Source organism: Muscardinus avellanarius, assembly GCF_963383645.1.
Source record: "Muscardinus avellanarius genome assembly, chromosome: 5".
NCBI lineage: Eukaryota > Metazoa > Chordata > Mammalia > Rodentia > Gliridae > Muscardinus > Muscardinus avellanarius.
This window is the reverse complement of record NC_137790.1, coordinates 105418231-105562409: the sequence shown is the minus strand read 5'-3', so window position 1 is coordinate 105562409 and position 144179 is coordinate 105418231. Positions and strand designations below refer to the sequence as shown.

Sequence of the window (144179 nt, the reverse complement as noted above, 5' to 3'; positions counted from 1 at the left end):
ATTTAATTCCCATGAAAGCTGTACATGGTGATGTACACTTGTAATCCCAGTACTTGGGAGGCTAAGACAAGAGGATCACAAGGGCGAAGCCAGCCTCAGCCACTTAGTGAGGCCCTCTGCAATTTAGGGATACCCTGTTTCAAGATAAAAAAAAAAAAAGATAGGGCTGAGGGTGAAGCTCAGAGGTAGAAGGCCTCTGGGTTAAAACCCCAGTACCAGCTGAATGTGGTGGTGCACACTTGTAATCCCAGAATTCGGGAGGCTGAGATGGGAGGATCACAGTTTATGGACAGCCTCAGCAACTTAGTGAGGCCCTTTGCAACTCAGTGAGACCCTGTTTCAAAATAAAGAATAAAAAATAGGTCACCGGGAGAGGTGGTGCACGCCTGTAATCCCAGCACTTGGGAGGCTAAGACAGGAGAATCGCATGGGTTCAAAGCCAGCCGCAGCTACTTAGTGAGGCTCACAGCAATTTAGTGAGACCCTATTTCCAAAAAAATTATAAATTAGGGCTGGGGGCTGGGTGTGGTGGTGCATGCGTGTAATCCCAGCATTTGGGAGGCTGAGACAGGAGGATCGCGCAGGTTCAAAGCCAGCCTCAGTTACTTAGTGAGGCCCTTTGCAACTCAGTGAGACCCTGTTTCAAAAAATAAAGAATAAAAAAATAGGGCTGTGGGTGTCACTCGGAGATAGAATGCCTACAGGTTCATGTAAGACTTCTTTTATTTAATGCTGTCAAGGTTAATACTTGTTATAATGTTTCAGCATATCATTTCTTTTTATAGCTGAATTCTATTCTATTGTATGGATTTACCATAGTTTATCTATCTGTCTTTTGATGGGCATTGGTTTTTTCTTTACTTTTTGTTTTGTGTGTGTGGTACTGAGGATGGAATCCAGGGACATGCTACCTCTGAGCTACAACCCCCAGCCCTATTTTTTATTCTTTATTTTGAAACAGGGTCTCACTGAGTTGCAAAGGGCCGCACTAAGTAGCTGAGGCCATCAACGTACCGTCATCCTCCTGTCTCAGCTTCCCAAGTGCTGGGATTACAAGCATGCACTGCCATGCCCAGCTCTTACTTTTTATTTATTATAAATAATCCTTCCATAAGCATTTGTGTACAACTTTTTGTATAGACATTGTTTTCTATTTTTTATTTCATTTTATTTTGGTACTGAGGATTGAATTCAGGGGCATTCTACCTCCAAGCTACACCACCAGTCCTTTTCTTTGTGTGTGTGTGTGTGTGTGTGTGTGTGTGTGTGTGTGTGTGTGTAGTGCTGGGGATCGAACCCAGGGGCATTCTATCTCTGAGCTACACCCTAGCCCTATATCTTTCTTTTTCTTCTCCCTCCTCCTCCTCCTCCCCTCCTCCTCCTCCTCCTCTTCCTCCTCCTCTTCCTCCTCCTCTTCCTCCTCCTCCTCCTCCTCCTCTTCCTCCTCCTCCTCCTCCTTCTCCTCCTCTTCCTCCTCCTCCTCCTCCTCCTCTTTCTCTTCCTCCTCCTCCTCCTCCTCCTCCTCCTCCTCCTCCTTCTCTTCCTCCTCCTCCTCCTCCTCCTCCTCCTCCTTCTCTTCCTCCTCCTCCTTCTCTTCCTCCTCCTCCTCCTCCTCCTCCTCCTCCTCCTCCTCCTTCTCTTCCTCCTCCTCCTCCTCCTCCTCCTCTTCCTCCTCCTCCTCCTCCTCCTCCTCCTCTTCCTCCTCCTCCTCCTCCTCTTCTCCTCCTCCTCCTCTTCCTCCTCCTCCTCCTCCTCCTTCTCTTCCTCCTCCTCCTCCTCCTCTTCTCCTCCTCCTCCTCTTCCTCCTCCTCCTCTTCTCCTTCTCCTTCTCCTTCTCCTTCTTCTTCTTTTTTGTGGTACTGAGGATGGAACCCAGAGGCGTTCTACCTCCAAGCTACATACCCAGCCCTATTTTTTTTATTCTTTATTTTGAAACAGGGTCTCACTGAGTTGCAAAGGGCCTCACTAAGTAGTTGAGGCTGTCCTAGAACCGCAATTCTCCTGTCTCAACCTCCCAAATGCTGGGATTACAAGTGTGCACCACCACACCAGGCATCTTTTAATTGTTTTTTTGTTTTTTATTTTTGCGGTAATGGGTGTGGATCCCAGGGGCATTCTACCTCCAAGCTACACGCCCAGCCCTGGTTTTTATTCTTTATTTTGAAACAGGGTCTCACTAAGTTGCAAAGGACCTCACTAAATAGCTAAGGCTGTCCTCGCACCACAATAATCCTCCTGTCTCAGCCTCCCAAATACTGGGATTTGCATTTGGGAGGCTGTACCACCATACCCGGCATCTTTTAATTCTTTTTTTTTTTTCTTCCCATACTGGGAATGGGACCTAGGGGCATTGTACCTCCAAGAGACACCCCTAGCCCTATTTTTTATTCTTTATTTTGAAACAGGGTCTCACTGAGTTGCAAATGGGCCTCACTAAGTAGATGAGACTGTCCATGAATTGGGATCCTCCTGTCTCAGCCTCCCAAATGCTGGGATTACAAGTGTGCATCACCACGCCCAGCTCATCTTTTAAATTTTGAAGTCAAGGTCTCACTAAATTGCTGACAGGCTCTCAAAGTTGGTGACACTGACCTCAAATCTGTGATCTTCCTGCCTCAGTCTCCCAAATACTGGGATCATAGGCATGTGCCACCACATTCAGCCACGTAGATGTGTTTTTAATTTTCCTGAGTCTTAACAATGGTTTGAATGTGTCCCCCAAAGTTAAGGCACTGGAAATTTAATCCCCAAATTCATATGTGAATGAATGGGGGGCCTTAGGGAAGTAATTAAGATTAGATGAGGTCGTAAGGGTTGGGCCCCCATGAGGACCTTCGTGGCTTTTTAAGAAGAAAGACCCAACCTAGCATGTTTTGGCTGTCTCATACAGTGAGGATGCAGCAGGAAGGCCCTCACCAGACACTAAGCAGATACCAGCACTATGTTCTAGTGTTATGGTTTAAATGGTGGCCAGCCTCAGGAACTTAGTGAAACCCTCTGCAACATAGTAAGACACTATTTCAAAATAAAAAATAAAACCAGGCTTGGGGGCTCATACTTGTAATTCTAGTACTTGGGAGGCTGAGATAGGAGGAGGAAGGTCTAAGGATAACCTTAGCAAATAGTGAGACTATCATCAACCTAATGAGACTCTGTTTCAAAATAAAAGTTAAGCTAGGCACATGCTTGTAATCCCAGTTCTTGGTAGGCTGACAGGTAGAGCCCAGGCATGAAGACATCCTCAGCAAGTAGTAAGACTCCATTAACCTAGAGAAAACTTGTTTCAAAATAAAAGTAAAACAGGATTGGGAGTGTAGCTCAGAGGTATAATGCACCTGGGTTCAAACCCCAGTACCAATAATAAGTAAATAAATAAATATATAAGTACAATTAAAAATAAATCAAAAATAGATCTGGGGCCAGGTGTGGTGGCACACCCTTATAATCACAGTACTCAGGAGGCTGAGACAGCAGAATTGCAGTTAGCTGACAGCCTCAGCTACTTAGTGAGGACCTCTACAACTTAGTGAGACCTTGTTTCAAAATAAAAAATAAAAGTCGGGCGTGGTGGCACACGCTTGTAATCCCAGTACTTGGGAGACTGAGACAGGAGGATTGCGTAGATTCAAATCCAGCCCTGGCTACTACTGAGGCTTTCAGTCACTCAATGAGACCCTGTTTCCAAAGAATAAAAAATAGGGAGCCGGGTGTGGTGGCGCACGTTTGTAATCCCTGCGCTTGGGAGGTGGAGACAGGAGGATCACGCAGGTTTGAAGCCAGCCTCTTTGGCTTAAAAGATCCTGTTTCCAATTTTTAAAAAAAAGTATAAAAATAGGTCTGGGAGTGTAGCCTGGAGGTAGAAGGGTTTCCAGGAACCCCAGTACCACCAAAAATAAAAAATAAAAAAAATAGGGCTGAGGTGTAGCTCAGAGGTAGAATGCCCCTGGGTTCCATCCACAGTACCACCAAAAAATATAAAAAATAAAAAATAAAATAGGGCTGGGGGTGAGCTCAGAAGTAGAATGCCTTTGGTTTCAATCTCTAATACCACACACACACACACACACACACACACACACACACACACACACACAATTTTCCAAGTGGGAAACCCTTGTTTCAATACTCAGCTACACACACACACACACACAAGGCACCTCACAGAATGGAAAAAACACTTGCAAACAGCTAAGGCTGGCTGTGAACCTAGGATCCTCCTGTCTTAGTTTTTTTTTTTTTTTTTTTTGGTGGTACTGGGGTTCCTGAAGCCCTTCTACCTCCAGACTACACTCCCAGACCTATTTTTTACATTTTTATTTGGAAACAGGGTCTCCTAAGCCAGCACGCGCGGCTGGCTTCGAACCTGTGTGATCCTCCTGTCTATGCCTCCCAAGCGCGGGGATTACAAGCATGTGCCACCACGCCCGGCGTCCTGTCTTAGTTTCTAAAGTACTGAGATTCCAGGAGTGCGCTACCACACCTGGCAAGGTAACTTTTTTTTTTTTTTGACAACTTGCTTCATTTATTCAGTACTATATTAAACAGTGTACTGGAAGATAGATTAGCCAATAGCTCCAAGCCTCCTAACAATTTAAATGAAAATTACAAAATGTTTTGAGACCCTATTTTGGAATACAAAGGGTGTTTGACTTCCAATTTCCATTCTCTGTGGAACAAGAACAGGTCATTCCTTTATTGACATGACAAAATACATCACATTTTCTGTTCTGCTGATGCTATAAATTCAATTCTCCAGCCACATCAGTTATGAGCATAAAGTATATCATGTAACCTCAACTCTCTAACAGGAAGGCTTAGACAGAATGGATGCTGCTGGGACTATGCTGCTTCCTTGGATGTGACAACTGCGCACCCATCTCCTCCCCCTCAGATGATGTCCTCAGCATGTTAGAGCAGCGAGGAGCGGTTCAGTCTCATAACCAAGTTAGAGTGAAGACACTGGCCACATAATACACACGCTCCATTCTTTAAAAAAATTCTGAATCTTGGGCAACTGTTCTCTTGTAACTATTACTCACTCTTTCTTTCTTTCTTTCTTTCTTTCTTTCTTTCTTTCTTTCTTTCTTTCTTTCTTTCTTCTTTCTTTCTTTCTTGGTCCTGGGGTTCCTGGAAGCCCTTCTACCTCCGGGCTACACTCCCAGACCTATTTTTTTTTTTTTTTTTGGAAACAGGGTCTCTTAAGCCAGCCAGGCTGGCTCCGAACCAGCGCGATCCTCCTGTCTCCGCCTCCCAAGCGCGGGGATGACAAGCGCGCGCCACTTTACAGTTTCTAAAAGCAGTTATTGCCCAAAGCTGGAAGAACTTAAGTCTTCTCTGATGAGCATGTGAATGAATGAAGGGAGGTAAGCAAAAAATAAAATTTAAAAAGATGAGGTCTGATAGGGGAGCAGTCGGGTAAGAAAATTAAAAAAAAAAAGAAACAGTAATTTAAAGTTTATTCCAGCTATAATACAGGTTATTCTGACTTTAAGGCAGCATCACATGGCACACTTCTGAGTCCATTCCCGAGATATTCTGTTGTACTTATCTCTGTTTTATAGAACCGTGCAATCTCTGGCACTAAGGGGTCATCTAGGTTTGGATCACATAGCAGTGAACAAATGGATAAAAGAACTTTAGAAATCGTTAAAGCAGGAGACCACTGTGATCTTAGAATAGCGAGACAAATGCTGCCATTACTGTTAATATTTGGATGATAAATTCTTGTTGTAAATTCAACCTTAGGTGGTTTGAAGGGGTAGTCTGTAGGAAAATGAATTACCAAAAAGAATACACCACCTTGATATGGACTGTCATTAGGTCCCATAATTGTGGCTTGCCAATGAAGCATATCATCCCCAACTGGACCTGCAGAACATTGTGCTGGAGGGTCACGGGCCAAATCACTAAGTTCCTTATTAATCCGTTTCAGCGCCATAGTCTGTGCTTTTCATCTAGCTCCTCATTATCTGGTGTGTGATCAAAGGTCCGGACAAAACTCTTGATTATCTGGGCTGCGGGAAGGATGGTCTCTCCGACTCACACCGGCTCTCCAGACACAGGTGCAGAGGGGCCGGGGCCTCCCTCAAGCTGCGTCCTCGGCCTCCTCCCCGCGCGGCAGCTAGTGCCTCCCTGGCCCTACGGGGCTCACGTGCAGGACACCGGTAACTTTTTTTTTTTTTGTACTGGTGAATGAACCCAGGGGTAATCTACCTCTGAACTACATCTCAAGCCTTGTTTTGTGTTTTGAAACAGGGCCTGACTAAATTGCTGAGGCTGGCATCAAATCTACAATACTCTTGTCTCTGCCTCCCAAATGCTGGGATTACAAGCATGTGCTACCATGCCCAGCAGGATAATTTGTTTAATGATTTCTTTGAAGCACTAGCATTTTGTGTGTATGTGTGTGTGGGGGGGTCTAGGGATGGAACCCAGGGCATTCGACCATCGAGCTACACCTCCTGCCCTATTTTTATTCTTTATTTTGAGGCAGGGTCTCACTAAGTTTCAGAGGGCCTCACTAAGTAGCTGAGGCTGTTCACAAACTACAATCTTGCAGTCTCAGCCTCCCAAATGCTGGGATTATAAACATGCGTCACCACACCCAGCAGTTACTGGAGATCTTAATACAGATTTAGAAGTTGTCTGTATTTTGCTGTCTTTTTTTAGTATAAAATTATAACATATTAGCTGGGCATGGTGGTGCACGCTGAGTGAGACCCTGTTTCAAAATAAAGAATAAAAAAATAGGGCAGGAGGTGTAGCTTAGAGGTCAAATGCCCCTGGGTTCCTTCCCTAAACGTGCAAAAAAAAAAAAAAAAAAAAAAAGAAATTACCTTCTGACTAGTATGTGTTAACAAAGGATTCTTTCAGTTCTTCAGTTCTTGATAAAGCATTTTTTTCAGTTAGGACTGATAAAAGTCATTTCTAGATGAAAGATAACTGCCTCTGTTTCATACCACACTTATCTTCTGAGATAACTGTTATCAGAGATTTTAAAAAGCCTCTACCCTAGTAATACATAATTACCCCTTTCTCTGAATTTCTTTCACTCTTACTTATTCTTCTACAAAATTAGCAGTTTCTTTGGTATTGCTCTATAGCTTTGGCTTATAAATTATTTTAATTGTTGTTTGATTATTCACTGTTGTGTGGCCTTCCCAAGTAGACTTGGGCCAATTAGTAGTAGATTTTATAGAGACTTGTATCTAGTGGACATACAGCAGAGATTTCTTGATATTCTCTGTGCATTCAAACGATTCAGTCTTAAAATAAGAAACTATTAACCCTACATTCTATAGAGATATAGCAGTTTGGTTGGTGACCACACCACCTTAAACATGCCTGTGGTCTGATCTTGGCAGCTGAGCAAGGTCCTCGGGCCTGGTTAAAACTTGGGAGGGAGAAGGCAGCTTAGGTTGCTTCAGAGTAAGAGGCTCTTGGGGGAGAAGTATCTTCTTTGTTTTATTTGGAAAATTTCTAGTGATTCACTATTGCTTTTCTGGAAAAATAAAGAGACTGGTGGTTTAATAGTTACTAGAAATATTTTTATGTATTTCTTTGTGTATAGGTTTTGAGGGAGGTATTGGGGATTGAAACAAGGGGCATTCTAGCTCTGAGCTACACACCCCCAGCCCCTTCTCTTTTTTTAAATTTAAATTGTGTGTGTGTGTGTGTGTGTGTTTTAATTTTAAAACAAGGTCTCACTAAGTTGTTGAGAGTGGCCACAAACCTGTGATCCTCCTGTTTCCACCTTCCAAGTACTGTAATTACAGAAGCATACCACCACACCTAACCATACCCAGGTTATTTTATTTGTGTGTGTGTGTGTGTGTGTGTGTGTGTGTGTGTGTGTGTGTGTGTATGGAACCCAGGGGCATTCTAATATGTGTGTGTGTGTGTGTGTGTGTGTGTGTGTGTGTATGGCTGGGGGTATAGCTTGGAGGTAGAATGTTCCTGGGTTTCATCCTCAGTACAGAAAAACAAAAACAAAAAACAAAAAAAAAAAACAACAGAAAGAAAAGAAATGATGTATCCGGAGGTGACAGTGTACTGTCATACATCCGTGGGAATATAGTCAGTTTATTGATTGTGAAAAAAACAAAATATTCCTGGGCGTGGTGGTACATGCTTATAATCCCAGCATTTGGCAGGTGGAGACCAGAGGATTGCAGTTCTTGGCCAGTCTCAGCTACTTAGGCTCTCCACAACTTAGTGAGATCCTGTTCCAAAATAAAAAATATTGGGCAGGAGGTATAGCTCAGAGGTGAATGCCCCTGAGTTCCATCCCTGACTCCCCCCAAATTGTGGGTTAAAATGATCATCTAATAACAATGAATTCAGTACCCATTGTTAGCATGGTGTTAGATTATGGAAAGCAAACAAATAAAACACAAAAAACAAAACTAAGAATTTTATAAGCTACAAAAGTTTCTATCACCTAGCAGAAATTAGTCCCTATTTGAAATGCATGCTATTCTTTTTTTTGGGGGGGGGGGTTCCTGGAAACTCTTCTACCTCCGGGCTATACTCCCAGACCTATTTTTTATTTTTTATTTGGAAACAGGGTCTCTTAAGCCAGCGAGGCTGACTTTGAACCAGCACGATCCTCCTGTCTCTGCCTCCCAAGCACGGGGATTACAAGCGTGCGCCACCACCCCAGGCTAGCACTGGGATTTTTGAAACAGGGTCTCCCTGAGTTGCAAAGGGACTCACTAAGTAGCTAGGCTGTCTGCAAATCGCGATCCACCTTTCTCAGCCTCCTGAATTGTGGGATTACAAGAGTGAGCCTGGCTTCTGCTATCTTTAAATTATGCTAAAAACTGGGCATAGTGCCCCATGCTTATACGCTTATAATCCCAGTTCGTGGGAGGCTGAGACAGGAGGATCACAGGTTTGAGACCAGCCTCAGCTACTTAGTGATGCCCTCTGCAACTTAGTGAGACCCTGTTTCAAAATAAAGAATTAAAAATAGGGCTGAGAAAATATTGGGCAGGAGGTATAGCTCAGAGGTAGAATGCCCCTAGGTTCAATCCCACCAATGCAAAAAAAAAAAAAAATTAAAACAAACATAGACTCATTAAATCATTTTACTTCTCTTGACTTCATTGTAAAACAAGAGAGTTTCAAGATTTTTTGCCCCTCAGACTGTAATTGATGGTTCAGTATCAGGTAAAAATTTGTTTGAAGCTGGGCGTGGTGGCGCACACTTGTAATCCCCACACTTGGGAGGCAGAGACAGGAGGATTGCACAGGTTCGAAGCCAGCCGCGCTGGTTTAAGAGACCCTATTTCCAAATTAAAAAGTATAAAATAGATCTGGGAGTGTAGCCTGAAAGTAGAAGGGTTTCCAGGAACCCCCGTACCACCAAAAAAAAAAATTTTTTTTGTTTTAAATGCAGAATCTGAAGCTCAAGACCTTTTTTTTTTTTAATCAAAATTTGCATTTTGAAAAAATCCCTACCAGCTGGGCGTGGTGGCACACGGTTGTAATCCCCAAGCTTGGGAGGCGGAGACAGGAGGATCCTGCAGGTTTGAAGCCAGCCACGCTGGCGTAAGAGACCCTGTTTCCAAATCAAAAAAAGTATAAAATAGGCCTGGGAGTGTAGCCTGGAGGTAGAAGGGCTTCCAGGAACCTGTGTAGTAAAGTTTGAGAAAATTGTCCTAAATGACAGAGTAACTTCCAAGCTAGTAATCCTACCATCTAGTAATTCTCCCAGATATTAATTGTACCATTTCATCTGCTTAAAAGATTCCAAATTATGCCAAATGAGTTTTGGAAAGTTAAACTAAGAATTATGTTTGACTTAAATGAAAAGACTGCTCAGCCAGCTGAAGTAACTTTTCAACCCATCACTTTATTTTTTATTTTTATTATTATTATTTTTGTGGTACTAGGGATTGAACCCAGGGGTATTTTACTCTACACCTCCAGCCCTATTTAATTTTTATTTTGAAACAAGGGTCTCAATAGGTTGATGAAGGTCTCACTACTTGGTGAGACTATCCTCAAACCTGTGATCCTCCTGTCTCATCCTCCCAAGTACTGGGATTATAGGTGTGTGCCACCATGGCTGGCTTAAAGTCACTGCTTTAAATTTAAAGGGGCCAGGTGTGGTGGTGCACGCTTGTAATCCCAGCATTCAGGAGGCTGAGACAGGAGTATCGTGGTTCGTGGACAGCCTCAGCTACTTAGTGAGGCCATCCGCAACTTATTGAGACCCTGTTTCAAAATAAAGAAAAAAAATAGGGCTGGGGTGTAGCTTGGAGGTCAAATTCCCCTGGGTTCCATCCCCAGACTTGCAAAAAAATTAAAAAATAGAAAAATAATAAATAAATTTAAAGGGAAGGAGAGGAGCCAAGATGGCAGTGGCCAAATAGGACAGGTATTTCTCTGAGAAACCCCGGACATCAGATTTTGGTTTAATATCTGATTGGGACAACATATAGAGACATTTATAGCCATGACTTCCTACCTAAAATATAAGAGAGAAGAGACAGACCTAGATGCAGCCAATATTTGGGAGAGGTAGATAAATCCAATTCAACCTGCCTTAAACTGTTGGAGAAATCTTACCCAAAAAGACTGCTCCTTTACCACATGCTCAGGAATTCTGGACAACATACTATGTAAAAAAAATGTTCAGGGTGTGTCAGATGGGGCCCCACATAATCTAGTCAGCCGGCACCAAGCATCCCAGGAGCCAAGGGCACTCCTGGCCACCATGTTCCTCTGCATAGAGCTGGGGTTGGTGCGCTCGGAGCAGCAGAACCTGCTTTCCATGGTGAAGCTGTGGGCCTCCACTCTTGGCAGGGAGATAAAACACATTGCTACTAAGTACTTGGGCCCCCAACTCCTGAAAAAGACACTTACTGTTTTCTTTTATTAAAAATATTGAAGAGGGAGGAAGATGGCAGTGGCTGCAGCTGCAGTGGCGACTACAGCCAGAGCGGTGTAGGTTGGTAGCAGATGAATAGGTCATGCATCCCTCTGAGAAACCCTGAACAACAGATTTTAGTTTAATAGCTGATTGGGACAACACACAGAAACATTTCCAGTCATAAATTCCTATCTGAAATATAGGAGAGAGAGTGGAAAATGGCAGAATTAGAGGCAAGATGGCAGCACGATGCCCGCCACTGCAAGAAAAGTGATTCTTGGAGGGATATCCCAGAGGAGATCAGAAAACAGACTGCTCCTACCACCCATGCACAGGAATACTTAACAACAACATACCATAGGAGAGACCATGAAGGTGGCAGTGGCAGCCAGTATTCAGGAGAGGTAGTCAGATCCAACCAAATCCACCTTGAATTTTTAAAGAAATCTCTCCAAAAGTAGACTGCTCCTGCTGCACATGTTCAGAAATTCTGGACAACATGCTATGTAAGAAAAATGTCTGAGGCAAGTGGGAGGGAGCCCTGCCTGTATTGCTGGGCTGGCTCGCTGTGCCTGGTGTCCTGGGAGACCTCGGCTCATGGCCACAGTGCTCATCTGTGCTGCACTGGGGGCCAGAGTGTGCTTGGAGCAGCAGATCCCACTCTCTATGGTGAGACTGTGAGCCTCTGCTTTCAGTGGGGAGATAAAATCCATTGCTGCTAGGGAACTGGGCTCTCAGCTTCTTCAATGACACGTGCTGTTTTCTCCTACTTAAAGAAATATATATATATATATATATATATATATATATATATATATATATATATATATATATATGGAAAAATGGGAACCTCTGTAAATGTCCTGCCCACAGTGACAGGGACTGGAGCCTGCCGCACAGCAAGGCCAGGTCTGGAGCCAGCGAGGCCAGGCCTGGAGCCTGCTAGGCCGGGTCCAGAGCCTGTTGCACGGCAGGCCTGGAACTGGGGCCTGCTCCACAGCAGAGGACCAGCGGGTTTCTTCAGCTGTGTGGCCAGGAAGCACTAGAAGCTGCTGCTGCCTCACCTAATCTCTCAGCAGATTTCCAGACCCAGGTAACCTCTATTTAAAAAAATTGGTTGTGAGTAGATCACCTTGTCAGTTACTCACCTTTTGGCTTTCAGGTTTTCAGTAAGTGGGGTTAAGTGTGGAGAAATAGAAGCTCTAATACATTGTTGGTAGGATTACAAGTTGGTGCAACCACTTTAGAGAACAGTATAGAAGATCCTCAGAAGGAAAACGAACTTACCATATGAATGAAAACCAAAATACCAAACTAATGCATGAATAACCATGTTCATAGCTGCACAGTTCATCATTGCCAAACTGTAGAACCAGCCAAGATGTCCTTCAACAGAACAGATGAGTGGATTTCAAAACTATGGAATATGTACACAATGGAATTTTGCCCAGCCATAAGGGAGAACAAAATTATAGCATTTACAGTGAAATGTCACAAAAAAAAAAAAAAAGAAATCAGATGCTTTTCCTTTTCTTTTTCTTTTTTTTTCTTTCTTTCTTTTTTTTTTTTTTTTTTTTTTGGTGGGTTCCTGGAAACCCTTCTGCCTCCAGGCTACACTCCCAGACCTATTTTGTATTTTTATTTGGAAACAGGGTCTCTTAAGTCAGCAAGGCTGGCTTCAAACCAGTGTGATCCTCCTGTCTCTGCCTCCCAAGTGCAGGGATTACAAGCGTGCGCCACCACGCCTGGTGGAATCAGATGCTTTTCTTAATGTGCAAAATATTAGGGAGAAATGGGTAACAGGAGGAACTCTAGATTAAGAAAGGACCCTATAGAGGAGCAACTAAGGTGACATATCTGAGGGGATAAGAGGGAGGAAGAGGGAAACTCTTTAAAGCACATGATGTACTTAAACATATCAAAGTCAATCAGGAAGCCAAGCATGGGTAGGAGGGAGGGGGAGGGAAGGGGTTAGAGATTGGGTAGGGGCTGATTGCGTGATGTGTGCATGTATATCTCCACACGTTTTTTATCTTATTGAGATGCATAACTACAATGCACCAATAAAAATGTATTTAAAAATAAATAAATAAATTTAAAGGGAAGCTGGGCATGGTGGCACACGCTTGTAATCCTAGCATTTGGGAGGCTGAGACAGGAGGATTGAGATTCATGAACAGCCTCAGCTACTTAGTGAGGTCCTTTGCAACTCAGTGAGACCCTGTTTCAAAATAAGGAATAAAAAATAGGGTTGGGGGTATCACTCAGAGGTAGAATGCCCCTGGGTTCCATCCCCAGTACCACAAAAAATTAAATTAAATTATATATAAAGATAAATTCAGAAGGGAAGCAGAAAATAAATATTTTCTCTGCTTGTTTGATGTTGCCAGCTTTCAGTATTTGAGAGGACATAAATCATGGGATAATTTAATATTTGTTGAATACCTATTATTTTCAAAGTGTCAGAAAGAACTTAAAAGAGCTGAGGTTAGCCGGGCGTGGTGGCGCACGCTTGTAATCCCCGCGCTTGGGAGGCAGAGACAGGAGGATCGCGCAGGTTCGAAGCCAGCCGCGCATGCTGGCTTAGGAGACCCTGTTTCCAAATAAAAATGTAAAAATAGGTCTGGGAGTGTAGCCTGGAGGTAGAAGGGCTTCCAGGAACCCCAGTACCACCAAAAAAAAAAAAAAAAAGAGCTGAGGTTAGTAGTGTATGCCTGTGATGCCAGCACTTGAGACAGGACTATAGCAGGTTCCAGGCCAACCTCCACAATTTAGCCAGACCCTCAAAAACTTAGTATAACCCTGTTTCAAAATAAAAAATAAAAGTAATGGTGGGTATAGCTCAAAGCTAGAATGCCCCTGGGTTCAAGCCCCAGTACCAAAAGAAAAAAAGAAAAATAAATAAATAAATAAATAAATAAATAAATAAAAGGTTAGATTTCTGCTTTTTTAGGCACTTAATGAAGATAGTAGTTTGGCTTTAAAAGGCTCAGTGTCAGCTGGGCATGGTGGTGCACGCTTGTAATCCCAGTGCTTTGGAGGCTGAGACAGGAGGATTGCATAGGTTTGAAGCCAGCCATAGCTACTGAGTGAGGCTCTCAGCAACTTAGACCCTGTTTCCAAATAAAGTATAAAATAGGTCTGGGAGTATAGTCTGGAGGTAGAAAAGCCCCTGGGTTCCACCCCCAGTACCCCAACCCCACACACACACACACACACACACACACACACACACACACACACACACACGGCTCGGTGTCTGATATCCTGCGTTGGCTTAATTATAGGCTGCTTCATAGTTTGTTATTATTATCTAGGGTGGGAAGCCACATCAAATCAGTGAAATATCTTGTGCTTAAGTCACAGGGTGATAGTACAGTATCAGGTGAACTAACAGGCAGCTTATCTCTGGAGTGCTATTCTCATTGCCACTGTGTATATGATTAGGCAGCCAGAAACCAGGACAGACATCAGCTCTGATTTACCCCTGATTTTTTTTTTTTTTGTACTGGGGGTGGAACCCAGGGGCATTCTACCTCTGAGCTACACCTTCAGCCCTATTTTTAACTCTTTATCTTGAAATAGGGTGTTACTAAATTAGGAAGGACCTAAGTAGCCGAGGCTGGCCCCAAACTGGGAATCCTTCTGTCTCAGCCTCATAAGTACTGGGATTACAAGCATGCACCACCACACCCGGCTTCCCTCTGATTTATTTGTGGCCCCAGATAGTTTCACTTAAGATCAGCAGAAATTTGATATAAAAATACTTGAGTCCATTAGGAAACAGGTGGAGTTAATTGTGTGTGTGTGTGTGTGTGTGTGTGTGTGTGTGTGTGTGTTTATGAGGGTGAAATCTAGGGGCACACTTCTGGGTTATATGCCCAGTCCTATTTTATTTTTTATTTGGAAACAGGGTCTAGTTAAGTTGCTGAAAGCCTCACTAAGTTGCTGAAGCTGGCTTCGAACCTGTGATCCTACTCTCTCAGCCTCCAAAATACTGAGAGTACAGGTGGGTGCCACCAAACTCGGCGGCTCCTCCTAGTCCTCTTCTTCCTCCTCTTCCTCCTCCTTCTTCTTAGTACTAGAAATTGAATCTGCTTCCAGACTATACCACCAGCCTGATTCTATTTTTATTTTGAGATGGGGGTCTTAACTAACTTGTGAGGGTCTTGGTAAACTTCTGAGGCTTGCCTCGAATTTGTAATCTTCCTGTCTCAGCATCCCAAATACTAAGATTACAGGAATGTGCAACCATGCCTGGATACTGGATATCCCCAAATCTTCCTGTTTTTTTTTTTAATAGAGTCTCACTAAGTTGCCAAGGTTGGTCTCGATCTTGCAATCCTCCTATCTCAGCCTCCCAAGTACTGGGATTATAGGCATGAGCCACCATACTCACGAGTCCCTGGGTTCAATCAAATCAAATGTTTGATTATTGTTAGAGTACTTGGTGTGTAACCATCACTAAATAATACTAGCTGGGCATGGTGAGGCACTCTGTAATCCTAGTACTAGAAAGGCTGAGACAGAAGATCACAGGTTCGTGGCCAGCCTCAGCAAATTATCGAGGCCTTCTGAAATTCAAGGAGACCCTGTTTTAAAATAAAGAACAGAAATAGGGATAGAGGTGAAGCTCAGAGGTAAAATACCCCTAGTCTAGTTCTTCTGATTCTCAAAGATGAGGTGGCCTTCATGTGCTGTTGCAGTTATTCTTTAATGTTTACTGGCATGTAACAGGCAGAAATTTGCTTTTTCCCCTCTTTATTGGCATGTTTCCTGTTAAAATATCAAGACTGTAACTTTCTTAAAGGACAGGGTACAGTGCTTGGCACTAATTAACCCTATAAAAGTTAATTATGTTGAGCTTTCTCAGAACTCTTTGACTCTTCCCTGACCTTCATTAAATGTTTTATAACTTATTTCTTTTCTTTTCTCTGTGTATATGGTACTAGAATTGAATCCAGGGATAGTCTACCTCCAAGTTACACCTCCAACTCTTCGTATGTATGTATGTATGTATGTATGTATGTATGTATGTATTTTTGCAGTACTGGGGATTGAACCCAGGGGCATTCTACCTCTGAGCAACACTCCCAGCCCTATTTTTTTTTTAATTTTGAAACAGTCTCACTAAGTTGTGAAGGGCCTCACTATGTAGCCGAGGCTGGCCACGAACCTGTGATCCTCTTATCTCTGCCTCCCAGGTACTTAGGATTACAAGCATGAGCTACCAAGCCTGGCTCCTTTTATTTTTTTTTTAATTATTTATTTATTGTGGTACTGGGGATGAAAATCAGGGGCATTCTACCCCCAAGCTATACCCCCAGCCCTATTTTTTATTCTTTATTTTGAAACAGGGTCTCGCTGAGTTGCAAAGGGTCTAAGTAGCTGAAGCTGTCCGCGAACCACAGTCCTCCTGTCTCAGCCTCCCAAATGCTGGTATTACAAGTGTGCGCCACTACACTTGCCTTCCTTTTATTTTTGAAACAGAGTCTTGCTAGGTTGCTTAGAGTCTCTGTAGTTGGGGGGCTGAAACAGGAGGATTGCAAGTTTGAGGACAACCTCCGAAAGCAATGAGATTCATCAACCTAGCGAGACCCTTTTCAAATAAGAAATAAAATTGGGCTGAGAATGTAGCTCAAAGGTATAATGCCTCTGGGTTCAATCCCCAGTATGGCAAAAATAAATAAATAATAAATAAATAAATAGGTCAGAAAATTTAGTTAGCTCATACCTCTAACACGAGTGACTCGTGTGTAATGCCAGAGACTATGGAAGCTGAGGCAGGAGGATTAAAAGTTTAAAGTAGCCAGGTATGGTGGCCCACGTTTTTATTCCTGGGACTTGGGAAGTTTGAAACTGGAGAATTGCACATTTGGGGACAACCTCAGCAACTTGTGAGGCCCTCCAAAACATAGTAAGACCCTGTTTCAAAATAAAGAATAAAATAGGCTGGGTGTATAGCACAGAGGTAGAATGTTCCTGGATTCCATCCCTAGTACCACAAAAAAAAAAAAAAAAAAGAAAGAAAAAGCCAACCTGAGTAATTTAGCCAGACCATGTCTCACAATAAAATATAAGAAGGGAAGGGGATGTAGCTCATCACCCACTTAGCCCTTACCCAGTTCCCACCCCATTCCCTCCTCCTCCCTCCTTCTCATGTTTGGCCTAGTGATTGACATTGATATGTTTTTTAAGGTACATTATGGGCTTTCAACAATTTAGCAAGGCCCTGTCTCAAAATAAAAAAATAAAATTTGGAGCCAGGCGTGGTGGCACATGCTTGTAATCTCAGCATTTGGGAGGCCAAGTCTGGAGGATAGCTATTTAGTGAGGCCCTTTGCAACTCAGTGAGATACTGTTTCAAAATAAAGAATAAAAAAAAAGGGCTGGGGGTGCAGCTCAGAGGTAGAATGACCCTGGGTTCCATCCTCAGTACTGAAGAAAAAAAAAAGATATATGAATACAATGTACCAATAAATTTTTAAATAAAAAATAATAAATTAATGAGAGCCTCAGGAAGTTGCTGAAGCTGGCTTTGAACCTGCAATCCTCCTGTCTCAGCCTTTTGAGTAGTGGGATTACAATGGTGTGCCACCATGCCTGGTTTTTTTTTTTTGTTTGTTTGTTTTGTTTTTTGCGTTACTAGGGATGGAACCCAGGGGCATTCCACCTCAAAGCTACACCCCCAGCCTGGTGTTTTTTCTTTATTTTGAAACAGGGTCTCATTGAGTTACAAGGGGCCTCACTAAGTAGCTGAGGCTGGCTGTAAACCCAGATCCTTTAGTCTCAGCTTCTCAAATGCTGGGATTAAAAGCGTATGCAACCAGGCCTGCCCCCCTCCCATAGTACTAGGGATTGAACCTAGGGGTATTCTATCTCTAAGCTATATTCCCAAACTTATTTATATTTTATTTGGAAACAGGGTCTTACTAAGTTGCTGAGAGTGTCACTAAGTATCTGAGGCTGCCTTTGAACCTGTGCAATCCTCCTGTCTCAGCCTCCCATATACTGGGTTTATATGCCCCCCTCCGGTTTTATTTTTATTTTGAAACAAGGTCTCACTAGGTTGATGAGCGTCTCATTACTTGTCTTTGAACCTGCAATCTTCCTGTCAGCCTTTCAAGTACTGAGATTATAAGCATGCACCACCATGTATGTACAGCTCCTATTTATTTATTTATCTGTTTATTTATTGCAGTACTGGGAATGGAACCCGGGGCATTCTACCTTCAAGCTACATCCCCAGCCCAATTTTTTTTAAAGTCCTTTTTATGTTTGAAACAGGGTCTCACTGAGGTGCGAAGGGCCTCACTAAGAGTAGTGAGGCCGTTGGAAAACCGCGATCCTCCCATCTCTGCCTCTCAATTGCTGGGATTACAAGTGTGGGTCACCACGCCTGGCTCCCTTTTTATTTTTTATTTTGAGACAAGTTGCCAGGTTGCCCTGAACTTGTGATCTTTCTACCACCACCTTCCAAAATGCTAGGATTACAGGTGTGCACCACCACAACCAGTTCATATCTGCATTTTTAAATGACACACTCTTTTTTTCAATGCCTACATATTTTTTTATAACCTACATTTTTTTTGTGTGTGTGTGTGTCTGGGGATGGAACGCAGGAACATTTGACATTTGAGCTACACCCCCTGCCCTATTTTTTATTCTTTATTTTGAAACAGGGTCTCACTGGGTTGCAAAGGGCCTCTCTAGTAGCTGAGGCTGGCTTTGAACCTGTGCGATCCTCCTGTCTCAGCCTCCTGAATGCTGGGATTACGAGTGCGTGCCACCACGCCCGGCTTAACCTACATTTTTTCAGATTAAACAGTTTTACACTGAATGACACAAAAGGAAACTTAAATAGCCAATAGTTTACATGTAGACTTGATTCAAATCTTAATCAAAAGAAGTAGAATAGAAACAAAAGCTTGAGAAAGATTCCTTCTTGCGCATCCGGCTCAGCACTTGGCAGTGCTCCATGCATCTTCGATTATCTGCAGCTTCCTGTGTAATGGGCTACAAAGCACACAAAATCCATGACTACGGCTCACCAAAAGGGACACAAGGACAGGAATGCATCATCAGTCACCTGTTGTGATATACCAAACCAGTTTTTAAACGTAAACTGCAAAAATTGACATACTTTTGTATATAAAAAATCTTAAATGAATCCACCTAATAAATAGGTTATGCAAGCTTGCAGGATATAATATTTTCCTGATTTGATCTTCTAGAAATCTCTGATTTTCTGTTTTATCGGGTTCTGATGTTGTGGGGTTGTGGGCATTCATTGCTCCAGTATTATTCCTCTTTCCCATGATTTTGGAAGTTTGTGCCTTCTCTGGGTTCTTCCCTTGGGTCACTATGACTTCACTTAAGGTATTCTGGATCTCGAGTCAGTAGTATCTCAGACCCCACTACTCCTTTGCTGGGTTGTATCACAAAGTCTCCGACCCAGAGAGTCAATAGAGGCTGCTTTAGACTGTGGGGGATGCCAGGTTGCACGTTCTCCTATGGTGTGATATCACTGCCACCGCCCCTCTCCCACTCGGTCAAGTCCCAGTGAGTACAGTACTGGGATTTCTCCGCTGTGGCCCACAATTTGACTCACTGTTCTTGAGTACGCAGATGTAGCTGTACTGAATTCGGTGAATTCGGTGCTGTTGCCGCCGGTGGCAATATGGCGCCGCTGCTACGCCCTCGGCTATGGGGCTGGCGTTTTTTTTTTTCTTGGTTTTGATTTCCACTCTGAATCCCTGCAGCGTGTGCTGAGCTCAGCCACCGGGAGCTTTAGATGCCCTCTGCGCCGAGAAATCCTGCCTGGCTGTTCCGCAGCGGCTCCCCTCGGCTTGCTGTGGCCGTCCTGTGAATTCGCCGGTGCCGCCAGCAGTATGGCGCTGCTGCCACGTCCTCGGGTGTGAAGCCGCGTCCTCGGGCGTGAGGATCTCCTCTGTGGCTCTGTTCTCAGTCCGCTTTCTCTCTGGAGCCTGGTGATTTTTTTTGTTTCTCTGGTGATGTTGTTTTCTGGCTTTGAAAGGCGCTGATTTTGTGGTAATGGAGATTTGTTGTTAAGCCCCGCTTTTCTCGGTCGCCATCTTCCCGGAAGTCACATTAAAATTTTAAGAATAAATTTAACAAAAGAAATGCAAAATATATACTTTGAAAACTACAGAACATTGAAACAAATAAAAAAATACTAACTAGATGGAAAATTCATGCCATGTTCATGGATTGGAATGTTTAATATTGTTAATGTGCCAAAAACCTACATATTCAATGTATTCTTTATCGAAATTCCAGCTGAAGCCAGTCGTGGTGGCGGACACCTGTAACACCAGTATTTGGGAGGCTGAGATAGGAGAATCGCAAGTTCTCAGCTAGCCTCAGCAAGTAGTGAGACTCTCATCAACCTGGCAAGACCCTCTTTCCAAAAAAAAAAAAAAAATTAGGGCCGGGAGTGTAGCTCAGAGGTAGAATGTCCCTGTATTCAATCCCCAGTAAACCAAACCAAAACAAGAAACCTCCAGATGACTTACAAAAAAGAAATTGAAGTTGGTTGTGGTGGCGCACGCTTGTAATCCCAGCATTTGGGAGATTGAAACAGGAGGATCCCAGTTCGCAGAAAGCCTCAGCTACTTGGTGAGTCCCTTTGCAACTCATTAAGACTCTGTTTTAAAATAAAGATAAAAAATAGGGCTGGAAATGTAATTCGGAGGTAGAATGCCCTTGGGTACTACAAAAAAGAAAAAAAAAAGAAAGGAAGAAGAGAGCTAAATGAGTGATGTCATATATGCATGTATGCTTCTACCATCTTGTACCCCATTAAGATGTATAACAACAATGCGCCAATAAAATAAATAAATAAATAAAAATAAAAAGATATTGCATGCAATGGGAGAATTGTATAGAATGTAACATTTGCAAATTATCTGATAAAGGACATGCCTCCAAAATCTATAAAGAACTCTTAGAACTCAACGAAAAGAAAGAATGTAATTTTAAGGTGTCTAAAGGATCTGTAAAAACATTTCTTCAAGAAGATATGTGACCAATAAAAACACAAAAAGATCCCGGTATGGTGGCATATGCTTATAATCCCAGTTCTTGGGAGGCTAAAGACAGGAGGATTGTGGTTCGCGGACAGCCTCAGCTACTTAGTGAGGCCCTTTGCAATTCAGTGAGACCCTGTTTCAAAATAAAGGATAAAAAATAGGGCTGGGGGTGGAGCTCCGGAGTAGAGTGCCCCTGAATTCCATCCCCAGTACCACAAGAACAACAAGAACAACAAGAACAAGAACAACAACAACAACAACAAGAACAACAACAACAACAACAACACAAAAAGATACTCAATATCATTAGGGAAATGCATCAGGAAACTACATTGAGATGCCACTTCACAACCACTAGGATGGTTTTAGTGAAGAAGGACATAGTGAGTGTAAGCAAGGATGTAAAGAATTAGAACCTTCAAATATAAACCTGTATGCTCACTTTGGAATGGCTTGGCATGCCCTAAAGATGTTAAACATAGTTACCAATGGCTGAGCAATTCTACCTTTAAGTATACCCCAAAGAATTAAAAAGAAAATCTCCACAAAAAACTTGTACATGAGTGTTCATAACAGATTTATTATATATAATTGGGTAGTAGTTAACCATATAAAGAAATGAACCACTGACATATGATACAATAAGGATGAACCTAAAAAAGTTGAAGTAAGTGAAAGAAGCCAGACAGGAAAAGCCACATACTATATGATTCCATTTATTTGAAACATCCAGAATAGGAAAATTCATAGTAACAAAAGGCATTTGCCTGCCAGAGGCTGAGGAGACTGGGAAGTAACTCCTCCTTCCTAGAGAGTTTCTTTTTGAGATGATGAAAATATTTGGGGTTTATTTACTTACTTATTTATTTATTTTTGTAGAACTGAGGATTGAACCCAGGAGCATTCTACCTCTGAGCTACACCCCCAGCCCTTTCTCTCTCTCTCTCTCTCTCTCTCTCTCTCTCTCTCTCTCTCTCTCTCTCTCTCTTTCTCTGTCTCCTTTCTTTCTTTTCGGTACTGCAGATGGAACCCCAGGGGCATTCTATCTCCAAGTCACACCCCCTGCCCTATATTTTATTCTTTATTTTGAAACAGGATCTCAGTTGTGGAGGGCCTCACTAATTAGCTGAGGCTGTCCACGAACCATGATCCTCCTGTCTCAGCCTCCTAAATGCTGTAATTACAAGTGTGTGCCACCTCAGCCAGCTTATTCTCATTCTCTCTCTCTCTCTCTCTCTCTCTCTCTTTCTCTCTCTCTCTCCAGGTCTGGGGATGGAACTCAGGAGCATTCGACCTCCGAGCTATACCCCCTGCCCTATTTTTTATTCTTTATTTTTTGAAACAGGGTCTAAGTTGCAAAGGGCCTCACTACATAGCTGAGGCTGTTCGTGAACTGTGATCCTACTGTCTCAGCCTCCCCAATACTGGGATTACAAATTTGTACCACCAAGCCCAGCTTTATTCTCTATCTTTTGAAACAGGGTCTAAGTTGTGGAGGGCCTCACTAAGTGATAAGTCGGGTTCTTCCCCTCCCCCACGTGATCTCAGCAGAGACAGGAGGCGGAACCCTGAAGGTGCTGAGGTTCCAAGTTCTTTGATTCTTATTAAAAGCAGATTTTCCGATACTTCACTGGCTGCTTGCCTCCTTCGTCTCTGCACACCTTTTTTGTTTGTTTGTTTGTTTGTTTGTTGGTACTGGGGTTCCTACCTCCGGGCTATACTCCCAGACCTATTTCATATTTTTATTTGGAAACAGGGTCTCTTAAGCCAGCCCGACTGGCTTGAACCTGTGCGATCCTCCTGTCTCCATCTCCCAAGCGTGGGGATTACAAGCGTGCACCACGACACCCGGCCTCCACACATCTTCAAATCTTTACACTAAGTAGTTGAGGTTGGCTGTGGATCTGTGATCCTCCTGTCTCAGCCTCTCAAATACCAGGATTATAAGCATGTGCCACCACACCCGGCTCGTGGATTTATTTATTTATATATTTATTTACCTATATATTTATTTTTGTGGTACTGGGAATGGAACTCGGGGACATTCTACCTCTGAGCTACACCTCCTATCCTATTTTTATTTTTTATTTTGAAACAGTGTCTCACTAAATTTCGGAAGGCCTCACAAGTTGCTGAAGCTGGTCACCAATCTGGGACCCTCCCGTTTCAGCCTCCCAAATACTGGAATTACAATTGTAGGCCATCATACCTGACAATTATTTTGGATTTAGATAGTGGTTATGGTTTCAAAACTTAGTAAATATTCTATAAAGTACTAAATTTTATAATTTTTAAAAAAATTTTGGTACTAGGGATGGGACCCAGGGGTGTTCTACCTCTCAACTATACCTCCAAGCCCTTTTTGTTTTGTATTGCTTTGTTTGCAATGCTAGGGATTGAACCCAGAGGTATTCTACTTCCGAGCTACACGCCCAGCCTTATTTATTTTTTATTTTTTGCAGTTTTGGGGATGGAACTCAGGGGCATTGTACCTCTGAGCTATACCCCCAGCCCTATTTTTCAGTATCTTTAATTTTTAATTTTTTATTATTTATTCATGCGTGGTGGCACATTCTTGTAATCCCAGCATTTGGGAGGTTTAGATGGGAGGATTGTTGTCTGTGATCATCCTCAGCTACTTAGTGAGGTCCTTTGCAACTCAGTGAGACCCTGTTTCAAAACTCATCTCCAGCTAGGCGTGGTGGCGCACGCTTGTAACGCTTGTAATCCCCAAGCTTGGGAAGCTGAGACAGGAGGATTGCGCAGGTTCGAAGCCAGCCTCAGCTGGTTTAAGAGACCCTGTTTCCAAATAAAATATAAAATAGGTGTTGGAGTGTAGCCCGGAGGTAAAAGGTCCCTGGGTTACATCCTCAGTACCACCAAAACAAACAAACAAAGAAACAAAAAAGAAAATTAATCTCCAAAGCCAGGAGTGGTGGTGCACGCTTGTAATCCCAGTGTTTGGGAGGCTGAGAAAGGAGGATCATGCAGGTTCGAAGCCAGCCTCTGCTACTTAGTGAGGCCCTTTGCAACTTTAGTGAGACCCTGTTTCTAAATAAAGTATAAAATAGGTCTGGGAGTATAGCCCGGAGGTAGAAAAGCTTCTGGGTTCCACCCCCAGTACCACACACACACATACACACAAAAAAACCCCACTCATCTCCAAGAAAAAAGTCATTTATAAGTGGCAATTTTGATGCAAATTATATATTTACAGATTCTTTTAAGGAAGCAAGTAAGGAATTACTCCCTTGGTAATAATGGTCACCTTCAATGTGTGCTGTGGGGCCAATGACAATAGATTTTTCAAAATGCTAAGGAAAAATAAAAAGGTTTCCATGCCTTACCTTTCATTTATTTCTAAAGTTTTATCTCTATTTGACAAATTTTGTCTAGGATATCTTACATTGTTACAAACATACCACGTTTTCCAATAATCCAAGTAAAATTCGACCATCCCACTTTGGATATAATTCGTATTCCATAGCTAATTGATCCATATTTAATATCCTGACTGAGGTAAACCAATTGTCAGAAAACCTGTTACCAAGTTGTTCAATGAAGAATTTCATCAACAATATATAATGCAAGTTTGTGGCAGTTGAAGGATGTCATAGCAAACTAAGTGTTACACATAACTGATGAGTCAAGTCCCAGAGCCCAATTTATTACAATAAAGAAAGTTATTTGATTATTCCAAATCTTTCAGCACAGGCTGGCACCAAGACTGTCGCAGGTGCTGGATTCATGCTACTTGTAACTGTAGTATGTGTCAGCGACAAGACCAGAGGAAAGTCTGAGAGTAGGTTACAAAGACAGATTCTTTATAATCTCTAGTTAGCCAGGGTCAATAGAACAAGTATGAATGGGTTGATTAACTGCTTGCTTTTCACTGTGTGCCCAGGCACAGGCCTAGTAATCCCAGCAATTCCTAGCCATTCACAAGACTGAAGCAGCAGGATCACAAATTCAATGCCAGCCTATGTCTGGCAATTTAGTGAGCTTATGTCAAAACAACAACAAAAAATTAAAGCCTGGCGTGGCACCACACGCTTATAATCCCAGTACTTGGAAGGCTGAGACGGGAGGGCCAGCCTCCCATACTTAACGAGGCTCTCTGCAATTTAGTGAGACCGTTTCAAAATAAAGAGCTGAGGGTGTAGCTCAGAGGTAGAATGCTCCTGGGTTGAATCCCATTAGCCCCCCCCCCAAAAAAAAAAAAAAAAAAAACAGAGCTGGGATGAGCTTGATAGTTCAGTGTGCTGGGTTCCGTCTCCAGTATAGTGTTGTGGCGGGAAGTATTCATTGTCGCTGATTCCATGCAATGGTAGTATACGGGAGCCTAGCTTTGGGCACCCTGCAGTAAGGTCTGTCTTCCATAATAACTCCTGGCTGAGTTGTTTGCTTTATTACATTCATTAATACACTTGTTACATATATTAAATTCCATAAACGAGGCCATGCTGAGCCGGTTAACCCAATTTTGTTCTCCCAAAACGTACTGTATGATTTAGGTGATTTATGCGACTGGCTGGGAGAATTAATCGGAGAACGGAGTGTAGACGGTAAGGAGGCAGGGTGACCCCCGGCGCCCCAAGAGCGCTCACCGGGGTTCCAACCTCGGCTCCGCGGAGCCGGCTGGTCTGGCAGCGCAGGGCAGCATCCCACAATCCCACGGGGCTCAAATCCCAGAAGCCCGCGCGGCCGAGCGCGCCGGCGCCGACGCGACCAAGCCGGGACCTGGGGGAGCGCCTCCGCCCGCGCCTCGCCCGCGCCTCGGCCCGCGCCTCGGCCCGCGCTCGCAGGCGACGCCGGATGGAGAGCTAGAGCCGTGCGCGGCCCGAGCCGGCCCGGGGAGGCGAGCCCGCGTGCCCCGGCCGCAGCCCGGCTGGCCGGCGCTCCCCCGCGGGATGGTTCCGCCCGCCCAGCTCGCCGCGCCCTCCCGGAATGCGGCGCGCGGGGCGGGGGGCGTGGCGGGAGGGCGTGCCGGGCCGGGCCGGGCCGGGCGCGGGGGCGGGGCCGCGCGGTTCCGGCAGTCCGGGCGAGGCGCCCCGCGGGTCGGCGGCGCGGTGAGGCGCGCGGGCGGCGGGCGGCGGGCGGCGCGGCTCTCGGCGGGCGGGCGCGGGCGGCGGGGTGCCCCGGCGCGCCCTCCGCACCCGCGCGGCCCCCGCGTCCTGGGGGCGGGAGGCGATGCCGACCCAGAGGGACAGCAGCACCATGGCCCACACGGTGGCCGGCGGCGGCGGGGACCACTCTCAGCAGGTCCGGGTGAAGGCGTACTACCGCGGGTGAGTGGCGGCGCGGCGGCCGGGCGCCCGCGCTCCCGGGGCTTTGAGGCTCCTCGTCGTCCCCCGGCGGAGTCGGGATGGAGTCGAGATTCCGAGCGAGGGAACGCTCAGGGACGCGGCGTGCTCTGGGTTTAGAGACAGCACTCCCCAGCCGGCCGGCCGGCCCTTAGGTGACCAGCAGGCCTGAAGCCTCTGCCTGGCCGCGCCAGGCTTATCTTTGCTGTTGGACGAGTTCGTGGAGTGCAGTCAGGCCAGTATATTACACATGGGAGTTATACTTGAGTAAAATCGGTCGCGTTTTCAAGGATGTGCATTAAGCATTATGTGTTGGCCACGATTAAATGGCAGATTTCTCAATTTAAATGATTCGAACCCTTCTTTGTCAGTATTGCTTCAAGGACCATCCGATAGAGTGAGATATTCCAAGGTGAGAAGATGAAGAGGCACAGTTTTAAATTCTGTGCTCTTTCCTCATATTACCTAAAGTATAAGTGCTATGGTTACCAGAAAGAATCCAGTCCTGAGATCATTGTGTTAAATCATAGTCTAACATCAGTGATGCAAAGTACCCCCTTTCCTTTGAATTCGGTTGTGGTTTGAAGTTTCTTTGAGATTATGTTTAGAAGCATTAATAAGGTCAGAGGCTAGTGTGAGCATAAAGATTTGAGACCAAGGATTAACAAAATCCAACTTCTTTGGCCTGTCTTACTGCTTGTCTAGGCAGAAGTAAATTACTTAAAAAAAATTTCAAGGGCTACACGGATGAAATAACAGTGCATACTTTTACATTCCTGAGCGGTTCGGTAAAGATAGCACACTCTCAAACTGCCTCTCTTGCTTTGATTTCAAAGAAAATATAATCCTTGTATGTCTTACTGATTAGATGAAGGATTCACCAGTTACTTTACTATCATGAAGCCTCTGGTTCTGTTAAGCTTGACTGTATTCAGGAGTAGTAATTTATAGGAGTAATGCTGGGCAGTATTTTGACTGTTTTACTTAAAACACAGATAAAAGAGATTTTGACTTTTTTTTTCGGTATTGGAAATTGAACCTAGTAGCATTCTGCTCTGAGCTACACTCCCAACCCAATTTTTATTCTTTATTTTGAAACAGGTCTCACTGAGTTGTGGAGGGCCTAAGTAGCTAAGGCTGGCCGAGATCCGGGATCCTCCTGTCTCAGCCTCCCAAATGCTGGGATTACAAGCTTGTGCCACCACTCCTGGCTTTTATTCCTTATTTTGAAACAGGGTCTCACAAAGTAGCTGAGACTGGCTGCGAACTGGGATCCTCTGTTTCAGCCTCCTAAGTACTGAGATGATAAGTGCACCACCACACCTGGATCTATTTATTTTGAAACAGGGTCTCACTGAGTTGGGGAGGGCCTAACTTCCTGAGGCTGGGTGCGAATTTGTGATCTTCCTGTCTCAGCCTTCCAAGTACTGGGATTACAAAGGTGCACCACCATGCCCGGCTCATTTTTAAATTTTGAAACAGGGTCTCAAGTTGCTGAGGGTGTCCTTGAACCTGCAATTCTTCTGTCTCAGCATCTCAACTACTGGAATTACACTGAGTCTGCTTTTGTTTTTGTTTATAAGTTTGTAGTTGTCACAAGATTTATTTTGGTTTATAGTCACCTACCAACTTAGCAAGATGAGAAAAAAAAATTCCTTTGCTTTTTTAAAACACCCATAATTCCATACATGAAACATTACATTTTATTAGGTGTAGAAAATGAAATACTGATTTTTTTTCCCAAGGTGATTGATTATTGACAGTTTAATTTACTAGAGAAGTTTGTTTGTTTTTTGGCACCAGGTATTGAACTCAGAGATACTCTACCACTGAGCCACATCCTCAGCTATTTTATAAAATTTTTAAACAGGATCTTGCTGAGTTACAGGCGATCCTCCTGTTTCAGCCTCCCAAGTAGTGGGATTATAGGTGAGGGTCACTGTCCAGAGCTTAGATTTTAAAAAGCCCACTGTGGTGGCACCTAGGTGTTACTTGGGAGGCTGAGACTGGAGGATTGCAGGTTTAAGATCAGCCTCAGCAACTTAGACTTTCAGCAACAGGGGACAGGGGCATAGCCCAGAGGTAGACCTACTCTCTGGGTTCAATCCCTAGTACCACAAAAACAAATAAATGAATGAATGAGTGAATGCATGTACCGGGTATGGGGGTGCACAAATGAAATCTCAGCACTTGAGAGGCTGAGACCCGAGGATTACAGGTTGGAGGCCAGGTTCAACAAATTACTGGAGACCCTCAGGAATATAGTGAGACTCTGTTTAAAAATAAAAGGGGCTGGGGGTGTGGGTTTAAGGTAGAATGCCTCTGGGTTCAGTCCCAAGTATCAGAAAAAAAAAAAAAAAAGAATACATGCACATGGTAGATTGTACAGAGGTAAAAAATAAGTGTTTGGAGGCTGAGACAGGAAGATGGCAGGTTGAGGCTAGCCTCAGCAACTTAGTGAGACCCTTTTTCAAAATACAAAGGGCTGGGAGGTATCTCTTCGAGGTAGAATGTCTCTGGGTTCAATCCCCAGCAGTCCCCCCCACCCCAGAGTGAACAATTCATCCCTCAGTCTCTACAGGTTACCACTGTTGGCAGTTTATTTCTCATTCTTCTGAGGGTGAACTGATTAATTAATTAATTAATTTTGCAATACTGGGGATTGAACCCAGGGGCATTCTACCTCCAAGCTACATCCCCAGTCCTTTTTCCTTTTTTTTTAATTCTTTATTTTGAAGGGTCTCACTAAGTTGTGGAGGGCTAAGTAGCAGAGGCTGGCCATGAACCTGCGATTCTCCTGTTTCAGCCTCCCATGTACTGGGATTACAAGCGTGTGCCATCACACCCGGCTCTGAATTTATTACTTTAAAAGCTGTAATTGCTTGCCTGCTTGCCTTCCCTTCCTTCCTCCTTTTTCCTTCCCCTGGCTTTGCTTCTCTCTCTCCTTCCCTCCCTTGTGCTGGGGATTGAATAAATCTCTACCTCTGAGCTATACCCAAGCCTTATTTTATTTTTTATATGCAAATAGGATCTCACTAAATTGCTGAGGCTGACTTCAAACCTGTAATCCTGTCTCAGCCTCCAAACTACTAGGATTACAGGTGTGTACTACCATACCCAACTAGAGTTTGTTTGTTTCCTTCCTTCCTTCCTTCCTTCCTTCCTTCCTTCCTTCTTTCGTGGGTCTGGGGATGGAACCCAGGGGCATTCTGCCTCCGTGCTACACCCCCTGCCCTATTTTTTATTCTTTATTTTGAAACCAGGTCTCACTGAGTTGCAGAGGACCTCACTAAGTAGCTGAGGCTGTCTGCGAACCTTGATCCTCAGGTCTCAGCCTCCCGAATGCTGGGATTACAAGCGTGCAGTATTAACTAAAATTTCTCTAAGACATTCAAATTATTGTGTGTGTGTGTGTGTGTGTGTGTGTGTGTGTGTGTGTGTGTGTGTTTTACTGGGAATTCAACTCAGGGCCTCCCCCATACTAGGCAAGCACTTTACCACTGAACTAAATTCTGAGCCCTAACATTGTATTTTAAGAATTAGGAAATTTTGTTAAGGAAAGATATAATTCTTTACCCTTTTGATGTTTTTATTCAACAAAAGCTTCTTAGTTGTGCCTCATTTCAAGACATCAGCACTCTAAACTGAGTCTGGCAAGTGCAAGGAAGTAACCGCTTGAGCTAAAGCCAGCCTGTAAATTGTACCAATTTCTGTCCTCTGAAATGAGATGTTAAGATTATGTTTATTAACAATAGTTTAAATGGTTGTGATGTTACTTAGTCAGCTGCTCATTAATGTAGATGAAACTAAAATGAGTCATCATAGGAGTATAGTTAATAAACAGGTTGACTAACTGGAACACCTACCTGATGTGTGTGTGTGTGTGGGGGGGGTACTGGGGGTGGAACCCAGGGGCTTTTCTACCTCCAGGCTAAACCCCCAGACCTATTTTTTTAAATTTGGAAACAGGGTCTCACTAAGTTGCTGAGAGCCTCACTAAGTAGCGGAGGCTGGCTTCCAACCTGTATGATCCTCCTGTCTCAGCCTCCCAAGTGCTAGAATTAAAAGCGTGCGCTACCACGCCTGGTTTGATTTTTTTTTTTTTTTTAAATTGTGGTACTGGTGATTGAAACCATGGTAATTCTACCTCAGCTACACCCTCAGCCCTATTTTTCATTCTTTATTTTTATTTTTAGCAGTACTGAGGATGAAACCCAGGGGCATTGTACCTTGAACTATACCCCTAGCCCTATTGTTTTTTTTTTTCTTTATTTTGAAATAGGGTCTCACTGAGTTTCAAAGGGCCTCACTAAGTAACTGAGGCTGTCTGCAAACCGCGATCTACTTGTCTCAGCCTCCCAAATGCCGGGATACAGACATCTGCCACCATGCCTGGCTTTCATTCTTTATTTTGAAACAAGCGTCTCACTAAGTTGCTCACTAAGAGGGCCTCACTAAGTAGCCAAGGTTGTCCTCAAACCCAGGATCCTCCTGTCTCAGCCTCCCAAATACTAGGATTACAAGCATCCATCACGCTTGGCTCTTACCTAATTTTAAAATAGAAATTCTTTCCTTTATACTAAGAAATAGCTGCTTTTTACCCTTGGGACTGGGATTGAATCCAGGGGCACTTTACCTCTGAGCTATACGCCCCAGTTCTTTTTACTTTTCATTTTGAGACTGGGTCTTGCTGAGTTGCTGAGGCTGGGCTTGAACCTGTGATTCTCCTGTCTCAGTCTTTGAATATTTCCCAGCATACCCATTGTTGACTTTTTTACAGGGATTGTTGGCCTGTGCCTTGCGCCTGGCGCTTACATCTTTTTAATGATTTAAGTTGCCCTCTCCTTTGGATAATATGTACAGTATTCCATTGTGCTAAGTTGATCTTAGTCAAAGTGTGCTGTCTTTCTAGATATAACATTTGATTTTTTTTTTTTTTGGTGGTACTGGGTATTGAACCTAGTGGTATTCTACCTTCAAGATACACCCCTAGCTCTATTTTTTATTCCTTATTTTGAAACAGGGTCTCACTAAGTTGCAGAGGGCCTCACTAAGTAGCTGAGGCTGGCCACAAGCTGAGATCCTCCTGTCTCAGCCTCCTAAGTACTAGGATTACAAGTGTGTACCACTATACCTGGCTTTTAGCCCCATTTAAAAAATTTTTTTTTTGTGTGTGTGTGGGTCTGGGGATGGAACCCAGAGGCATTCGACCTCTGAGCTACACCCCCTGCCCAATTTTTAATTCTTTATTTTGAAACAGGGTCTCACTGAGTTGAGGAGGGCCTCACTTAGTAGCTGAGGCTGTCCGCAAACCGCGATCCTCTGGTCTTAGCCTCCTGAATGCTGGGATTACAAGTGTGCGCCACCATGCCCGGCTTTATTCTTTATTTTTGAAACAAGTTCTCACTAAGTTGCAGAGGTCCTCACCAAGCAGTTAAGGCCCTCTGTGAACCTGTGATCCTCCTGTATCAGCCTCCTAAGTATTCCCAGTCCTATTTTTTATTCTTTATTTTGAAATAGGGTCTCACTGAGTTGAGGGGGGCCTTACTAAGTAGCTAAGGCTGGCAGAGAACCTCCAGTCCTCCTGTCTCAGCCTTCCAAGTACTGAGATACAAGCATGCACTTCCATGCCCAGCGATTTTTTTCCCCTAGTTTTGAAGCAAGCAATTAATTGCACTGAAAATCTGATTTTAGTAGAGATCTTCTAAAGGTCCTTATCTCATGGCCAGCACCTTTCTTCCTCAACATGGGAGCTTTTCAGTGAATGACCTTCTTCAGTCATTACCTAGGGGTGTTAGTGTGGAAGAAGAGAAACAGGTTTTGTTGGTTAGTGATAGATTGCCATTGTACTGCTTATCCTTTATAAAGTTACTTGATATGGGATAGCATTTAACCAGGGATTGTCTGGACTACTCATTTCTTTACATTATGTACATATGTGAGATTTAGCAAAAGGTTTTTAAAGCTGAACAGGATAACAATCAGAAGATTCTTACTGTGCATATCTGGGAATAAGAAGAGATTGTTATCTCTCTCTCTCTCTCTCTCTCTCTGGTCGTATTGGGAGTTAAAGCCAGGTCCTCACACATGCTAAGCACCAAACTGCATACCCATTGTTGACTTTTTGCATATTTGGAATATGTAGCTGGTTCAGTGAAGAAGTATGTAGGATTTTTCTCACTGCGAACAAGTCTTGGCAAGAGTTGGTTTGAAAGTGTTGCAAAATTGTTTTAGTGATATACTTTGGTAATGATAATTCTTTTTTATTATTTATTTTGTAGTGTGGTACAAGGGACTGGACCCAGGGATATTCTATCACTGAGCCACACCTCCAGCACTATTTTCTTTTATTTTTTTGTGTGGCACTGGAGATTGAACTCAGAGGTATCCTACTTCCAAACTATATCTTTAGCCCTATTTTTTATTCTTTATTTTATTTTTTGAAACAGAGCCTTACTAAGTGTGGGGGACCTCACTGAGTATCTGAGTCTGGCTTCACACCTGCAATGCTCTTGTCTCAGCCTTCCAAGTACTAGGATCACAAGCATGCCCTACTACCCCTGGCCCTAAATTTTGAAACATGGTCTCCCTAGGTTGCTCAGAGTCTTTCTACTTTGTCAAGGCTGTTCTTGAACCTTCAATTCTCCTGTCTCAGGTTTTTTTTTTTTTTTTTTTTTGGTGGTACTCGTGTTCCTGGAAACCCTTCTACCTCTGGGCTACACTCCCAGACCTATTTTTATATATTTTTTTTACATTTGGAAGCAGGGTCTCTTAAGGCAGCGAGGCTGGCTTCGAACCTGCGTGATCCTCCTGTCTCCACCTTCCAAGCACGGGGATTACAGGCATGCGCCACCATGCCTGGCCTCTCTCAGCCTCTTAATACTGGGTTATAGGCATGCACCACTATACTTGGTGACTTTAGTAATGATTTTTTTTGTGTGTGTGGTACTGGGGGTGGAACCCAGGGGCTTTTCTACCTCCGGGTTATACTCCCAGACCTATTTTATACTTTATTTGGAAACAGAGTCTCACTAAGTTGCTGAGAGCCTCACTAAGTTATCTGAGGCTGCCTTTGAACCTGTGCGATCCTCCTGTCTCAGTTCTCAAGCGCTGGGATTATAAGCATGTGCCACCATGCCCAGCTTTAGTAATGATTTTGGGGAAATAAAAATAGTATCTTAAGGGTTGGGGAAGTGGTAGTTTATTGGTCTTGGAGTTTCTGGTATAGCATTCATCCATAGGGCAGCTGACCAGAGAGAGAGGAAAATAGGATTTGGTGACCTAGTGCCAAATTGGGGTGGGGGGAAAGACTCTCAGAGATTTGAATAAAAAATTCCTTGTCAATACTGGAGACGGTCTCAGAGATTTGAATAAAAAATTCCTTGTCAATACTGGAGACGAGCTGGGCATGGTTGGGAGGCTGAGACACATTTGCAGTTCACAGACAGCCTCAGCTACTTAATGAAGCCCTTTGCAACTCAGTGAGACCCTGTTTCAAAATAAAGAATAGGGTTGGATATATAGCTCAGAGGTAGAATGCCCCTGGGTTCCATCTCCAGTAGTGGGGGTAAAAATACTAGAAACGGACACCAAAGAGTTGAAGGGAAAGGCTGGTGAGGTCAGAATTAACCTGTTGTAACTAAAGGTCTAAAGAAGTAGAAGTTGAGGAGAAAGAAGCAACTCTGTACAAAAGCTTCCCCCTAGAAACCTAGTTTTCTATTCTAGGGAAGTGGGGGTACATTTTAAGAGAAGGCCATGATAAAGGGTTATGTTCAATTTCTGAAAGTGGAGAAAGGCCTCATGAGAGCTTCTTTTTCTTTTTTTCTTCTTTCTTTTTACCCCCCCCCCCCGTGTGTGTGTGTGTGTGTGTGTGTGTGTGTGTGTGTGTGTGTGTGGTACTGGAGATTGAGCCTGGTCTCTGAGCTACATGCCTCCAACTCTATTTTTTTATTTTGAAATAGGGTCTCCTATTTCATGAATGCTTTCTATTAGAACTCCCAGGCCCCTTTTTAAAAGTAACTTGAATGTCTGTATTTTAATGGTTGAAATAGGATTCAGAAAACAAATTCCAATCTTGCTTAGGGATTTTTTTAACTGGCTTTAGTAAATATTGTTGAGTACCTACTATAATCCAGGTCCATGGAGCTTTCCTGGGCACAGAGAATAATATAGAGGTAGATAATAGAAGATTCTGCCTTTGAGGAACTAAAAGACTTGTGGAGTGAAAGATATAAGACAGATTATAAAGAATTAAATTTAGTGTGTGTGTAAGTGTACACAGTACCTGCAGGTTGAGTATTGTGAGGAGTTTTGGGTAAATGAAGCCTTCCTAGGAGATGAATGTCTGAAACTTTTTAATAGAGGAGATTGAGGCACTGGGTTCAATCTCTAGCACCACCCTCTCCCCCAGAAGGGCAAATGGAAGTTTGCCTGGTTAGTGATAATCTCATCTCCGAGGCATTGAACAATTGTGTATGATTGGGAGATTAAGATGAGTTTGGTAGTTACAATTGTGTATGATTGGGAAATTAAGATTAGTTTGGTAGTTAGTTTCATTTTCATTCCTTATTAGGAAGGATATAAAGTGAGCTGTTGAGCAGTGAGACTAAAAGTGTTCACAGGGGTAGATCAAGAAGACCCTTGACTGTCATACTACAAAGTTCACACTTTTTCTCATTGGTGAAAACCATAAGGGGGAACATTCGTTTTAGGAAGATCACTCTAGGATCTGGGCGTGGTGGCGCACGCTTGTAATCCCAGCATTTGGGAGGCTGAGACTGGAGGACCATGGCTCGCGGCCAGCCTCAGCTACTTAATGAGGCCCTCCACAACTTAGTGAGACCCTGTTTCAAAATAAAGAATAAAAATTAGGGAAGGGGGTATAGCTCAGAAGTCGAATGCCCCTGGGTTCCACCCCCAGATCCGCAGTAAATAAATAAATAAATAAATAAATTGTCACTCTTGGAACCAGTGTGGGAAAAGGAATGATAGAGGGTAGGACAAATCTGAAGGCTTATGAAGTAGGCCAAGGAGATGGAAAAGAGGATTGGTTCAATGGAGTTTTAGGGAACAGAATTGATATGAATTAGAAATTTATTACCTGTTGGGGAGGATTCAGAAAACTCAAGCATTTTTGTTTGAGAGAGACTGGGAAGTATAGAAAGAAGTGATTTGTGAGAGAAGGTAATTCCTTACCTGAAATGATTAATAGTAGATTCTGGGTACTTAGGCATCCAGGTGAAATGTTGAGAATTGACAGAACTTTTATTTTGTATCTTAAAACTATACATGATGGCTAACCAATGTGGGAATATTGCTCAGACTGATAGAAACAAAAATGCCATCTGTGGCAAAATAGAGATCACAAAGGCAAGGCATTAAAGTTAAATTTAAAATATATGATCAGGAGCCAGGTATGGTGGCACAGGCCTGTAGTCTCAGAACTTGGGAGGCTGAGAAAGGAGGATCACAAGTTTAGGACCAGCCTCATTGATTTAATGAGATCCTGTTTAAAAAAAATACAAAAAGGGCTAGGGATGTAGCTCAGAAGTGAAATGCTCAATTCCCCAGTACTATCACGAAAAAAAGCATTGTGCTTTATTTTAGATCTGTGTATAAAAAAGAACTAGCAATCCCAGCACTTGGAAGCCTAAGACAAGGAGGGTCACAGGTTTGAGGCCATCTCCAGCAATTTAGTGATATCCATAGCAACTGAGGGAGAGCCTGTTTGAAAACAAAAATATTGCCAGGCATGATGGTGCATGCTTGTAAACCCAGTATGTGGGAGGCTGAGACAGGATGATCGCAGGTTTAAGGACAGCCTCAGCAAGTAGTGAGACTCTCAGCAACCTAGCGGGACCCTGTTTCCAAATAAAAAATAAAATAGGGCTGGAGGTGTAGCTTGCAGGTAGAATGCCCTTGGGTTTGATCCCTAGTAAAACACACACACACACACACACACACACACACACACACACACACACATTTAAAAGGTGGGGGGACTTGAGGGTATAATTTGGAGGTAGAATGCTCCTGGTTTGAATCCCCACTACTACAAATAAAACTAAAGCTCCAGAAATATGCAAAATTATAAGTTCCCCCCTTGTTTGTTAACATTTTGGGACATTGTGCATCTTCTCAGTAAATGTGTAAGTAGAGATATGTATGTACATATACATAGACACACTATTATTTTTCCAGTGAACAGTTCATACTTTTACAAATGATTCTGCAACGTTATTTCTTTTTATTCACAGTAGTTTTTTCCTGCCAGGATTGATAGATGGATAGATAAGTAGATTTCTTTCTTTATAGTTGATATCCAGTGTTCCACAGTATTATTATGCCATAATTTAATCTTTATGCAAGGAATAGAAACGAGCACCTGGCACATGCTAGACAAATCCTCAGCCCTTATTTAATAATTTTTTAAATTGACGAACATTTGAAGTTGTCTTCATTAAATCACTATTTCAAATAATGTTGAAGAGACATTCTTTTATTTAATATATGTTTTTGCAAACATGATTGAAGATATCCCATTTTACAATTTGATGTTGTCTTCTTCAAAACTTTTTTTTTTGTATGTGTGTGGTACTGGGGATTGAACCCAGGTGCCTTATACTACTGAGTTACACTCCCAGTCCTTTTTATTATTTTCTTCTGTTTTGAGAAGGAGTCTCACTAAATTGCTGAGACTGACCTCAAGCTTGTTATCCTCCTGTTTCGGCCTCCCAAGTACTGGGGTTACAGGCATGTGCCACCACACCTGGCTAGATTTAATTTTAATTAAAAATTTTTTGTGTGTGTGTGGTGCTGGGGATTGAACCTAGGGGTGTTTTAACTCTGAGCTACATCCCCAGCCCCATTTAATTTTTTTTTTTGAAACAGGTTCTCACTAGGTTGCTGACAGTGTTACTAAATTGCTGTGATCCTCTTGTCTCAGCCTCCTAAATACTGGGATTACAGGTATGTTCTACAATGCCCAGTTTAGATTTGAATGCTTAAAGCAGTTTTCTGAAGCTCAATAGCAAGGCAAAAAAAAAATTTTTTTTTCTTTCTAAAAAAATCTCAGTGCCAGGCGTGATGGTACATACTTGTAATCCCAGCATTCAGGAGGCTGAGACAGCAGGATCGTGGTTTGTGGACAGCCTCAGCTACTTAGTGAGATCCTTTGCAACAGTGAGACCCTATTTCAAAATAAAGAATAAAAAATAGGGCTGGGGGTGTCGCTCGGAAGTAGAATGCCCTGAATTCCATCCTCAGTACGGCCAAAAAAGAAAAAGAAAAAAAAAAAAAAGAAAGAAAGAAATCTAAGTGAGCTGGGCGAGGTGGTGCATGCATATAATCCCAGCGTTGGGAGGCTGAGACAGGAAGATACAGGTTCATAGCCAGCCTCAGCTACTTAGTGAGGCCCTTTGCAACTTAGTAAGACCCTGTTTCAAAATAAAGAATAAAAAATAGGGCAGGGGGTGTAGCTCGGAGGTAGAATGCCCTTGGGTTCCATCCTCAGACCCACACACACACACACAAAAAAAAAAAAAAAAAAAAGTGGGCTGGAGGTGTAACTTAGAGGTAGAATGCCCCTGGGTTAAATTCCCAGTACCACCACCAAAAAAAAAAAAAAAGGGAAACTGTACTTCAATTTGCCATTTTGAGAATCTTGTGGTTATGAAAACTATAATCTGTTGAAAATTAGTGGCAAAATAATTTGTTAATTCTAAACTTAAACCAGAAAAAAAATCTGCGCATATACCTTTGTTTTATACTTTTAGAATGTAATATAGCTTTGCTACTATAATGAGGATCTGGTGATTGTGGAATATTATGATCATGATGTTTTCCCAGTTACTTAGAGAAATGTTTATATAAACCTCCCTTAAATGTTTTAGTTCCTTGAACTTAAGGAATGGTAGACAAGGAGGTTTGCAGGTTCCAGGTTAGCCTTGGCAATTTTTTTTTTTTTTTTTTGGTGGTACTGGGGTTCCTGGAAACCCTTCTACCTCCGGGCTACACTCCCAGAGGTCTCTTAAGCCAGGGAGGCTGGATCCTCCTGTCTCCGCCTCTCAAGCGCGGGGATTACAAGACTGTGCCACCACGCCCGGCCAGCCTGGCAATTTAGCGAGGCCTTCAGCAGCTTAGTGAGACTGTTTCAAAATAAAAAATAAGATAGGGCTGGCATATAACTCAGAGGTAGAATGTCCCCCCTCCTACTGTTTTGAAGACATTTGTATGTGTGTGGTATTAGGGATAGAACCCAGGGGTCTTCTACCTTGGGGCTACATCCCCAATCCATTTTATTTTATTTTTTTGTGTGTGTTACTGGGGATGGGACCTATGGGATTTCTACCTGCAGGCTACACCCAGCCCAATTTTATGTTTTCATTTGGTCTCACTAAGTAGATGAGGCTGGCTTTGAACCTACGTGATCCTCCTGTCTCAGCCTCCCAAGTACTGGGATTACAAGCGTGCAATACCACGATTGGCTTATTTTTTATTTTGAAACAGGTTCTTAATAAGTTGCTGAGGGTCTCACTGAGTTACCAAGGCTGACCTTAACCTTGTCTCATGACACCAGAAGACTCTTAAGTACATCTGCCAAAATAGAAGGAAAAAGAAAAAAGAAGAAAGGTACATCATCCTTCCATTTGTAGTCTTTCCCCAACCCCTGCCTCTCAGAGTTAACACTATGAAAATTCTGTTTTGTATTATTTAATCTGTTGATCAATATGAAGTATGGGGAATTTAGAATTGTATTCTCTCTTGACCATATTTTTCCTTTTTACTACTTTTTTTTTTTGTGTGTGGGGGGGTAATGGGGATTGAACCCAGGGATATTCTATCTCCAAGCAACACCCTCAGCCTTATCTTTTATTATTTATTTATTTATTTATTTATTTTTGCGGGTCTGAAGATGGAACCCAGAGGCGTTTGACCTCCAAGCTACACCCCCTGCCCAATTTTGATTCTTTATTTTGAAACCGGGTTTCACTGACTTGCAGAGGGCCTCACTAAGGAGCTGAGGCTGTCCTCGAACTGCGATCCTCCGGTCTCAGCCTCCCAAATCCTGGGATTACAAGCATGTGCCACCACGCCCGGCTTATTATTTATTTTGAAACAGGGTCTCACTACGTAGTGGAGAGCCTCTTAAGTAACTGAGGCTGGCCATGAACCTGTGATTCTCTTGTCTCAGCCTCCCATGGGAGGCTACAAGCATTTGCAGCCATGCCCAGCTCCTACATTTATTTTTAATTGTGTTTGGTTTAAAAAAAATTTGTCATCGTAACCTAATTTTGTTAACTATATTGACATTGTTGTGCAACCAATCTCTAGAGATTTTTCATCTTACAAAATTGAAACTAAAGCCAGTTGTGGTGGCACACACCTGTAATCCCAGTACCTGGCAGGCTGAGACAGAAGAGTTCCAGTTTTGAAACCAGCCCGGGTTCAGTTTCCAGGACCATGCACACACTCACTCACACACACACTTTTTTTTTTAATTGAAACTTAGCCAGGTATGGTGGTGCACGCTTGTAATCCCAGTACTTGGGAGGCTGAGACAGGAGGATTTGGGTTTGTGGCTAGCCTTGGCTACTTAGTGAGGCCCTCTGCAACTTAGACCTGTTTCAAAATAAAGAATAAAAAATTGAGCTGGGGGTGTATCTTGGAGGTAGAATGGCCCTGGGTTCAATCCCCAGCACCACAAAAGACAAAAAAATTGAACTATATATCCATACCATACCAGAACCAGATCTCATTTACCCCTCCTACCATCCCTCGGGACTCACCATTCTTCTTCCTTCCTTTCTTTCTTTCTTTCTTTCTTTCTTTCTTTCTTTCTTTCTTTCTTTCTTTCTTTTCTTTTCTTTTCTTTTCTTTTCTTTTTTTTTTTTGCAGCACTGGGGATGGAACCCAGGAGGCATTCTAGGAATCTAGCCCTATTTTTTATTATTTATTTTGAAACAAGGTCTCACTGAGTTGCAAAGGGCCTCACTAAGTAGCTGAGGCTGGCTTGCCAACCCAGATCCTACTGTCTCAGCCTCCCACTTACTGGGATTACAAGTGTGCACCACCAGGCCTGGCTTCTACTTTATGTTTCAATGAAGTTTAGTCTAGATACCTCATATCAGTAAAATCCAAAGTATTTGTGTTTTGGAAACTGGCTTATTTCACTTAACATAATGTCCTCATTGTGCTCTCGCATGTGTCAGAGTCTCCTTACTCTTTCAGGTTGAAAAATAATTCATTTTATGTATGTGCAACATTTTTTCATTCATTCTTCTGTTGATGGACACTTGAATTGCTTCCATCTCTTGGCTCTTGTGAATAATGCTGCTTTGCACATGGATGTTCAAGATCCAGCTTACAGTTATTTTGGATATACACCTAGAAGTAGAATTGCTGGATCAGTTGGAAATTTTGTCTTTAATTTTTTGAGGAACTTCCATGCTGTTTTACATAGCTAATACACCATTTTACATTTCCATCAACAGTTTGCAAGAGTTCTGTATCACCACACCCATGTCAACATTTATTACCTGTTTTTTTTTTTTAATTTCTGTAGTAGCCTTCTTACTGGGTAGGAGTCATTTTCCTAGTGACTAGCATATTGTGCATTTTTTATATGTTTATTGGTTGTTTGCATGTCCTCTTTGGAGAAATGTCTGCTCAAATAATCTCTTGGGTTTTTTTTGGGGGGGGGGTTATTTATTTATTTATTTATTTTCTGAACTGGGGATTGAACCCAGGGACATTCTACCTCTGAGCTACAAACCTAGTCCTATATTTTCTTTTTTATTTTGAAACAGAGTCTCACTAAGTTGCAGAGGGCCTCACTAAGTAGCTAAGGCTGGCCACGAACCTGCGATCCTCCTGTCTCAGCCTCCCAAGTATTGGGATTACAAACTGTTAATTTTTTTAGGCGCAGTAAAAAAGGCGAGAGACACCGGTGCCCCCAAAAGAATTTTAATACGGTCTTCTCACGGGGATAATAGCTGGACCGCTCCTGAAGACCTCCGAGCTCCTCCGATGCAGGAAAGGAAATGCCCTTCCTTTTAAAGTTTACGTCTTGTTAAGTCGGGTGTGGTGGCGCAGGAGGATCGCGCAGGTTCGAAGCCAGCCTCAGCTGGTTTAAGAGACCCTGTTTCCAAATAAAATATAAAATAGGTCTGGGAGTGTAGCCCGGAGGTAGAAGGCCCCTGGGTTCCATTCCCAGTACCACCAAAAATAAATAAATAAATAAATAAATAAATAAATAAATAAATAAAGTTTATGTCTTGTGGGTGGAGCTACATGTGGAAACTCTGCCCCTCTTGCGATATCGCCTGCCTGTCTCGCGATATCGCCCAGCAGAGTCTCCTTTTCTAAGATCCTGCCCCGGGGGACCCAACCTGTCACAAACGTGTACCACCATGCCCTGCTTCTTGCTTATTTTTTAATTACCATATGCTTTTTCTTGTTCCCCTGCTTTTACTTTTATATTTTTAGTTTTAGATACTGTATTGACTTTCCATAGGAAAGAGATACTCTGTTTTTGGTACTGAAGATTGAATCCAAAAGCATTTTACCTCCAAGTTATTCTCCCAGGATGATTTTATTTTTTATTTGGAAACAGGACCTCACTAAGTTGTGGAAGACTTCACTAAATTGCAGAGGCTGACTTCGAACATTCAATCCTCCTGTCTCAGCCTCCCAAGTACTGGGGTTACAAGCATGCATCACCACGCCTGGCTTGGAAATAGACAGTTTTAAATTTATCCTTTCTTTCACTTTCTCCATATCTTGGTTTTTCTTAGTAACTTTTACTTATAAAACCTTGTAAAGATGTGTAACATTTTTCTGTTCTGTAATTAACATGATTGTAAAATATATTTGTAATAAAAGCTTATGTAATTGTTCCATACTTGAAGTTCTAAGTAGTGTGGTTAGATGCTTAGAGAAAGAAAAATAATCTTATGTCAATAGAACTTTACTCTTTTAAAGTTTTCTTTTACCTCTGTTTGATGTTTTGGGCTGGTATTTTTTCTTGGTCAAATTTATCCCATCTGTTTTCAATCATCCAGAATGTTTTCATACTTTCTGGTCTGTTTTTGGTGTCTTTTTCTTTACTAAGGCTTTGATAATTTGTCATTTCAGTTTCCTTTCATGCCACTAGACCCTTAGGAAGAAAGAAATATAGATGTGTGTACTTTTGCTATTTTAAATTTGAAGCATCTGTGCATTCCTTTTAGAAGGAGGAGTTATTTTTGTCTCTAATAAGATTTCATTTCTGCTTGAAGTACTACTATATATAATTTTTGGAAATTATTAAATGCATGTAGAGTATATTCTATGTGCTGGGAATTCTTTTTTTTTTTTTTTTTTTTTGGTGGTACTGGGGTTCCTGGAAGCCCTTCTACCACTGGGCTACACTCCCAGACCTATTTTATACTTTTTTATTTTTGGAAACAGGGTCTCTTAAGCCAGCGCGGCTGGCTTTGAACCTGAGTGATCCTCCTGTCTCTGCCTCCCCAGCGTGGGGATTACAAGCATGTGCCACCACACCCGGTGCTATGCTGGGCATTATTCTAAATATGACAAATGTTAATTAAATCCTTATATTATCTGAGGTATTATCCCCATTTTATAGATGAGAAAATTAAGGCACAAAATTAAGTAATTTACCTCAAGTTACGCACACATACCTACTCTCATAGATATTTAGTTAGGGGAGACAAACTTAAAAACTGTATAATTTATGTATGTTTGTGATAAGTAAAATAAAAAATTAAATGCGAGTAAAATAAAAATAAGTGAGTACGGCGGAGTGTGAAAAACACGAGAGAGGTCCGGTACACATGGCATGTAAAGTTTTAATGGCACGGCTCTCCCGGGGATCAGGGCAAAGCACCGTGGGGCCCGCGCGCCTGTCCGAAGCTTGAGGACGCGGGCTCTCCTTTTCAAGGTATGCATCTCGCGAGAGGAGGGTTTACTCGCGGGAACGCCCAATTCTCGCGGGGGTTTCAGCCCCTCCCTTGCCCTGCAGAGGTCATGTGACACAAAGTCACATGAGTGCAGGACCCAACTTAACAGTTTGAAATGTATTTTTTCTTTTTTGTGGAGCTGGAGATTGAACTCAGGGTCATTCTACCTTTGAGCTATACCCCAATCCTCTTTTTTTACACAGTTAGCTGGTAAGTAATAGAGCCTGAATTCAAACCCATTCATTCTGGTTTTAGATTTCAAGATTTTAACCATTATGCCACTTATTGTTTCTGGAATGTTTATTTCCTTGCTCATTCCTTAGCCTCAAGCATGTGACACCTCTTTCCATTCAGCATGTGTTAACCAAACTTCCACTCTGAGCCAGATACTGCTTCAGGTAGTGATGCTATAACAATGAGTAAAACAAAGTACCTACTCTCAGGGATATTTAGTTAGGGGAGACAAACTTAAAAACTGTATAATTTATATATGTTTGAAATGTATTTTTTTCTTTTTTTGTGGAACTGGAGATTGAACTCAGGGTCATTTTACCTTTGAGCTATACCCCCAACCCTCTTTTATTTTTTATTTTGAAACAGGGTCTCACTAAGTTGAGGAGGGCCTCATTAAGTAGCTGAGGCTGGCCACAAACCTGCCATCCTTGTCTTAGCCTCCTAAGTACTGGGATTAGTAGTGTGTGCCACCATACCTGGCTAGACCTACTTTTTTTTTTTTCTCCTGGGAATTGAACCCATGAACATTATACTTCTGAACTATACCCCCAGCCCTATTTTTTATTCTTTATTTTTGAAATAGTGCCTCACGAAGTAGCTGAGACTGGCTGTGAACCTGCTATCCTATCTCAGCCTCCCAAGTATGGACCGACTTCTTAATACCACCCTAATGGGGATTGAGTTTTAACATGAGTTTTGGAGGGGATATACAAATCATAGCACAGGCTTAGGCAGAAAAAATTCAGGCTGCTTTCAAGTCTCAACAGAGATCTCAGTTGATCCTCTAAGAAATTATAAAGATGGATTGATACTTGAAAGCTTTCCAGAATTGGGTCTAGAATCTTTACCCATATCCAATCAGTCATTGTTTGCTCCACGGGGTGGTGAAGCTCTAGGCTCTGAGTCAGACCTCTTGAAAGGGTCTGATGACTGAAGAGTCTTTACCAGCAGTACTGTCAATAGCAGAAATAATAAATTCTCTATTGCTAATGGAGGATCCTGGAGGTATCATAGGAGAGGGGGAAGGTTACATCACAGCATTCACCACAAGTATCATTAGAGATTTGGATTTGAAGCTGGGCGTGGTGTACACTCCTGTAATCCTAGTACTTGGGAGGTTGAAACAGGATTACAGGTCGAAGTCAGCTTCAGCAACTTAGCGAGGCTCTCAGGAACTTAGACCCTGTTTCCAAATAACAGGCATGAGGGTATAACCCTGAGGTAGAAGGCCCCTGGGTTCTACCCCAGTACCACAAAAAAGAGATTTGTATTTTTTCCCCCCACTACTGGGAATAGAACCCAGGAGCATTCTACCTTCTAGCTACACTCCCAGCCCTATTTTTTATTCTTTATTTTGAAACAGGGTCTTACTGAATTGCAAAGGACCTCAGTAAGTAGTAGCTGAGGCTGTACGTGAACCATGTTTCTCCTGTCTCAGCCTCCCAAATGCTGGGATTACAAAGAGTACCACCATGCCCAGCTTAAGGGATTTGTATTTGAATTCATATTCATTGCCTACTGTGAGACTGGCGGGGATGCCTTTGTGTTAGTCTGTCTAGTTTGACAGTTATTACAAAGATTAAAGATGATAAGGCTTGTTAAATGTCTAGAAACATAAAAAGTATTCTATAAATGTTTGTAGGAAAAGAAACTGTACTAATTAGCACCTTGTCAAAAGTGCATTTGCTAGCTGGGCATGGTGGCTCATGCTTGTAATCCCAGTGTTTGGGAGGCTGAGGCAGGAGGATTGCAGGTTTGCAGCCAACCTCACTTACTTAGTGAGGCCCTCCACAATTAAATGAGACCTTGTTTCAAAATAAAACATACAGATTATCAAGAATCTATCAATACAATGCAAGAGACTTCTAAACAGAAATAGCAGTTAAAATATTGAATGTGAAGTGAGTGTGGTGGCACACGCTTGTAATCCTAGCATTCAGGAGGCTGAGGCAGGATAATTGCGGTTCGAGGACAGCCTGAGCTACTTATGCCCTTTGCAACTCAGCGAGACCCTGTTTCACAAATAAAGACTAAGATGGGTATGGTTATGCACGTTTGTAATCTCAGCGCTTGGGAGGCTGAGACAGGAGGATCACACAGGTTCGAAGCCAGCCTCAGCTAGTGAGGCTCTCAGCAACTTAGTGAGACCCTGTTTCCAAATAAATTATAAAAAATAGGGCTTGGGGTGTAGCCCAGAAGTAGAAAGCTCCTGGGTTCCACCCCTCAGTACCACAAAAAAAAAAAAAAAAAAAAAAAAAAAGGATAAAAACTGGGCTGGGGATGTAGCTCAGGTGGAATGCCCCTGGGTTCCATCTCCATTACTGCCAAAAAAAAAAAAAAAAAAGAAAGAAAGAAAGAATGTGAATTAGATTGCATAGAGAAAGAAATGAGTAAATGAATGAACTATAAAGAATGACTTATAATCAAGACAAAATGAGACTCAAATGTTCATAATAGTAGAAAGAGAGTATGCCTGCTTGGCTTTCTGCTTACCTTGAAAACACTTAAGGACTGTAGCTATAACTTTTTTTGTGGATGAGTAAAAGTTTTAGTACTTTTTATTTTAAAATATTTTTTATTTTTATTATTTTTTAAACAGTTTTTATAAGGATTATCTCCCATCTGCTTAACCAGTAGTCTTTTTACCTCCCCCTGACCCAATGCAGGTGCAGGCCTAAAGTCTTTTTTAAATTTTTTATTGGTGCTTACTTTCTCTTCTATCCCATCTACCCAAGTCTGTTCACAGTTCTTAACACGGTGTCATTTCTTTCTTCCTTCAGTAAATATTTATTGAGTATTTGTTCTGTGCTAGGCACTGCATTAACTACTAGGAGTAGTATAAAGAAAAATGTCCTGCTTTCACCTTCACCAAACTTATATTTAGCTGGGATAGATGGTCAACTATAAACATTTGTTTATCTGTCCAGTTGTAGAAGTAGGTTTGAGAGGTAACTAGGGCCAGTTTGCACAGGGCCTTCTAGACTCTGCTAGGGACTTTGAGTTTTACTCTGTATAAGAGCCCAGGAATTTGAAGAGTTTAAAACAGATGGGGCAAGGGCCAGGTGTAATGGCACACATTTACAGTCTCAGGACTTGCGAGGCTGAGGCAGGAGAATTGCGGGTTCAGGACCAGCCTCAGGAATTTAGTGAGACTCTCAGCAAACTAGTAAGACCTTGTTTCAAATTTAAAAAACAAAAACAAAATAGGACTGGGGGTATAGCTCAGAGGTGGAATAACTCTGGGTTCAGTTTCCTAGCACCAAACACAAATAAGTAAATGGGAAGGAAATGAACTACATTAAATTTGAAAAAAACAAAAACAAAAAACCTTAGAACAGAGGCTTAACATGTAGGGATCACTATATGAGTATTGGAATAAGTCATTCAGTATCTCTGACTTGCATTTGAAAGGATTATTGTGGCTATTTTGTGGAGAGTAGATAGATCATAGGGAGCTTTCTTATGGCTCCTTGGAGGAAACTCCAGGCCTCTACTTTATTTATTTTGTGGTACTGGGGATTGAACCCAGGGGCATTCTACCTCCAAGCAACACCCCCAGCCCTATTTTTTATTTTTGCTTTTGAAACAGGGTCTCACTAAGTTGTAGAGGGCTTTACTAAGTAGCTGAGTCTGGCTGTAAACCTGTGATCCTTCTGTCTCAGCCTTCCAAGTACTGGGATTACAAGCATGTGCCACTAGGCTCTCCTAGGCCTCTACTTTAAAAGAGAAAGTTTTTTTTTAGTTGAGCATGGTGGCCTATGCTTATAATAATCCCAGTACTTGGGAGGCTGAGACAGGAGGATCATAGGTTTTCAGCCAGCTGCAGCTACTTAGTGAGGTTCTCCACAACTTAATGAGACCCTGTTCCAAAATAAATAAAAAATTGGTCTGGGGGGGTGTAGCTAGGAGGTAGAATGCCCCTGGGTTCAGTCCTCAGCACCACAAAAAAAAAAAAAAAAAAAAAAAAAGAAGGAAGGAAGAAAGAAAGAAAAAGAAGAAAGAAAAGAAGGGTTTACTAAAGCTGGGTGTGGTAGCATACACTTGCAGCCCATGAGTACTTGGGAGGTTGGTAAGGGGAGAGGATTATAGATTCGAGGCCAACCCCAGCAGTTTAGTGAGGCCTTCCGCAATTAGACTGTTTCATAGTAAAAAATAAGATAGGGCTAATGATGTAGCTCAGATGTAGAGTGCTCTTGAGATCAATCTCCAGTACCACAATAAATAAATATAAAATAATCTGCTGTAATTTTGAATAACTGCTCAGTGAATTTATATAAATTGTTGCTCATCTAATGCTAGTCCAAAGAAAACACATTTATGTCTGTTTCTGTGTTTTTTGGGTTACCTAACCTTAAAATATGTGTCACCTAGCCTGGCATGGTGGCCCATACCTGTAAATCTTAGTACTTGGGAGGTTGAGGCAGGAGGATCACAGGTTTAAGAATAGCCTCAGCAATGCCGGGCGTGGTGGCGTACATTTGTAATCCCTGTGCTTGGGAGGTGGAGACAGGAGGATCGCGCAGGTTTGAAGCCAGTACGACCAAAAGAAAAGAATAGCCTCAGCAAGTAGTGAGACTCTCATCAACCCTAGTAAGACCGTGTTTCAAAATAAAAATAGGGCTATACGTGTTTATTTCAGAAACAAGGTTTTACTAGGTTGCTGAGAGCCTTGCTAGTTGTCAAGGCTGGCTTAGTACCTGAGGTCTTCCTGTCTCAGCCTCTCAAGTACTAGGATTACAGGCTTGTACGAGTCACTTTAAAACCAAATTGGGCCAAGTATGGTGGCACACACTTGTAATCTCAGTACTTAGGAGGCTAAAACAGGAGGTTCTCCAGTTTGAGGATAGCCTCAGCAAGTAGTGAGACTCTCATAAACCTAGTGAGACTCTGTTTCAAAATAAGAATAAAATAGGGATAGGAGTATAGCTCAGAGGTAGAATGCTTTTTAATTTAATCCCCAAAACTATAGAAAAAAATAATCTGATTTGGGGATGGGCATCATGGCACACACTTGTAATCTCCATTCTTGGGAGGCTGAGCCAGGAGGATTACAGGTTTGTGGCCAGCCTTAGCTACTTAGGCTCTCTGCAACTTAGACCCTTTTTCAAGATAAAGATAAAAAAAATAGGGCTGGAAAGCCGGGCATGATGGTGCACACATATAATCCCAGTACTTGGGAGCTGAGACAGGAGGATTACAAATTTGTGGCTAGCCTCAGCTACTTAGTGAGGCCCTCTGCAATTTAGTGAGACCCTGTTTCAAAAGAAAAAAAGAAAAAAAATTGGGCTAGGGGTGTAGCTCAGAGGTAGAATGCCCCTGGATTTAATCACCAGTACAGGAAAAGAAAAGGGGGGTACTAGGGGTGTGACTCAGAGGTAGAAGTAGAATGCTCCTGGGTTCAATCCCAGTGCTACAAAACACACACACACACACACACACACACACACACACACACACACTTTGGCAAATAATTCTTGGAAAAGGTGGAAGTAAAGATGAGAGATCTAGAAGTTGCATTATATAAAGGGTGATCAACATAGGTTAATCTGTGGAAGCCGAGACTTAGGAAGACAATGTGACAGAAGGGCCGTCTCTTGGATGAAGTGTAGACTTGTGGGAGGGGAGATCTGGAATGACATTGGGACAGATTTTTGTTAAATCTAAGGCAGAAACGTCTATGTCTACAGAGAGCTGCTCACCTTAGAGTGGAGCGCTTCCTGAAGGAGGAAGCTTCTGATAGCTAATGTTAAAGCAAAAGTGATACTATTTATTGGGCTTCCTCCATGAGGGCTGACTGAATTAAGATTTCTCATAAACCTAATATTTTTAACGTAATTTAATATTGATAACGTAATTTTCACTGTACTGAAAGCAGTATATATTGATGCACCCACAAAGTAGCTAAAGTCCATCAAATTGTCAGGCATTCAATAATATAGAGAGCATTATAGTTTTAACCATTTTCAAACTTTAAAACTCTTCTTCTTTTCAGGGATATCATGATAACACATTTTGAACCTTCCATTTCCTTTGAGGGCCTTTGCAGTGAGGTTCGAGATATGTGTTCTTTTGACAATGAGCAGCTTTTCACCATGAAATGGATAGATGAGGAAGGTAAGTGGTAAAGAAATGGCTGCTTGTCTTAGCCTCTTATTTAAGATATTATCCTGCCATTTTGCTTTAAAAATATAATAAAAGAGTGAGTCCTATTACATTTAAGGGGGAAGGTTTATTAAAAATTAATATCATTATTTTTTCTTTAAGTGTATAAATCATAAGTGCCCACAATATTAGTTTTGTCCTTCTTACCCCAAAATGAAATAAAATTAACTTGACTTTTTTTCAGCACAAAGGTAAATATCAAACCAATGTTTATCTTATTTTAATTCTTTCCTGATCCATATCATTTATTTGCCTTTTAGGGTTTGTTTTCAATGACAGCATTCAAACTCTTACTGTACAAAAGTTACTGAATAGCCAGGCGTGGTGGCGCACGCTTGTAATCCCAGCCTTCTGGAGGCTGAGACAGGATTGCAGCTCCCAGACAGCCTCAGCTACTTAGTGAGGCCCTCCGCAACTTAGTGAGAACCTGTTTCAAATAAAGAATAAAAAATAGGGCAGGGGCTGTAGCTCGGAGGTAGAATGCCTCTAGGTTTCATCCTTAGACCCCCCCACACAAAAAAAGTTACTGAATAATGCTCTTTATTAGAAGAATTTGGTTTACAGACAATTCATGTTAACATTTTTTTTGACTACCTTTGTATTTTGTATTGTCTTTCCTGGAAAGCACTGTACTTAGATTGTCACATGGCTGATGCCTGTCATCTGGGTCTTAATATTAAAGCTGGGAAGCCGGGCGTTGTGGCGCATGCTTGTAATCCCTGCGCTTGGGAGGCTGAGACTGGAGGAGGATCGCGCAGGTTCGAAGCCAGCCTCAGCTACTTTCAGCAACTTAGTGAGACCCTGTTTCAAAATAAAATATAAAATAGGGCCAGGAGTATAGCTCGGAGGTAGAAAGCCTCTGGGTTCCACCCCCAGTACCACAAAAAACAAAACAAAACAAAACAAACAAACAAAAAAAGCCTAGATACAGCGGGGCTTGATGACTCACACTTGTAATCCCTGCACTTGGGAGGCGGAGACAGGAGGATCATGCAGGTTCGAAGCAGTCTCAGCTGGTTTAAGAGACCCTGTTTCCAAATAAAATATAAAATAGGTCTGGGAGTGTAGCCTGGAAGTAGAAGAATTCCTTCCCCAGTACCACCAAAAACAGACAGACAAACACTCTAGATACAGAGTTTCTGTAGTCAGAAACTTTGTTGGATGCTACAAAGGATCAACTAGAATAAAGACTGAAGAGGTACTATTATTGGTATGGTGGCACATGCTTGTGATCCCTTCCCTTGGAAGGTGGAGACAGGAGGATCGCACAGGTTCGAAGCCAGCCTTGCTGGCGTAGGAGACCCTGTGTCCAAATAAAAATATAAAAAATCGGTGTCTGGGAGTGTAGTCCTGAGTTAGAAGTTTCCAGGAACCCCTGTACCACCAAAAAAAAAAAAAAAAAAAAAAAAACAAACCAAAAACCAGAACAAAAAAGGTACCATTATTTTAGCAGCTATTGCTGTTTTCATGACTTGTGCAATAGTTTTATTGGAGTATTTGAATTAAAATCTGATAGCACAATATTGAGAAATGCATGGAAAATAGCATTGATTGATAAAAGCTAGATTGCGATCATTCTTAATATTAGGAAAACTTTTTTCAACATAAAGTATTTTTTTCTTTTCTTTTTTTTTTTTTTTAGGTACTAGGGATGAAACTCAGGGAGCTTCAGCTACTACCTTCAAGCTATGCCCCCAGCACTATTTTTTATTCTTTATTTTGAAATAGGGTCTTACTGAGTTGGAAATGGCCTCACTAAGTAGCTGGGTCTGTCCTCGAACCACAATCCTCCTGTTTCAGCCTCCCAAATGCTGGGATTACAAGTGTGCACCACTACACCCAGTTTCTAAAATATTTTAATTTTTTTGATTAAAAATACTAAAGGAAAAATACATCTGGTGTGGTGATGCATGCCTATGAGCCTAGTTAGTACTTGGGAGGCTGAGACAGGAGAATCTTAGGTTTGAAGCCAGCCTCTGCAACTTATTGAGCATCTCAGCAACTTAGCGAGACCCTGTTTCCAAATAAAAATTAAAATAGGGCTGTGTGAGTTGTTGCTAAGAGGTAGAATGTTCCTAGGTTCTGTCCCCAGGACCATACACACAAAAAATTAAAGTGAAAAATTAAGATGCTGCCCTTTTCCTTTCCTCCTTCTCACCTTTTCCCATCAGTTTCAGCTTACAATTTACTCTTAAGTGCGACTGCTCAGTCAGTGGAGTTGGCTACCTGAATGGGAAAGGGATTATAGAGAAGGAGACTCAAACATACCTTTGCCTCAGAAAAGCTGGTGGGAAGTGGAACTTCTCTGAGAAGGGCTAATGTATAATGCCTAGAGAAGATAAAAGGAAGTAAGGTTCAGTGGCCAAGTTGGAGAAAAGAAGAGAGGCACTCTACTTTGAGTCAGCCGGAAAAGGAAAAGTCTTTCTTTTTCTTTCATGTAGTAGGCTGAGTTCTTTGCAGAGAATGATTGAGGTTTGGATAAGGTCCGGTGGCATCTTGTGTGTAGTAATGTTTCATATAACCACAGGAATGAGCAGAAGAATGGCTTTGCTCAAAATGACTTGTTCATTAAGGAATGTCATTGTCCAGGGAGATGTGCTACCTCTTGATTGCTGGGATGACTCAGTTCTTTAGCTGATAGGCAAAGGGAGACATTTCTCTGTGTGTGTGTGTGTGTGTGTGTACGAAAACTCTACATTTATTTTTAATTTTTGTGGTGCCAGGGATTGAAATCAGGGGCAGTCTACCTCCAAGCTATACCTCCAGCCCTATTTTGTATTTTTTATTTTGAGATAGGGTCTCACTGAGGTGCAGAGGGACTCACTAGTAGCTAAGGCTGGCCACAAACCCAGATCCTCCTGTCTCAGCTTCCCATGCTGGGATTACAAGTGTGGGCCACCATGTCCGGCTTATTTTTTATTTATTTATTTATTTATTTATTTATTTAATTTATTTGCTGTACAGGAGATGGAACCCAGGGGCATTCTACCTTCAAGATACACTCCCATCCACATTTTTATTCTTTATTTTTAAATAGGGTTTCACTGAGTTTTAAAGGTCCTCAGTAGCTGAGGCTGTCCTTGAACCCCTGGATCCTCCTGTCTCAGCCTCCCAAATGCTGGGATTACAAGTGTATACCATCTCACTTGGCTATCTATCTATCTATCTATCTATCTATCATCTATCTATCATCTTGTGGTACTGGGGATGGAACCCCGGTGCATTCTACCTCCACGCTACACCCCCAGCCCTATTTTTTATTGTTTATTTTGAAACAAGGTCTCACTGAGTTGTAGAGGGCCTCACTAAGTAGCTGAGGCTGTCTGTGAACTGCAAATTCTGGGATCACAAGCATGCTCCAGCACACCTGGCTGGCTATTTTTAATTTTTTAATATGTTTTTATTGGTGCATTATAGTCTCACATCAGAATATAAATCATGTTGATAGTGACATACACACACCTGCATTTACATTTAAAAACAGTATAAGCTGGACTGTTCTTTAGTCCTGAGGGTTTTACTTGTGGTTTCTTTTCTGATACTCCTTTGGGTAGACTCTCATGGGAAAGAAAATCTTTGACAAATATTACTTGGAAATCTCTAACCAACTGTAGTGTAAAATGGAACTACTTTCATTTTCTCTTTTAAAGAAACAGGTAACTTGCTTTTGACCATAACTGTTAGTTATAGAGCAGTGACAGTTGAAACTATGGTCAGAGGCTAGGCGTAGTAGTGCACACTTGCAATCCCAGTACTTGGGAGGCTGAGACAGAAGGTTTACAAGTTCAAGGACAGCCTCAGCAAGTAGTAAGATGTTCATTAACCTAGCAAGACCCTGTTTCAAAATAAAAATAAAATAGGGCTGGGGGCAAAGCTCAGAGGTATAATGCTCCTGGGCTGAAACCACAGTACTGCAAAATAAACAAACTGTGGTCAGAATAGATTTAAAAAAATTTTTTTTTTGTGGTAGAGGCATTTAACCTCTGAGCTACACTTCCAAGTACTGGGATTATAGGCATGGGCTACTGCCCCCAGCTCAGAATAGATTTTGTTTACTGTTTTTGGAGTATACACAGTATTAACAGAATTGTTTCTATATATAAAATTTGGCATCTCTGAACCTTATGTAATATTTTTTCCACATAGAATGGAAGTTATACCATCTACTTGAGAGAATAGAATTGTCTAAATAAACATCTAAAAACCTGTCATTGACATATATTTTTCAAAATCCTATAATATCAAATTTGTTTAATGATTATTACACTTAGAAATTTTATAAATTGAACTTTACTTTTTGTATTTTTAGGAGACCCATGTACAGTATCATCTCAGTTGGAGTTAGAAGAAGCCTTTAGGCTATATGAGCTAAACAAGGATTCCGAACTCTTGATTCATGGTAAGGAGTAACCATCTCATACTCTTCTAGAGCTATTATTATTTTTAATAACCCTTTATTATTCACCATTTGAAAACATAATCCATATGTCATTTTCTTTATCTTTGTGCCTCATCCCTATGTAATTGTTCTTTTTCAGTAGTTTCTCAAATGCTAGAGAAGGTAATATCTTGCTTCTTACAGTCTTGGGAAATTTGTTACCTATGTATGTCTTCTTGGATATTAAAATGTGATCTCCCAGCTGGGAGTTGTGGCACATGCTTGTAATCCCAGTACTTGAAAGGTTAAGACAGGAGGATCCTGGTTACAGGACAGCCTCAGCAGAGTAATGAGACTCTCAGCAACCTAGTGAGACCCTGCTTCAGAACAACACAAAAAACTTGGGCTGGGGGTGGTAGAATGCCCCTGGGTTCAATCCCCAGTACCACCAGGGGAAAAAAAAAAAGTGATCTCTTAGTGTATTATATCAAGTTTAAGATTTTTTTTTTTCTTTTGCGGGTCTGAGGATGGAACCCAGGGGCATTTGACCTGAGCTACACCCCTTGCCCTATTTTTTATTCTTTATTTTGAAACAATCTCACTAAGTTGCAGAGAGCCTCACTAAGTAGTAGCTGAGACTGTCTGCAAACGTGTGCCACCACGCCCAGCAGTTATTGGAGATCTTAATGGAGATTTAGAAGTTATCTGTTCTTTACTGGCCTTTTTTTTAGTATAAAATTATAACATGCTAGCTGGGCATGGTGGTGCATGCTTGTAATCCCATTAGTTGGGAGGCTGAGACAAGAGGATTGCAGGTTCAAAACTAGCCTTAGCTATTTAGTGAGGCCCTCCACAACTCAGTGAGACCCTGTTTCAAAATAAAGAATAAAAATAAGAGCTGGGCGTGGTGGCACACGCTTGTAATCCCTGCACTTGGGAGGCGGAGACAGGAGGATTGCGTTTCCAAAAATATATATAAAATAGGTCTGCGAGTGTAGCCCGGAGGTAGAAGGGTTTCCAAGAACCCCAGTACCACCAACAATAATAATAATAAATAAATAAAATAAAAATAAAAAAATAAAAAATAAGGCTGGGAGCTGGGCGTGGTGGCATAATCTTGTAATCCCAGCATTGGGTGGCTGAGACCAGAGGATCACAGTTTGCAGATAGCCTCAGCTACTTAGTGAGGCCCTCTGCAACTTAGTAAGACTCTGTTTCAAAATACAGAATAGCCAGGCGTGGTGGCTCACACTTGTAATACCTGTGCTTGGGAGGCTGAGACAGGAGGATTGCACAGGTTAGAAGCCAGCCTTAGCTACTTAGTGAGACCTTGTTTCCAAATAAAAATATAAAAAATAGGTCTGGGAGTATAGCCTGGAGGTAGAAAGCCTCTGGGTTCCACGCCCAGTACCACCAAAAAAAAAAAAAAAAGGAAAAAAAAAAAGAATAAAAAATAGGGCAGGGAGTGTAGCTTGGAATGTCAAATGCCTCTGGGTTCCATCCCTTGACCCACAAAAAAGATAGATAATAAGGCTGGGGGTTAGCTCAGAGGTTGAATGCCCCTGGGTTCAATCCCTAGAATCCCTAGTACTGCGCCCACCCATATCTCTCTCTCTCTCTCTCTCTCTCTCTCTATATATATATATATATATATATATATATATATATATATATATATATATATATGTATGTATGTATGTATCTGTGTGTGTGTATGTGTGTATGTGTATATATATGTATGTATGTTTGTATGTATGTATATAATCATAACATGCTTAAAGAAATGATTGGTCTTTTGGACATGATGGAGCATGCCTGTAATCCTAATACTTGGGAGGCTGAGACAGTAGGGTCTCAAACTCAAGGCAAGCCTGTCCAACTTAGCGAGACCCTATTTCAAAATCAAAATAAAGAGGGCTGGGAGTGTAGCATGGAAGTAGAATGCCCCTGGGTTCAATCTCCAGTACCAAAAAAGAAAAGATTCACCAATGGTATTAAAGTGTTAGGTTTTATTGATTTGGTACTGCATTCCAGATCTGTTTTCAGAAGTTAACTTATATTTCAGCTTCTAAACATAATTAACATTAGAAACTGCACTCACTATAATTTGTGCTTCATATTAAACTGTGTTCTTTACATCACCAAAAACTAATAGTTGACTCTATGTGCATGAATGCACTATTGCTTTTTATTCTATCTCACTATAAAAATGGTTTGATTTAGTATGTTTTATAAATTTATAATTCCTCATATAAACATACAGTTTTGGATTTGTGATAGTTTCTGGTATTAGCTTTTTGCTAAATTTAGTACATATCTTTTTAAACCTTCTACATTCCATGTTTGTATACATTTCTGTAATGTGTGCCTGTGTGGTGTGTAGTACTGGGGGTGGAACCCAGGGGCCTTCTACCTGGATGTATGTCTCCAGACCTATTTTTATATTTTATTTGGAAACAGTGTTTCACTAAGTTGCAAGTAGCCTCACTAAGCTGCTGAGGCTGGCTTCAAATCTGCACTCCTCCAGTATCAGCCTCCCAAGTACTGGGATTATAAATGTGTGCCACCATGCCAGGTTTTGTAATTCAATTTTAATTTTTCATTGTAGTAAAGTCAGTGCAGCTAGGATTTAAGGAAATAATTGTTTTTTTTTTTTAAGAGCAAAATATCATTAGTGATTAGAAAAAAGGGATGGGAACTAGAAATTTTAGTTTCTTTTTTTGTGACTGAAGATTGAACCCAGGATTATTCTACCTCTGAACTACAACCCCTGCTATTCCGATTTTTATTTTGAAACTGGGCGCACGAGCCAGGCGTGGTGGCACATACTTGTAATCCCATTAGTTGGAGACTAAGACAGGAGGATCTCAGGTTTATGGCCAACCACAGGTACTTAGTGAGGCCCTCTGCAATTTAGTGAGACCCTGTTTAAAAATAAAGAATAAAAAGTAGGGCTGGACCAGGTCACTACTGGGGCCGTCAAGAGTGGGATCGGTACTTGCAACACGGCATTCACAGAGAAATATCGCAGAAAATAAAAATCAGATGCTTCCCCTAATCAGCAAAAACTAGGAGGAAAGGGGCAACAGAAAGAGGTCGAGCTATAGAAAGGGCCCTATAGTGAAGTAACTAAGGTGACCAATCAGAGGGTGTGGAATAGGGGAGGATGGAGCCTCTTTAAAATGCAGGAGGTACATAAACAAATGTATCTAAGTTAATCACCAAACAAGCGTGGGATCGAGGGAGGGGGAGGGAATGGGATGGGGGCTGGATGAGGGCTAATTGGATGATGTGTGCTTGTTTATCCTCTCAAGTCTTGTATTCCAATGTGATATATGATTACAGTGCACCAAAAAAAAAAAAAAAAAAAAGTAGGGCTGGAGGTATAGCTTGGAGATAGAATGCCCCTGAGTTCCATCCCCATACCACACACATGCAAAAAAAAAAAAAAAAAAAAAAAAAAACAACAACAACAACAAAAAACAGGGTCTCACTAGATTGTGAGAGTCTCACTACTCTGCTGAGGCCACTACACTTAGCTAGTAATTTGAGTTTCTAATGCATTGTTCATAGATATGTTTATTTTTATAAAAAAATTCTTGTAGTCTCCGGGCATGGTGGCACATGCTTGTAATCCCAGCATTCAGGAGGCTGAGACCACAGGATCACGGTTTGCAGACAGCCTTTGCTACTTAGTGAAGCCCTCTGTAACTCAGTGAAACCTGGTTTCAAAATAAAGAAAAAAAAAATAGGGCAGGGGGTGTAGCTTGGAGGTCGAATGCCTCTGGGTTTCATCCCCAGACCTGCCAACAACAACAACAACAACAAAAATTCTTGTATATAGCTTTGGTAAAAATGAATCCCTTTCACAAAAAATAATACTGATCATATGTGAAGTTTTTTTCCCCCATGAAGAGGGCCAAGTTGAAGTTTGGGTCAATTTTAAATAATTACATGTTTTGTTTTTTATTATTTTTTTTGTGGTGCTGGGGATTGAACCCAGGGGCATTTTATTTCTAAGCTATACTCTCAGCCCGAGTTTTTTATTCTTTATTTTTTTATTTTTATTTTTTGCAGTACTAGGGATGGAACCCCAGGGGCATTCTACATAGCTCCAAGCTACACTCCCAGCCCTATATTTCATTCTTTATTTTGAAACAGGGTCTCACTGAGTTGCAAAGGGCCTCACTAAGTAGCTGAGGCTGTCCATGAACTGTGATCCTCCCTAGTACTGGAATTACAAATTTCCACCACCACATCTGGCTCAAATTTATGTTTTAAATATGCCATTAATTAATTTTAGTTTATTTTCTTTCAGTATTCCCTTGTGTACCAGAACGCCCTGGAATGCCTTGTCCAGGAGAAGATAGTAAGTGTTTGTATACTTTATACTCTTGAGTTATGTGATGACACATTAAAAAGAACTCAGAGAGAGAGAGAGAGAGAGAGAGAGAGAGAGAGAGAGTGTGTGTGTGTGTGTGTGTGTGTGTGTGTGTGTGTTACTGGAGATTTACCCCAGGGAAGTTCTCCCACTGAACTATGCCCTCAACCCTATTTATTTTTTATTTAGAAACAGGGTCTTGCTAAGTTACCACATTCTGGCCTCAAACCTGCAGTCCTCCTGTCTCAGCCTCAAAGTACTGGGATTTTATGTGTGCACTGCCAGGCCTAGCTAGAAGTAGAACTTGTAATTCATTTGATTTGTTTTCCAATTTTTCAGTCTAATTTAGAATATATTAGTGATTGTCTAAACTTTCTTTTTGCCACATGAAATTCAAATAGTTAATTACAACTTACATAATTGTCATATGAACACAAAAATTAAGTTAACTTTATATCAAGTAGCTTCATGTTTTTTTAATTTGGGGTATTTAAAAATCTATGGAAAAGTTGAAACAACATTGGAAACAGGAGTACCCATTTATCTTTTGCACAAAGTTGCCAGTTGTAAACATTTTTTCTAGCCAGGAGTGGTCATTGTTTGTAATCTCAGTAGGTTGAAAGGCTGGGACAGGAGCATCACAGGTTCATGGCCAGTTCAAAGTGTGTGTGTGTGTGTGTGTGTGTGTGTGTGTGTGTGTGTGGTAGTGGGGGTGGAACACAGAGGCTTTTTACCTCTGGGCTATACTTCCAGACCTATTTTTTAAATATTTTATTTGTAAACGGTATCACTAAGTAGCTGAGGCTGGCTTAGAACCTGTGCGGTCCTCCTGTCTCAGCCTCCCAAGTGGGGGGATTACAAGTGTGTGCCACCATGCCCAGCCCAGCTCAGATTCTTTTTTTATTTTTTTGCAAGTCTGGGGATGGAAGCCAGGGGCATTTGACCTCCGAGCTATACCACCTACCCTATTTTTTATTCTTTATTTTGAAATGGTCTCACTAAGTTGTGAATGGCCTCACTAAGTAGCTGAGGTTGTCTGCAGACACCAATCCTCCGGTCTCAGCTTCCCAAATGCTGGGCTTACAAATGTGTGCCACCACGCCTCTGCAACTTAGTGTGAGACCCTGTTTCCAAATGAATAAAAAACAGGGCTTGAGTGTAGCTCAGAAGTAGAATAATCCTGGGTTCAATCCCCAGTACCACAAAAAAATACCACAAAAAAACCCTTCTTGCTTTATCTTTGTACTTGTCGGTCATGCACGCGCGCACGCACACACACATAAACATAATAAATACAGTTTTTGGTTTTTATTTTGTTGTTGTGCCATATAAGAGTAATTGACATGACTCTTCAGTTCTAAATACTTCAGCATGTTTTAGAAATCATTATGGAAATTTGAAATTTACTTTGGTGTCTAAGCTGTTGTTATTTTGTGCACGTGCGTGCGTGCGTGTGTTTTGCTGGTTTCCAACCCAGGACCTAGCAACCTAGCTCATCTTGTTCAAAGCCAGGTATGTGTTCTGCCACTGAGTTTCACCTCCAACCCAGATGGTGGTGGTGGTTGTTGTTGTTATTATTATTAATTTTTTTTGTGGTGCTGGGGTTCCTGGAAACCCTTCTACCTCTGGGCTACACTCCCAGACACCTGTTTTATTTTTTTTTAATTTGGGAACAGGGTCTCTTCAGCCAGCGAGGCTGGCTTTGAAACTGCACAATCCTCCTGTCTCCATCTCCCAAGAGCGGGGATCACAAGCGTGCGCCACCACGCCCAGCACTGATGGTTGTTATTAATAAGAGGAACTGAACGAGTCCCACAATTTGTTCTGATATAATTAAGTATACCAACTTATGTTTGATAAAAAGTTCCTGCTTTTGATATAAGGTATAATTTATTAATTGTGGATATTAGACAACTCCTTTTCATGTATGGTTTCTGCTTTCTGCACATATCCTTGACTTGGGAAGGAATAGCAGTGAATGTTTTGCTTTGAATTAAGTGAATTGCAGGTTCTCAACTTTTACTTATTTGACTCTGTTCTTGGTGAAATGGGAAAATTAAAGAACTATGAGTGTTTTTATATTGGGTTAAATAGGGACCATGTAATGTACAAAAAGATGAGGAAATATACAAAGACTAGGTAGAAGACTGATGCAATTGTGAAAAAGGCAAATGTAGACTTAGCTAGTGTTTCACTAGGGTTCCAGTCGCAGCAGATTGGTAAAGTGCTGAAGCTACCTTAACAGAGCTGTTAAAGAAGTAGGCATCTTCTGATTGTCCAGAGCCAGATTTTGAAAGATTTGTCATTGTAGCAGAGCTTCCTGATTCCAGAGCCCCATTTTCATCTAAATATTATTATGGATCTATATCATGCTTCCCAGGTAAGATATAGTTTCCAAACTTTCCATCATACTTCATGCTCAGTTTCCCTCTTTAAATTTACTAGTGGAAAAGCCGGGCGTGGTGGTGCACGCTTGTAATCCCTGCGCTTGGGAGGCTGAGACAGGAGGATCACACAGGTTCGAAGCCAGCCTCAGCTACTTAGTGAGGCTCTCAGCAACTTAGTGAGACCCTGTTTCCAAATAAAAAATATAAAATAAGTCTGGGAGTATAGCCCAGAGGTAGAAAGCCTCTGAGTTCCAACCCCAGTACCACCAAAATAAATAAATAAATAAATAAATAAATAAATAAATAAATAAATTTACTAGTGGATATTTGGACATCACCTCTCCTCCAGTAAAATATTACTAAAGTAGAATGTGAAGGAAAATTGAAAATTGTTATTGTGGTCTCTTGCGCCTTTTAATTTTCAGGTGACATTAAAAATGCTTAGATTTAGCTGGGTGTGGTGGTGCATGCTTGTAATCCCCACGCAGGAGAAACACGCAGGTTCCAAGCCAGCCTCGCTGGCTTAAGAGACCCTGTTTCCAAATAAAGTATAAAAAATAGGTCTGGGATTGTAGCCCGGAGCTAGAAGGGTTCCATTCCCAGTACCCCCCCCCCAAAAAAAAAGCTTACATTTAGCTGGATATGGTGGCGCATGCTTGTAATCCCAGTACTTGGGAGGCTGAGACTGGAGGATCCAAGTTTGTGGCCAGCCGCAGCTACTTAGTGAGACCTTCCACAACTTAGTGAGACCTTGTTTCAAAATAAAGAATAAAAAATTGGGCTGGGGATGTAGCTCAGAGGTAGAATGCCCCTGGGTTCAATCCTCAGCACACAAAAAAAAAACACACACAAAAAAAAAAACCAAAAAACGTTTAGTGTATGTCAAGATAGTTTACAAAAACTTTTGAAATAGACTATTCATTGAAGTTACAGTGCTATTAACAAGCTGGGTGTGGTGGTGCATGTTTGTAATCCCAGTAATTTGGGAGTCTGAGACAGGAGGATTGCAGGTTCATGGCCAGCCTCATCTACTTTGGACCTCCGCAACTTAGAGAAACCCTGTTTCAAAAAATAAAGAATATTGCCGGGTGTGGTGGCTCACGCTTGTAATCCCCGCGCTTAGGAGGCGGAGACAGGAGGATCGTACAGGTTCGAAGCCAGCCTCAGCTACTTAGTGAGGCTCTCAGCAACTTAGTGAGACCCTGTTTCCAAATAAAATAGAAAATAGGTCTGGGAGTATAGTCCTGGGTTCCACTCCCAGTACCAAAAACAAAAAAAAAAGAATAGTGTCATGCTTGGTGGCGCACGCTTGTAATCCCAGCGCTTAGGGCTTGGGAGGCTGAGACAGGAGGCTCACACAGGTTCAAAGCCAGCCTCAGCTACTTAGTGAGGCTCTTAGGAACTTTGTGAGACCCTGTTTTCAAATAAAGTATAAAATAGGTTGGGGGTATAGTCCAGAGGTAGAAAAGCCCCTGGGTTCTACCCCTAGTACCACCAAAATAAATAAATAAAATTTATAAATAAATAAATAAATAAATAAATAGGGCTGGGGTGTAGCTTGGAGGTATAATGCCCCTGAGTTCAACTCCCAGTAACACACACAAATATTAACAAAGTTTTTGCTTTGGCTCTTGCTAGCAATATATAGTTTAAAACAAAGTCATCTATATTTAAGGTTATGTATTATGCTATCTGAAGCTTTCTGATCTTTTTCACTTACAGTTGAAGAAATATAGTCAGCGGTACATTTGCTTTAAAATATGAGTTTAGCCGGGCGTGGTGGTGCACGCTTGTAATCCCCGCGCTTGGGAGGCAGAGACAGGAGGATCGCGCAGGTTCAAAGCCAGCCGCGCGCGCTGGTTTAGGAGACCCTGTTTCCAAATAGAAATGTAAAAATAGGTCTGGGAGTGTAGCCCGGAGGTAGAAGGGCTTCCAGGAACCCCAGTACCACCAAAATAAATAAATAAATAAATAAATAAATAAATAAATAAATAAATAAAATAAAATATGAGTTTAGGTTGGGTGTGATAATGCACATCTATAATCCCAGTACTTGGGAGGCCAAGATGGCAGGTTCAACTTAGTGAGATGCTGTTACAAAATAAAAAATTAAATATGGTTGGAAGTATAACTTGGAGGTAGAATACCCCTGGGTTTAATGCCCAGTACCTTAAAAAAAAAAAAAGAAAGAAAAACATTAATATGAAAACCATTGTATAAAAGGTTATTGGCAAAGAAGATATTCTTACAGTTAAGAAATATCACAGATTCCTTACAAAAATCAAAATGTTCTCTGGTTTTTCTTTAACCTTTTGTAGAAGGTAAAATCAACTCTTCCTATGAAGAGATACACGATCACTACATTGGCAGTGACTAAATATTATTATGGGAGTTGACATTCTGACATTTGTGTGCTTCTTTATATACTGCCATAGGAAATACACATCAGTGTTTAGATATTATTTTTGCCCAAAGTTTTAATACATCCTCTAATCACAAGAAAACAAATTCATAATGTGGCGCCTTATATAAGACAGTTGCCTAAGATTTTGTTTTTCTTTTTTGGTGGGTCTAGGGATGGAATCCAAGAGCATATGACCTCCGAGCTACATCCCCAGTCCTATTTTTTATTCTTTATTTTGAAACAGGGTCTCACTGGGTTGCATAGGGTCTCACTAAGTAGCTGAGGCTGTCTGCGAACCGTGATGCTCTAGTCTCAGCCTCCCAAATGCTGGGATTAAAAGCGTGCGCCACCACGCATGGTTTCTGCCTAAGACTATTTTATTTTATTTTATTTGTGGTACTGGGGGTGGAACCCAGAGGCTTTCTACCTCCGGGCTATACTCCCAGACCTATTTTTTGTATTTTATTTGGAAACAGGGTCTCACTAAGTTACTGAGAGCCTCACTAAATAGCTGAGGCCGGCTTGGAACCTGTGCGATCCTCCATCTCAGCCTCCCAAGCATGGGGATTACAAGTGTGCACCACCATGCCCAGCCACACCCGGTTTGCCTAAGACTTTAAAAAATAGTCAACATCATGAAAGAACAACATAAGACAGAGTGAATATTTTAGAATACAATAAAGACACACACACACACACACACACACACACACACACACACACACACACACCAAGGCAATGTCTGAATCTTGATTGGATCCTAAATAGGAAAAGACAGCTTTAAAAGACACTTTTGGACAATTAGGAAAATTTGCATATTAAGTGTATATTGAGTAACATTGAATTATTATTAATTTTCTAAGACGTAATGATATTGTGGTTATATATAATTAGGGATAATGTCATTAATCTCAAGGAGTGAATAAATACTTAGCCATTTAAGGCTATTTAAGCTTGATGTGTCTGCATCTTACCTTCATATGATTCTAGAAAAAAATAAATGTAAGCCAGGCATGGTGGCGCACGCTTGTAATATCAGCGCTTGGGAGGCTGAGACAGGAGGATCGCACAGGTTCCAAGCCAGCCTCAGCTTCTTAGTGAGGCTCTCAGTAACTTAGTGAGACCCTGTTTTCAAATAAAGTATGAAATAGGTCTGGGAGTGTAGCCTAGAGGTAGAAAGCCTCTGTGTTCCACCCTCAGCACCACACACAAAAGCATAAATGTATATTTTTTTGTAGAGGAAAGCAAATAAAACATTAATAATTGGTAAAGCTAGATGAAGGATGTAGGTATTTGGTCTTTTAGCCTTTTTTATGGGCTTAAAAATCTTCAAAATAAGCCCAGTGTGGTTGTGCATTCTCTGTATTTGGGAGGCTGAGACAGGAGAATCGGAGGTTCTTGGACAGCTTCAGCTAGGAGGCCTTTGCAACTCAGTGAGGCTGTCTGAACTGTGATCCTCCTGTTTCAGTCTCCTGAGGAAACTTTTTTTTTTTTTTGTGGGTCTGGAGATGGAACTCAGAGGCATTTGACCTCCTAGCTACATGCCCTGACCTATTTTTTATTCTTTTTTTTGAAACAGGGTCTCACCAAGTTGCAGAGAGCCTCACTAAGTAGCTAAGGCTGTCCACGAACCATGATCCTCCAGTCTTAGCCTCCCAAATGCTGGGATTACAAGCATGCACCACCACGCCCAGCGTGAGGAAACTTTTTAAAAAGAAAAGCAATAGTACTTATTCAAGCATTTATACTTTCTGGATTTTATTTTCATTTAATCCCTTAAAGAACCTGTCTTACTTTTTCACTTTTAGGTTTTCATCAGTATATATTTTCTTCTGCAGTGAATATCATGAAAATGAGACCACAGACCTAATTATAAAAACGACTCTTACTCTCACTTGCTCTTTTTAAATTTCTAATCTCTTTTCAGAATCCATCTACCGCAGAGGTGCACGCCGCTGGAGAAAGCTTTATTGTGCAAATGGCCACACTTTTCAAGCCAAACGTTTTAACAGGGTAAACTTATTTTGTTGAATGGTGATAATTTGAGACATCTGATTTTTTTTTCTTCTATAAAAGAAAGGTAGTAGTACTTGGGAGGCCGAGACAGGAGGATCACAGGTTTGTGGCCAGCCTTAGCTACTTAGCGAGGCACTCTGCAACTTAAACCATTTCAAAATAAAGAATAATAAAAATAAAAAAATTACTAGAGGTGTAGCTCCGGTAGAATGTCCCTAGGTTAAATCCCCAGTACCGGGGGAAAAAAAGTTAGTAAATCTTCTTATTCCCTTTTTTTTTTTCTATTTTGTTGTTATTAGGGATAGAAGACCAGGGAATTTTACCTCTGAGCTACACCCTTAGCCCTATTTTACTTTAAAATAGTCTTGCCAAGTTGCCGAGAGCTTCACCAAGTTGCCAAGGCTGTCCTTGAACCTGCCATTCTCCTGTCTCCCAAGTACTGGCACTACAGGCCTTACAGGCCTGTGCCACCACACCTTTTTAAAGAAGTAGCAAGGCCTTAAATTTTGCAGTATACCTGTATTTTTAATAGCATCTCCTTTTACCTCCCCTTCCCCTCTGCCCCATGCTAGGGATTGATCCCAGGATCCTGGCATGCTAGAAAAGTGATCTAATACTGAGCTAAACTACACTCTTAAAAAATGCTCCTTTCACTCTTAAAAAAATGCTCTAGATTAGATAATTAATGATAGGCTATGCTAGATACAGGAAAATTTAGCCAATACTACAAAAAAAAAAAATTCATGTCCTTAATTCATTAATGCAGATAGAAACAACCACTTGAGATCTCCAAGCTCTTATTCCCAGTAGCCCCAGTATTAAAAAAGGCTTTGAAAAATGAAGTTAATTTTGGTACTGCTCTTTAAGAAAGCAGAGATTTGGCCAATCACAGTGGCACACACCTGTAATTCCAGCTCCTCGAGAGTTGGAGGCAAAATGTTTGTAAGGTTGAAGCCAGCTGGGGCCTTGGGCAGAAACCTCCTTTCTTTTTCTTTTCTTTTCTTTTCTCTCTCTCTTTTTTTTTTTTTTTTTTTTCTTTTTGTGGTACTGGGGGTGGAACCCAGTAGCTTTTCTACTTCCGGACTCTACTCCCAGAACTCTTTTTATACTTTATTTGGAAACAGGGTCTCACTGAGTTACTCAGAGCCTCCCTAAGTAGCCAAGGCTGGCATTGAATCTTTGTGATCCTCCTGTCTCAGCTTCCCAAGTGCTGGGATTACAAGCGTGCACCACCACGCCTGGCCTCCTAGGGGCATACTATCTCCAAGATATACCCCCAATCTTATATTTTATTTTTTATTTTGAAACAACATCTCAATAAGTTGTGGAGGGCCTCACTAAGTAGCTGAGGCTGGCTGCAAACCTGCGATCCTCCTGTCTCAGCTTCTCAAGTACTGGGGTTACAAGCATGTGCCACCACACCTGGCTGGAGAGACTTCCTTTCAAAAAGAAAGCAAGACTTTGGTTTGACCTTTGAACCATGTCAAGGCCATATGGTTTTCCAGTTTATTGTTTCTGTTTTCATTACCATGAACATAATTATGTGAAGATCGAAATTTCTCACTTTAACAACAAAAAGCAACATGCTTGCAAATTTCACTGTCTCTTCAAAACAAGCTCTCTTCTCTATTTAATTTTTTTTTTGGGGGGGGGAGTACTGGGGTTCCTGGAAGCCCTTCTATCTCCGGGCTACACTTCCAGACCTATTTTTACATTTTTATTTGGAAACAGGGTCTCCTAAGCCAGCGCGCGCGGCTGGCTGGCTTCGAACCTGCGCGATCCTCCTGTCTCTGCCTCCCAAGCGCGGGGATTATAAGCGTGCGCCACCACGCCCGGCCTCTATTTAATTTTTACTGACCTTCATAGCTTTTGAAAAATTATGTATGAGAAGGTTTTTGTGTATCCATGGTCTGGCAGTTGACATCATGATGAAGGGAATTGAGTTCAAGAAAAAAGCCACTTATTTTAATTATTTTACTTTGGGAGATGATTATGGTTTTTTTTTTTTTGTTAATACAATATCCTTGAATTACTCTTTTCAGCGTGCTCACTGTGCCATCTGCACAGACCGCATATGGGGACTTGGACGCCAGGGGTATAAGTGCATCAACTGCAAACTCTTGGTTCACAAGAAGTGCCACAAACTTGTCACAATTGAATGTGGGCGTCATTCTTTGCCACCGGTAAGACATAGATGGCTTTTTTTCCTTTTTAAATATACTGTGCTTGGCAGGGCTCAATATAGGGACTATATCTCAAAAAATTGCTGCTGAGTATGGATAGGAACACTTTACATTCGACTTGACATATTGTGAAGTTTGGAATGTTTGAATTAACTGGGATAGTATTTGTTTGTATGATAGAGTTAAGTTTTTTTTTTTTTTTTTTTTTTTTTTGACCTGCTATAAATTTTCTGGTCTAATTATGAAGATACAGGGAGAAACTTTTTTGGGGGTTGGCGGGTACTAGAGCTTGAACCCAGGGGCAGCATATCTACTTCTAAGCTATACCTCCAGTCCTTTTTTTTCTTTGAAACAGGATCTCACTAAGTTGCTAAGGCTGGCCTCAACCCTGAGATCTTCCTGTCTTCACCTCGTAAGTACTAGAATTACAGGTAGCACTACCACACTGGTTTGGAAAACATTTGAGAGACTTTTTTTCTCTTTTTTAATCTAAACTCATTACTTTCTATAGCTCTGATCCTAGTATCTATTCCTAAGCAAAAAGCAGGTAAGAAGAGTCAGGAGTACCATTTAAAGTATGAGATTACTGGGGAGGAAAGTGTATTAAATTTTAAATTTTGATTTTTTTTTTTTTTTTTGCAGTACTGGAGATGGAACCTAAGGGCATTGTACCTTCAAGCTACACCCCTAGCCCTATTTTTTAGTCCTTTTAATGTTTGAAACAGGGTCTCACTGAATTTCAAAGGGCCTCACTAAATAGCCGAGGCTGTCCGTGAACTGCAATCCTCCAGTCTCCACCTCCCAAATGCTGGGATTACAAGTGTGCGCCATCATGCCTGGCCATGATTTTTTACTTTCTATTTTAACTATGTTATTAAAAGCACACTATAAAAAAAAATAGAGAATACAGATGAACAAAGGAAAAGCCAAAATCCTCACAAATTGTACCATTTAAATATAATTTCATTTGATGTATATAAAATTTTTATATATGAAAAATGTAAATATATGAGAGTAGATAGAACAGTATTATAAGCTGGACAAATAGATCAGTTACCTAGCTTCAAAAGTTAACAAGTCATGACCCATCTTGTTTCCATTTATACCCACATCTACTTAACTTCTTCCCACCTAGTGGCATTACGATTATTATTGTTATTATTGTTGTTATTTTGTGTGTGGGGTACTGGAGAATGAACACCGGGGCATCCTGTTTCTGAGCTACACCCCTAGTCCTATTTTTTTTTTTTGCAGTATTGGGAATTGAACCCAAGGGCATTCTACCTCCAGGATAAACCCTCAGCCCTATTTTATTTTTCATTTGGAAACACGGTTTTGTGAGGTTGATGAGAGTCTCACTACTTGCTCATCTTGTCTGCAAACCTGCAATCCTCCTGTCTTAGCATCCCAGGAACTGGGATTTCAAGCGTGTACCACCACTCCTGGCTCTTTTGTTTTTTTATTTTGAAACAGGGTCTCACTGAGTTGCTGAGGTTGGCCATAAACTTGTGATCCTTCTATCTCAACCTCCCAATTGCTGAGATTACAAGTGTGCACTACCATGCCCCAGCTCGCCTCATGCTATTTTGAAACATATTTCAATATTTACTTCTTAAGAACTCTGGTGTTTGCCCACAAGAAGGCACATGTGTTTGAGTGCTTCTTTTGTGTACCTTTCAATGAAGCCATATGCCTCTTTTTTTTCTGACTCAGCTTTCTCACTGAAGAATATATCTTAGTTATATCTTAGTCTTTTTTTTTGGTGGTACCGGAGATGGAACCCAGGGACATTCTACCCCCAAGCTATACACCCTCTCCCCCCCAGCCTACTTAAGAACCTATCATTAAGGCAGCCATAAAATTATAATTGTGGCCAGGCATAGTGGCACATGCTCCCAGTATTTGGGAGGCTGAGAGAAGAGGATTACGGGTTCAGGATCAGCCTCAGCTGGTGAGACTGTTTTAAAATAAAAGGGCAGTGGGGTGGTGTGTAGCTTAGAGGTGGAATACCTCTGGATTCAGTCCCCAATACCACATTTAAAAAAATTATAATTCTGTTTCTAATGTTCTTCAAGTTTTCTTCCTGCTGGTATTCATTAAATTTAGATTTCAAACCAGGTGTGGTGGCGTACGCTTGTAATTCCAGCATTCAGGAGGCTGAGACCAGAGGATTGAGGTTCAGGGACAGCCTCAGCTACTTAGCGAGGCTTTTCACAACTCAGTGGGAACCTGTTTCAAAAACTAAAAACAACTGAAAGATAGGGCTGGGGGTGTAGCTCAGACGTAGAATGCCTCTGGGTTCCATCCCAAGTACTGTCCCCCCCAAAAAAGGAAAAAATAGAGCTGAGGTTGTAGTTCAGAGGTAGAATGCCCCTGGGTTCAATTCTTGGTAACACACATACACACACACATGAAAGTAGTAATAATAAAAATAGGTAAATAAATAAATATCCTTTGTCTCTGGTCCTCAGCAAAGAACTACTGTAGAATTTTTTCCCAAAGACTTAAAAATGGATTTTGAAGGAAGAGTAGTGTAGAAGTGAAAAAAACCCCAGAGTATATTGGATTTTAATTTGATTTCTAATTGATGGTCCAAACTTAGTTTTGTGTTTTCTTTTTTTGTAAAATGTGATTAGCATTACCTCATTCATAGGAATATTGTATGGTTTTATAAAATAAATATGATTCTCACCTAAGTTATATTCTTCAAATTTATATTTTAGTGTATCTGTCTCATTGAAATAATGTTATTTCTGAATTTGTAGAAGTATTGGGGTTTTAAAGGAATCCATTAAGTGTGTCTTTGGAAATGTTTGTAGGAACCAATGATGTCAATGGATCAGTCCATGCATTCAGACCACACACAGACAGGTAAGAATGAGATTGACAGAAACCACAGTTCACCAGCAAGGTAGCATTTACCAAAGTTTAAAAACATCTATACTCTTAGTACAAGTAGGTAAACATTTTGTGGTGGTAAGGCATCTTAAAAAGACAACTGTAGCCAGGGCTGGTGGCTCATGCTTGTAGTCCCAGTACTTGGGAGGCTGCGACAGGAAAATTATGCGTGTTCAAAGCCAGCCTCAGCTACTTAGGCTCTCAGCAATTTAGTGAGACCCTGTTTCTAAATAAAATATAAAATAAGCCTGGGAGGACAACTGTATAAATGTTAGCAAATGACTGTTTTTTCTAGTTCAGATAAATTTCTTTGGAGACTCTTCTTATATTCAGCAAATCAAATTTCTTTTTCACATTGAAAAAATATAAAGCAAGCCAGGTGTGGTGGTGCACCGCTTGTAATCCCAGCATTTGGGAGGCTGAGACAGGGGGATCACGGTTCGTGGACAGTCTCAGTTGAGGCTCTTTGCAACTCATTGAGACCCTGTTTCAAAATAAAGAATAAAACATAGGGCTGGGGGTGTAGCTCAGTTCCATCCTCTGTAGAAAATATATGTGTGTGTGTGTGTGTGTGTGTGTGTGTGTGTGTGTGTGTGTGTGTAAATATAAATAAATATATATATAGAGAGAGAGAGAGAGAGAGCGCGCGCGCGCGGAGAGAGAGAGAGGGACAATGCGGGTGTGCATTTTTGTGAGCCATATTGACTGTGTTCAAGTCATAATAAAGCTTTTCCTCAAAGCCTTATATCAGTTAGACATGGTGGTACATGCCTCTAATCCCAGCTTCTCAGGAGGCTGGAGTAGGAAGATAAGTTTGAGGCCAACCTCTGTAATTTAGTAAGACCCTGTCTAAAAATAAAAAAGGGTTGAGGATATAACTCAGTGGTAGAGCACCCCTAGGTTCAATTCCCAGTACTGCAAAAAGAAAGAAAAAAGAAATGATAAAAGATAGAGAGATTCAGTGTAGAAATTGTAAAAATGTGATCTGGGTGTAGTGATCCACACCTGTAATCTCAGTACTTGGGAGGCTGAGACAGGAGGATCATAGATTTGAGGACAGCCTCAGCAAGTAGTAAGACTGTCATTAACCTAGCAAAACCCTAGGTTTTGCTTATTTCCAAATAAGAAGTAAAATTGGATTGGGGTATAGCTCAAAGGTAAAATGCCACTAGGTTCGATTCCTAGTGCAACAAAAACAAAAGAAATTGTGAAAATATGAGTTAAAATGTTAAATAGGAATGAAACCCTAAACATGGATCTGTGGGATTTGGAGAGCAATGAAAGGTACAGAGCAACGCCGGGCGTGGTGGCTCAGGCTGGTAATCCCAGCTTCGGGAGGCTGAGGCTGGAGGATTGTGTTTCCTCAGCAGCCAAGCTGCTCAGTGAGGCCTCTGCAACCCAGTGAGACCCTTTTGCAAAATAAAGAATAAAAAGCAGGGCAGGGGTGTAGCTTGGAGGTAGAATGCCCCTGGGTTCCACCCCTAGTTACCCCCCCCACACACACACACATAGAGCAGCCTGATTTGCTCTATTCTGAATCAAAAAAGGAAGATACGGAAATTTTTAGAAAGATAGAATGTAGTTTCTTGCTCATGGAAGAATAAGTAATAGAAACTTCATCCTTGTCAGTTCTTTTCTTGACCTATGGGTAGTCAGAAACATTTTGAATGAGAAGAGAGTGAGAAGTGAAAATCATAGACCCCATTTCTGCTTCATTTGTACCACAGGATTTAAATGGGGTTTATAAGCCTGGCATGTTGGTGCATGCTTATAATCCCAGTACTTGGGAAGCTGAGACAGATGGATCGTAGGTTCTCGACCAGCCTCAGCTACTTAGGCCATCTGCAATTATGTGAGACCCTGTTTCAAAATAAAAGAATAAAATGTGGCTGGACGTGTAACTCAGAGATAGAATGCCCCTGGGTTCCATCCCCAGTGCCACACAAAAAAATGGGGGGAGGCTTACAGAGTTGACTTTCTAGAAGTAATTGGTTAATTTGTAAAGAAGAGAAATGTTAGCTGGGATGGTTGGCATATACCTGTAATCTCAGTACTTAGGAGGCTTAGGTAGGAGGATAGCAGGTTTGAACCAGCCTCAGCAGCTTAATGAGGCTCTCAGCAACCTAGTGAGACCCGTTTTCAGATAAGAAATACAATCGGGCTGGGGGTGTATCTTGGAGGTAGAATGGTTCAGTCCCCAGTAACATACACACACACAAATTGAAATATTTTAAAAATTGTAAAACTAAATTGGACATAGTGACACACTCTTGTAATCTCAGTACTTGGGAGGCTGAGACAGGAGGATTTCAGGTTTGAAGCCAACCTCAGCAACTTAGTGAAACTGTTTCCAAATAAAAAATAAAATAGGTCTGGGATGTAACCCAGAGGTAGAAGGCCCCTTGGTTCCATTCCCAGTACCACAAAAAGAAAAAAGAAAAAAAAACAAGAAAAAAATAATTGCAAAACTGTTTATTAAAAATAGTATTTGGCTGTCAGATCGATACTTTCTTTCTTCACTCTCAATAAATAAAGATTAGTAGTGTGTGTGTGTGTGTGTGTGTGTGTGTGTGTGTGTGTGTGTGTTACTGGGGATGTAACCCAGGGGCATTCTACCTCTGAGCTACACCCCTACCCCTATTTTTTATTCTTTTTTTTTTTTTTTTTTGGTGGCACTGGGAGTGGAACCCAGGGACTTTCTACCTCCGGGCTATACTCCCAGACCTATTTTATACTTTATTTGAAAACAGGGTCTCACTAAGTTGCTGAGAGCCTCACTAAATAGCTGAGGCTGGCTTTGAACTTATGCTATCCTTCTGTCTCAGCCTCCCAAGCGTGGGGATTACAAGTGTGCGCCATTATGTCTGGCTCTATTCTTTATTTTGAAACAGGATCTCACTAAGTTGCGAAGGGCATTGCTAAGTAGCTGAGGCTAGCCAAGAACCTGCAATCCTCCTGTCTCAGTCTCTTAAGTATTGGGATTACAAGTATGTGCCACCATGCCTGGCTAAAGACTAGTATTTGACTCTTAAATTTATATAGTTTGTTATTAGTAGGACGAATATTTACTCCTAAATAATGAACTTATTCAGAAGTAAAAACTGAAAAGAAATAATTAAAAGAAAAATTTTATGTCAAAAGTAATATAATGGCACCTGTTTTCCCCCTCCTTCTTTTAAATGGGATTGGATTTTTAGTAATTCCATATAATCCTTCAAGTCATGAGAGTTTGGACCAAGTTGGTGAAGAAAAGGAGGTAAGATAATTTGTCTTATACTACACTATGTCATTAGCTTTTTAATAAGATGCTATAGTTTAGAAATATGACACACTGACTGGCTTAAGTTTTAGATCATACTGGTGAAATATAGGAGTGATTTTTTTAATGTTTGGAGGGTTTTCTAATAATTTAGTAATTAAAATTGATTAAATTAATCTGATATAATTTTTTCATTTTAAGATAGCTTAAATCTAAATATTGTAATGTACTTAAGAATAGCATTTGGAATACTTTGATATTGTGTAAAATAGTGTGGACTCTTCCATTTTATGGGCTGATTGCTTATTTAAAGTATAAATGATGAAATGTTTCAAATGCTACTGTTTTTTATTAAACATTATAGAAGTATTTAATTAAAATAATCAAAAACATTTTAAGCTTGTAGTGAAAGCAATTATCATTCCTTACCTCTTCTACTCCCAGTTTGACTTCTTAGAGGCAACTTTTTTTTTTTCCTTTTTCTTTCTTGAGGTACTGGGCATTGAACCCAAGGGCATTCTACCTCCAAGCTCTGTTCCCAGCCCTATTTTGTGTTTTATTTTGAAACAAAGCCTCATTAAGTTGCCAAGGGCCTCACTAAATTGCTGAGGCTGGCCTTCAACTTGCAGTCCTCTGTCTCAGCCTCCCAAGTACTAGGATTATAGGCATGTGTCACTGCCTGGCGGAGGCAGTTCTTTTTAGCCATTAGTGTTTATATCTGTTTTCAGTGTTTAAAGTTTATGTATTGCTGGCCATGGATCTAGTTCACATTCCCTCCTCTATTTTGTCTTCCCAGTATTTTAACTTTGTGTGTGTGTGTGTTACTGGGGGTGGAACCCAGGGGCTTTTCTACCTCAGGGCTATGCTCCCAGACCTATTTTATATCTTATTTGGAAACAGGGTCTCACTAAGTTGCTGAATGCCTCACTTAAGTAGCCGAGGCTGGCTTTGAACCTGTGCAGTCCTCCTGTCTCAGCCTCCCAAGCACTGGGATTGCATGCGTGCGCCACTACGCCAGGCTCTAACTTTTTTTTTTTTTTTTGTGGTACTGAGGGTGGAACCCAGGGGCATTCTACCTCCAAACTACACCAGCCTTATTTTTTATTCTTTATTTTGAAAAAAGGTCTCACTGCATTGCAAAAGGCCTCGCTAAATAGTAGCAGAGGCTGTCCTCCAACTGCAATCCTTCTGTCTCAGCTTCCCAAATGCTGGGATTACAAGCGTGCACCACCACACCAGACTCAAAAACCTAATTTTTTTTTTTTTTTTCCCTTGGTGGTACTGGGAGTGGAACTCAGAGGCTTTCTACCTCTGGGCTATACTCCCAGACCTATTTTTTTTTATATTGTACTTAGAAACAGGGTTTCACTAAGTTGCTGAGAGCCTCACTAAGTAGCTGAGGCTGGCTTTGAACCTGTGCGATCCTCCTGTCTCAGCCTCCCAAGCGCGGGTACAAGTGTGCGCCACCACGCCTGGAAAAAATCTAACCTTTTTTTTTTTTTTTTTTGTGGTACTGGGGTTCCTGGAAGCCCTTCTACCTCCGGGCTACACTCCCAGACCCATTTTTATATTTTTTATTTGGAAACAGGGTCTCCTAAGCCAGGGCACGCAGCTGGCTTCGAACCTGCGCAATCCTCCTGTCTGCCTCCCAAGTGCGGGGATTACAAGCGTGCGCCACCACGCCCGGCTAAAAATCTAACTTTTTTTATGGAAAATTTCTACAAAATTGTGGACAGAATAATATAGCAAAGCCCCTATATTTGTTATCCAGTTAAAATAATTATCAGTACATGGTTAGTCTTCTTATTTACTCATGTCATTTACTTCTATATTAATTTGAAGTAAGTCTAAGTTTTGTTTTGTTACTAGGAATTGAAATCCAGGGTATTCTACCTTGAAGCTATATCCCTAGCCCTTTTTATTTTTTATTTTGAAGCAGAGTCTGTTTCTGAAGTTCTTGCTAAGCTCCTTGAACCTGCAATCTTCCTTTCTCAGCCCTCTGGTACTGGGATTACAGGCATGTGGCACTATGCCTGGCTGCGGATCTAATTTTAAATCACTTATTTAGCCAGGTGTGGTGGCACGCTCTTGTAATCTCAGTACTTGGGAAGCTTAGTCAGGAGGACTGAAGGTTTGAAGCCAGCCTTGACAATTTAGCAAGGTCCTCCACAACCTAGTAAGACCTTGTTTGTTTCCAAATAAGAAATAAAATTGGGCTGGGGATTTAGCTCAGAGGTAGAATGCCTCTGGGTTCAATCACCTGTGCCACCAAAAAAAAAAAAAAAAAAAAAAAAGGCTTATTCAACCTCATGTTTTAGTTTCTTGTTCTATTTTAGTCATTATCTTGACTGCATTAGCTGTCTGTATTCTCCATTTTTTCTTTTAGTTGTATATTTATTTTTACATTACTATGGTTATAATTTTCTGTCTTACAAATAACCAAACATCTCAACATCATCATCATCATTGTTTTATTTTGGTGTAGTTGATTTCCAGAGACTACACTTTATTTTTCAGATTTTTAATATCTCTTAAATTGTAGACTTACATGTAGAAGAGTACACAAATCATAAGATTCGTCTAGATGAACTTTCAGAGTGAACACTAGCTGTGTAATGACTATTTGGTTTAGGAAGTAGATCCACCAGCATCCAGAAGCACATCTCTGCCTTCTCCCAGTCACTAGCACCCCGTCCCTCTAAAAGCAATCACTGTCTTAACACCACACATGCCTTCTTTTGTTCAAGCTTTATGTGAGCAAACTCATACAGTCTGTATTCTTTTGTATTTGGCATCTTTCACACAGCATTGTTTGTGAGATTCTGCCATGTTTCATACAGAAGCGTTTTACTATTTTCACTGTTCTTTTCAGTTTTTCTGTTCTAATGTTGATTTTTTTTCCTCCTAAATCACGATATATTATTATCAACATTCTTCTCATTGTAGTTTGGCAGACATATATAAGCACTTCTGTTAGGTATATAACTAGGGGAATTGTTGGGTCAAGTATATATTCAACTTTATTATTGTTGTTATTATTTGTTTTACTATATTTTTTTGGTACTGGGGATTGAACCCAGGGGCATTATACCTCTAAGCTGCAGCCACAGCCCTATTTTATTTTTTATTTTGAAGCAGGGTCTCACTAAGTTGCAGAAGGCCTCACTGAGGGCTACCCACAAATCTGAAACCCTCCTGTCTCAGACTCTGGTGTACGGATGATTGCAAGCATGTGCCACCATGCTTGGCTCTGAGGCTGACCTTGAACCTGTGATCTTCCAGTCTCAGCCTCCCAAACACTGGGATTATAGGCACGTGCCACCACATCTGGCTCTACTTTTTGGGGGGTGGTGGTCTGGGGATAGAACCCAGGGGTATTTGACCTTCAAGCTACATCCTCCGCCCTATTTTTTTTTTTTTTAATTCCTTATTTTGAAACAGGGTTTCAGTAAGTTTGGAGGGCATCACGTAAGTACCTGAGGCTGTCCGCGAACCACAGTCCTCCAGTCTCAGCTTCCCGAATGCTGGGATTACAAGTGTGCCCCACCACATCCAGCAAGTTTCTTATTTCTTAATGTCTAATATGGTTTCTTTCCTCTTTGTATATCCTTATTACCAGTTTACATTATTATTATTGTTTCCAAATTTTCATAGATGACCAAAGGTCTTTCATTAGCTGAACTGCCTCAAGCTTGCTTTCTGCTTATAGCATCTAAAAGTGCCTTTGAATGTCTTCTGACTTTGAATGTCAGTTCAGATCTCATATATCAAGCTTCCAGCAAACTCTTTCATCCTGATGTTTCATTGTAACTGCAAAATTCAATATGAAAAACCTAACCATTATCCCCAACTACTCTATCTGTCTAATCTACTTTATTTTCATACTGTTTTCCCCATCAGTGGTACCTCTGAACTCCCAGTAACAAAACTTAGTGTAATTTTTTTTATTAATGCATCTCTTGCCCATATACCACGTTCTTTTAAAGATATCCTTTAATATTTCTGGTATTTCAACTCTCTTCCATTGCTCTTATGAAGTAATCACACTTCTTATATATTATTACATGGATTGAAATGATATAAGAAAAGAATTAACTTAAAAATATATGTATATGTATGTATGTGTGTGTGTATATATATATACACACATACATACATACATACATACATACATACATACATACATACATACATATTTTTTTGGTGGTACTGGGGATTGAACCCAGGGGCATTCTACCTCTGAACTACACTCCCAGCCCTATTTTTTATTCCTTATTTCAAAACAGGGTCTCGCTAAGTTGCGGAGGGCCTCACTAAGTAGCTGAGGCTGGCCATAAACCAGATTCTCCTATCTCAGCCTCCCAAGTACTGGGATTACAAGTTTGTGCCACCACACCTGGATCAAACTTGGTTTTTTTTGCAGTACTGGGGATGGAACCCAGGGATATTCTACCTCTGAGCCACACCCCCAGCCCTATTTTTTATTCTTTGAAACAGGGTCTCACTGAGTTGCAAAGGACCTCATTAAGTAGCTGAGGGTGTCCGCTAACTGCGATTCTTCCTGTCTACACCTTCCGAATGCTGGGATTGCAAGTGTGTGCCACCACGCCCGACTTCAAACTTAAAATATTTTTATGTTAAGAAAATATTTGCCGGGTGTGATGGTGCATGCTTGTAATCCCAGTATTTGGGAGGCGGAGACCCAAGGATCGTGGTTTGTGGGCAGCCTCAGCTACTTAGTGAGGCCCTTTGCAACTCAGTGAGACCCTGTTTCAAAATAAAGAATAATAATAATAAAAAAAAAATAGGGCTGGAGTGTAGCTCAGAGGTGCAATGTCCCTGGGTTCCATCCCTGGTACCACACACACACAAAAAAGAAAATATTTAAAAAATCATTATAGGGATAATAAGTTGTTAGAAATATCATGTACTAGCCAGTCATGGTAGCTCACATCTGTAATCCCAGTACTTGAGAGGTTGAGGCAGAAAGATTGCAAGCTCAAGGCCAGTCTTGGCAACTTAGTCCTTCAGGTATTTAGCAAGACCATTTCGAAATAAAAATTAAATAGGGCCTCACTAAGTAGCCCTAGTACCACAAACAAAAATAAAATAGAAATAAGAAATATAATGTACAATGCAAAAATACTTCTAAGTCTAACTCTTTGATATAAATGTTATCAACAGGCAATGAACACCAGAGAAAGTGGCAAAGCTTCATCCAGTTTAGGTCTTCAGGATTTTGATTTGCTCCGGGTAATAGGGAGAGGAAGTTATGCCAAAGTACTTTTGGTTCGATTAAAAAAAACAGATCGTATTTATGCAATGAAAGTTGTGAAAAAAGAGCTTGTCAATGATGATGAGGTAAGAATGGTGGAGTTTTTCTTCTTCTAAAGTACTAAACTGCTTAAGGGTATAATTTCAGAGAAAATCTGTTTTTTGGTGTTTATGGTTTATTATTTTACTAAACATATGCTTTAAATAGATTATGTAAGATATTTAGTATGATTATTATTAGTTTTTTATAATAAAAATAAAGTCATATCAAGCTGGATGTGGTAGCGCACACCTGTAATCTCAGCACTTGGGAGGCTGTGAAAGGATCACAGGTTTGAAACCAGCCTCAACAACTTACTGAGGTTCTTAGCAACTTAGTGAGACCTTGTTTTCAAATAAAAAAATAAAATAGGGCTGGGGTTGTAGCTTGGAGGTAGAAGGTCCCTGGGTTCAATCCCCAGAGCCATAAATAAATAAATAAATAAATAAATAAATAAATAACATACTAATTAAATAAAAATAATATTAATATCAAAGATGTATTTGAGCTTCATGAAAGTATTCTAAACTAATAATACTGGAAGATTTACTAGTGGTATTTTTCTCTTATGTATAGGTTTTTATTTAATGATTATTAGTAGTTTTGATATTTAGCCTACTTAACAATTAGATTGATGATTATTGAGTTGCTAAGAGCAGATTTGTCATTTTGATGATTTTATTTCAGTTTGACATAGATTTCTTTTACATTTTTAAAATAGGACATTGATTGGGTACAGACAGAGAAGCATGTTTTTGAACAGGCATCCAATCATCCTTTTCTTGTTGGGCTACATTCTTGCTTTCAGACAGAAAGCAGGTAAGATTAAAAGATAGTGGTGTGTTATTGATCTTCATATATTTGTATTACACAATAAAAACCTGTCTGCTAGCTGGGCGTGGTGGTACATGCCTATAATCCAGGAACTTGGGCTGAGACAAGAGCATCCAAGGTTCCAGGCTAGTGTCAGCAACTTAGACTTTCAGCAACTTAGTGAGACACTGTTTCAAAATAAAAAATAAAATAGGGCTGAAGATGTAGCTTGAAGGCAGAACACCTTTGGGTCCTTGGCACCTGGGTTCCCCAGTGCCAAAGGGGAAAAAAAATCACTAAACATCCTCTATCAGTAGAGGTCATGGAAAAGAATTGTATTATGCTTAACAACTCCCTGCTACATCTTTAATCAACAATAGTTTGACATTGGATTAGTTAGGAAACGACCTGTCTAGGAAAAAAAAAAAAAAGTCATAATCAGTAATAAAAATCCTGCCCCCCTTTTTTTTTGTTGTTTGTTTGTTTGTTTGTTTTGTTTTGTTTTGCAATTCTGGGGATAGAACCCAGGGGCATTCAGTCTCCAAGCTACACCTCCAGCCCTATTTTTTTTTTTTATTGTTTTTGAAATGTTCTCACTGAATTGCAGAGGGCCTCACTAAGTAGTTGAGGCTGTCCTTGAACTGCGATCCTCCTGTCTCAGCCTCTCAAATGCTGAGATTACAAGCATGTGCCACCATTTCCAGCTAAAATCCCACCTTTTGATTGTCCTCAGGACTCTACTTTTATGACTTAATATTTCCTATATTTTAACTAGGGAGAAAAAAATTCTAAATTTTTCAAGTGATAGTTGAAAATTACTTATCTAGCAAATGTTAAAATTGGGATGTGAATGAATGACTCTTGTAAGTAGCAGTGTGTTAGAATAGAAATAACAGGTTAAGCCGGGTATGGTGGTGCACACTTGTAATCCCAGCATTTGGGAGGCTGAGATAGGAGGACCGCAGTTCGTGGACAGCCTCAGCTACTTAATGAGGCCCTCTGCAACTTAGTGAGACCTTGTTTCAAAATAAAGAATAAAGAATAGGGCAGGGGGTGTAGCTCAGAGGCTGAATGCCTCTGGGTTCCATCCCCAGACCTCCCCCCCGCCAAAAAAAAAAAAAAAAAATATATATATATATATATCAGGTTAAGCTGGGTGTGGTGGCGTACACTTGTAATTTTAGCGCTTGGGAGACTAAGACAGGAGGATCGCACAGGTTCAAAGCCAGCCTCAGCTATTTAGGCTCTCAGCAATTTAGTTAGACCCTATTTCCAAATAAAGTATAAAATAGGTCTGGTAGTATAGCCCAGAGGTAGAAAAGTCCCTGGGTTCCCCTAGTACCACACACACACACACACAAAAATTAATAATAACAGAAATGGCAGGTTACTGAATTATTATGCTGGTTTACTTTCTTGTATCTTTTTTTTACTGTAGATACCCTTTTTACCACCAAGTTCTTGTCATCTTTTAAAAGCTAAATTACAGAGAATGATATAACTAGTTTCTGTAGTGTTTAAAGCATAAAGTAACACAAGTCACACTACCTTATTTTTAATTTTGGTTTCATGGGTTCTCTCCTGTGTTTTAGATTGTTCTTTGTTATAGAGTACGTAAATGGAGGTGATCTAATGTTTCATATGCAGCGACAAAGAAAGCTTCCTGAAGAACATGCCAGGTAAGTTTTTAAGCATTCTGTCAGATTTTTTTCAAGAATGCATGATTTTTTATGTGCAGTAGTTGAAAACAGTATATAATTATTTTTATGATAGTTAATTCTTTGTAAGTCATGTAGACACTGAACTAAGTTAATTTACACGCTAAATTACAATTTTAGAAATGTATTACAATTTACTGTTTATTTTTGTTTGTGATATATAGTAAATATAGTATTATATATATTATATATTTGGTCATTCTTCATAGCAAAGCCATAGATTTTTTTTTGGTGGTATTGGGGATGGAGCCCAAGAGCATTCTACCTCCAAGTTATACTCTCAGCCCTATTTTTTATTCTTTTATTTGAAACAGGGTCTCACTAATTGCAGAGGCCCTCACATAGCTAAAGCTGGCTACAAACTTGTGATCCTCCTGTCTCAGCCTACTAAATAATGGGATTATAAGCTTGCACCATCATTCCTGGTTCCATAGTTAATATTTTAATTGTGAATATAGCCAGTATTTGTTCCTTTGTGTTCAGTTGAACTCCATTTGTTCAGAGAAGCTACATGTGCTTTTTATTATATTAAAGAGCCAGATCTGGTTGAATACTGTCTTTGCTATTGTAGAACTGAAGCAAGAATAAGAGCTCAGGTTTCTTAATCACAGAATGAAGTGAGTAGAAGTTATATATTATGTACCTCTAAACAGTATCATGGTAATGTAGCACCAAAGCAGCTATAAACCATCTTGGATACTTCATTTCTATTATGTAGGCCAAAAATTTTGGTTTTCACCAGTGAGTTGGTGGCAGGTGTTTGTTATTTGGAGGGGGGTTGTTTTGGTACTAGAGATTGAACCCAGAGGCATTCTACCTCCAAGCTACATCCCACCCTTTTTTATTTTTTATTTTGAAATAGGGTTTGGGCCGGGTCTGGTGGTGCATTGCTTGTACAGCATTCAGGAAGTGGATACAGGAGGATCATAGTTTGCAGACAGCCTCAGTTGCTGAGTGAGACCCTTTGTAACTCAGTGAGACCCTGTTTCAAAAATAAAAAGACCAAAAATAGGGCTGGGAGTATAGCTCGGAGGTACAATGCCCCTAGGTTCCACCTCCAGTGCCACAAAAGAAAAAAAGAAAGAAAGAAAGAAAGAAAGAGAGTCTAAATTGCTGAGGCTGGCCTCATACTTTTGATTCTCTTTTCTTGGACTCCTACATACTGGAATTACAAGTATGTACCTGGCTGATGGCAATCTAAACATTTTTTTTTTCTTCTTGGTACTGGGGATTAAGCTTAGACAAGCTCTGCCACTGAGATATTTCTATGGCCCTTTTTATTTTTTTTATTTTGAGACAGGGTCTTACTAAGTTGTTCAGGTTAGTCTTGAATTTGTGATCATCCTCCCTTTGCCTCCTTAGTTGCTGGGATTACAGGATTGAACGTTTGAGGCCAGCCTTGGCAATTTGGTGAGACCAACTTCATTTAAAAATAAAATAAGGAGCTGGGTGTGGTGGTATACTCTTGTAATCTTAGTACTGGTGAGGCTGAAACAGGAAGATCCAGGTTTGTGGCCAGCCTCAGCTCCTTAGTGAGGCCCTCCTCAACTTAGTGAGACCCTGTTTCAAAATAAAGAATAAAAAATAGGGCTGGAGCTGGGTGTGGTGGCACATGGTTATAATCCCAGTACTTGGGAGGCTGAGACAGATGGATCTGCAGGTTTGAAGCCAGCCTTAGCATCTTAGTAAGGCTCTCAGCAACTTAGTGAGAACCTGTTTCCAAATAAAATATAAAATTAGGATCTGGGGGTATAGTCCAGAGGTAAAAGGCCCCTGGGTTCCACTCCTAGTACCACCAAAAAAAAAAAAATAAAAAATAAAAAAATTGTGTACATATATGGCTGGGTGTGTAGCTCAGAGGTAGAATGCCCCTGGGTTCAACCCCCAGTACCGCTTAAATAAATAAATAAATAAATAAATAAATAAATAAATAAATAAATAAATAAATAAGGCTGGATTTGTAGTTCAGAGGTAGAATGCCCAAGGGTTTAATCCCCAATACTACCCCCCCCAAAAAAGCTACTTAATGAAAAGTGAGTTTAAGTTAGGTTGGAACTCTGTGTGTGTGTGTGTGTGTGTGTGTGTGTGTGTGTGTGTGTGTGTGTGTGTGTTTACTAGGGATGGAACCCAGGAGCTTTCTACCTCTGGCCTACCCTCCCAGGCCTATTTTTTATATTTTATTTAGAAACAGGGGCTCACCAAGTTGCTGAGAGCCTCACCAAGTAGCTGAGGCTGGCTTCGAACCTACTCGATCCTCCTGTCTCAGTCTCCTAAGTGCTGGGATTACAAGTGTGCGCCACTGTGCCTGGCTTAGGCTGGAACTTTTATGATGGTGTTTTGGCATTGGATTTTTTTTTTTTTTTTTTTTTTTGTGGTACTAGGGATGGAACCCAGAGGCATTCCACTCCTGAGCTACACTCCCAGCCCTATTTTTATTCTTTATTTTGAGATAGGGTCTCACTGAGTTGCAAAGAACCTTGCTAAGTAGCTGAGGCTGTCCTCAAACCACGATCCTCTGGTCTCAGCCTCCCAAATGCTGGTATTACAAGCATGCGCCACCACTCCTGGCAGCATCGGATATTTTAAAGTGGATTCCATTTATTTAACTTTCTGTATTATACATTTCTAAAAATATTGGGAGAAAAAATATTCTGATGTGATTGTGTGTGTGTCTGTGTGTGTGTCTGTGTGTGTGTGTGTACTTGTGTGTGATGCCGAAGATTGAACTCAGGGGCATTCTGCCTTCAACCAACCTCTACCCCTAGTTCTTTTTTTTTTTTTTTTTTTTAAATTTAGAAACAGTGTCTGGCAAAGTTGTTGACAGCCTAAGTTACTGTGATCCTCTAGTCTCAACCTCCCAAGTACTTGGATTACTGGTGTGCACCACTATGCCTGTCCTTTAATGTGATTTTATGTTTTCAGTTGCAGGTGGGAATATAGTCTTAAATACCTTCCTCTAGAAAATTACCACAATTAAAAATTTTTAGTCACATGACTTATTTTATTTCATTTTAGGTTTTACTCTGCAGAAATCAGTCTAGCATTAAATTATCTTCATGAGCGAGGGATAATTTATAGAGATTTGAAATTGGACAATGTATTACTGGACTCTGAAGGACACATTAAACTCACTGACTATGGCATGTGTAAGGTAAGGAAAATTTTTTAATTATTAAAAAGGACTAGCTGGGCGTGGCGGTGCACGCTTGTAATCCCAGCATTCGGGAGGCTGAGACTGGAGGATCGCGGTTCACGGACAGCCTCAGCTACTACTTAGTGAGGCCCTCTGCAACTTAGTGAGACCCTGTTTCAAATAAAAAATAAAAAAATAGGGCAGGGGGTTTAGCTCGGAAGTTGAATGCCCCTGGGTTTCACCCCCAGACCCTCAAAAAATATAAAATAAAGTAAAATAAAACAAAAAGGACTTAGCCAGGTGTGGTGGCACAGGCTTATAAACCTAGTACTTGGGAGGCTGACAGGAGGATTGCAGGTTCGAGGACAGTGTCAGCAATTTAGTGAGGCCCTCAGCACACTGGTGAGACCCTGTTTCCAAATAAAAAATAAAATCTATCTGGGTTTGTAGTTCAGAGGTAGAATGCCTCCACGTTCAATTTCTAGTCACACAATTTTCTTGGTTAAGTAGTTGCATATTTAAAATAGGGAAATTATTTCTGCTTTTTAAATTTGGTATTAGGGGTTAAACCTTGGGGCATTCTACCTCTGAGATACACCTTATATACTTTTTATTTTTGTTTTGAAATAGAGTCTCCTTAGGTTGTTGAGAGGCTCTTTAAGTTGCTGAGGCTGGTCTTAAACCTGTCTTCCTCCTGTCAGCCTCCCAAATACTGGGATAGGTTGTGCCACCATGCCCTGCTGATTGCTGCTTTTGAGTAGGATATTATTTAGAATTCTAGCACAAAAACAAATGTACTATTTTCCTAGTCATTTGCAAAATTTTGTGTTACAGTAGGAGTTAATTTTTTATTGCTTATAACTTTTTGTCTTGAAAATTGTGATACTGTTGAAGAAAATTTGGAAATAAAAATTATAATTCCATTATCATGATATTTATTTATCAGCTTCCGATTTTTGCCATTTAGTAGTAACTGCATTTATAATTTTCTCTGGAAATCTAACATTTTTTAAAATTTAATTTTAAATATGTGACATTCAGTACAGTAGGATCAAGTAAGAATTGTTATTCCTAGAACTTTTTATTTCTTGTTTATTCTTTTTTATGTGTTTCATTTAAAGGTATGATTTTTACCCCCACAAGATGTGTAGGGTACTATTCTACTTATTAAGGCATCTGGTACCACATTACCTCTCAAGTGTGTAAGTGTGTGATTTGCATTCCTCATTCTGAGCTCAGAGATTTCCTAATGCCAGTATTACATAAAACAGTCTAGTCATGCTGAAGATTTAATTTTATTATCTGTGTAGCATAAATCAGAAAATAAAATCTATTGTTGCAGCAGGGCTCAGTGGTGCTCACTGAATTCCCAGCTGTTTGGGAGGATGAGGCTGGAGCCCCCGGAGTTGGAGCTCAACCTGGGTAGCAAGGCAAGATCCTGTCTCAGAAAAAACAAAGCCCCTATTTTTGCTTTTACTTGTAAAATGCAAAGCTACGTTTTCTACAATATTCCTTATATTATCCTGTAAATTTTCAATCATAATTAAATAGGGATTTTTAGTGAGTGAAACCCATATGCACTCTTCAGCTGTATTTCTGATACCTCTGCGATCTCTGTAGCATTTTTCCCCCAGGAATTTTTTTCTTCCTCTTTTAACTGGTGTGTTGTAGTCATACATCATGATGAAGTTTATAGCAGAGCGATAGAGACATACATACGTGCATACAACACTTGATGAGCCTCCCCCAGCTCCCATCCTGCTCCCGCCCCTTCCCAGCATGATACTGAAATTGGCATTGCTAATTTTGCATATGTACAGTGTGTCCCTTGAAGTGTTTTCTTCATTGAATCTCCCTCCCTCCCCTCCACCCACCTGCCTCTCATCTTTCTCCTCCTCTTTCTGGAGTCCCCTTTGTATCCCAATTTCTTCATAGCTTCCACATATGAGGGAAAACAACTGACTCTTCTTTTTTTTGTTACTGACTAATCTCAATTAACATAATATTCTCTAGTTCTGTCTGTTTTCCTGCAAATGACATACTTATGTTCTTCTTTATGGCTAAGCAGAATTATTCCATTTGTGTATATCTGTAATTTTGTAATTCATCAATCTCTTGATGGACATTTAGACTGGTTCCATAATTTGGCTATTGTGAATTATGCTGCTATAAACATATATATGCATTGTTGTTTTACTGGTTTGAATACTATACTAGTTTTATTATACTATTAAACTGTCTGGCTTCAGTCCCTTTGGGTCGTTACCCAGGAGAGGGATAGCTGGGTTTACCATATAGAAGAACGGTAGTTCATTACCAGTCTTCTGAGGAAACTATACATTGACCTCCAAAGTGGGTGCACTACTTTTCAGTCTCACAGTGTATCAGATATCCTATTTCCCCACATCTTCACCAGCATTTATTATTATTTGTATTTTTGATGATTGCCATTCTAATTGGAGTTAAGTGAAATCTCTGTAGTTTTGATTTGAATTTTTCTGATTGCTAATGACATTGAACTTTTTTCATATATTTATTTATTTATTTTGGTGGTACTGGGAGCGGAACCTAGAGGCTTTCTACCTCCAGGCTATATTCCCAGACCTATTTATATTTTATTTGAAAACAGGGTCTCACTAAGTTGCTAAGAGCCTCACTAAGTAGCTGAGGCTGGCTTCGAACCTGTGTGATCCTCCTTTCTCAGCTGCCCAAGTGCAGGGATTAAAAGCGTGCGCCACCACACCTGGCCACAAGTCTATTTATGTATTTATGTATTTATTTATTTAGATACTAGGGATGGAATTTAGGGGTATTCTACCTCCAAATTACACCCCCAGCCCTATTTTTTATTATTTATTTTGAAACAAGTTCTCACTAAGTTGCGGAGGGGCTCACTAAATAGATGAGGCTGGCCACAAACTGTGATCCTCCTATCTTAGTCTTCCAAGTACTAGGATTACAAATGTGCGCCACTGCTTGGCTTTGTCCATTTTTTATTTGGGTTTCTTGTTTTTTGTTTTGTTTTGTTTGTGTGATATTGGGGATTAAACCCAGGGGCATTGTACTTATGAGCTACACTCCAAGCCCTATTTTATTTTTATTTTGAAACAGAGTCTTGCTAGTTTGATGATAGTCTCACTACTTGCTGAGTCTGTCTTCAAACCTGCAATCTACCTGTCTGAGCCTCCCAAGTACTATGATTACAGAAGTGCACCACCATGCCCAAAGGAGTTGTTATTTTTAGTGCTAAGTTTCTTAAGTTCTTTGTATATTCTAGATATTATTTCTTTATCAGAGGAGTAGCTGGCAAAGATCATTTATTCTGTCATCTCTCATAAGGTTTTGCTGCAGAGAAGCCCCCCCCCTCCCCCCCCGGCACTGGGGATTTAACCCAGGGGCATCCTACCTCAGCCACAACCCTAGCCCTATTTTATTCTTTATTTTGAAACAGTCTCACTAAGTTGCGGAGGCCCTCACAAATTGATGAAGCTGGCCACAAACCTGCGATTCTCCGGTCTCAGCCTCCCAAGTACTGGGAGTACAAGCACTTGCCACCACGCCCAGCTTGCACAGAAGCTTTTTAACTTGATGCAGTCTCGCTTATGAATCCTTGTTTTAATTTCTTGTACCTTGGCAGTTCATTGAGATGTTGCAGTGTCGGTCTTATGCCCTCTTTTAGAGTAATTGCAGAGTTTTGGGTTTAATTTCCAGGTCTTTGATCCATCTTGAGTTGACTCTTGTGCAGAGTAAGAAGATGGGATTTAATTTCATTTTCCTGCACATGGATAACCAGCTTTTCCAACACCATTTATTGAAAAGGCTATTTTTGCTGGACGTGGTGGCGTACACTTGTAATCTCAGTATTCAGGAGGCTATCCAAGGCATAGTGGTACATAGCTGTAATCCTAGTAGTTGAGACAGGAGGATTGCAGGATCATAGCTAGCCTCAGCAGCTTAGCAAGGCCCTCTACAACTTAGTGAGACTCTGTTTCAAATTAAAATAATAAGAGCCAGGCATGGTGGCAATGCTTGTAATCCTAGCATTCTGGAGGCTGAAACCGGAGGATTGTGGTTTGCAAACAGCCTCAGCTACTTGGCAAGGCCCTTCACAACTCAGTGAGACCCTGTTTCAAAAAAGAGAAAAAAAAAAAAAAAAAAGATGCTGTCTTTTCTCTAGCATATGTTTTTGTTTTGGCACCTTCAAAAATCAATAGGCTGTAAGTGTGGATATGTTTCTGAATTTTCTCTTCTTTTCCATGAGTCTGTATATCTGTGTTTGTGCTAATGCCATGCTGTTTTTTTATTACTGTTTTTGTACTGTGGTATAGTTTTTGTGTGTGTGTGTGTGTGTGTGTGTGTGTGTGTATGGTACTGGAGATGGAACCCAGGGGCATTCTACCTCCAAGCTACACCCCCAGCCCTATTTTTTATCTTTATTTTGAAGCAGGGTCTCACTAAGTTGCAAAGGGCCTCACTAAGTAGCTGAGGCTGGCTTCGAACCTAAGCAATCCTACTGTTTCAGCCTCCAAATGCTGGGATTATAAGCATGCGCCACCACACTCGGCTTGTGGTATAGTTTTAAAGTCAGATATTGTGATACCTTCTGCATGGTTCTTATAACCGAGAAATGTTTTGGCTATTCTGGGTCTTTTATTATGCCACATAAATTTTAAGACTTATTTTTCTAGTTCTGTGAAGAATAACCATGGTCTTTTAATAGGGATTGCATTGAATCTGTAGATCACTTTTGATAGAATGGCCATTTTATTTATTTTTAAGCATTATTTTATGTTTTTAATTTTTTTATTTTTATGTGGAACATATTGAAAATGGCATACATTGAGACAGTGCTTGGTGCTGCCCCCCAAAAATGACCATTTTAATGATATTTATTCTGCCTGTTCAGGAGCATGGGAGATCTTTTCATCCTCTCAGGCCTTCAGTTTCTTTCTTAGTGTTTTATAGTATTTATTGTAGAGGTCTTTTGCCTCCTTGGTTAGGTTTGTTCCTAGGTGTTTTATGGTTTTGGGGCTATGGTGATTAGGATTGTTTTCTGGTTTGTTTCTGCAAGGCATCCCTGGAATAAAACTAGTTGTGGTGTATAATTTTGTTGATATGATTTTGGACATATGTCACTAGTATTTTGTTTAGGAGTTTTACATCTAAGTTCATCAATGATAATTGGTCTGTAATTTTCTTGATATTTCTTTATTCGGTTTTTGTATTAAGGTGATAGTAGATTAATAGAATGAGTTAGGGAGAATTCTGTCTCTTTTTCATTGAATGTTTTGAGAAGCACTGGGTTTACATCTTCTGTAAAAGTTTTATAAAATTTGGCTGGAAATCCATCTGGACCTGGGCTTTTCTTTAGATGGAAGGCTCTTTTTTGCTATTTCAATCTCTTTGCTAGTTATTGATTGATTCTGGGTTTTTTGTATCCTTTTGATTCAAATTAGTTATGTTGTGTGTGTTCAGATTTGTCAGTTTTCTTTAGGTTTTCTAGTTTATTGGAGTATAAGTTTTCAAAATAGTTTCTGACAGTCCTCTAGATTTCCACATTCCTGTGATGGTATCTTCTTTTCATATCTTATTTTAGTAATTTGGGTTGATTTTTCTGTTTCTTTTGGTTAGGTTAGCTAAGAGTTTATCAATTTTGTTTATCTTTTAGAAAAATAGCATTTTTTTTTGCTGATCTTTTTTTTTCTTGTTTTCTATTTTGTTGAGTTCTGCTCTGATTTTAATGGTTTCCTGTATTCTATTGGAATTTGGATTAGTCTGTTTCTGTATTTCCGAGGGCTTTGAGGGTGTCACTAGATTGTTTATTTAGTGATTTCTTTTGTGGGCACTCAGTACTATAAATTTTCTTAATACTGCTTTCAAAGTGTCCTAAATGAACTAGGGACACTTATAACCCAGTACTTGGGAGGCTGAGACAGGAGTGTCACAGGTTCACAGCCAGCGTCAGCTACTTAGTGAGGCTGTCTGCAGCTTAGACCCTGTTATTTATTTATTTATTTATTTATTCATTTATTTATTTATTTATTTATTTATTTATTTATTTATTGTGTTACTAGGGGTGGAAGCCAGGGGCTTTTTTTTTTTTAACCTCTGGGCTATACTCCCAGACCTACTTTATACTTTATTTGGAAACAGGGTCTCACTAAGTTGCTGAGAGCCTCACTAAGTAGCTGAGGCTGGCTTCGAACTTGCGCCAGCCTCCTAAGTGCTGAGATTACAAGCGTGTGCCACCATGCCCAGCTTATACTTGTTTTAAAATAAATAATAAAAATAGGGTTGGAATTGTAGCTCAGAGGTAGAATGCCCCTGGGTTCCATCCCCAGTACTGGAAAAAAAATCTAAATATTTTGGTATGTTGTGTCTCTATTTTTGATTCTAGGAATTTTTTCTTATTTAAAAAATGGCAAGCCAGGCATGATGGCACACGCTTGTAATCCAGTAGTTGGGAGGCTGAGATAAAAGCACAGCAGGTTTGGGGCCAACCTCAACTACTTAGTGAGGCCCTCCACAACGTAGTGAGACTCTGTTTCAAAATAAAGAATAAAAATTAGGGTTGTGCGATTAGCTTGGAGGTAGAATGTCACTGGGTGCAATTCCCAGTACTGAGGAGAAAAAAAAAAAGCAATACTAATGGAATCTTACAATTCTGAAGAAAAAATAAAACAACAGAAAACATGAAGAATGTTAATTTTGTTACAAAATAATTAGAACTATTTTTACCTGTCAAATATTGGTTTAAAATTAGAATAATCTAGCCGGGCGTGGTGGCGCACGCTTGTAATCCCTGCGCTTGGGAGGTGGAGACAGGAGGATCGCGCAAGTTCGAAGCCAGCCGTGCTGGCTTAAGAGACCCTATTTCTAAATTAAAAAGTATAAAATAGGTCTGGGAGTGTAGCCCGGAGGTAGAAGGGCTTCCAGGAACCCCAGTACCACCAAAAAAAAAAAAAAATTAGAATAGTCTATATACGAATTTTATGAAATAGGTATTCTCTTATGTCATTGGTGGGTATATAAATTATTATAACTTTAGGCCTTGGGTTTAGTCCCTAGCACCAGGGGGAAAAAAGTCACTAGAATGTTTTTGAAAAGCAGTTTGATGACTATATTAAGAATCTTAAAGATGGAGCTGGGAACAGTGGTGCACACTTTGTTGTGATCTCAGTACCTGGGAGGCTAAGACAGAAAGATCACAGTATCAGGCCAACACATGGTAATTTAGTGAGATGTTGTTTCAAATAAAAACTAAAAAGGGCTGGGGGTGTAGCCTAGTGGCAGAAACCCCTCTAGGTTCAATCCCCAGTAGCATATTTTTAAATTATTTTAATGATCTTATATTACTTAATGAAAATACAATTATTATAAAAATGGATCAAGTTGCACAAGCTGGTCTTTCTTTTCTCCCTCCTTCCCTTTCCTCTCCTTTGCTCCCTCTGTCTTTTCCTTCCTTCATCTTTTGTTACTTTTACTGAAAAGTATTATTGGTTTCTTATATATTCTCACTCTTTACAAGAATCTTCAAGTTTTAGATATGTTATTGAAGCTTAATATATTATCTACTAATGTTGAAGTTATACTGTAGATAAAATAAAGGAAGTGAACTTAAAACAGAATTTTAGATCTTATTTTTTCCTCTTTCATGAAAGGAAGGATTACGGCCAGGAGATACAACCAGCACTTTCTGTGGTACTCCTAATTATATTGCTCCTGAAATTTTAAGAGGAGAAGATTATGGTAAGAAATAGGTGGTATTTTGGCTATTGCTAGATGGTTGGTTTAATGTGGTACCTATTACGTTATAATACATTATAGCATTTTTATACTGATCTTACTAATATAAACTTTCTTAATGCTATTAAATGTACATGAAGACCCCCCAGATCTAAAATCGGAGATAATAGGACCTTTCTAGTTTTTATGAACACAAATTTAAATAATATTTAGTATATTATAATATTTATTGACAATATTTTACTAATGACAAACACTCAAGAATGGCAGATACTATTCTATGCTGTTTGACTATTTATATAATGTGTGTATTGTATATGTAAGATATATTATATATATATATAATCTATGTAGAAAGAAAGAAAGAAAGACTAAGTTAATCCTAACAACCCTTTAAGTACTGTCAATTCCCATTTTATAGATAAACAAGTTTAAATAACATGCCCAAGATCATCATAAGTAGAAAATGGCAGGATAGGGATTCAGACAAGCAGTCATGTGACTCCAGAGTCATTAACTTTTGGAAGATTGTACAAACTTCCTGGAACATATCCCCCAGGAATCTGAAAGATGATGGAAAGATTGTCAGGTGCTAGAAAATGCATACATTTCTCTAAGTCGGGCGTGGTGGTGCAAGCTCGCTTGTAATCCTAGTACTTGGGAGGCTGAGACAAGAGGATTTCATGTTTGTGGCCAGCCTCAGCAACTTAGTGAGGCCCTGTTTCAAAATAAAGACTAAAAGGGCCGGGCGTGGTGACGCGCGCTTGTAATTCCTGCATTTGGGAGGTGGAGACAGGAGGAACACGCAGGTTCAAAGCCAGCCACACTGGCTTAAGAGACCCTGTTTCCAAATTTTAAAAAAGTATAAAAAAAGGTCTGGGAGTGTATCCCGGAGGTAGAAGGCCTTCCAGGAACCCCAGTACCACCAAATAAATAAATAAATAAATAAATAAATAAATAAATAAATAAATAAATAAATACTAAAAATAGGGCTGAGGGTGTAGCTCAGAGGTAGGATGCCCCTGGGTTCAACCCCCAATTAAAAAAAAAAGAAAAGAAAAGAAAACATTTCTCTTAAGAAAGAGACTCCTGGGATTCTGGCCCTCTGATTTCAGCAAATCTAAAAGAGGATATAGTACTTCTGACAGCTACCCAAAGTATGAGTCCAGGGTCTCTTAATAGTCTTTAATCAGTAAATGATCAAATGTTAGGCCAAAAGAGCTTTATTTTCAAATAAAATGCAGTTGTATCCTGGAAACAAAATATTAGAGGCTGAAATTATATCTGAATCTGGAAAAAGAAGCTTATATTCCATTTCCCATACTTTTTTATTTCTGTGTTCTTTTGAATGCTTACCCTTGTTGATAAGTATTTCTGTGATTCTCCATACTTGCCACAGTAGTTAAAATGTATTTAGAGTTTACTTCCTTGTTGTGCTTATGTTTTTATTATGTCACAAAATGAATCTCCACATACTTTAAACTTTCTTTCTGAAGGTTTCAGTGTTGACTGGTGGGCTCTTGGAGTCTTGATGTTTGAGATGATGGCAGGAAGGTCTCCATTTGATATTGTTGGGAGCTCTGATAACCCTGACCAAAACACAGAGGATTATCTCTTCCAAGGTAATTTGCAGTATTTTATAGAGATTTTCTGTGAGTCTTTGTTAATTACTTGAGAGAGTTAATAACTCTAAGTGACTCAAGCCATTACTTGAGTAATAAAAAGGATAACACAATGTATGATTTCTTTTTGATACATGGATTATGCCTCTATAACCTCGAGTCCCATTTGCAATTACCTTCCAATATGTAAAATTATAACAAAGAGACTCCTTTAGATTATCACAAACATTGTAGTAGGGAATCCTGTGGCTGGAAAGGACAGTGTTTACACATGAACCCTGAGTCTTAAGTGCATAAGTTTAAGACCAGTATGGGAGAAAAATATATTGCCAAGGTCAGCGGGACCAGTGATACCAGCTTGGGTGGGGAGGGGATACAAGCAGACCAGCACAGGCCCCTGTTAATGAACAATCCACGAAGCGGAAAGACAGCCAGAGCCAGAGGTCTGCATTTAATAATCAAAGCCATCACAGGATGTGAATACTCGTTTCACATAATAGGAAGCCCAAGTAGCCATGGAATATGTGAAAAGACATTTAACTTCACTGGTTTAGGGAAGTGTACACTAAAACAGTAATGAGCTACCAATTCATACCATGCCTTTGGCAAAATTTTAAAGTCTTATAATAACCAGTGCTGATGAAGGTATGGAGCATCAGGAACTCTCACAGACTGCTGGTGGGAGTGAAAATTGGCATAGTAGCTTTGGGGAATAATAGGCATTTTCTAATAAAAGTGAATATTACACATGTAAACATTTTACAAATATTAACTCCTTTACACTTGACAATGACCCTGTGAAGTCAGTGTTTATTTTGCTTTCACAGGTGAGGAAACTGAAGCACAATAAGTAGTCAAAGAATAAAATACTCTTTTTTTTTTTTTATGGTGTTGGGGATGGAACCCAGGGGCATTCTACCTCCAAGCTACACCCCCAGCCCTATTTTTTTATTCTTTATTTTGAAGCAGGGTCTCACTGAGTTTAGGAGGGCCTCACTAAGTAATTGAGGCTAGCCACAAATTTGTGATCCTCCTGTCTCAGCTTCCCAAGTACTAGGATTACAAGTGTGCTCCACCACACCCAGCTCTAAATTACTCTTATAAAAGATAAGGGCAATCCAGCATTTTCAGCTATTTAGCGAGGGCGTTCTCAACTCAGTGAGACCCTGTTTCAAAAATAAAAAGACCACAAAAATGGCTGGGGGTGTATCTCAAAGGTACAATGCCCCTGAGTTCCATCCCCTGTACTGCAAAAAAAAAAAAGAAGAAGAAGAAGATAAGGACAGAGTTAAGATTAAAATTACAGGCTGTCTCTGAGAGGGAGGGAGAAGGATAAGATTGTGAAAGGGTAGAAAGTGATTCAGTTGTGCATGTAATAATCTTATTTTTTTCTGTTGTGATGGCTTAAATGGCTCACAACAAAAATTTAGATATTAAAGCCATGTAAAAGTTAAACATAATGCCATAATTTTTATCTTTCTAGTTATTTTGGAAAAACAAATTCGTATACCACGTTCTTTGTCTGTAAAAGCTGCAAGTGTCCTGAAGAGTTTTCTCAACAAGGTATAAATTAATATATAAAAGTTTTTTTGTGATATGCCTCTTTCTGTGTAAATCAAACTGGTAAGTAGACACTCAGGTAACTTAAAATTCCAAAACAGAGCTGGGCATGGTGGTGTGCAGTTGTAATCTCAGTACTTCGGAGGCTAAGACAGGACGATCGCAGGTAGCTTGAAGGTAGAATGTCCCTGGGTTCAGTTCAATCCCCAGTACCACCAAATTAAAAATATCCTAAACAGCAGAGTATATACCTTTTCCACTTATATTTGGAATCTGTTCTTCCTATTGGCCAGCATACTTTATCACCAGCTCTATGTTACATAAGATTTTTTAATTTAAAAAAAAATTTTTGGTACTGGGGATTGAACTCAGGATTGTCCTACTTCTGAGCAAAACCCCACCCGTATTTTATTTTTATTTTGAAACAGTCTTACTGTGTTGATGAGAGTCTCACTAAGTTCTGAGCCTGGCCTTGAACCTGCAGTCCTGTGTCTGCCTCCCAAAAACTGGGGATACAGTCATGTGCCATCATGCCTGGCACATGTTTCTAATGTAAATGATGTATATTTCATATTCTCAGTGACAGAAAAGCTGATATTTGGGGTTGGCCACAATTGTGTTTTCAAATCTGTCTTTCCATGTTTCTCTGTATCTTTATTCATAGAATCTGTTTGTCACCATATACATTTTTTTTTTTTTTTTTTTTTTTTTTGGTGGTACTGGGGTTCCTGGAAGCCCTTCTACCTCCGGGCTACACTCCCAGACCTATTTTTACATTTTTGTTTGGAAACAGGGTCTCCTAAGCCAGTGCGCACGGCTGGCTTCGAACCTGCGCAATCCTCCTGTCTCCGCCTCCCAAACGGGGGGATTACAAGCGTGCGCAACCACGCCTGGCTATGGTACACGTGTGTGTGTGTGTGTGTGTGTGTGTGTGTGTGTGTGTGTGTATGTGTGTGTGTGTGTGTGTGTGTGTGTGTGTCTGGGGATGGAACACAGGGGCATTCGACCTCTGAGCTACACCCTCTGCCCTATTTTTTATTCTTTATTTTGAAACCGGGTCTCACTGAGTTGCAGAGGGCCTCACTAAGTAGCTGAGGCTGTCCATGAACCGCGATCCTCCAGTCTCAGCCTCCCGAATGCTGCGGTTACAAGTGTGCGCCACCACACCCGGCTATATTGTACTTTTTAGAAATAAAAGGTAGAGCATTTTAGCCTCAGAAATAAAGGTATCATGTAATAGGCATGAAGCACAGGTCACAAGTAAGAATTATTTTAAAGCATGGCATTTACCTAATCCTTGAAACATTTCTCCCACAGGACCCAAAGGAACGATTAGGTTGTCATCCTCAGACAGGATTTGCTGATATTCAGGGACACCCATTCTTCCGAAATGTTGATTGGGATATGGTATGTGAATTTTATTGTTTTCTATATTAGGGTTTTAGATTGTTTTGGTTTTGTTTTTATTTTGAGTTTGTTTTAGCACTGGGGATTAAATTCCAAGGGCATCTTCTTCTGAGATATACCCCAGCCTTTTAAAATTTTATTCTGAAACAGTATCTCACTCAGTTGCTGAGGGTATTGCTAAGTTGCTGAGTCTGTAGTAACCTGTGATCCTCCTGTCTCAGCCTTCAGGCACTGGGATTACAGGTGTATACTAGCATGCTTGGTTTATATTGGGTCTTACTGATACCTTGGGCCAAATTTTATTGTCTTGAAAGAATGTTAAGAAAAAGAAAAAAATAAAGTGTTAAAAAACTAGTCTATCAGCCAGTCATGGTGGTGAAACTCTCATCAACTAGTGAGACTCTGTTTCCAAATAAAAATAAAATAGGGCTGGGATGTAGCTCAGAGGTAGAATGCCTCTGGATTCAACCCATTGCCACAAAAAACTAGTATATTATAGTTTAAGTAACTGAAAACTACTCTCTAATGTGCTTTTTTAAGTACTTAAAAAACAAAACAATATTAATTTAGTAAAGTATGTCATAATATTATTGAAGCCCACATCAATATCCAGATTTGTAAATTATATTTATTATTGTTAATATCATACATCTAGCAAGACATTGAGAGCAGAAGAGAAATATAGAGGTGGAATTTTCTAAGAATGCAGGCTTAAGATGTCATCCATTGTATCTTTTTAGATGGAGCAAAAGCAAGTGGTACCTCCCTTTAAACCAAATATTTCTGGAGAATTTGGTTTGGACAACTTTGATTCTCAGTTTACTAATGAACCTGTCCAGCTCACTCCAGATGACGAGTAAGTAATTCTATACACTGAAAAAATTCTTTGGTAACTCATTTTTAGTGGATTACACAATGTTTCATTGTCAAATTATACTGTAATTTATGTAACCACTCGGTCACAGGGAATTTGAATTCATTATATTATTATAAAACAATAATAACTACCATTGTTCTTTCTTTTGCTTTATATGCATTATCCTAATTCTCACAACAACCTTGTAAACTAGGTATTGTCATCTTCATTTTACAGATGAGGAAACCAAGGCTCAGAGAGGTTAAGCAAAGTTACACAGCTGTCAGGTGGCAGTCAGGACTCAGACCCAGATCTGACTAAGGCCTGTGCTCTTCCCACTGTGCTGTGCTGTTTCCCATTTTGATGATGAATATCTGTCTGAGTTTCTGAGAACTACCTTAAAAGTTACATCAAGTTACCAGACTCAGTAGTGATCTGAAATATTTTTGTGCTATTTTGCATCCTTTAAAAATACAGTTTAGAATAATTTGTGTATGTTTTGATCACTTATCTATCATTACTACAGATTCATTCTCTCTAATTTCAAACAGGCCTATGCTAGCACAGGCCTGTATCTTATCATGTGCTTCATGGCAGCTCTTCCAAATGGTCTCTATATTAGAAGTCTTCAAGCTGGGCATGGTGGCACAAATTTGTAATCTCGGTACTTGGTAGGCTGAGACAGGAGGATTTCAGCTTTGTGGCCAGCCTCAGCTACTTCATGAGGCTGTCTGCAACTTAGACTTTGTTTCAAAATAAAAAGTAAAAAATAGGGCTCAGAGGTAGAATGCCCCTGGATTCTATCCTTGGTACCACAAAAAAAATAAAATAAAAAAGCCTTCAGTCCTACCCATGCCCATCACTCTTAGTGGATTAACCCAGGGATTGAGACCTTTAGTTTGAATTTGCTCCCTTTCCAGCTGTCACCAGACCACATTGTGTCTCAGGATTACTCTCTGGCTCTTCCTTGATGGCATTCTTCCCTGCTCTTGGAAGGCCCTCTTTTGCCAGACTCCCCTCCTGTTTTCCTAGAGCAGTTTCCTTCAGGATTTAATTTTTTTCAGTAAATTGTTCCACCTTCTTTATTATTTTCTAGTCATTTCCCTGTACTCACAAACATGCTCAGGTATCTTGATGTTTTCCCATAACTCCTAGCCCCTCTTCGAACCACCATACTTTATTCCTCATTTTCTTTTTATCTTAAGCATTAAAAAAAAGTTAATGGCTGCTAAAGGTAAAAGAAAAATAATCAGATAATCAAATTCTTTCTACATTGTCATTTTACTTTTTTCCTCCCAACATTTTAACATCTTAAAATTTAATGATTCTTTAGCAAAATGACAGTTAATTTGACCTTTTAAAGGTCAAATTAACTTCTGAATTTCTAAATTATAAGTAAAAAGCGGTTTTTGGCCAGTTTTTATCTCATGAGATCTGTAAAACATTTGGCACTCATAGCTTTGCCTTAGGTATCACTGGCCATCCTGGTTCTGTTTCATCTCTGTGACTACTTCTCTGTCATATTTTCCCCTGTCCTCTTGAGACCAGGATGCTCCATGGTTCTGTTCATAGCAACCAGTGCTTTGTTATATGTAGTTTGTTCCTTAGAAATTTCAGCCAGTCCTGAAGAATAGATACTATTTTTTCTTTTGGGTTTGGGACAAATTACTGTGGATTGAATGAAGGGGCATCCTGCTTCCAAGCTATACTAGCCTTTTTTGGGGGGAGGGGGATAAATTTTTTGACTCTCAGGTTGCTCAGAGTCTTGCTAAGTTGTTGAAGTTGGTCTCAAACCTGTAATCCTCCTTTTTATTTAAATGACTTCTAGCTACTTTGGCAAAAGGCACTATTTTAAAATACTAGATATGCAAAGATGATCAGAAACCTCTAATCTCACAAAAATCTTAAGGTCTACTAGAAGAGAGAGATGTACCAAATTATTATCGTGACAGCATTAGAAAGAACACTGGATTTAATCAAAAGATGGGGGGTTTGAATCCCGATGCCGCCTCTTACCAACTGGGTGACCTTGGGAATGAATTGCATAACTACTTTGAGCCTACTTTTATATTGTCTTCCTCACAAGGTTCCTGTGAAGAATAAATAAGTGGTGGTTTCTGAAACATCTAGCCCCTTTTCCTGGTAACTCCCGAGGCGCATTTCCATCTGTGTCTCCACAGTTTGGTAGATAAACACTTCTAATATATGAGAGCCTAAATATGTGACCCTTTTTGGCCTCTTTTCTTTGTTATCAGTTATGTGTTACTTACCTATTTCTACTCATTGTTCCACCATATATCCTACCATTCAGATTCAAAATGTCAGTGGTTATTTCCTCCTCCTTTTCCCTAACAGGTACCTGCAGTTGCCCAGTCCTTGGTTTTCCTTTACTTCCATCACTTGCATCTGTCACTTTCCTCACTCCATTGCCGTAACCCCAGTGCGTGTCGTCCCAGCTTCCTGATCGATCTTCTTCACCCCTCACTATGCAGCCTGTTCTGTGCACTTCATGAAGCATCACTCCAGCTCTTCAACCCTTTTAATCAGAAATCTTCATTAATTCCTGCCTTGCCTACCAGATAACATCTATCCTCTTGGCTAGCATTTAAAGCTTCCCCCACCTGCTCTAGCCTGACTCTCCAGTCATATCTCACTGTCACAAACTATTCTGATCCATAACAGCTACTGGCTTTCTCCACCTTTCCCTGCTTGTGGGTCTGTATGTATTCCTCCATTATTTTTACTTCTCTTTCCATGTTCAGAGCCACCTCAAGTGCAACCAGAGGATCAAGGCAAAACTCCTTAATGTAAACCTCACGGACTTCTTTGATGTAGCTGTTACCTTCCTTTCAGCATCATCTGCCATGTAACATTCTTCTGTTCCTTTGCAACAGCTCTAGTAAATTACTTACATTTCCCAAGATTTACCATTGTCTTTCATAATTTCATTCATTAGTTTTTTGTAGAATGAATTCTGCTCCCTTGATTCTCCAACTAGAAGTCACCTGCTCTGTAGAACTGTGGTTTCAAAACAGGACCTCACTTATTATGCATGAAATGTATCAGAGACTGCTTTCATTTACTACTGCTTTCTTGCATACAAGTTGCCCCCAGCTCCTTAAAAGGAGGAGCTATACCATCTATAACTTTGTGCTGTAGCATGGTGTGTACATGTGGGTGTTAAATGTTTGATAGAACTACTCTTATGGTATACTAAACTAGAAATCCAGTGTAACAGAATGCTGACCTCTCCCCTCTCTGTGACCGTTCTCTCGCTGTGGTGTTCTCTCCTTATTCCAGGTCTCTCAGTGTACTTGTTCCTATTGCCATTTCATTTTGGCTAACTTCTTCTGGGCCTTCCCTCCACCATCTTCCATCTGGCCATTGAGGTGACTACTAAATTGGATGCTAATTCAGACCTGGATGTTCACCTTAATTAAGAATGCTTCTCAGGTCAAAAGTTAATTGGATTTTTGACAACTTGTGCTTTTTTAATTCCCAGTCTGGTTTTGAACTACCTTGTGGTTCTAAGCTTGCTTTGGGATTACTAGTCTTTAAATTTTCAGTACTCTTCTTGATTATTCTAGAAAATGTTTGGGGATTAATCTAAGAACCTGTAATTTGTTGTTGTTTTACAATGTTTATAATTAGCCCTATTTTTTTTAGTCTTATTTTACCATTTGAATTAAAGGTTGAGATTTTTATTATGATAAAAATTAATTATTTTTCTTTCAACAGTGACATTGTGAGGAAGATTGATCAGTCTGAATTTGAAGGTTTTGAATATATCAATCCTCTTCTGATGTCTGCAGAAGAATGTGTCTGATCCTCATTTTCCAACATACATTCTGCTTAGGTTGCCATTTAATGCATGGATAAGCTTGCTACCAGCCTGGATGTGATTACCATTTTATATTTGACACCTCAAAAAGAAAACATTCAATATCCTATTAAAGACTATAAGAATAAATTGTTACATCTGAGTCTAACTGTGGAAAAAAAATGAAACTAGCTTCCAGACAATCATGTCAAAATTTAGTTATACTGGTACTGCAGAGGCCTCCTGATGAGTAATGAAGTTATCTTTTTGTGTAAAAGAAATGCCATGCTTTTAAAAAAATATTCTGTTGCATTAAGGCACATAGTGGGATTACATCATAAGCTTCTCATAATTTTTGTCATTCTGTGTTGAGTCATTTGAGGGTTTAATTTTGGAATAAAAGGTTAATTCAAAATACAACAACTTTTTATATTACCTATTAGTTTCTTTGTATCTAAAAATCTAGCTATTAGGTTTTCTCATTGTTTGGGTAATTAAATTACTTATTTTTAAAGCAGCACTGAATTGGTAATGAAAGATGTTGTTTACTTAGAATTGGGCGTTAACAGATTCTTCTTGAGTTAGAAAAATAGACACATTTTACTAAGAGTCAAATTTCAAATTATGAGCTATTTTTGAAAGACTGGCATAAGTAATTTGTTTTTAAAATAAGGGGGTAGCTTCTGAGCTTATCCTTTTAGTAAAAACTTTAACTGGAATGTTAATATATATAGTTCAAAAGACGCAAAATTCAGTTAAATGAAAAATTACTCATTAGATAGGTAGGGAAAAAAAGAAACTTAAAATAGATGCAGAAAAGTGCAATGGTAATATTTATTTGTTGGAGAGTGACTCCTACAGTCACTCTTTGTGATTTGGTTTAAATAGTGAAGAGGCTCTCATTACTGAACTTGTAAAAGCATTCCATTTATTCAGTGGAGCAGAATATGTAATATTTTTTTTCTTATTTAGTATATAAGAAAATAATTTATCTTTTAAGTAAAATGTTCCCCATGCCAATTTATCTATACTTTTGGGCTATGTTTATGGGATCTTCAAGAAATTCAAAAAACAAAAAAGGAAAAGAAAAACATGAATAAATGTTTAGAACACACATATACTCACACATCACAGTTCTAGCTCCTTAAATGAGTTTTTATTTAGTAGGTAACATGTAATACATAGTAGAATACATTTCAGGGGCAAAGTTCTTCAGATTATTTTTATTAATATTAGTGTTTAGCAATTTATTATTTAAGAGGTGCCAGATATAGCATCCTTCTGTTTATTTAAAATATCATTTTTATGAAAAAGGATTTTAAAAGTAACATGATCATCTAAAAAAATCACAATTGTCTAATAGTAAAATTTAATTTTTAGGGAAGCCATCTAGTTTTAAATTTAGAATCATTTAGAATTTTTAGGAATTTAATAAATTATTTTTTCTCTCAAGGCTATATATTTCATTAACAAATGTAAGTTTTTCAAAGTTTGTGATCATTTATTCTTTAAGTCCGAAAGCAGTGAAAACTTTAAAGGAAAATGTCTCTACATTTGTATGCTTATTTGAGAGGTACATATTTTTCTTTTACTACACAAAACTTATTTAAAACAGAAAGCAGTAAGCCGGGCATGGTGGTGCACACTTGTAATCCCAGCATTTGGGAGGACAATCACAGTTCGTGGCCAGCCTCAGGTACTTAGTGAGGCCCTTTGCAACTCAGTGAGACCCTGTTTCAAAATGAAGAATACAAAATAGGGTTGGGGTGTAGCTCAGAGGTAGAATGCCTGTGGGTTCAAAAAAAAAAAAACACCCAGCACTATTTACTTCACATCATAAACTTACGGAGAATTCTGACAACTTATGTCAGAACTACACTTATGATCTTGCTTATAAGTGGTGCTGCTCCCCTAGGACATTTTAGAATGTAGAGAAACCATCTGGGGAGAGTGTGTGAAATCCACATTACTGGGCTTACTTAGAATTTTGTTAGGATGTTGGACTACTTTTGTTTTTTGCGGGTCTGGGTATGGAACCCAGGGGCATTCTACCTTCAAATGCCCTATTTTTTTATTCTTTATTTTGAAACAGGATCTCACTAAGTTGTGGAGGGCCTCACTAACTAGCTGAGACTGTCCATGAACCGTGATCCTCTGTTCCCTCCTGAATGCTGGGATCACAAGCTTGTGCCATCACACCCAGTGGGACCACATTTTAAGAAACACTCCCTTCAAGTTATCTTTTCTTTGGCCCTGTGGATAAATATTAGAATATTCCTGATAAAATATTCTAAGAATGGGTAAGCAGTGAGTTATAACCCTATCCACTTTTTTTTTTTATTTTGTGGTGGTACTAGAAATGGAATCCAGGGGCATTGTACCTCCAAGCTACACCCCATCCCTATTTTTTAGTCTTATTATTTTTGCAGTGGTCTCATTGAGTTGCGAAAGGCCTCGCTAAGTAGCTGAGGCTGTCCATGAACCGTGATCCTCTGGTCTCCACCTCCCGAATGCTGGGATTACAAGTGTGTGCTACCATGCCCGGCTCTCTATCCACATTTTTAAACAAATTTTAAATTAATGACTTAAAGTTAGATATTTTCCCTGCTCCCCCTAAGAAAGCTATTAGTTTTCTACCAATAATGTACAAATGGTAAGCATTTTTCTATGATGAGGTTTTAACCATTATTCAGGGCAGTCTTCTGTTTTTAAGTTCTTTTTAACAAGATTTACTGTGTATATTTTATACAGAATTGCATTACAAACATTTTTGTGTCCTTATTTTTTCCAGTCTTTAAGTGCCATGCCATTCTATGTTATATAGAAGTTCTTTCAAAATACTCACCAGGGGAGTAAGGCAGTGGACAGCCAAATTGTTTGGCATCTTGGTGTTATAGGAAATAATTTATTTTGCATAAGCATGTGACCAGATCATTTTGTGCATATGCAGCCTGGATTGGTTATCAAGTATTATGCTTGTTTAGTGCCGGTACATTTACTTTATAAATTTGTTTTGTTTTGATTTTTATGATGTAGAATACTGTCATGGACTTCATAATGTAATCTGTATTTATGTACCTTTGTTTTTTACGTTAAAATCTTTAAATAAAACAATACCCATCAAAACTGAACTTGTGTGTGTGTATTACTAGACATTGAACCCAGAGGCATTCTGCCTCTAAGCTACATCTCCAGTCCTATGTTTTATTTTTATTTTTGAAGCATGATATCCCTAGGTTGATGAGAGTCTTTGCTGAGGCTAGCCTCAAACCTGCAATCCTCCTGTCTCAGACTCTAAAGTACTGGGATTGTAAATGTACACCACCATGCATGGCAAAACAGTACCACTTTTTATGTGTGCCGTGTTAAGTCAGTGCTGGGCATAGTGGCACGCACCTATTAATCCCAGTACTTGGAAGACAGGAGAATCGAGGGTTTAAGACCCAGTGAGACCCAGTTTCAAAATCAAGAATATAAAATATTCTGGGGCTGTAGCTTGGAGGTAGAATGCCTCTGAGTTCAATTCTCAGTATCGCCAAAAATATAGAGAGATAAATAGATAGAGCGAGCTTGGAGGTAGAGTGCCCTGAGTTTAATCCCCAGTACCCCAAAATAAAAGGTTTTGTGTTAGAACAAAGATATATCAAAACTTGTTCAAGGAAAAAAAAATTAGAGTTTGGAATGTTTGCTGTACTAAAAAGAGCTTTCCAGTAGTACTTTACCATAGTAGACATTTACTCATTGATTGAAATATTCACTAGTGTATTTTTAGCTCACCCTTTCATCCTCTTTTTTTTTTTTAATTGTAAAGCCAACAACATACAGCACTGTAACTGGCTTTAAATCTGAGGCAAATTTGAACATATGCAGAAGAGATTTTTTCCATATTATCTTCGATAGTAACCTGTTCTAAAAGGCTAAGAACTTCTTTGTAATAACTATATATACACTTAAACACTTTGTGTAAGTGTCTCCCTGGTGTCCCACAGTATAACTTACTTGTTTGTTCCCTTTGTAAGGAAAGACATCTTAAGTGACTACCTTTTTAAAGCATTCATGTCTTCTATTATTTTATTCTAATTTCAACTCTTTCTTAAATTGATGGGCAGTATTGAAGTACATCATAAATTTATTTTCTTTGAATTAGTAAAGTCTCAGGATAGAACCCCAAGAGAAACTTGAAGCTTTAGGAAAATTTTGCATTTAAGTGTTTAGTCAGTGGGATGAATTTCTTCCTGAAAGATAAAACCAGTCTCTTGTTTCAGCCCTTGAAATCGAGAAACTTGGTTTCTGGACAAATACATTTTTGTATCTTTTTTTTTTTTAACCCTCTTTAAGTGTCATTTTAGCAATGAATCATATGATATCTTTCATAGATTTACTCTCTTCTGCTCAGGACTTAGGAGATCCATTAAACAGTGTGGTGGTAATCCAGTACTTGGGAGACTGACACAGAAGGATCACAGTTTCAAAACTATCCTCAGCAACGTAGTAAGACCCTGTTTCAAAACAAAATAAAAAGAGCTGGAAGCCGGGCATGGTGGCACACGCTTGTAATCCCAGCATTTGGGAGACTGTTTGTGGACAGCCTCAGCTACTTAGGCTCTTTGCAGCTCAGTAAGACCTGGTTTCAAAATAAAGAATAAAAAAACGGCAGAGGGTGTAGCTCGGAGGTTGTAATGCCCCTGGGTTCCATCCCCAGACCCGCAAAGTAAATAAATATAAAAGGGCTGGAGGTATATCTCAGAGGTCGAAGGCCTTTGTTTCAATCCCCAGTCCAAAAAAGATAAAAATTAGTTAGCGCCGGGCGTGGTGGCGCACGCTTGTAATCCCTGCGCTTGGGAGGCAGAGACAGGAAGATTGCGCAGGTTTGAAGCCAGCCGGGCTGGCTTAAGAGACCTTGTTTCTAAATATAAAATAGTTCTGGGAGTGTAGCTCGGAGGTTAGAAGGGCTTCCAGGAACCCCAGTACTACCAAAAAAAAAAAAAAAAAAAAGTTAAAACCCAGATAGTCTGAGTAGTTTGTATCTATAGTTTGTTTCAGAATATATTTTAATTTACTACATATCATTGCTAAATAAGGCTAATAAAGCCAAATCTGTGCCCTTGATAGAGAACAGACATAATGAGAAGGATATTTATTTCCACAAGTAGTCTGTTGATAAAAGCAAATTAATGCAGTACAATACACATATAGTAATGATAGGTTATCTTCACTAACGAGTTTTAACTTTTTTAAAAAACATTTTTGCAGTACTGGGGATTGAATTCAGAGGCATTCTACCTTCAAGCTACATCCCTAGCCCGATTTTTATTCTTTATTTTTGGAACAGGGTCTCACTAAGTTGTAGAGATCCTCGCTAAGTAGCTGAGGTTGGCTGCAAAACTTTGATCCTCCTGTCTCAGCTTCCCAAGCACTGAGACAATATTAAGCCCTGCTTAACTTTTTTTTTTTTTTTTTTTACTAATTGATCCAAGCTAGACATTTTTCAGATTTATGGTAGATCCCACAAAGCTTTCTGAGTTCATATATACTCATAAAATTTTAGGTGTCTCTCTCTTCTTTCTCTCTCCCACACACTGTAAGATTGTTTTTAGCATTTGTGCTGAGAAACATAAATTGGATTTTAAATAGAAATAGGAGAGCAAACTGTCATATGCTTCTGCTTAGATTTTTTTTGAACTTTAGCCGGGCGTGGTGGCGCACGCTTGTAATCCCAGCGTTTGGGAGGCTGAGACAGGAGGATCGCACAGGTTCGAAGCCAGCCTCAGCTACTTAGGCTCTCGGCAACTTAATGAGACCCTGTTTCCAAATAAATATAAAATAGGGTTGGGAGTATAGCCCAGAGGTAGAAAGCCTCTGGGTTCCACCCCTAGTACCAACACACACACACACACACACACACACACACACACACACACACACAGAGAGATTTTTTTAACTTTATCTCCGAAATTTATCATTGAAATTTCTCCAGCTCAGAATGTGAGAGTGACTTTGGACGTGAAGTGTGGGAGTACAACTTAACTTCATGTAGCAACCTGTGCTAGCATTTTTCCTTTAATTGCTCTTTGTTTTTATTTTGTTTTGTTTGTTTGTTTGCTTTTACTGATATTGAACCTAAGGGGCATTAAACCCCAGCTCTATTTTTTATTTTGAAACAGGGTCTAAGTTGTGGAGGGCTTTGCTAAGTTCCTGTCTGTGCCTCCCAAGTACGAGGAAAGCGTGTACCACCAAGCCCGGCTCCAGCTGCTCTTTTAATATTCTCATGAGGGAAACAGATTATAAGTGTATAAGCATTTAGTGGCAGTTTGCTGTGGTGATAAATTAAAATCTACACCAGATAGCTGGATTCACTAGACTGAGTTTCTTAGCTCGGGGTTTCAGCAGTAGCTTTGTTGGTCTAAGGCAACTTCTAATGAAAGAACCTGTGGAAAAGCTCTTGCAAAATTCTGGAAAAATTAAGATATTTTGTTTTTTCCATGAAAGGGAAGTACTGGATAGTTTCTAAAGGTGTGCCATATAGACGGGTTAAAAATGTGCATGATATGAATTACCTGCCACATGAGTCATTTGGTGACTTCTTATTCAAAATATAGTTAGGAATAAAAATGTATAAAGGTAGTTAAGTGCTACAGACTGTAATTCACATTTTGTCAGGGGAGGGGTTACTGGGAATTGAACCCAGGGGCATTCTACCTCTGAGCTATACTCCCAACCCTGTTTTTTATTTTGAGTTTTGTTTTTGAAACAGGATCTCCCTAGGTAGAGGCTCTCACTTCTTCCTGAGGCTGTTTTCAAATCTGAGATCCTCCTGTCTCAGCCTTCCAAGAACACTGTACTCAGCTAATTTACAGTTTTATTTATTTATTTATTTATTTATTTATTTATTTATTTATTTATTTTTAAATAAGGCCTCCCTATGTTGTTCTGGAGGGTCTCACACTGCTGGGTGTTATCCTTCTACCTCAGCTTCTTGGCACAAGTGTATGCTGCTGCACCTGCTTTACAGAAATGTGGTTTTTGTTTTGTGGTACCGAGTCCTCTACCACTGAGCAACATCCCCAACTCCACAGGGAAAAAAAAAATTTTTTTTTATGGTACTGGGGATAGAACCCAGAGGCATTTTACCTCTGAGCTACACCCCCAGCCCTATTTTTTATTCTTTATTTTGGAACAGGGTCTTAACTGAGTTGCAAAGGGCCTCACTAAGTAGCTAAGGCTGTCCACGAACCATGATCCTCCTGTCTCAGCCTCCCAAGTGCTGGGATTACAAGTGTGCAGCACAACCATGCCCTACTACAGAAGATTTTTTAAATGAAAATATTTTAGCTACTAGATTTTTATAAGACCACAAAAGGTTGTGCATTTGTGAACAAGTTAACTCAAGTTTACCCAGGTTAAATCTTAATTATTTAAAAGGAAATCTAAACCAGCATGCCAAAGACTGGATATTTTTCTAAATTCTTGCTTTTTTAAGTTAGGCATTTATAGGGAACTTTTTTATGGTCTAGAACTGAGCTTGCTTATTTTTTATTTATTTATTTATTTATTTATTTATTTATTTATTATTTATTTTGTGGTACTGAGGTGAAACCCAGGAGCTTTTCTACCTCTGGGCTATACTCCCAGACCTATTTTATACTTTATTTGGAAACAGGGTCTCACTAAGTAGCTGAGGCTGGCTTCGAACCTGTGCGATCCTCCTCCAGTCTTAGCCTCCCAAGCCCTGGGATTACAAGCGTGCGCCACCACACCCAGCTAGAACTGCGCTAATTCTGGAGGCATTTTTTTTCCTTCAGTACCAGGGCTTGAACTCAGGGCCTTCTGCATAACAGGCAAATCTCCAAACTCACTTTTGCAGGATTTAAAAAAGTACTATCTTAAGAAATAAATGTGTTTCAGAAAAGTTGGCTTAATGTTAAAAAAAATTCTGTGTGTGTGTGTGTGTGTGTGTGTGATTTCTTTATGTAGGAGACTTTTCCCATGATTAAAATAAAAATGTTCTCCGCAGCAGTGAGCTCTGGGCTGAGTGAGCTGTAGACCCGCAGCAGGCCTGGTTCCCTCAGGGCCGTGGTTCTCTGCTTCCCTGCCACCAGGGGCCAGTATCTGGCTGTAATGAAGGTCAGAGTTCCCAGCACCTTAGCCCTCTGGAGGAGCCAAAGGCCAGTCCCAGGCTTTTTATCAGTGCCGATCATATGTATTTAGACTTTTACAAAACTATGAAAAGTTAATATGCCACCCAAATTGCTCTTGTGAAGGAAAGTCTCCAGTCTTCTGATAGGATTACTTAGCCCTCTAGTCATTCTGGACATAACTTCCATATTAATTCAACATCAGAGAGGATCTACTATGTGCCAGGCACTGTTGATACATGAAGCAAGGGTCTAATTGTGTCATATTTCATCCTGGAAGAATATTTTCAGATGAAAGTAAAGCCAGGGCTGATTTTTGGTCATTCAAACACACAGGAAATCTGTAATTAAAATAAAATCCAAGACATTACCCACAATATTTAGTAGTGACCTTTTATATCAAATATTACACAGCATTAAAATAGTGTCATTCACAGATTTCATCTATGAATATTTGCAGACACTCAGATGGTCCATTCAAAACATGTTTTCAAGCCAGGCGTGGAGGCGCATGCTTGGAATCCTAGTACTTGGGAGACTGAAACAGGAGGATCGCAGGTTCCTGGCCAGTCTCAGCTGAGTGTGAGGCATACACAACTTGGTGAGACCCTATTTTAAAATAAAGATTAGGCCGGATGTAGTGGCGCATGCTTATAATCCCCGCACTTGGGAGGCTGAGACGAGATGATGTCAAGGTTCGAAGCCAGCCTCAGCTACTTAGTGAGGCTCTCAGCAACTTAGTGAGACCCTGTTTCCAAATAAAATATAAAATAGGTCTGGGAGTATAGTCTACAGGTAGAAAGCCTCTGGGTTCCACCACCAATAACACTAAAAAAAAAAAAAAAAAAAAAAAAAAATTAAAATAGGGCTGGGAGTGTAGCTCGGAGGTAGGATGCCCCTGGGTTCAGTCCCTAGTACTGGGGAGGCGGGGGGAGATTTCAAGCAAGTTTTGACTGTGCTGTTTCATACACTTTTGTCCTGGAGGCAAATAGTTGAAATCATCTATTTGCCAAGGAAAGACATCTTTCCTTATAAACCTTTTGGAAATACATCACTATTCCTCAATTTTAGGCAGGTATTTACTTCACTGCCCAAAATAACCGACTGTACAATGTGCCATAAATCACATTAAACAGCTTCACACCTTCTTCTTCACAGGTTTTTTTTTTATCAACATCTTTTTTTAGATTTGTTGTGTTGTTGACACCACTTTATAGTCTGTGCATTGTAACTCTGTAGTAAGAGTAACTGGAAAATATGACATCTGTCCACTTACAAAGTATTCTTGGAAATGTAAGAATTTTTCTTTTTCTTTTGCATGTTAAGATAGACAGGGAAGCTTTTACCTTGTAACTGAACGAGGCCTAGTGTTTTTAACTTCTGTTTGATTTTTAGAAAAGCTATAGAAATAGAAGTTTTCCAAATAAAGTTGCTCCTTATAGATTCACCAAAACAGAAACATTATTTGTGGCTTACCTAGTAACCTAGGGCATCAGGCTTGTGCTAAACATTCGGCACATATCTCCTTTAACCCTAGCAATCCAGATGGCGTTTACCCCAGAACTACTGACCTGAAATCCTTGGCAGGTAGGTAGTGGGCATAACATCTCAGGCTAATTCCAAGTTAAATATCAAGAACAATTAGCTGTATTAATATATATTATTTTCCTCACTCAATAGATGAATCTTTTTCCATCTCCCTGGGAAAAAAGATCTAAGGAAATTAGGTAATTTACTCCAAGTCCATACGGCTCTAATATGCCCATTACCTCCCAAGAAAGCATATACCATTTGCTTCAAAATTTCAGTCTCCCTTTGAGACATACAACTGGTATACTGGTTTTTAAACTGCCTTGCTTACTCCCTGATGGCATTTCTGTCCCTCTATGCAGTGTCCAGATTGTCCAGCCATTCCAGTCTTTTTCTATGATGTTGCCATGTCTTTCTTTTCCCCTTACTTACTTCCTCTCTCCTTCTTTCCTTTCCTTTGCTTTTTTAAGGGGGAGGGCTAGAAGATTGAGCCCAGGGGCATTCTATCTCTGAGCTACACTCCCAGCTCTGCTTGTTTTATTATTTATTTATTTATTTATTTATTTATTTATTTATTTATTTATTTATTATTTTTGCAGGACTAGGGATGGAATCAAGGGCCATTTTACCTCTGAGCTACACACCAGCCCTATTTTTACTCTTTCTTTCTTTCTTTCTTTCTTTCTTTCTTTCTTTCTTTCTTTTTCTTTCTTCTTTCATTTTTGCAGTATTAAGGATGAAACCCTGGGGCATTGTACCTCCAAGCTACACCCCCAACCGTAATTTTTTAGTCTTTTGTTATTTACTTTTTAAAAAAAATTTTTTTTGGTGGTACTGGGGGTCAAACTCAGGAGTTTTCTACCTCTGGGATATACTCCCAGACTTATTTATTTTTTGTGTGGTACTGGGGGTGGAACCCAGGGGCTTTTCTACCTCCGGCTATACTCCCAGACTATTTTATACTTTATTTGGAAACAGGGTCTCACTAAGTTGCTGAAAGCCTCACTAAGTAGCTGAGGCTGGCTTTGAACTTGTGCAATCCTCTTGTCTCAGCCTCCCAAGCCCAGGGATTACAAGTGTGTACCACCACACCCGGCTTTTTTAAATTTTTTGAAACAGGGTCTCACTGAGTTGCAAAGGGCCTTGCTAAGTAGCTAAGGCTGTCTGTGAACCATGATCCTCTGGTCTCAGCCTCCAGAATGCTATTTATTTGATGATGATGATGATGATGATGATGATGATATTGGGGGTGGAACCCAGAGGCTTTCTACCTCTAGGATATAACCTCATACCTATTTTATATTTTATTTGGAAACAGGGTCTCACTAAGTTGCTGAGAGCCTCACTAAGTAGCTGAGGCTGGCTTCGAACCTGTGCGATCTTCCTGTCTCAGCCTCCCAAGCGTCGGTGTTATTCTTTTATTTTTGAAATAGGTCTCACTGAGTTGCCAAGGGCCTCACTAAGTAGTAGCTGAGGCTATCTGTGAACTGTGATCCTCCTTTCTCAGACTCCCAAATGCTGGGATTACAAGCATGCACCACCATGCCCAAGCATTTTTTTTTTTTACAGCACTAGGGATAGAACTCACAGCTACTCTATCTCCGAGATACACACCCAGACCTGCTTTTTTTTTTTTTTATTATTCTTTATTTTGAAACAGTGTCTCACTGAGCTGCAAAAGGCCTCACCAAGTAGCTGAGGCTGGCCACAAACCCGGATTCTCCTGTCTTGGCCTCCCAAAGTAGGCCACTATGCCTGGCTCCTGTTTGTTTGTTTGCTTGCTTGCTTGCTTGTTTTCTGGTGGTACTGGGGTTCCTGGAAACCCTTCTCATTCCCAGACATCTATTTTTTTTTGTTTTTATTTGGAAACGGTCTCTTAAGCCAGCAAGGCTGGCTTCAAACCTGCGTGATTCTCCTGTCTCCACCTCCCAAGCGTGGGGGATTACAAGTGTCCATCACTACACTGTTTTATTTTTTGAAACAGGGTTTCATTGAGTTGCTGAAGGTCTGGTCAAGTTTCTAAGGCTGGACCCAAACCTACAATCTTCCTGTCTCAGCCTCCCAAGTGTCACTATATTTTTCAATGGTTTGAGCCTCCTGTTTCATAAACCTATGAAATATACCTGCTTGGACAGCTCAGGACCCCTTCCTATCAAGTACATAGAGCTGTGGGGGCCCAAGCCAGGTGTGGTGGTGCACACCTGTAACCCCAGTGCTTGGGAGCCTGAGACAGGATCAAGGTCAGTGCCCAGTAAATTAGCAAAACCTTATCTCAAAATAAAAACAAAAAGGGCTAGGGTATAGCTCAGAGTTAGGTAGAATGTCCCTGGGCTCAACCCCCAGCATCCCCAGTGCCTTCCTGTCTGTCTGTCTGTCTCTGTCTTGTGCATACATGCACACACTGTGATAGTTCCTCAGAAACTCTTCACCCAATAGTCCTGTTGCTGGCCTCCTTACCTGACCGCATCTCCCTGGGCTAGAGGAGGCTAGGAGGCTGCTGATTTCTGGGAAACCAGGGTGACCCTGCAGCACACATAGTTCTAATCCACTAGGTGAGTGCTGGCATTAGCTCTGTTAGGGCCTTGGAGGGGTCGCGCCCACACGCTGGTGGTCTGTGGTGACCATCCAAGATGTGCCCCAGTGACCCAGCCTCCCCAAACTCCACCTTACCCTCCCTTCCCTCCTAGCACCTCTCCTGCAGCCCGTGGGACCCCCCTGGGTCAAAGCACACCTGTGTCCTGGGCTCACTAGCCACATGTACCTTCCCTCTGCCTGCCCCCGGGAGCCCGTGTCCTTGCACCGTTTCCAGGGGAAGCTGCAGTTGTCCTGAGGCCTCCTGGGGCTCAGCCTTCTGGTTGACCTCCTGCCACTTGCCACACACTGGAAGCCCACTTCTGTGGGATTCGTGCTAGGTGCCTCTGCCTCCGTCTCTCTGGCTCATTCCATCAAACTCAAGGAAGATTCAGTACCTGGCCGCTCCTCCCTATGGCCACCACCCCTGACAACCGCAGTGTTAGCAGGCAGATATCCAACAGCCACAAGCGCCACGCAGCTCTCTCCCCTCGGTCAGCTTCTTGCCAGGCTCCCTTCCACCTGAGGACTCAACAGGGCTGCTGGGCCTGACCCCGCCTCCCTTCTCACGCTTTCTCAGGGGATGCCTTATAGCATCAGGTGTTCATGTCACCTTCCCAGAAAGGGTACCCAAGGCTAATTATTAGTGTCCTTCATCTAGTGTTATTACATCAGGATGATGATTATTTTTATTTTATATTTTGGTTCTGGAGATTGAACCCAGGGGCATTCTACTTCTGAGCTACGTCTCCAATCCTGTTTCACTTTTTATTTTGAAACAGGTTTTTATTTTGAAACAGGTCACTAAGTTGTGGAGGGTTTCACTAATTTGCTGAGGCTGGCTGTAAAACTACTATACTCCTGTTTCAGCCTCCCAAGTACTGGGATTATAAGCATATGCCACCATGCCCAGCTACATTGGTGGTAGTAGTAGTAGTAGTAGTAGTAGTAGTAGTAGTAGTAGTACTGGGGATTGAACCCAGGGGCACTTTACCTCCAAGCTATACCTGCAGCCCTTTTTGAAAAAGTTTGAAACAGATTCTTGCTGAGGGTCTTACTAAGTTGCTGAGGCTGGCCTCAAACCTGTGATCTCCTGTCTCAGCCTTCCAGGTCCTGGGGTCACAGGTGTGCACCACCACGTCTGCTACCCCATTTTATCACTGTCCCTTCATAGCATCTCATAATATGCACAATAGCATCTCATTGTATACACATATTACACAGTATATTACTATATATTTGCTCATTTATTTTATCATCTGTCACCTTCACCACCAGGACAGGAGCTGTGCCAATTTCATTACCTTTCCAGTCCCACTACCTAGAATCATTCTTGGCATAGACTCTCCAGACAGATTTTTTTTCTGTCCTGGGATTGAATTTAAGGACCCTCCATCAGTAAGTTACATACCCCGTCCTTTTTTTTTTTTTTTTTTTTTTTTAATTTTCAGACAGAGTCTTGCTAAATTGCCCAGATTGGCTTCCAACTTGTAATCCTCTTGCCTCGGCATCCTGAGTAGCTGGGATTACTGGTGTGCTCCATTGAGCAAGAATTCTGTAAACATGTATTAACAAATGAATAAATTAAGCCGGGCATGGTGGCACACACTTGTAATTCCAGCATTTGGGAGGCTGAGACAGGAGAATCGCAGTTTGTGGGCAGCCTCAGCTACTCAGCCTCTGCAACTCAGTGAGACCCTGTTTCAAAATACAGAATAAAAAATAGGGCTTGGAGGTAGAATGCCCCTGGGTTCCATCCCCAATACCCCAAAAATAAAGAATAAATTAGTGAATGTACAAACATTAGTGCTGTCCTTTTTCCTCCCTTCTTTCCTCCCTCCCTTCCTTCCTTCCTTCCTTCCTTCCTTCCTTCCTTCCTTCCTTCCATGCTAGGGATTGAACCAAGGGCTGTTCTACCTCTATTTTATTTTTTATCTTGAAACAGGACCTCCCTAAGTTGCTGAGAAGGGCCTTGAACCTGTGTTTCTCCTGTCTCAGCCTTCCAGATATTGGGATCACAGGTGTGCGATGTCCCGCCGGCTATTGGCGCTGTGCTCTGTAAAGTGGGCCCCTGCTGCCCCATGGTTCTGTCATGAACAGAGATTGGCAGGGAAGGTCATTGCCGCATTGGGATGGGGCTCAGACGTCAGCAGTTTCCATAAAATGGCTTTGGTAATGTTTGGGGAAACTGCACTAGAGAAGGCCTTCATCCACATGCTGAGTGCTGACCTAGGCCAGAGGAACTGTTTGCTGCAATTAGGAAGCTGAATAACTTTGGGGTCTGTGGATTCCCCAGCACTGATGTAAAAGGAAGCGTTAGCAAAGGCCTCAGTTAACAAGGTAACAAATAGGAATCGAGAGGAAGGAGATTCCTGAAATACTGCAAAGAACAATTTTAGTCCATTTTCTGCTTTGTTTTGTGATAAGAATATCTCAGAGGACCATTTCAGTACATAGATCACCTGCGAATTATCAGTTGGGCCATTGAAAATCCTCAATGGCAGTACATGTAATACCTAGGGATGGATATGGTTCTCAGAAATACTCAAAAGCAGCTAGGTATGGTGATACATGGTTGTAATTCCAGCACTTGGGAGGCTGAGACAGGAGTATTGTAGGTTTGAGGACAGTCTCAGCAAGTAGTGAGACTCATCAATCGAGTAAGACACTATTTCAAAATAAAGATAAAACAGAACTAGGGGTGTAGCACAGAAGTAGAACAACTCTGGATTCAATCCCCAGTACCACATAAGAGAGAGAGGGATGGAGGGAGGAAGAGAGAGAGGGGGGGAGGGAGAGAGAGAGAGGAGGGGGGGAGAGAGAGGAGGGAGAGAGAGGAGAGAGGAGGGAGAGAGAGAGAGAGAAGAAGAAGAAGAAGAAGAAGAAGAAGAAGAAGGAGGAGGAGGAGGAGGAGGAGGAGGAGGAGGAGGAGGAGGAGGAGGAGGGAGAGATGAAAAAGAAGAGAAAAATACTCAAAAGCCACATTGGACTCAAGTTTAATGTGGAGGACAATCTGGGGAATGTTCTGGAATTGAACCTCAATGTCTCCTTGCTCCAGTTGTTGTGGGCAAAATGACTTTCTACGACTTTTAGGGATAAATGGGACTTCCTGCTCCTTCTCTGACCCACAGAGGAGGATTCAGTTCTTCTCAGGGAAGAGGAAATGGTGGCCCATAAAACATTTTTTATTTTCTCCAACGCGTTGACACTCCAAAGCTGTGCCCTGAATGTTTGCACCTAGCCCCCAGCGCACCTCAGGTGCTTGCTGTGGGTGTGGTGGGGAGGGTCTAGTTCTGAAGCTTTTTCAGGACAGTGTTCACAGCCCCAGAAAAATATTCAATGGGTTCCATACTCCAGGCTCCTGGAGACAGATGTCAGGCCAGGGTGGTAGGGATGGAGGAGACACACTGCACCCTGGGTAAGACCCTTGCTCCCAGAAACTCGCTGAACTGCAGGGCTGCGTCCCCAGGCCTTTGGGTGGCTTGTGAGGGTGCCTCCAGGGTGGCAGAGGGCGCGCCCCAGTCCCCCTCCCTCCACTTCTGCTCATTGTCCGTCCTCACTCTTCTCTCCCGCTCTCCCCCACCTCATCAGTCAGCACAGATACAGAGAACAGGCGTTCTGGGGTTGGAAGGGAAAGAAAGAAATGGAATTGCCTTGCTTTTCTTTTGTGGATTTTCTTTTGACTTGGTCATTCTCCAATTTCTTTTTAAAAAATTGGGTTCAGCTGGGCGTGGTGGCACACACTTGTAATCCCAGCATTTGGGAGGCTGAGACAGGAGGATCACAGTTCTCGGGCAGCCTCAGCTACTTAGTGAGGTCCTTTGCTTGCAACTCAGTGAGACCCTGTTTGAAAATAAAGAATAAAAAATAGGGCTGGGGGTGGAGCTCTGAAATAGAATGCCCCTGGTACCAAAAAAAACAAAAAAAGCTGGGTGCAGTGGTACACACCTGTCATCCCAGTATTTGAGAAGCTAAAACAGGAGGATTGCAGGTTTGAGACCAGCCTCAGCAACTCAGTGAGACTGTTTCAAAACAAAAAAGTAAAACAGGCTGCGGTGTTGCTTGGAGTAGAAACAAATAGTCTGGGTAGAGCACTCGGTGTGGAGTGCTTGTCTGGCCATGCGAGGCACTGGTTCAACTCCCAGCACTGCAGATAATAGTAATAATATATAATATACAGTGTAATCATATATTAATTATTGCACAATATACTTATTGTTATATGTATTATTTATTATATTAATATTTATATATTACTTATTATATATATTTATATTATATAAATATATTCCTTATTATAGTAAATCATTTTTATATATTTATTATATTATATAATTTATCATATTGTCATATTTGATGATAAATAGTATAAATAAATAGGTAAACAAAACAGATACTTTATGTTGTGAGGACTAATATCCTATACTAGCTATTGCTGGTTCTCATGAATCTTAAAGATTCATACTTTCCCTTTTAGCACAATTCTTGGGCTTTTGAGACTATCTTCTTCTTCTTTTTTTTTTTTTTTTTGGAGGGAGATACCAGGAATTGAATTCAGAGGCATTCTACCTCTGAGCTACAATCGTAGTCCTTTTCATTTTTTTTTTTTTTTTGTGAAAGAGTATATCACCGGGCGTGGTGGCGCACTCTTGTAATCCCAGCATTTGGGAGGCTGCGACAGGAGGATCGTGGTTTGCGGACAGCCTCAGATATTTAGGCCCTCTGCAATTTAGCGAGACCCTATTTCAAAAATAAAGAGTAAAAATTAGGGCAGGGGGCGTAGCTCAGAGATTGAATGCTCCTGGGTTCCATCCCCAGACCTGCAAAAAAAAAAAAAAGAAGAAGAGTATACCGCTAGGTTGCTGAGACTGGCCTCCAACCTGTCGTTCTCTCCTCGGCCTCTCAAGTATTGGGATAACAGGTATGCACCACGACACCCAACTGGGTGCTGTATCCTTTCAATCTGAAGCAACATCACAAAGTCACTTTCCATTCATTCTGACTTGACGGAAGCACATCTGATTTTTCCCTTCCTAATTTCCTATTTTGTCACCCCTGGCACCAGACAGAGATGTGATAAATGATGGTGGGTGGTACTTACCTGCTGCTTTGGGTGCTGTAGATCAACAAAGTGCAGGATTAAAAACTAACATCAGCCGGGCGTGGTGGCGCACGCTTGTAATCCTAGCATTCGGGAGGCTGAGACAGGAGGATCGTGGTTCGTGGACAGCCTCAGCTACTAAGTGAGGCCCTCCGCAACTTAGTGAGACCCTGTTTCAAAATAAAAGAATAAAAAATGGGGAAGGGGGTATAGCTTGGAGTCGAATGCCCCTGGATTCCATCCCCAGACCCGAAAAAAAAAAAAAAAAAACTAACATCATCTGCAGAAGAAAGACCTTCTATGTTCTAAACAAAAGACAACAAGCAAACCAGTAGGCCTAGTGTTGCCATGGAAACGGTCTCTGTGTGCTTGTGAGTGGTCCTACATCCAAACACACGAAGGTGGTGCCTTGTGGCATCGTTCTCTATGAGAACCCCTTGGGGCCTGGCAGAAGCTCTGGCCACTCTGCGTGTGGCTGAGGGTAGTGTGTCGCTCAGCTTTCTACTGCTGTGAGAAAATGCCTGAGACAAACACTTTTAAAAGGAGGAAAGGTTTATTTTGTCCCATGGCATCAGTGCGTGGTTTGTGCGTGGCTCTGTTGCTTCTGCGCCTGTGGTGAGGCGGAGCGTGCTGGTGGGTAGCATGCAGCGGGGAAGGAGAGAGCGCGAGCCAGAGCCCAGCACAAAATCTGCCCTTCAAGGCACATCCCCAGTGAAACCCCTTCCTCCAACTATGCCCCACCTCCTAAGGCTTCTACCACCTCCCAGTAACCCAGTGAAGTATGAACCATGATAGGGTTACTCCATTAATGAGGTCAGAGCCCTCAGGATCCAGTCAGTTTCCCCACCACCAGACACTGCTGACTGGGGGACGCAGCCTTCAACACATCAACTTTAGGGGGACATTTTCAAGCTGTAACAGGCAGGCTACACTGCTCTGGCACATAGACCTGTATGGCGATGAAAGTTTCTTTCTTCTTGTAATAGTCTGGGATAGATGCTGGATTCCAGGCCTGGGAAGGTTGACAGGCAGGGATTGGGCTTATGGTGCTCCACCGTGCTCAACCCGTGGTTCCCGGGAAGTGGAGAGCAGGGAGGCCCACCTGCAGGGGCTTGTGCAGTCCGGTTCCTGGACCTGCCTCACTTGGGTGCATGTTGCTTTGGCTAGAAATTTTACTTCTTTGATTTACTGTTGTGGTCTGAACACTGAACCCAGTGCCTTGCACATGTGACACCCCCATGGCCCTTTCTAGAACAGGAGGCAAACTGTCGCTAGTGTCCTGCCAGCTGCCTCCTCCTGGGCACAGTGTCTTGCAGACTGAGTGGAATCAGCTGAGAAGCCCTGCATCGAGCCTTGGTGGCATCAGCAAGTTTCAGAGTGAGAGGATGAGACGGGAAGCCAGAATCACCACCCAGAGGGTCCCCAGCACCACGCTCGCTCGGCTGCAGTAACTTTCCTCTTCAGTCCCTGGCTCAGGGCGACTTCCTTGTGTCCCCTGAGCCCTGTGCAGCATGGCCTTGCCTCCAGGCTCATGCATCTCCTCACTACCCAGGATCTACCAACCCAGTTCCCAGGGCCCTTATTTAGCCACCCACTGGCCTCCTTGACTTAGCGCCCGGGTCTTACGGGACGCATGAGCTCCGGTGGTTTGGGCTCGCACGGCTTTGGTCCCTCAGTGTGAGCGCCTGCGCTCTGGCCAGCGCCGGGCTGAGGCCCGATGCTCGGGTGTGGCCGCTGCGGCCTTGCTTGGCTTTGGCGTCGTTTTCCTCTTTCAGTGACCTCACCTCCATCTGACTTCCCGCCTGGTGCCTGCTGCTTTGGATCTACTGAGTACACTTAAGTTCTTTATTTATTTTATGACATCAGGGATTGAACTCAAGGTTTTACACATGCTACACCTTCGGCCCTGGTTGGGCTTTTCTGGGGCCTCCTCTTTAACGTGGAAGACACTTTCCCTCCACCTTACCAGTTACATGTACCACTGTACCCACCTGCAAACCCCCGGCCTCCCCAGAGTCTAGGCTCTATCTGTGTTGGGGGCCTGGGACTTTACCTCCTTCTTCCCGTGAAGAGCTTCCTAAAAAAACAGTTGGGATTTAGCCAATTCAGAAGAGATATAGACCTAAAATATACTTAGAAAGAATCTTTCCATTCACCTAACATGTCAACAGCTTTTTTTTTTTTTTTTTTTTGCTGGTACTGGGGTTCCTGGAAGCCCTTCTACCTCCGGGCTACACTCCCAGACCTATTTTTTATACTTTTTTATTTGGAAACAGGGTCTCTTAAGCCAGCATGGCTGGTTTCAAACCTGCACGATCCTTCTGTCTCCACCTCCCAAGCGCGGGGATTACAAGCGTGCACCACCATGCCCGGCGTCAACAGCTTTTTAATAGTGTATTTTTTGTTGTTGTTTGGTACTGGGGATTGAACTCAGGGGCCCTATACCTCCCAGCTATACCCCACAGACCTTTATTTATTTATTTATTTATTTATTTATTTATTATTTATTATTTTTCAGTACTGGGGATGGAACCCAGGGGCATTCTACCTCCGAGCTTCACCTCCAGTCCCATTTTTTATTTGTTATTTTGAAACAGGGTCCCACTGAATTCCAAAGGGCCTCACTAAGTAGTAAATGAAGCTGTCCTTGAACCACGATCCTCCCGTCTCAAACCTCCCAAATGCTGGGATTACAAGCATGCGTCACCATGCTCAGCTCCTTTTATTTTAATTTTTATTTTTTGAAACAGGGTCTCACTAGCTTGCTACAAGTCTTGACAAATTGCTAAGATTGGCCTTGAACCTGCAATTCTCCTGTCTCAGCCTCCCAAGTGCTGGGATTTGTGGGCATGTGCCACCATATCTAGCATAATGATGTGATTTTTACATAGGTAATCTACTGCCCGTTTCTCATTTAAGTTACAAACCCCTGATAAATGTCTCCTCTAATATGCCCAAACTAGGGAACATAGAGGATACCAGTGGGACTCCAGATAATGGAGGGGAAATATCAGCAAAGTTTGAATGGAAAGATAGGAGAGGAGGAAGGCTGAAATTGATTAAGGAGGGTCTACATCTGAATATGTGTAAAATTATGAATATGGTATGGTTACCCTGGACAACCATTGGTGGGAGGGGGAAGGGAAAATGGGGGTGGGGGAGAGGGCACCAAGTATAGTTTAAATATATACCATTTATGTTCAATAAAAATGTGTTTAAAAATATTTGATGAATCTCTCTCTCTCTCTCTCTCTCTCTCTCTCTCTCTCTCTCTCGCTCTCTCTCTCTCTATTACTAAGGATCAAAACCAGAAGAGCCTTACCACTGACCTACCTCTACAGTCCTTTTTATTTTTTATTTTGAGACAGGATATTTCTAAGTTGCTGAGGCTGGCCTTGAACCGGTGATCCTCCTGTTTCAGCCTAGTGACCAAGCCTTCAACATGTGTTCCCCTTTGGGAGGTATTTTAAATCCAAACTATAACATATGCTAATGAGATGACTAGTGGTTGAAGCCCATAGATAGCTTCAAGTTGGGTGCTGGTTGCCAGAAAGACCAAGACATATGCTACAGTCTAAGTATGTTCCCAAAATACTTGCACGCTGGAAACTCAATTCCCTGCAACAGTGTTGACAGGTGGGGTCTAATGAGAAATGATTAGAGCGTAAGGGCAGAGTGAGTGGACTCAGGCAAATAGATTCTTTTATCACTGCGGTGGTTTCTTTATACTAGAACAAGTCTCTCTCTCTCTCTCTCTCTCTCTCTCTCTCTCTCTCTCTCTCTCTCTCTCTCTCTCTCTCTGCTATTAGAGATTGAACCTAGGGGTGGTCTACCATGGAGCTACACTCCTATTGTTTTTATTTTTTGTGGGTCTGGGGATGGAACTCAGGGCCATTCGACCTCTGAGCTACACCCCCTGCCCTGTTTTTCATTCTTTATTTTGAAACAGGGTCTCACTGAGCTGCAGAGGGCCTCACTAAGCTGAGGCTGTCCGTGAACCGCGATCCTCCGGTCTCAGCCTTCTGAATGCTGGGATTACAAGTGTGAGCCATCACACCTGGCTTATTGTTTGTTTGTTTGTTTGTTTGTTTTATTTTTGGTGGTACTGGGGTTCCTGGAAGCCCTTCTACCTCCGGGCTACACTCCCAGACCTATTTTTACATTTTTGTTTGGAAACAGGGTCTCCTAAGCCAGCGCACACTGCTGGCTTCAAACCTGCGCGATCCTCCTGTCTCTGCCTCCCAAGTGCAGGGATTACAAGCGTGCGTCACCACGCCTGGCTTATTGTTTATTTTGGAACAGGGTCTCACTAAATTTCAGAGCTGGCCTCAAACCTGTGATCCTCCTGTCTTAGCCTCCCAAATTCTGGGGTTACAGGCGTGGGCACTCTGCCCGGCTTCAGCTCTTTGTCGAGCTCTCTTTCTGAGCCTTCTTTGCACTTTCCCCATGGAATGATGAACTGAGAAGGCCCCCGCCAATGCCAACACCTCAGTCCTGGACTTCCTAGCCTCCAGAACTGTGGGAAATGAATTTCTGTTCATCATACTTTGTGATGTTGCCTTAGCACACAACAGGCCAACACAGTATGACTACGGGTTTGAAAATCCCAACTTTGTGCCTCAACCTGGGGGAAGGAGAGGGCCTGAAAGTTGAACGGGTCACCAAGGGCCAGAGACGTCAACAGCAGTGCCTGCTGGGGGGCCTCTGTAAACCCCAAAGGACAGGGCTCCCAGGGCTTCCAGGCATCTGGAGCGCGGTGCACCCAGGGGCCATGGAGGCTCCATGGCCTTTCTACCCCAGAAGCCCTGTGCAGCCTCTTCCTCTTCATTTGTATCCTTTAGAGGTTACAAGGAAACAGAACCATCTTTCCCCGTTTTTATTTTTTTTTATTTATTTTTTGTTGGTGCACTGTATTCATACATCATAGTGGGATACAAACTTTTGTAGACATACATGCACACAACGCCCAGTCAGCCCCCACCCGATCCCCACCCCATTCTCTCCCCATCCCTCCCTCCCATGCTTGGCTTAGTGGTTGACATCTAGTATTATAGCAATTTATCCAAAATTAAAAATGATAATCTCACATAACAGTTTCATTTGTCTGATACCAAGCTTTTGATGACTTAAAGATAACATTTCAATATTTCTTTTTACTTTCTTTCTTACCAGAGAATATTTTTTTAGGTGAAACTATCATATATTTATATATTTATTTTTCAGAAAAAAAATCTATCCTAATATGGAAAATGGACTCTAGATACCCAAAACCATCTTGAAAAAGAACAAAGCTAGAAGATATATATTTTCTGATTTCAAACCATATAAAGCTACAATAATTGAAACAGTGTAGTACTATTCTAAAGGCAGATATATAAACCATTGGAGTTAAATAAAAGCCTAGAGCTAAATTCTTCCCTATATTGTCAAGTTATTTTTGACAAGGTATCCATGAACATTTGGTGGTGGAAATAATAATCTTTTAACTAAATATTGTTGAAACATAATAATTACATGGAAAAGAATAAAGTTGGACCCTTACCTAATCCCATATACAAATATTAACTCAAAATAGATAAAAGATCTAAATATAAATCTTAAGACTATAAACTTTTAGGAGAAAATCTGGGTCATAAAACCTCACAACATTGAAATTGGCGGTGATTTCTTGGATATGATTTCAATGGCACAGGCAACAGAAGAGTATACAAACTCCCTAAAAAATAAAAAAATATTGTATATCCAAAGACAATGTAAACAGAGTTAAAAGTTACTAATAGAATGGGATAAAATATTTCCAAATGCTATATCTGAAGGTATATAATATTCCAACTAGAAATCCTAAAAATTAACAACAATAAAGGCAAACAATACCCTTTACAGATAGGTAAAAGACTAACATAAATAATGAATCTCCACAGATAACCAATCTTAGTTGTCTGTTGGATGGAAAATCTTGTTTCTCTGGTTCTGGTGTGTGTTACCTATTTCTGCTTTGTAGTTAATCTCTTTGAGTATTTTCTCTAGCGCTGGTTTTGAAGACATAAATTCCTTCAGTTTCTGTTTGTCATGGAAGCTTTTTATTTCTCCATCTAATTTGATAGAAAGTTTTCCTGGGTAGGAAATTTTTGGCTGGAAGTTGTTTTCTTTCAGAGTTTGGAATATGTTACTCCAAGCCCTTCTGGCTTTCATGACTTGGTTTGGGAAGTCTGGAGTGATTCTAATTGGTTTGCCTCTGAATGTCACTTGGCCCTTTGTTTTTGTTGCCTTTAAGATTCTCTGCTTGGCTTCCACATTGGTCATTTTGACAATTATGTGGCGTGGGGATCCTCTTCTCCGATCCTGTCTAAAGGGAGTTCTATAAGTTTCCTGGACCTGTGTATCAACCTCTTGCTCTATGTTTGGAAAATTTTCTGCTATTACTTCCTTAAAGATATTGTTGATCCCTTTGGTTTCACTTTCTTTTCCCTCCTCTATTCCAATTATTCTTAGGTTAGCTCTCTTAAAATGGGCCCATATTTCTTCAATATCAGATTCCTGCTGTCGGATATTTTTTCCTAGATTAGAAACTATGCGTTCATTTTTGGAATGATCATCTTCTAAGAGCAAGATTCTGTTCTCCATGTGGTCTAATCGGTTGTTTGTGCTTTGAATTGAGGCCTTTACTTCATTAATTGCATCCTTTATCTCTTTTTGGCTCTCTCTGAGTTCTTTTCGAAGCACCTCTATTATTTCTACAGTTATTTTCCTGATTTGATCTTCTAGAAATCTCTGATTTTCTGTTTTATCGGGTTCTGATGTTGTGGGGTTGTGGGCATTCATTGCTCCAGTATTATTCCTCTTTCCCATGATTTTGGAAGTTTGTGCCTTCTCTGGGTTCTTCCCTTGGGTCACTATGACTTCACGTAAGGTGCTCTGGATCTCGAGTCTGTGCTATCTCATACCCCACTACTCCTTTACTGGGTTGTATCACAGAGTCTCTGACCCAGGGAGTCGATAGAGGCTGCTTTAGACTGTGGGGGGTGCCAGGTTGCATGTTCTCCTATGGTGTGATATCTCTGCCACCGCCCCTCCCCCACTGGGTCCAGTCCCAGGGAGTACAGTACTGGGATTTCTCCTCTGTGGCCCGCAATTTGACTCACTGTTCTTGAGTACGCAGATGTAGCTGTACTGGATTCGGTGAATTCTCTGCTGCTGCCACTGGTGGCAATATGGCGCCGCTGCTATGCCCTCGGCCGTGAGTCTGGCGTATTTCTTCTTGGTTTTGATTTCCACTCTGAATCCCTGCAGCGTGTGCTGAGCTCAGCCACTGGGAGCTTTAGATTTTACCTGCGGCGAGAAATCCCGCCTGGCTGTTCTGCAGCGGCTCACTTCGGCTTGCTGTAGCCGTCCGGTGAAGTCGCCGCTGCCGCCAGGAGTATGGCGCTGCTGCCATGGCCTCGGGCATGAGGCCGGTGTATCTCCTCTGTGGCTCTGAGCTCTGTTCTCAGTCCGCTTTCTCTCTGGAGCCTGGTGATTTTTTTGTTTCTCTGGTGATGGTGTTTTCTGGCTATGAAAGGCGCTGATTTTGTGGTAATGAAGATTAGTTGTTAGCGGGGCTCTTAAGCCCTGCTTTTCTCGGTCCATCTTTCCCTGTTTTGAATGAGAACATATAGTCCATTTTAGCAAGTTAATGGAGCACAAATTGCAGGCACTGGGAATCTGCCGTCTATAACCAGCTGGTCAGAATTATGATCTCTCACTGAAATTTGCAGCTGGCATCTGAGATGGGAACAGGCTTGTATGTCTGTAGGATCTGATGCTACCCCAGTTGGTATCAGAACAGAGTTAAATTGTGGGGTACCCAGGTGGTATCTGATAGAGACTTGGTTGGTTGTTGGTGAGAAATCCCCACACATTTTGGTGACTAGAGTGAAGAATTCTGTGTTGAGTATTTATTGACCATGGTGAGGGTCTATCGAAATCAGGTGTGATGGTACACGGTACTTGGAAGGCTGAGACAGGAGGATCACAGGTCTAAGACTAGACTTAGCAACTTAATGAGACTCTGCAACCTAGTGAGACCCTGTTTCAAGGCAAAAAATAAAATAAAATAAATAATAAAAGGGTTGGAGTGTAGCCTCTGCGTTCAATCCGTACTATCAAAATGAAAACAATTGTACTTGGGAGGTGGAGACAGGAGGGTCGCGCAGGTTCGAAGCCAGCCTCACTGGCTTAAGAGACCCTGTTTAAAAAAAAAAAAAAATATATATATATATATATATATATATATATATATATATATATATTATATATATAATAGGTATGGGATTGTAGCCGGGAGGTAGAGGGTTTCCAGGAACCCCCGTACCAATAAAATAAAATAAAAAATAAAATCTAGCTTATAAGGATGTCCCTGGGTTCAATTCCCAGTACCAAAACTTTTTTTTTTTTTTTTGTGGGTCTGGGGATGGAACCCAGAGGCATTTAACCCCCGAGCTACAACCCCTGCCCTATTTTTTATTCTTTATTTGAAACAGGGTCTCACTAAGTTGCAGAGAGCCTCACTAAGTAGCTGAGGCTGTCCATGAACCGTGATCCTCCTGTCTCAGCCTCCCGAATGCTGGGATTACAAGCGTGCACCACCACGCCCGGCAATACCTTATTTAAAAAAAAATTGTTTTGGAAGCCGGGCGTGGTGGCGCACGCTTGTAATCCCCATGCTTGGGAGGTGGAGACAGGAGGATCGCGCAGGTTTGAAGCCAGCTGCGCTGGCATAAGGGGCCCTGTTTCCCAAAATAAAATAGGTCTGGGAGTGTAGCCCGGAGGTAGAAGGGCTTCCAGGAACCCCAGTACCACCAAATAAATAAATAAATAAATAAATAAATAAATAAGGTATAAGGGAGGATAGTTCAGAAGCAGAATGCCCCTCCCTGATTCAATTCCCAGTAAAACAAACAAACAAACAAACAAAATCTAATACTTAAGAGAAAGTTAACTTAAAGACTGTGTATAAGAGAGAAAGGCAGACATTTGCTTTACTATTCTGAAGCTTCTTTGTCATTTTTCTTTTTCTTTTTTTTGTGATCCTGGGAATTGAACCCAGGGTTTCACACATGCTAGACAAGCACTCTACTACTGAGCTACACCTCCGACCTTTGTTGTTGCATTTATTTTAACATTTTATTTTAATCAGTTTTAACAGCAATGTAGCTGCATTTTGAAATGAGAATCTGTCTTGATAAAAATATAGAAGTTATATAAAGAGAAATATTATATATGCAGCCTTAAAGTTGGCCTTACTGGGAGATTCTTTGAGGCTAATTCCTGTCCTCTGGCTAAGTGGATCTGCAAGATAAGTTGTATGCTAGAAAATAATAGTCCAAACCTAAGGAGAGAAGTGGGGCCCAGGGTGCACACCTTGTAATCCCAGTACCAGGGAGGCTGAGACAAGAGGGTCCCAGGTTTGAGGCCAGCGCATGGTAACTGAGCAAGACCCTGTTTCCAAAAAAAGAGTATAGCTCGGAGGCAGAATATCCCTGGGTTCAATCCACAGCACCACAGGGGAAAAAAAATGAGAAGAAAAATCTGCCAAGTAAGAACAAATTTTGTTTTGCAGAAACTGACTCATTTGAAGTGAAGGGAAAACATGATAGATGATTTAAAAGGAAACGTTTGAGTGAAGCCTGCCTGCTGTACCCATAGCTACCTGCCCACAAGAATGCGGCTCCCTGGTGACGGCTGCTCTCATTATAGAAAATGAGTGGAAGATAAATTATGTAAATTTACATTGACTGAGGATCCTGATGGGGCACTTAGGAATTTTGATTATTAAAACAAACAGAATTTTACATAAAAAGAAATTAAAAGATGAAAGATAATTTGCTATAGCCTTAGAATGAAATCTGAATCATCCAGAATAACAGTAACATTACTGTAAGTTATTTGCAGGTAACAGCAATTTTGTGGACCTGAAAGGAAATATCAAGTGGCTTTTGGGCTGCAAATTTCTATTTTCTATTTATAAGAAGAAAGTCACATTTTTCATAAGCATTGGCCATTAAGTAAAATAAAAGTCTACACCATTCTCTGGTCTGTTTAAAGCAGTTTTTTTTATTTTTAAATAACAATCTAAGCCGTGCCTGGTGGTGAATATCTATCATCCCACTATTTGAGAGGCTGAGACAGATGAATCACAAGTTCAAGGCCAGCTCCAGCAGTGTAGTGAGGCCAGTTCTGGGTTCAATATCCAGTACCAAAAAAAAAATCAATTTAATTTAAAAATTGAGGATTAGAAAACAGGAAGTGGGAACGAATAGAAAGCCACACAGTCTCCTTGTGTGTGTGGGGGGGGGCGGTTATGGGGGTGGAATCCAGGGACTTCTACCTCCAAGCTATACCCTCAGCTTTATTTTATTTTTTTGTTTGGAAATAAGGTCTCCCTAAGTTACTGATAGCCTCGCTAAGTTGCTGAGGCTGGTTTTGAACCTACAATCCTCTTGTTTCAGCCTGCCATGTACTGGGATTATATGCATGCATCACCATACCTGAATGAACATGATTTCTTTCTTTTCTCTTCTTTTTTCTTTTCTTTCTTTTTTTAAAATTTCTTTTCACTACCAGGGATGGAACCCAGGGGCATTCTACCTTCGAGCTACACCCCTAGCCCTATTTTTTTCCTTTTTTGGTGGTACTGGGGGTAGAACCCAGAGGCTTTTCTACCTTCAGGCTATACTCCCAGACCTACTTTATACTTTATTTGGAAACAGGGTCTCACTAAGTTGCTGAGAGCCTCACTAAGTAGCTGAGGCTGGCTTTGAACCTGTGTGATCCTCCTGTCTCAGCCTCCTAAGCGCTGGGATTCGAAACAGGGTCTCACTGAATTGCAAAGGAACTTACTAAGTAGCTGAGGCTAGCCACAAACTGTAATTCTCCTGTCTCAGCCTCCTGAATGCTGAGATTACAAGCATGCACCACCATGCCTGGCTTTGAACATGTTCCTTCCTTTCTCTCTTTCTCTCTTTCTCTCTTTCTCTCTTTCTCTCTTTCTCTCTTTCTTTCTTTCTTTCTTTCTTTCTTTCTTTCTTTCTTTCTTTCTTTCTTCTCCTTCCTTCCTTCCTTCCTTCCTTCCTTCCTTTCTTTCTTCCTTCCTTTTTTCTTTCTTTCTTTTTCTTCTTTATTTATTTTTGTTGTATTGGGGATGGAACCCAGGGGCTTTTGACCTCCAGCCTATACTCCCAGACATATTTTATACTTTATTTGGAAACAGGGTCTCACTAAGTTCCTGAGAGCCTCACTCAGTAGCTGAGGCTGGTTTCGAACTTGTGCGATCCTCCTGTCTCAGCCTCCCAAGCACTGGGATTACAAGCATGTGCCACCACGCCTGGCTTGAACATGATTCTTTATACACTTAAAAATTTGATAAGCTCAGGCTTACTGAATATATTAGCAAAAGCAAATGAAAGTAGCATTTAAAATTTTTTCTTAGTGAGATATTACTCAATCCTTAATTGCTATAATTTTAAATGAATTTCTTTTTCTATACAGACATATTGGAAATGCAACTATATTGTTTCAGTTGCCCACTTACTAAAGAACAAACAAAACACCCAAACATGTATAACTTGCTACACACCAAAGTTAAGGATCCCCTGCAAAAGCAGCCCAAGTCATAGGCCAGTGGTCTCTCACAGCCCTCTAAATAAGTGGAGAAAGCACTGTTACATCTGAGCCAGAACGTCATGCTCAAGTTAAGTATTCCATGTTTATTGCCTTTCTGGATCCCCAGATATGTATATTTTGGCAATTTATGGTTCAGAGGAGAATACACAAATCTTTTTACAAACACAAATCTGTTGATGTGTTGTACCAGTGAAGACAGACAAAGGACAGCTGGAGAATACCCAAATGTTCACATTTAGTACTGACATAGCACTTTCAAATCTGTAACGTGCTTCGCAAACATTAACTAATTAAGATGAACAGCACTCCTGCAAGGTATTTAGCAGGATGCAAAAACGAAAACCTACAAGCAAGACAGTGAGGATGCCGAAATGATGAAGTGCTAAACCAAGCTGACCTGAAAACCAGTGGGCTTCCTTCCCCCTTTTCTTGCCATGGTGCCTTTGGGAAAACGCAAGGAGTGGATTTCATGCCAAGGAGGAGACAGGAGCTGATGTCTGGCTGGGGATGGGCAGGGGGACTGGGATCACTTTAGGCTTCACATTTGCAAAGGGGAAATGTTCTGCTTACTTAGAGAAGGGGCTTCAAGAATATGGCCCTTTTAGGAGTACCTCCAGAGGATACAAAATTAACACAGTGTTTAATTAATCTGCTGCAGATTGCCTTCATATAAGGAAACCCCATGTAGGAAGTACCTGCTGAAAAGCCAGACACTGCGCACTGGGGAGGGTGAAGGGAGCAGTGGCCTGTGTACCCGAGAGCTGCTCTTTCAGGAAGCAGAGGAGGCCTGGAATTGCCCCAGCGTCTGTCTGCACAGACCTTTCTGATACTGATCTTTTCTCCTGCACCCACCCAACCTGTATGAGGGCTGAGTAAGCACTCTACCACTGAGCTACACCTCCAGCCCCAGTCACTTTTGTTTTGAGACAGGGTCTCACTAAGCTGCCCAGGCTGACCTCAATTTGTGATCCTTCTGCCCCAGCCTCCTGAGTAAATTGGGGTTACAGGCCTTAACCCGTGCTGTCTCCTAGGTGTGTGTGCATTACTGAGGACTGAGCCTAGGGATGCTCTACCATTCAACTACATGCCTAGCTAGCCCTTTTTATTTTTTATTTTGAGACAGAGTCTGGCTAAATTGCCCAGGCTGGCCTCATACTGCACTTGGCGTGCTCTTGAGGCCTTTTTTTTTTCTTCTGGGAGGACAGCTATCATATCCAAGGATACATGTCCATATAAGAAGGTGTCAGTAATGACCTTATTAACATATACAGGGAGTAGTGGGATGGGGGTAGGAGAGAACATCACCAACAGATGTTGTGTGCATATATGAATGTACCACTTTGATGGTTATTTGTTTTGGTGGTACTGGGGCATTTTACCTCTAAACTATATCCCCAGTCCTCAGGGAGGAAGATGGAGGTGGCTGCAATGGCGACCACGACTGCAGCAGTAATGGTTAGTAGCAGCCGAATAGGACATGCGTTCCCCTGAGAAACCTTGGACAAAAGATTTTGATTTAGTAGCCGAATGGGACAATACATAGAAACATTTCCAGTCGTCACATCCTATCTGAAACATAGAAGAGAGAGTGGAAAATGGCGGAATTAGAGGCAAGATGGCAGCACGGCACCCGCCACTGCAAGAAAAGTGATTTTTGGAGGGATATCCCAGAGGAGATCAGAAAGTAGACTGCTCCTGCCACCCATGCACAGGAATACTTAACAACAACATGCCATAGGAGAGACCATGAAGGTGGCGGCGGAGACGAGTATTCAGGAGAGGGAGACAGATCCAACCAAATCCACCTTGAATTTTTGAAGAAATCTCTCCAAAAGTAGACTGTTCCTGTCCCACATGTTCAGGAACTCTGAACAACATACTATGTAAGAAAAAGTTTTGCGGAGATGAACCAAAATGGTGGTAGCGGTGGCGGCCAGTATTCGGGAGAGGCAGACAGATCCAATCCAATCCACCTTGAATTTTTGAAAATATCTCCCCAAAAGTAGACTGCTCTTGCCACACATGTGCAGGAATCCTGGACAACAATACTATGTAAGAAAAATGTCTGGGGCAAGTCAAAGGGAGCCCTGCTCATATTACTGGGCTGATTCAATGTGCTGGAGGTCCTGGGAGACCTCAGCTCATGACTGCTGCGCTCCTCTGCACTGCGCTGGGGGCCAGGGTGTGCTTGGAGCAGCAGATCCCGCTCTCCATGGTGAGGCTGCGAACCTCCACGTTCAGTGGGAAGATAAAATCCATTGCTGCTAGGGAATTGGGCTCTTAGCTTCTGCACATGACACGTGCTATTTTCATATATATATATAGAGAGAGGGGGGGGGTAGGAACCTCTGTTAACGTCATGCCCACAGTGACAGTAACCAGAGCCTGCTGGACAGTGAGGGCAGGTCTGGAGCCAGTGAGGCCGAGCCCTGAGCCTGCCACAGGGCGAGGCTGGGTCTGGAACCAGTGGGCTGGGCCTGGAGCCTGTTGTGTGGGAGGTCTGGAACTGGGGCCTGCTTCACAGCAAAGGGCCAGCGGGCTTCTTCAGCTGTGTGGCCAGGAAGCACTAGAAACTGCCGCTGCCTCACCCAATCTCTCAGCAGATTTCCAGACCCAAGTGACCTCAATTTAAAAAAAAAATTGGTTGTGAGTGGATCATCCTGTCAAAGTTACTCACCTTCTGGCTTTCAGGTTTTCAGTAAGTGGGAATAAGTGTGGAGAAATAGAAGCTCTAATACATTGTTGGTGGGATTGCAAGTTGGTGCAACCACTTTGGAGAACAGTATAGAAGATCCTCAGAAGAAGGAAAACGAACTTACCATATGATCCAGCAATACCACCTCTGGGTATCTACCAAAAAGAGTGAAAAGCAAATACCAAACTAATGCATGAACAACCATGTTCATAGCTGCACAGTTCACCATTGCCAAACTGTGGAACCAGACAAGAGTCCTTCAATGAGAGGATTTCAAAACTATGGGATATGTACACAATGGAATTTTGCTCAGCCATAAGGGAGAACAAAATTATGGCATTTACAGTGAAATGTCACAAAAAAATAAGAGATCAGATGCTTTTCTTAATGTGCAAAATATTAGGGAGAAACGGGTAACAGGAGGAACTCTAGATGAAGAAGGGACCCTATAGAGGAGCAACTAAGGTGACATATCTGAGGGGATAAGAGGGAGGAAGAGGGAAACTCTTTAACACACATGATGTACTTACACATATCAAAGTCAACAGGAAGCTGAGCATGGGTAGGAGGGAGGGGAGGGAAGGGGTTAGAGATTGGGTAGGGGCTGATTGGGTGATGTGTGCATGTATATCTCCACAAGTTGGTTTTTTTTTTCCATTGAGGTGTATGACTGCAATGCGGCAATAAAAATTTATTTTAAAAAAATACAGCTGGGGGTGTATCTCAGAGGTAGAATTCCCCTGTGTTCAATCCCCAGTACCAAAAAAAATTAAAAATGGTCTTTACCTTTTTGTGTGAGGCTACAGAGGACAAATTTATATACAAAGCTCACATTTATGGCTCACTTTATGTTTCCATTGAACAGCACTACTCTAGAACATAATTCTCAAATAACTTAAATCATATATTTCACCAGTTAAAAAACATGTTTCAAAATTAATTCCCAAATATGTAAATTTTGCTTATAAATATACTTTCTATACTCTACATACATTAGAAATTCTACAAAACAGAAGACAGAAACAAGACGAGAAAACATGGATAGAAACCCTGACCTCCTCCCACATGCAGTGATCACCCTGTGCACCCTGGGTGCACACAGGCCTTTCTGGAGATTGCTATCTTACAGTGGCTCTTGACTAGGCAAAGGACCCACCTGTCACCCTCCTCAGTGACTATAATTGGAGAGAAACAAAATTACAGTAAAAATTGTAACAATTTAATTATCTTTAATTGTATAATTAAGCTCGTGCAGCCAAAGTAAAATATTGCAAATGGAGCAATATAGAAAGGAAAGGTGGACGGGAGGCTCTCCACTTGCAGCTACAGCATGTCGTTGTAGGTGTGGGCAAGGGCGGGAAGGGCCGAGAGAGAGGCCCTGGGTTCTGGCTGGCAGGCTACAGAACACTGGGAAGATGTGCACTATGTGAATGAAAGATTATGGGAGGAGATCAGGCACCTTCAGGGTAGTGTGGCTGTAGACAATATAACAAGTGATGTGTGCATGCAATAGAACACTTCGAATTTCACTATAATGCATACTTACAATGCACCAATAAAAGTATCATAAAAGGAGAGAAAGATTATGGGACAGGATTAGGGCAGGCCCAAGGTGCTCCTTGGTACTTTCTTCTCTCACCATCCTCCTCTAGTAGAGATGTGAGCTCTGTGTTTCTGAAGTTTCATTAAGAGATTTGGCTGGTGAGGTGGCACATGCCTGTAATCCTAGTACTTGGGAGGCTGAGACAGGAGGATCACAAGTTCAAGGACAGCACCAAAAATGTAGCAAGACTCAGCAACCTAGTGAGATCTTGTTTCAAAAAAAAAATTTTTTTTTAAAGGGCTGGAGGTAGAATACCAGAATACCCCTGGGTTTAATCCTCAGTAACACACACACACACACACACACACACACACACACACACACACCTTTGTTTTGAGTTTCTCAGAGTGGAGGTGGGGTAGGGAGTACTGCAAAAGAAGCTGGAGCCCGAGGAGAAGGAATTATATGTGTATGTTTTCTGGTTCTGTGAGCAGGAGGCTGGAAATCCCAGTCCTTGTAAGGATCCCAGAAACAACAAGACCGTCCCCCTCCCTCCCTCCCCTCCCTCTCTTCCTTCATCTAACCACGTTGCCCAGGCTGGTCTCAAACCCATGATCTTCCTGCCTCAGCTTCCCAGGCTGTGATTACAGGTGAGTACCACCACACCTGGCTAAATATAGATATCCTTCTGGTGGGAGGTATTGGGAGACACTTCTTGCCAGGCTTGGCTCAAGAACTGAAGAGACTATGTATATCCACTCCTTAAGGTGTGAAGAGCTTAAACACTGGAGACTAGAGTCTGCCCTGTATATTCCAGAATAAATGAGAACATCTGAGACTCTTGCATGACGTAAGAGAGGGCGAAAAGCCCAGACATTGACTGAGATTAATTTCCTGGCAGTAGAATTATTTGAATTAGAGGTGTATAGAAAAATGACATGTTTTTAATTAAAATGTCTTAATAAATATACATAGTACATAATTAAAATGTCAAATAAAAATGAAAGTACCCTGCCCCACACCCACACTCTAGTCCTACCTCCCAGGTACAGCTGCCTTTAAAACTTTTGGCGGTTGCCTATGATTCTGCCCATATTCTAAATAATGTACTTTTCTGAAGGGTTTTTTTTTTTTTTTCTGTACTGGGGATTGAACCCAGGGGCATTCTACCTCTGAGCTACATTACCAGCCATATTTTTTCTTAATTCTTTATTTTGAAACAGGATCCCACTAAGTTGCAGGGGGCCTCACTAAGTAGCGGAGGCTGGCTGGGAGCCTGCGATCCTCCTGTCTCAGCCTCCCAAGTACTGGGATTACAGGCATTGGCTACCATGCCCAACTTAAAGTTTTTGTGTTTTACAATTTATCAAAGGATCTCTTAGTTGGGCATAGTGGTGCATACCTAGAATCCTCGTAGTTGAGACAGGAGGATTGCAGGTTCATAACCAGCCTCAACAATTTAGCAAGGCCCTCCACAACTTAGTGAGACTCTATTTCAAATTAAAATAATAAGAGTCAGGTGTGGTGGCACATGCTTGTAATTCTAGCATTCTGGATGTTGAAACCAGAGGATCATGGTTCACAGACAGCCTCAGCTACTTAGCAAGGCCCTTCACAATTCAGTGAGACTCTGTTTCAAAAATAAAGACTAACAAAATAGGGCTGAGGGTGTATCTTGGAGGTACAATGCCCCTGGGGTTCATCCCCAGTACTGCCAAAAAAAAAAAAAAAAAAAAAAAAAAAAAAAAAAAAGAAAGAAAGAAAGAAAACAAAAACAACAACAAAAAACCAAATGAAAATAATTTTGAAAAAGGGCTAGGGTTTTAGCTCAGAGGTAGAATGCCCCTGGGTTGAATCTCTAGTACCACAAAAAAAAAAAAAAAAAAAAGAAAGAAAGAGAGAGAGAGAGAGAGAGAGAGAAAGAAAAGGGACTTCTTACTATAGAAGATAAAAGATAAAAATTCAACTCTCTCAAATACATATCCTTTACCTTTCCTCCTTCTTCTCCATATGATCATATCATAATTTTTCACTATTAAAGGAGTATTTACACCACTATGATTGTTGTATTTATAACAGCTAGGTAATGATTTATGAATTTCCTTTTATTGTGTGTGGTACTGGGGATTGAACCCAGGAGCATTCTACCTCTGAGCTACACCCCAATCCTTTCCCCCCATTTTTTGTGGTATTGGGGATTGAACCCAGGGACATTCTACCTCTAAGCTACATCCCCAGTCCTACATTTTATTATTTTGAACAGGGTCTCACTGAATTGTAGAGGGCCTCAATAAGTAGCTGAGGCTGGCCATGAACCTTCAATCCTCCTTCGAGCCTCCCAAGTACTGGGATTACAAGCGTGCACCACCACACCCACCTGGTTCCAACCCTTTTTATTTGTTGTTTTCAAAACAAGGTGTTACTAGATTTCTGACAGTCTTGTTACCGTGAGACTGTTACACTGGGCCCTGTTCCCCTCCCAAACTGTAACAGTGAGAAATGTAGCCAGGGGTTCTTGTTTTGAGCTATTTGTAGAAAAGAATAGCCCTAACTCTTCTGCTGTAAGTTTAAACAATTTTATTATTATAAAGATGGAAAGATAGGACATAGACATAGACATAGGACTTAGATTAGGACTTAGACATAGAACTTAAAGCTCTACACCATAGGGGGTGACATAGTGAGGTGACTTGAGAAGATGTCACCAACGGGTTCTGGATACAGAACAGTTTTTATAGATACATGGTCCTTCATCTTGCTCTACCAATTAATCTTCTGACCTGACTAGATCTGTCCCTTCAAGGGCAAGTCTTTTTTTTTTTTTTTGCGGGTTTTGAGATGGAACCCAGAAGCATTTGACCTCCGAGCTACACCCCCTGCCCAATTTTTTATTCTTTGTTTTGAAACCAGGTCTCAATGAGTTGCAGAGGTCTCACTAAGTGATACTCCGGTCTCAGCCTCCCGAATGCTGGGATTACAAGCGTGGGCCACCACGCCCGGCTAGGGGCAAGTCTTTTGATGTGGGGATTTCTTCCTGTAGGCCTGCCCTGTCTCTAGTACAGACCCCAAGCCTTTTGTTCCACCCCAAAATGTGTTAATTGATTACAATAGTCTGGGATCTCTTGAATGTCTGGGGCTTATGGCATCCCCCCACATCCTTGGGAGAATTTTACTTGTCTTTAAAATGTAAAAGGCCCTGGGCTCCCTCTATGTTCTTGAGAATTACCCTTGTACCTGGGGCTTCTGGCTTTCTAATACCAAAGTTATTTTCCAAAACATTTTGAAGCCATTTCTCAATACTGGTACAGTCTTGCTGCATTGCTCAGGCTATCCTCAAACCTGCGATCCTCCTGTTTCAGCTTCTCAAGAAATGGGATTAGAAGTGTGTGCCACCATGCTTGGCTTTTTTTTTTTTTTTTTTAGCTAGTAAATACCTTAAAAAAAACAAAAAAACAAACAAACAAAAAAACAACCTTAGCCATGTGTAGCACATGCCTATAATTCCAGTACTCGGGAGGCTGCGACTGGAGGATCTCAAGTTTGCAGCCAACCACGACAACTTAGGAAGGCCCTGCATAATTTAGTGAGACCCTGTTTCAAAATAGAAAATAAAATAAAATAGGGTTAGGGATTCCGGTCAGAGGTAGAAAGTCTCTGGGCTCAATCCCGAGTATCAAAACAAACAAACAAACCCCCCAAAACCCACAAGGAGACAAAAGGAAAACTTTCTTAGTTCCCTATTTATCTTTTTATCACTCATTTACCTTCAAATGTTCTCACTTAACATTAAGTCCCTTCCTGTAAATTCAAGCATGAGGACTTGCAGTTTCTCATACTCCTGGCCTAGCCTTGGGTTGGCAGGATTGTCATCCTGGGGCTCGCTTCACCCTCACTTCAGTCTAGCATTATCATTTGTCCTTACCTGTTCCTTTTTTTCTTCATTGTGGGTTCATTGTTAATTTACTTCCCTTTTTGTGGTACTGGGGGTAGAACCCAGGGGCTTTTCTACCTTTAGGCTACACTCCCAGACCTATTTATATTTTATTTGGAAACAGGGTCTCACTAAGTTGCTGAGAGCCTCACTAAGGAGCTGAGGCTGGCTTTGAACCTGTGATCCTCCTGTCTCAGCCTCCCAAGTACTGGGATTACAAGCGTGCACCACCATGCCAGGCCAATTTACTTTCCTTCTGATGAGTATCCTGGAATGTTCTTGGTGTAATTTTTTTTTTCCAGGAGTTTTTCAAGTTCTATGAATGTGACAATTTCTACCCTGTGATGATTCCTGCTATCTGCATGGTAGTCAGACTTCATAGTAGAAAGTGGAGTCCCAGTAAACTCTAGAAATATACCAGATTTAAGTAACTTGTAACAACTCATTTTGTAAGTTTTGGAAAGTAGCTCTTAGTCATACAGGGAAGGGACCACTTACGTGATTATGGGTCATTAATCTTTATAAAGCAAGAGGACTGTGGCCGGAACAATTCAAGTAAAAAACAAATTATAATTATATGAGACACATAAAATACACTAAAAGTCCATGAGCTCATAAGGAGACAGAAAGCCCAAATCAAAAAATACCTTTGTCATCTCTGGAAGATACTCACTATTATGAAAACTGTTAAATAGAAGAAAATAATAAAATATCCTGATTTTCTTGTAAAAACAAAACAAAAACAATAAACTATATGTCAAGCTGGGCATGGTGGTGAATGCCTATAATCTCAGTACTAAGACAGGAGGATTGCAGGCTCGAGGCCAGGCTGGGCAATTTGGCAAGACTGTGTCCCAAAAGAAATAGTGAGCTGGGTATGGTGGCTCAAGTCTACAATTCAGTGCTTGGAAGGCTGAGACAGGAGGATCATAGATTCAAGGGTAGCCTCAATGATGGGAGACTCTCAACAATCTAGTGAGACCTTGTTTCAAAGAAAATTTGTGCAGAAGGGGTTGCTTGGAGGTAGAACGCCCCTGGGTTCAACCCCAGTACCACTAATAAATGAATGAATGAGTGAATAAATGAGTAAATTAATAAATAAATAATAAGTAGAAAAGAGTTGAGGGTGTAGATCAGTGGTAGAGAACGCTTGGGTTCAATCCCAGTACCACAAATGTCCATGTACTATATTCATAGATCAATCATAACTCGAGATAACTGAAAGGTTCGAGCCCCTGCCCGCAGGGGGTGGGGCCAGAAGCTAGGAGGCGGAGCCTGGTGATTCTGAGAGGGGACCACACCTCCCGATCAGGGAGAAGCGAGTTCAGAGAGACAGAGAGAGACAGAGAGACGGGCTCTCCCCCACCAGTCCCCGCGGGCCTGCGGGGGCTGGAGGCCGACTCCCCACGAATAAAGGCATCCATATCACCTATAATGGATTTCCGCATGTATTTGTGCACCAGTGGGACTCGCCATATCTTTCAGTTGGTGCCGAAAGCCGTATTGGACTTAAGGACCTGACTTGGACCTGCGCTTATTAGACCCTCCATCTCTCTGTCTGCAGTTGCTTCCGAGCCCCGGCTCCATCCCTTCTCTGCACGCCCGCCCGCCCTGCTGGCTTCTGCAAAAGCTAAAAGAAGATATGCCGTGCCGCCGGGACGGGCCGTGCTGCCCGCCCCACTCCACCTGTGCTGCGCCTCACGCCTATGCCTTCTCCGCACCCGGCATCGCTTAGACCCACCTGCCGGTGCTGCCCCGCGCAGCCCGCACGACCTGCCAGGCGGCCTGGGCCCCTGCGCCGGCTGCCTCTTCCATCTGGGTGGCTGCCACTCTGCTGAACAGCCCCCGACCCGCCAAGTCCAGCCCGCGCTCCAGCTGGTTCCTCTACTCGGACTTGCGCCCTGGCGCCCTTCACCCTTTGCCCGCCCATCCCCGCTGCCTGGGCCTGGCCATTCTGGTAAGCAGCCACATGGAATCACTGGGGGGGGGCACCAGCTTTGGCCCGCCATCTTTGCCCCCACATGCAATCACTGGGGGGTCGCCATCTTGGCCCCACCATCCTTAACTCCTCCCACCTCAAGGCCTCACTGGAGGCCTCGCCATCTTTAACCCCTCCCACCTCATGGCCTCACTGGAGGCCTCGCCATCTTTAATTCCTCCCACTTTCCGCTCCTAACCAATCGTAGGAGTCGGCGGCCATTAAAAAAAAAAACTTTTCCGGCCGGGCATGGTGGCACACGTTTGTAATCCCCGCACTTGGGAGGCAGAGACAGGAGGATCGCGCAGGTTCGAAGCCAGCCGTGCGCGCTGGCTTAGGAGACCCTGTTTCCAAATAAAAATGTAAAAATAGGTCTGGGAGTGTAGCCTGTAGGTAGAAGGGCTTCCAGGAACCCCAGTACCACCAAAAAAAAAAAAAAAAACAAAACTTTTCGCAGCCATTTTAGGCCAAATCTCCACGGTAGCCTCTCTCAGCAGTAAGCTTCCTCTTAAGGGAGTGAGTGGGTTCCGGCTTTTTAGCCTAACTCGGGGGATTCTGACTGACTGCTCTCGAACCCAGTACCAGTATCCTCCAGTTCTCTCCGATCAGCTGGGCCAGTTGAGGGGTATAAAAAGAGAAAAGAGACGTCTTCTCTCTGACATACCCGATCTGTTCCAGACTCGGGCAGGGCCTTGAGACGCTGGGGACCTGCCTTCGTTCTTGCCCACTTACAACTCATGGGGGGAAGTCAGCCATCAAAGGTTGATATCGACTCTCAGTCTCCGCTGGGCCGAGTGTTGGCTAACTTCCAGACTTTGGGGTTCTCCGGGGAACTGTCCCCTGAGAGGCTCGTGTCTCTCTGCACTAAGGTCTGGCCGACATATGATTTAACTAATAATTTTCGATGGCCTAAAATGGGCACGCTAGATCCTAGGATGTTGATGGCTCTCAGTGAATTTTGCACACGGTCGGCAAAATGGTGTGACCTCATGTATATACAACCCTTCTGGCGAATGCATTTTCTGTTTTCTCCCTCTACTGGCTCTACTGCCCGAGGCATGCTGGCTGGGGAGTCCCACCAGCCACAGCCGCCATCTTGGACACCACGTGGCAACTCACAGGTGCCACCTGGTGGCCCTTCTGAGTCACAAGCTTATAATTCTGCGGACCCACAGCTGCCATCTTGTGATGAAACGTGGGTGCCGGGGTCTGACCCAGCTGAGTTACAAGCCCCATCTCCCTCTCTTCTGGCCATACTTTGTGAGGTGGTTGGTGCAGAAGGGGTGGTCTGGGTCCATGTCCCTTTTTCCCTTCCTGACCTCACTCAGCTGGAAAAGAGACTGGGGTCCTTTTCTACCAATCCTTCTGGTTTTATCAAGGAATTTCAACATATTGTGCAAGCATATGATTTAACTTGGCGGGATTTGCATGTCATTCTAACCTCTTCTCTAACTCCAGACGAATGCGATCGGATCCTGAAAGTGGCCAGGGAAAAAGCTGATCAGGCTCATTTAATAGATCCGGGGCTTCCTATTGGCACAGCTGCAGTTCCATCCAAGGAGCCCCATTGGAATTATAATGTAAAGGAGGGAATAGAAATAAGAAATTATATGATACAATGTCTTCTTGATGGTATACGAGATGCCTCCCATAAGGTGGTTAATTATGATAAGCTTAGGGAAATCACCCAGGTCCAAATGAAAACCCAGCAGTTCTTAATCGGTTATGAGAGGCTCTTACACGCTATACCCGTCTAGATCCATCCTCTGAGGCAGGCTTGGTCATATTGGCCACCCATTTCATTGAGCAAGTGGCTCCTGACATATGAAAAAACTTAAAGAAAGCTGAGGATGGCCCACAGACCCCTGTCCGAGATTTGATGAATATGGCATTTCAGGTCTTTAATTCCAGAGAGGAACAGGCAGAAGTGGAGCATACCCTCCATCTTTGTCAGATGGCAGACTTACAGTCCCAAGCCCTGATAGCAGCCCTGAGGCCGGAGGAGGAAGGGCAGCCCTCCGGGTGGCAAGCGTCACCCAGGGGAGGACGACAGTAAAGACAACCACCTCCAGGAGCCTGTTTCAGGTGTGGAGTAAATGGCCATTGGAAAGGCGAGTGCCCTTTAAAAAGCGGTGGACCTCAGGTATCTCACTACAGGGGGTCTACCCTTCTGGACAAGGACCCGCCGCTGGCCCTATTTGGTCTGACCAAGGACTAACAGCTCCTGGAATCCCTCGTCCTCCTTCCTCCATCTTCCTTGCTGGCCCATGGTAACTCTACAGGGAAAGGTAAGCCAGTTTCCTCTTTGGTGGCCTGCTCAATCTTTCAGGCCTTAGTTTCCTTCCCAAATCTCGGTCCAGGGTGATGACGGCAAGCTCTCCTGCCTCTGCCCACGGCTTAGGCCATATCTAAAAGGGCTCTGTTACAACAGCTCCAGGACAAATTCTCTTGCACGGTGTTGGGACCCACTAAACTTTGTTTCTCTCTACATAACTCTCTTTGATGTTTATATCTTAGCAGTTCCACTTGTTTACATTCTACGGTGCTCTCCCTCTTCGGATGCCAAATTGCCATAAGTATTAAAACCTCTAAAATTGGTAACTGATGCTCCTAACGCAGTAACAGGTGTTTGTTTGACCAGACAAATCCATACCCACTCAATGCTGAAAAGAGTGGTGTGGGGTCCTTTCCGGGAGTTGCTGCTATTAATGACTCTGGTCTAATGAAAAAAACTGCTAAAGGGGAGGCACATGTATTCCTAAGGAAAGTGCTATTTGTATTAATAGATCTAGTGACAATCTGCCTTGTATCTAAAAGGGCTCCTGCCCAGCCTGGGTTCCACTCTCATGATTTTCTTTTTCTTTAATAGCACCTTGCCTGTTAGTTTCCTCAAAGCAAACCACGTCACCGAGCTCTCCAGGGTAACCTCCAACTCTCACTGCGACCATACCCACCTGCCCCCTTCCGGCAGCTCAGATTCCAATTTCTCCCGACCTGGGGCCCCTGACTCATGATGCCCCTTCACAGCGGGAAGTCGCTAGAAGAGCCAATCATCTCCCCTCCTTCCCCTTTAGTCAAAAAGGTCAGAGTGAAAGGTTCGAGCCCCTGCCCACAGGGGGTGGGGCCGGAAGCTAGGAGGCGGAGCCCGGTGATTCCGAGAGGGGACCACGCCTCTTGATCAGGGAGAAGCAAGTTCAGAGAGAAAGACAGAGAGACGGGCTCTCCCCTACCAGCCCCCGCGGGCCCGTGGGGGCTGGCGGCTGACTCCCCACGAATAAAGGCATCCATATCACCTATAATGGATTTCCGTGTGTATCTGTGTGCCAGTGGGACTCGCCATATCTTTCAATAACCAATAAATTATAAAGGAGATTTACCTTTAGAAATTATTTCCAGGTAATAAATGAAATTACCAGCCTTAATGAAATAATCGATCCTGGCAATGATCATCCATGGCTTCTGAAGCCATTGCTGAAAACCACTGGGGAGTCTGATGACAGAAGCAGGCTGACTACACCTGGACACACTGGTCCATCTCAATTTTGTCC

The 144179-nt window shown here is 41.4% G+C and overlaps 1 protein-coding gene and 1 pseudogene across 2 annotated transcripts; one reads left to right on the top strand and one right to left on the bottom strand.

Moving 5' to 3' along the window:
• Positions 1-5498: 5498 nt before the first annotated feature.
• Positions 5499-5938, bottom strand: LOC308262842 (ubiquitin-conjugating enzyme E2 D3-like; annotated as a pseudogene). The gene has a single exon. The product of its transcript is annotated as a ubiquitin-conjugating enzyme E2 D3-like (transcript).
• A 20183-nt stretch (positions 5939-26121) lies between these two features.
• Positions 26122-101492, top strand: PRKCI (protein kinase C iota; the record flags this gene model as incomplete). The annotated part of the gene is made up of 18 exons (XM_080696314.1): positions 26122-26219; positions 49422-49543; positions 53901-53990; positions 58288-58338; positions 65069-65154; positions 67200-67340; positions 70160-70211; positions 73436-73494; positions 78682-78858; positions 79533-79630; positions 81217-81303; positions 84358-84493; positions 92137-92224; positions 93718-93843; positions 95327-95406; positions 96721-96810; positions 97551-97666; positions 101405-101492. 18 exons carry the CDS (start codon positions 26122-26124, stop codon positions 101490-101492), a joined length of 1785 nt encoding a protein of 594 aa, XP_080552440.1.
• Between the last annotated feature and the right edge of the window lie 42687 nt (positions 101493-144179).